The sequence below is a fragment of the Vidua chalybeata genome, chromosome 25 (assembly GCF_026979565.1).
Source record: "Vidua chalybeata isolate OUT-0048 chromosome 25, bVidCha1 merged haplotype, whole genome shotgun sequence".
Classification (NCBI taxonomy): Eukaryota; Metazoa; Chordata; class Aves; order Passeriformes; family Viduidae; genus Vidua; species Vidua chalybeata.
Window position 1 is genome coordinate 3,134,051 of NC_071554.1, and position 121,896 is coordinate 3,255,946.

General features: G+C 55.3%; 10 protein-coding genes across 21 annotated transcripts; 6 read left to right on the top strand and 4 right to left on the bottom strand.

The window, feature by feature from the left end:
• The first annotated feature begins 2,642 nt into the window (after nt 1-2,642).
• On the top strand, nt 2,643-56,168 carry ARID1A (AT-rich interaction domain 1A). 2 transcript variants are annotated; one of them, XM_053964568.1, is made up of 20 exons: nt 2,643-4,003; nt 24,069-24,281; nt 24,950-25,405; nt 26,056-26,169; nt 39,049-39,289; nt 39,608-39,697; nt 40,334-40,501; nt 41,213-41,528; nt 42,844-42,989; nt 43,070-43,179; nt 44,080-44,289; nt 44,750-44,957; nt 48,415-48,547; nt 48,854-49,026; nt 49,181-49,331; nt 49,459-49,590; nt 49,677-49,773; nt 51,502-52,366; nt 52,667-52,797; nt 53,215-56,168. In XM_053964568.1, the coding sequence occupies exons 1-20, from the start codon at nt 2,924-2,926 to the stop codon at nt 54,937-54,939; spliced, it is 6,759 nt and encodes a 2,252-aa protein (XP_053820543.1). In that variant the 5' UTR covers nt 2,643-2,923; the 3' UTR covers nt 54,940-56,168. The 2 variants fall into 2 exon arrangements, with proteins under 2 accessions (XP_053820543.1, XP_053820544.1); XM_053964569.1 differs by having other exon boundaries at nt 44,083-44,289.
• Nucleotides 56,169-57,196: 1,028 nt separating this feature from the next.
• On the top strand, nt 57,197-63,697 carry PIGV (phosphatidylinositol glycan anchor biosynthesis class V). Of its 3 annotated transcripts, none has more exons than XM_053964570.1 (5): nt 57,197-58,264; nt 59,300-59,477; nt 60,955-61,105; nt 61,704-62,843; nt 62,928-63,697. In XM_053964570.1, the coding sequence occupies exons 3-5, from the start codon at nt 61,019-61,021 to the stop codon at nt 63,222-63,224; spliced, it is 1,524 nt and encodes a 507-aa protein (XP_053820545.1). In that variant the 5' UTR covers nt 57,197-58,264; nt 59,300-59,477; nt 60,955-61,018; the 3' UTR covers nt 63,225-63,697. The 3 variants fall into 3 exon arrangements, with proteins under 3 accessions (XP_053820545.1, XP_053820546.1, XP_053820547.1); XM_053964571.1 differs by having other exon boundaries at nt 59,300-59,409; XM_053964572.1 differs by lacking the exon at nt 57,197-58,264 and adding an exon at nt 58,271-58,709.
• Nucleotides 63,698-63,977: 280 nt separating this feature from the next.
• Nucleotides 63,978-75,574, top strand: ZDHHC18 (zinc finger DHHC-type palmitoyltransferase 18). Of its 3 annotated transcripts, XM_053964573.1 has the most exons (10): nt 63,978-64,237; nt 66,161-66,321; nt 67,758-67,907; nt 68,608-68,745; nt 69,152-69,200; nt 69,527-69,629; nt 70,829-70,938; nt 72,097-72,196; nt 73,984-74,075; nt 74,852-75,574. In XM_053964573.1, exons 1-9 carry the CDS (start codon nt 63,978-63,980, stop codon nt 74,023-74,025), a joined length of 1,113 nt encoding a protein of 370 aa, XP_053820548.1. In that variant the 3' UTR covers nt 74,026-74,075; nt 74,852-75,574. The 3 variants fall into 3 exon arrangements, with proteins under 3 accessions (XP_053820548.1, XP_053820549.1, XP_053820551.1); XM_053964574.1 differs by lacking the exons at nt 73,984-74,075; nt 74,852-75,574 and having other exon boundaries at nt 72,097-73,641; XM_053964576.1 differs by lacking the exons at nt 69,527-69,629; nt 73,984-74,075; nt 74,852-75,574 and having other exon boundaries at nt 69,152-69,277; nt 72,097-72,183.
• A 2,514-nt stretch (nt 75,575-78,088) lies between these two features.
• SFN (stratifin) lies at nt 78,089-79,497 on the top strand. The gene has a single exon (XM_053964583.1). It carries the CDS (start codon nt 78,233-78,235, stop codon nt 78,971-78,973), a length of 741 nt encoding a protein of 246 aa, XP_053820558.1. The 5' UTR covers nt 78,089-78,232; the 3' UTR covers nt 78,974-79,497.
• A 3,953-nt stretch (nt 79,498-83,450) lies between these two features.
• On the bottom strand, nt 83,451-88,665 carry GPN2 (GPN-loop GTPase 2). 4 transcript variants are annotated; one of them, XM_053964556.1, is made up of 6 exons: nt 88,593-88,665; nt 87,536-87,979; nt 85,591-85,747; nt 85,143-85,303; nt 84,446-84,576; nt 83,451-84,016 (listed from the first exon to the last, which is right to left on the bottom strand). In XM_053964556.1, the coding sequence occupies exons 2-6, from the start codon at nt 87,950-87,952 to the stop codon at nt 83,944-83,946; spliced, it is 939 nt and encodes a 312-aa protein (XP_053820531.1). In that variant the 5' UTR covers nt 87,953-87,979; nt 88,593-88,665; the 3' UTR covers nt 83,451-83,943. The 4 variants fall into 4 exon arrangements, with proteins under 4 accessions (XP_053820531.1, XP_053820532.1, XP_053820533.1 ...); XM_053964557.1 differs by lacking the exon at nt 88,593-88,665 and having other exon boundaries at nt 85,149-85,303; nt 87,536-88,102; XM_053964558.1 differs by lacking the exon at nt 88,593-88,665 and having other exon boundaries at nt 85,191-85,303; nt 87,536-88,101.
• Nucleotides 88,666-89,283: 618 nt separating this feature from the next.
• On the bottom strand, nt 89,284-94,597 carry GPATCH3 (G-patch domain containing 3). 3 transcript variants are annotated; one of them, XM_053964553.1, is made up of 7 exons: nt 94,225-94,597; nt 93,311-93,726; nt 91,637-91,811; nt 90,857-90,916; nt 90,494-90,615; nt 90,231-90,358; nt 89,284-89,879 (listed from the first exon to the last, which is right to left on the bottom strand). In XM_053964553.1, the coding sequence occupies exons 1-7, from the start codon at nt 94,568-94,570 to the stop codon at nt 89,660-89,662; spliced, it is 1,467 nt and encodes a 488-aa protein (XP_053820528.1). In that variant the 5' UTR covers nt 94,571-94,597; the 3' UTR covers nt 89,284-89,659. The 3 variants fall into 3 exon arrangements, with proteins under 3 accessions (XP_053820528.1, XP_053820527.1, XP_053820526.1); XM_053964552.1 differs by having other exon boundaries at nt 93,311-93,756; XM_053964551.1 differs by having other exon boundaries at nt 93,311-93,786.
• A 1,122-nt stretch (nt 94,598-95,719) lies between these two features.
• Nucleotides 95,720-98,755, bottom strand: NR0B2 (nuclear receptor subfamily 0 group B member 2). Its single transcript, XM_053964567.1, has 2 exons — nt 97,236-98,755; nt 95,720-96,696 (listed from the first exon to the last, which is right to left on the bottom strand). Exons 1-2 carry the CDS (start codon nt 97,759-97,761, stop codon nt 96,425-96,427), a joined length of 798 nt encoding a protein of 265 aa, XP_053820542.1. The 5' UTR covers nt 97,762-98,755; the 3' UTR covers nt 95,720-96,424.
• A 91-nt stretch (nt 98,756-98,846) lies between these two features.
• On the top strand, nt 98,847-106,942 carry NUDC (nuclear distribution C, dynein complex regulator). The gene is made up of 9 exons (XM_053964565.1): nt 98,847-99,032; nt 100,013-100,090; nt 101,927-102,127; nt 102,396-102,485; nt 102,837-102,950; nt 103,351-103,545; nt 104,113-104,196; nt 104,287-104,405; nt 106,083-106,942. Exons 1-9 carry the CDS (start codon nt 98,937-98,939, stop codon nt 106,132-106,134), a joined length of 1,029 nt encoding a protein of 342 aa, XP_053820540.1. The 5' UTR covers nt 98,847-98,936; the 3' UTR covers nt 106,135-106,942.
• Nucleotides 106,943-110,006: 3,064 nt separating this feature from the next.
• KDF1 (keratinocyte differentiation factor 1) lies at nt 110,007-118,212 on the bottom strand. 2 transcript variants are annotated; one of them, XM_053964757.1, is made up of 5 exons: nt 118,149-118,212; nt 116,848-117,018; nt 113,789-114,899; nt 112,891-112,965; nt 110,007-112,290 (listed from the first exon to the last, which is right to left on the bottom strand). In XM_053964757.1, exons 3-5 carry the CDS (start codon nt 114,879-114,881, stop codon nt 112,208-112,210), a joined length of 1,251 nt encoding a protein of 416 aa, XP_053820732.1. In that variant the 5' UTR covers nt 114,882-114,899; nt 116,848-117,018; nt 118,149-118,212; the 3' UTR covers nt 110,007-112,207. The 2 variants fall into 2 exon arrangements, with proteins under 2 accessions (XP_053820732.1, XP_053820733.1); XM_053964758.1 differs by lacking the exons at nt 116,848-117,018; nt 118,149-118,212 and adding an exon at nt 116,336-116,429.
• Nucleotides 118,213-121,204: 2,992 nt separating this feature from the next.
• On the top strand, nt 121,205-121,693 carry TRNP1 (TMF1 regulated nuclear protein 1). The gene has a single exon (XM_053964270.1). The coding sequence runs from the start codon at nt 121,205-121,207 to the stop codon at nt 121,691-121,693; it is 489 nt and encodes a 162-aa protein (XP_053820245.1).
• The last annotated feature ends 203 nt before the right edge of the window (nt 121,694-121,896 follow it).

Below are 121,896 nucleotides of genomic sequence, written 5' to 3' on the forward strand. Positions count from 1 at the left end.
CTCATGGCTGGGAATTCACTGAGTGCCTCAGTATCGAGTAAAGTGCCAGGGCCTCATTGATGAGGCGTATTCCAAAATCTGCTGCAGCTTTCACAAACATTTGGTAAAGTGAGTGTCTCCTCATTGTGTGGGTGGCTGGGGAATCCAGGCTGCTTTTCACATTACTATCAACACCGGGTTTCATAGTCTGACATAGTGCTCTTTGGAATGGGTTCCAAAAGATGGACACAGGTAGAGAGGTGTGAGCTTGGAATCTTTGTCTGGATGCACCCGAGCTGCTTCCCAGGCTCCTGGAGTGAAGTGGTTAAACTTTTGGTGATGCTCAGTGAGATGGTAGGGCTTTGCTCCCTGAAGCAAACCTATCTTTGGGGCTGGGGAGGTGGGTGCTTGAGATGGTTCTATGATAAAATGGCAGAATTTTCTCCAGTTTGTGCTTTTTAAAGTTTAGTACCAATGGAACACCCAAGGAAGGGTGTTTTGGTGCTGTGGGGCACCATGGACATTAACAGAACACTGGGCTTCACTTCTGAGAGTCCAGCCTGATACTGGAGGAGTTTTCCTCCTCTTCTCCTTTGTCTTTCTAGAAACCAGGATTTCATCAAATAACTCCTCTGTTAAGAGGATGTATATAAATTTTTGTTCTAGTACATTCCACAGTTTCCAAACTTTTCTGAAGAAGAATATCTTGGTGTTTTTCCTTCTCTGTGGTCCACACACATCTCACTAAAGCCACAGGGCCTCCTGTGTAAGATTTCAGCATTGTACTGGGGCTCCAACCCTTGAGAAGGCCTTGAGTACTATCACAGTACCAGTATCATCACTTATTATCAATTTTTTCCTAATCATTTATTTACATCTGAGGAGAAAGGCTGACCAGCCAATTTGCTGGATGGAATCTGCTCCATGTTGCACAGTCAACTGTGCAGGCTGAGAAATGGCAAAGGAGAAATGGCTTGCTTTGGAGCCTGAGGGGCAGTTTGTTGCTCTAGAAAACACTTAGAATTTTGCTATTTATCACCATATCCCACCTCCCCTCCCTCACTTTCCATCTCTGGAACAACCCCTTTGTTCCGCCACCTGCACTCTAGATGATAAATATTTCATATTATAAGTTTTATAGTGGGTGTGAGGGCTGAGTTGCTGTCAGTAGACACTGACGCCTTCACCTGATCCCCAGCAGGCACACGGTGCTGGCAGGGACCCAGTCCTGCTGCCCAAGGCTTCTCCTCCTGCGCTGGACTCATGTTTGCTCACTCCCCATGGGATTCCTTGCAGTGTGTCCCGCTGGGTGCTGGGCTGGTGCCAAGCCCTGTTTGTTGTCACTGCACAGAGGTCACTTCTGCCACATTATCTGTTCTGTAGTGATGTTCCAAAATGGCAGCCTCAGATCTCAGAGTCTCTTTGGCTCCCCACCTACTGTTTTCTGATGTTTTCTCTCATCTAAAAGTTGTAGTTACTTCAACTTCACTTTTCTAAGTATTTCCATATTCCAGAGGAACACCAGTACATGGGACCCAGGCCTAACCCACACCGCGCCTGCCATTTTTACAAGACATCCATGTCCTGATTTCTAAGAACTTGGTGTTTATAACCCAAATAACTCATCTTTTTGTTCCTCCCGTGCCCTGCTGCAGCCCTGCACCATCTGAAGTTAAACAGACAGGTTCAGACCCCGCTGACACAGGCCAGGCTATGTCCAGGAGGGAGCTCCAGGTACATTGCTCTTCTCCCTCCTCCCGCTCCGCCAAGGCCTCGGGATGGAGGAGGAGGTGGGAATCTGGGTCTGAAAGGGTTGCAGAAGAGCATGGCCCAATTCCCGGTTCACCTCTTGACAGCCAGGGAGCTCCAGCACGGCGCTGGGCTCTGACTGCCAGCGCATCCTGTCCCGCTGCCCAGCATGTTGTGTCTAGATGCACTCAGGTGGTTTTGGATCTGGGAATTCCTGGTTTTGTGCCCACCGCCCTCGCCTTGGCAGGAGCAGGGAGCCGGACTTTCTTGGATTGTCCGCGCGTGCAGTCACAGCCCTGGCGTGCCGCCAACGCCTTTTCCAGGGGGACACGGCCAAGCGGAGAGGAAATGACAACCGCTAACAGTTCGCAGAGGGCTTAATTCTAAATGGAATTTCTAGGGACAAAGAGGCGCTTCGGTAACCCACGGGCAGAAACCCCGGGGCCGGCGGCCGCCGAGCGGCCAGCACGCCCCCGGAGGGCTCTGGCCGCGGGACATCGCCCGCTGCCCTCGGGGATCGCCCCGGGCGGCTCCGGCCGCGGCGGGGGAGCGCTGCCCCCCGGCCCCAGGCTCCGCCGATCCGCCGCGGGTTTTGCGGGCGGCAGCTCCGCGCCGGCGGCGGCCGGGGCCGGCCCGCTCCTCCTTTGTGACGGGGGGGAGGCTCCGCTCCGGGCCGGGCTGCGCTCCGCTCCGGGTTTGGCAGGCGGCCGCGGCGCTGGGTAAAATGGCAGCGCTGAGCCTCGTGTCGGACTGAGCCCGCTCGGCCGAGCAGAGTCGGAGCTCGCCCAGCCCGGCCCCGCCGCCGCTCGGCCCCGCTCCGGGGACGGCGCCCGCCCGCCCGCCGTGTCCCCCCTCCCTCCCTCCCGCCTCTCCCGCACCGGGAGCCCCGTCCCGGGTGCCCCCCCACCCCCCCTTTCCTCCTCCTTCCCCCCCACTCCCTCCTCCTCCCCTTTCTCCGCCGGCTGCAACCGAGGAGGTACAGCGGGGCCAGGCCCCGGGAAGCCCAGCCCAGCGGAGCCCTCCCCGCCTCGCCGAGCAGGCCGGGGGGGAATGAGCCCCCGCTGCCCTGAAGAGCCGCCCGCCGCCGCCTGAGCGGGGAGAGCAGAGCAGCGAGGCCTCACGCCGGCCGGCCAGGCAGGGAGCAGCTCGGGGGGACCGGTCCGGGGGGGGTGGCCGGGCGGGGAGGGGGGGGATCATGGCTGCTCAGGTCGCCCCCGCCGCCGCCAGCAGCCTGGGCGCCCCGGCTCCATCCGAGCTGAAGAAAGCGGAGGCGCAGCAGCGGGATTGTCCCCCGGAGGAGGCGGGGGGTGAGGCGGCGGCGGCGGAGCGCGGCGAGAAGCAGGCAGAGAGCGAAGGCCCGTCGGGGAAGGAGCTGCAGGACGGGGCCGAGAGCAACGGAGGGGGCGCAGGGGCCGAGTCCGACCTGAAGAGCTCGAACGGGAACTCGGGCCCCAGGCCCGCCGCCGCCGCCACCCTGAACAATAACCTCCCGGAGCCGCCCGGTGGCGGCGGCGGCGGCAGCGACGGGGTGGGGGCGCCGCAGCCGCCGCCGCAGCAGCAGCCGCCCCCTTCCCACCCGGCCGCCTTGCCCCCGCCAGCCTACGGCTTCGGGCAGCCCTACGGCCGGGGCGCCGCCGCTGCCTTCCACCAACATGGCGGACAACAAAGCCCTGGCATGGCAGCGCTGCAGAGCGGGGGCCTGGAGCAGAACTACCCGGGGCCGGCGGGAGCCCCCGCGGGGCCGCCCCCTCCGCAGAACTCGCACGGCGCCGGGGCCGAGCACGGCTTCCCCAACCACCAGTACAACTCCTACTACGCGGCCGGGCGCAGCGCCGGCTCCTACCCGCCTCCCCCACAGGCCTACGCCCTGGGCTCCCCCCGGGGCTCCGCGCCGCCGGCTGCCAAGTCCCCCGCGGCCGCCGCCGCCGCCTTCCAGCAGCAGCAGCGCTTCGGGGTCATGGGTCCCTCGGCCGCCGGCGGCGCGGGAGGAGGGGGCACCACCCCGCAGCCCACGGCCACCCCCACCCTCAACCAGCTCCTCACCTCCCCCAGCTCCGCCCGCGCCTACCAGGGGTACCCCGGGGGCGACTATAGCGCCGGGCCGCAGGACGGGGCGGCCGCCGCCAAGGGCGCCGCCGACATGGTCTCGCAGTACGGCGGGGGCAGCGGCCAGGGCTGGGCAGCGGCCGGCGGGGCCCCGCCAAGGAGCCACCACGCGCCCATGAGCCCCGGGAGCAGTGGCGGCGGGGGACAGAGCCTCGGCAGGAGCCAGCAGGTACCGGCCGGGCCGCGCGGGACGGGCCGGGGGGGGGTGGGGGGTGGCCGGGCACGGGGCCGGGCGGGGGGCGCGGGGCTCGGGGGCCTCGGGGTGGTGGCGGCGGCTCTCCCGCGGGTTTCCCCCCGCCGGGCCGGCGCTGCCGGGCGCTGCCATTGTCTGTGCTGCTCGCTCGCTCTAAAATGGCTGCCTCGCCGCCTTCCCTTCCTCCTCCTCTCCGGCCTTTGTGCGGGGCTCCCGAGCCGCCGCCGCCGGGCTCCCCGCCGCTTCGGGGGGCTCTGCCGGGGGTCCGCGGGTCGGGGCGGGCGGCGAGGGCCCGGCGGGGCCGGGCGCGGGGGCCCGGGGCGGCGAAGGGCGCGCCCGGGACAACGCGTGGCCCCGGCAGCGCCGCCGCCTTCCCGCGGCCCCGCGACCCCCGGCGCCGGCCCGTGGGGGGGTCCCGCGGCCCGCGGCGGGGTCCGGCGGGGCGGGCAGGGCCGCGAGGGGCCGGCGGGGCCGCGGGGCCCGCGGGGAGGGCGGAGGGGCCGCGGGCCGGGGCGGGAGCGCTGGCGGGGAGCTGGGCGATGGGAGCAGCGAGTGCGGATCGCTTGGGTTTGGGATTTGAATTATGGAGGTAAAATCCTTCTGTCAAAGCCAGGAGACAGTTGGTCTTAGGTTGACATCCCATCTGTGATCTGATTGGCTCCCCATCCCCTGCTCTTGGCCATTTATAATTGCCTCTGATGTAATGGTACAACCATCCTGATGAGCTCATAAACTTCCACACTCGCCTCCTCCGCCAGCCCCGGGACGGGGCAGCCCCGCGCCCCGCGCCCCTCTCCGCATGCGTGACCCTGAGCCCCGCATCCCTCTGCCCCGTGCCCCGGCCGGAACGGGAGGCGAGGGCACGTTGTTTGTACCTTGGGTTTATTTTCCTTGTGATGTTGGATTCAGCCTGGAATAGAGTCTGTGTTGTCGGAACGGTGGCAGGGCTGCTCTGCACAATGGGCTTGCTGTTTATTTTGGTTATGTGACTTTCCCCTTGGTATAAATGATTTCTTTGATGGATCTGAGGATGCGTTTGTTCCTGCCTGGTTTTGGCCCTTTTCAGAACTGGGGCTGTTTGGGTTCTTTATTAGATGGGAGCATGTGGGGGGTTCTGGGGTGTGGTACAGCCTAAAGAAGGAAAAAAAATCCCCAAACAACCAAACAATCAGAACCAAACTTGTGGCCAAAATGCTGAAATTGGTCGGTTATCAAGAATTATCAATTTACATTCAACAGAACTGAGATACAGGACAGGAGTCTCTAGCTCTGTGTCTTAGGGCACATTTTGACTTATTTTGAATGAGAACTGATATGTCTCCTTCCCCCCATAAATGTAGGCACTTCCTAGAGACTTCAGGTACTGGTTGTGGTCAGGCTCAGCAGTGTCACAACTCTTCTGAGGAGTGGAACTAGGAAAAGCAAGCCTGAGGATTATCTTTATTGTTGCATGTGTAGAATTCCCTCTTTGCTGGAATAGGAATGGCCAGGAAACGTGCAGAGAAGAAGGCAGTACAGCATCAGACATTTTAGATGCAGGGAAAAGAGGTGCTGGCATCTTTATCTGAAAGCCTCGATTAAAAGCAGGTTCCTTTCTGTGCTCAGACTCGCATCTCCAAGGCCTGTGGTAGCCTTGTGCAGGACCAAACTTCCCTTTTCATTCTGTGTGCTTTGCTCCGACTTCAGGCCGGGGTCGGAGACATTTGGTGCCACGTAGAGTGACCTGCAGCCTCCAGAGCTTCCCTTCTTGCTCAGGACTTCTCCTGCATTGATCTGAAAACCACTCAGCTGTTTGTCCCTTGATTACCAAAGGCACCCTCTGCTGCAGCACCTTGAATGGTTGGATTGGCTTTTCTTTCAGGTTGGAGTTCTGCTCTCCCAGAGAGATCTGCTCTGCTGGGGCTATCAAATGTCCAGTGGTGGCTAGCAGTGAGTGTTGGAGCATCCTCAGGGAAGGTTTCAGCTACTTGGGAATACAGTCATGTGTTCCATGGATGCAATTACAAAGTGCTTACTTTGTAAATCCTGAAAAATCTCAATTTAGATAAAATGTGTACTAAAATATGGAGCCAGGTTGAACTTCTCAGGTGTTTCCCTGCAGTTCGCTTCTGTCAGTGTTCTGGTATAAATTTGTAAAAGAAGCTTTTTTTTGTCTTGGCAAATGAATTTCACTTAATTCCACAAGCTGCTGATGCAGTGAATTAGGAATACCTGGATAAGTAGTCCCATAAACTGGAATTATTAATGGTTGTTCTGAGAATTAGTTGGGCTTGAGGAAGAACAAATAGTAGATATAGAAGGCAAACCAGCAACTCCCTCACCTCAAAAGCCAAATGATTTTTCCCCCAGCCAATCCTTTTTGTGCCCAGGATTGTTAAACTGACAATTCCTCTTTTTCTGCTGGAAAAAGAAAAGAGCAGAGGTATCTAAAGAAAAAAGCTTCCACGTGTCATCTGTGCTGCCCACAAAAGGTTGATTAATAATAGTAATACTCTAGCCCTGAATTACAGCCTCCTGTGCTGTGTACTCCTAAATTCCCTGGATTAGGAGAATTTAAAACTTTGTGTCTTTCTTTGTCTTACACAGCAATGAGCAGAGCAAGTACTTCCCACCCAACTTCTGAGAACCTCTGGGAGAGCAGAGCAGAGGGCAGCTCACCTGCTAGGAACCTCCCAGGGAACATCTCTGGGGCAGGCTGGGGAAGAGGATGTGGGAAGAGCACACTTGGGAATGCTGGGGGCACAGACCAGTTTGGGGTGAGAAGCAGGGTGGTGCCTTCAATCCCTCTTTAGGTACTCTTTAGGAATTCTAAATGATGACATCAGGAGGATTTTGTCACTTTGTTCATCAAGAGAGGCCCAGTAATTTCCTGTGAAAGTTGTTTGGGTGGAATGTTGCCTGCAGTGAGAGGAGTGTGTGGTCACACCAGGGTTACACAGGGGTGGCTCCTGTGTGTAACCTTGAGGGACACTTCAAGGTGTCAGAGCCAGGCAACACAAGGATGCTCCGTGTTTTTGGGGACTTGGTGTTTTTTCCAGATGATCTTTCTAGCTGGGGAGCACAGAGCAGGATCAGGAGATCAGGATGGCTGATCTGCGGTGTGTGGGATGAGAAATCCGTGGTTTGCTGTGGCAATGACTTGTAAGGAGCCAGGCTGGTTTTCAATTTTTCAGCTCTCCCATGGATTTTTTTCCACCTGCTTCTCCTCAGAGCATGTAGCAGCTCTTAGTAATACAGCAGTTTTCCCAGGGTCTTGGGATTTAAAGGAAACTGCTTGAGAAAAAGGACTTCCCTGCCTTTAATAGATTGGTATTTCTCAGGCTTTGGCTACAACGAAGTGTCTCCTGTAATGGGAGAACTCTTTGGATCACATTAAACATTGACATCTTGGATAACCTCCTCATAGGTGCCCCAGCATCTCAAGGCCTCTGCTCTAAGTTCAATGAAAGCAGTTTGAAAATCTTATGTTAATTAAAAAAAAAAGCTTTTGGGCCTGTTGCCATACAATAGCTATTTTTTGTTGACTTTGATTCCGACTTTAGTAGTGAGTGAGGCATGAAAAACGTTGTTGGAAATATGGTTTTTAAACTAAATTGGCACCAAAAGGCACTGTGCTGCCAGTGAGCTGCGATGTCTTGGAATGGGAAACTGGGACCTGGCTCCTCTTGGCTCGTGGTTTTTCCTTGCTTTGCATTATAATGTCAGGAGCCCTCAAGTTGTGTGTTGTGCACTGGAGCTTTCCAACAAAAAGCAGAGTGGTGCATCTCCTTTTCTCTGAATGAGTGATTTTAGGGCTTGGCTGTTTTAGAAAAAGCAGGAAAATTGTGCTGCTTTTTTTTTTTTTTTTTTTTTTTTTTTTTTTTTTTAATAAAATCTTGTTAATCCTGGTGTGGACACTGGAGGTTTTGCTGCTTTATCTTTTTTAAACAGCCTGAAGTCAACCAGGAGTTGTCTGATTTTCTTAAAAACTCTCATTTTCTCTGGTACCATCTCCCTGATGCCCAGCTTGGGGGTGTCCAGTGTTTCCAGGCAGGAAGTGTGTGGGATACAGGACAGTAAAGCTCAATCCTCACTCTCAGCTGGAGCTTTTCTTTTACCCCTGCCCTTATCATCACCAGTTTACTGGGAAACCCAGGACAAACCACTTGAGTGTTGTGGTGAAATGGAGTTAGCAAGGCTTGCCTACTGCTATTTATGAAGTTTAATTGACTTGCCCTGTGAATCCTTATTTATTATCTGGGCTCCCTATGGTGTCTCTCTTGTAGGGATGTTGTTGGTTGCAAGACAGAAATTTGGTTTCTGAAAGGTTTTATGTTTGACTTTCAAGCCTTTTTTGGGGGCTAGGATACTTAGTGGTTTCCTGGAACTCCCTGTTTTATTCCTTGTACCTGCTATAACTTCTGTTTCCTGTTTCTGGAATCAGGAAAACTTCCTGTTTTCCCTCAACAAGCAGGCAGAACGTCTTCCCTGGTCTTAAATAATATTAGAAACTGGGCTGGGGGGAGGCAGGACAGTCAAATGTTCTGTTACAAAGCTGTGCCTGACTGTTCTCATAAGCTTGGTGTATTCATAATGCTTTGGGTTTTTTCTGTTGTCTCATTTGAGGACTCTGGTCAGTGGTTCCTGTGTTACAGATGTATCACACGTTCCATGAGGGCTGTGCTAAAAATCCCAGCAGCTTTCCTTCAGAGAGAAAATAATGTCTAAAATTAGGCTTAATAGTGCAGCTGTTGGTTTTATCTGTTACCTCATACAGGACTTTTCCACCACTTTTCTCCCTTACTCTTTTCAAGGGAACGCCACCAATTGGAAATCCAGCTTTTACCCTCTGCATCTGTGCTCTGGGTAGTTAAAATATTAGAGGAGAAAATGCCCTTTCCAATTCTTACTCTGTGTATTTAAAATTCTCTGGCTAGTGAGTCTGATTTCTTCTTTGAATTGCAACTCCTGTGTGATGGATTGCTCTGGGGAGAAGCTCATCAGCAATGCCATTGCCCAGTTCCTGCTAGGAATGCTGGAAACTCTCAAGGAGCATCAGCAGCAAAACAGAAACTTGAAGGCAGCAAATGTGGTTGGGGGGATGGAAAAGATAAGCTTGTCAATATTTAGCCACTTGCTTTTTCCCTCTGGAATGGTCCTTAAACCATCAGCAAGGGTGAAAAACAACATTTCCCCTTTTGTTCTGGTGGGAGAAAAAGGAAGGATACCTTCCTGCTAGGAAAAAATGTTTTTAAGATGTCCTACAAAAGTTTTTTCTGTTGTGTGCTGACTGCAAAAAGTTCAGTCTTTAATTTATGCAAGGGCAATGGGAAAACTGGACTGGATGTCTTTTAGCCAGAGCCATAAATCTCCAGCTGGAAGTGAATGACAAGTGGGATGGGAAGAAAAAAGCTGGTTTTTGGCACATTGGAATGGAGCTGCTTGGGCTGCCTCCGGTCCCTCCTGCCTGCCAGCTCCCGGGTGGCACCGGAGGAGCTCTGCTGCCTTTTTGGCTTCCCTGAGAGAGCAGGGCAGTTCCTCACCTGGAGATAAACCTGTCCTTTTGGGGGGCTCAGGAGGACCACGCTGTGCCCATCAGTCGCATCCAGGAAAAATCCAATCCCAAATGTAACATCCTCTCTGCTGTCTGGAGATGCTGTTTTGGGTTCTTTAGTCCTGAAGTCCTGCAGGAGCTGCGTTTCTTTAGGGTTCTTTGGTTCTGAAGTCCTGCAGGAGCTGGGTTTCAGGCAGCCTTTTGTTTCTCCCTGTTAAGCAGGGCTGGAACGTGGGGTCTGAATTCCCTCAGTGACTGTTCCTCAGCAGCTGAGCTGCTGCTGTGGGAACTTCGGGAAGGGCTGAGGCTCCAGGGCTGGGAAGGGTGGGAGGGGAGTATGAATCCTCTGGCTCTCATCCTGTGCTGTGTGTGACCCCAGCCTCCCTCCCTGGCGTTAGCTGAACACATTGAGACCGTTCTGATGGAGCTCTGTGCTTACAGCAGCGCCCAGGGCTGCAGCAGGAGGAGCTGCTCCTGTACATATTTTACCATTTCATGTCCTAATCAGACATGGATTAATCATGTATTAGCACATGGGTGAGGGAGGGGTTCTCACTCCTGGCCCTTCCCTGCACCTGAACTCCCAGTATTGTAAGCCAGCAGTTCAGTCCTGCAGCTGGAGCATTTCTGAGGGTTCTTGCACCACATCAAGGAGAGCGTTTCCAGGTTTGCCACAGTGTCTTTCTGGAGTGTTTCTGAGTTTTAAGTGACAGCTCAGTGAGTATTTACACAACGTGGGCATGGGTTTTCTGTAGTGAAACATAAAGGATGCTGCATAATGACAGGTAAACTTAATAAAAGCTGCCTCAGAATTCCTCAGCAAATATTTCTTTTTGCTTTAGGTGTTAAGAGTAAAATGTAGCTGCAGTCTAATTTCTAATCATGTTCTTTTTATTTTTTTTCTTGGAGAAAAAAGGGACAAAAGTGTATAGGATCAAGTCAGGGTTATTGGTTAATTCTGTTAATAGGGTAAAGAAATATCTTTATGAGAGAGTGGAGATGGAGTGTTTATGTTTTAATTCCTATGAAATTCCTGTGAAAAATCAGTTTGTGTAAATAACTCCAAAAAAGCTGCTGCTCCATTACAGTTATTGGCATTTCATGTGATAACCAGCATGTCATTATTTCCTTAAGCCAGCTCTGGTAATTGAAACTCTTTCAAGGACAAATTCAATTGCTATTAGCTTTCTTTCTTTTTCTTTTCTTTTTTTTTTTTTTTTTTTAAACTTGAGTAACTTTCTCCCCTGGATAATTAACGTTAAGCTTAAATTGGTCCAAGAAGCTCTGGGTTAGACTAGGGCAGCGATTTTTGGGACCCCTGATGCAGCTGGTGGAGCAGAGCCTGCTCCTTGTCCTGGTTTTGTGGGTGCTTGGCCATGTGGGGAGCCAGAGGGGACCAGAGGTGACTTTGTTTTGGTGGGATGTGAGGGGACATCTTGGATGTGGCTGGGAGGAGGCTGAGGCCAAAGGTGGCCCTGACTTTCTGCCACTTACAACTTTCCACCCTTAGAGATTCTGTGACTCTTTTCTCAAAGAGAAATTCTTGAAGCTGGGAGGGCTCTGGAGTTTCCCACCCAGGGAGGATGAATGGGTTAAAGAAGTACTTTCCTCCCCTCCACTCACTTGTGAAATTTCATTCAGGTTTGACTAAGAGAAACCCTGAAAATTACCATTTCCCTTCTGATGTCAGCACATCCTGGCACCCTGCCTGTGAGCAGCCAGCAGGAGTGTTTGAAAACCTGGGCCCAGCCCCAGCTGCACCTCCAGGCTCTGGGAATGGCTCTGCTGGGGCAGGACCTCAGCTTGGCCAGGACAGGGGACAGCAGCATGGACACGAGGCACAGGGGAGGGAGGGAGCTGCTCTGGAAATGCCCATTCTGGTTTGGGCTGCATTGGATCATTTTGGTGAGGAGAAGAGCAGGACCAGCCACACCTGAGCACAGACAGTGAAGCTGCCCCCGTGTCTCAGTGCTTTGCTGCCCGTTGGACGTTAGGGAAAGTACTCCAGCTCAAATCACATTAATTGAGTGTCTCTTGTCCTGGTCTCTCCAGGTGTGGAGAGCAGAGGCAAAAGTGCACACACAGTAACCTGCTCTTAAACCTGTGGCTTTGTGCCTGTTCCCTGTTTCCTCGAGAAAAACTCTCCAGTTATGTTGCAGAATGTCTCCCTTTGCTTCCAGGTTATTGTGGGAATTCTCACGGAGGGGTTGGATTGTCCTTGTCCTGCTTTGCCACCTGAACTCTGCCAGGGTCCTGGGCTCACTCTGCTCTCTGTGGGATCCTTCCTGGAGGCTTGTTTGGAGTTTTGTACTTCATAACCGAGGGTGGATTTAAAGTCCAAATGACTGTAGGACTATGCACCCTGTGCGAGTTTAGGAGAGTCTGGTATTCATTAACTCTGTGTAAATAATTAAACCAGTGCCAGGCTAGAGGTGCTCTCCCCTCAGCCCTGCTCCTTGTGAGAAAGGCTTTCAACAAGAGATCTTACCTCTGTGCAGGAGGTCCAATGAAACGGTGAAAGTGCTGGAATTAGTTAAAACTTGATTTTCTTTTCTCTTTAAATTATCTTTGACTTTGGGGTTTGCATGGCTAATCAAGGAAAAGACTTCCCATTCAAAGCCAGTTTACTGAGTGTGATCACGTGTTCCAGAAACTGCCTTTATGTGCTGTGGCTGCAGGTGTTGTCTATGCTCTGAGGAGTCCTGCAGTCCTGCCCCTCGGACTGCATGGGTGTGGGGGGTATTTTTTTATTATAAGAAACCCCAAACTCATTTACTTACTGTTCTGTGGGGCACTTGTGGTGATCGCAGTGTTTTGGATCCCCTGGGAAGGTCCTGAGGCAGCTGCTGCATACAGCCAAGTTGAGCATTAATTTTTTTTTTAATTATATTTGGACAATTGGACAGTGTTTTGAGAGGAGACATTTAGGTATCAAAGTATCTCAGGGTCTCTCAGGTTATTGTAGCAGACCAGCGAGGCTTGAAGGAGGAGTTTTCCATGTTTTGGAAGCCTTTCCCTGGCTCTGCACCCTGCAGGTGGCAGAGAAGTGCTCTAAACCATAGCTCAGAATCCAGGCCACTCCAATTCTGGATCAGAATTTCTCTCTGGGCATGGAGTTACACCTAGAACAGTTTTCACAGGATCACAGCTTGGGAGGGACCTCTGGGGATGTCCCAGCCCAAGCCCTGCCCAGGCAGGGTCACCTGGAGCAGGTAGCACAGGGACATGTCCAGGTGGGTTTGGGATGTTCCCACAGAGGGACACTCCAGCCCTCCCTGCGTGGCTGTTCAGGGCTCTGCCACCCTCATGGAAAGAAGTTCTTCCTCAGATTGAGGTGGAACTTGTGTTGTATTTTCTGGCCACGGCTCTTTGTCCTGTTACTGTCACCACTGAACAGAGCCTGGCACCATCCTCTTGAGAATTTTCTCTGGTTTCAGGAAAAATCATCTTGATGGAAATGTGGTTTCCAGCAGCCTGTGGGGAGAATGTGGCTCCCCTGGAAGAGGGCACACTGGTGGGGAAGGGACTTTCAGGGGGGAGTGAGAGTGTTGGCATAAAACCAACCCTGACTCAGGTCATGCACTGGAGGAGAAGCAAAAGCCTGACTGGTGCAGGGGACACTGACAGACCAATCCTGCCCCAAATTATCCTGTCTGCCTCTACTTGAAAGATGTTTCTGAGCCCCTTCCCTGTCCTTCCTGCTCAGCTCATAGGCCATGGTGGCATTGCAAAAGCTGCTTTCCACGTTAATTGTGATTGATTACCTTGCAATCTGGGACAAGATTTCCTTTGAAAAGCTATATGCTGATTTGGTGTCAGGAATTAAAATCAGATGAAGTGATTAGTGTTGTATGAAACATCCCAGAGCAATCGAGTGCTCCTTGGTTTTCAGCTGTGTTCTGGCCCTTAACCCTTCCCTGCCCTCTCCTTGGAGTGAGGTGCTGAATCTGCTGCCCCTGCTTGGGTGAATAACTCAGCTGGAGTGTTGGGGAGCCAGCAGTAGTGTTGGGGAGCCTGCAGGGGCAGGTGCAGTGTGCTGCTGAGCCCCAGAGCAGGGATTACAGGCTGTAGTGAGGACTGTGAGCATGCTGGGGGTGCACTGTGCAGAGGCCACGGCGCTGCTCCCACGGAATGGGGGGGCAGGAATTGAGGAGAGCTTTGTGTCTGATCACTCTAAATGGCAATAAACTCTTCAGAGGTGTCACTGCTGTCAAGGTACAGTCATGGCTCGTCTTCCTTTCCTCATATGAGTTGCCCTACAGTTTCTTGTTATACCTGTTCCTGGAACCAGTGGAGACTGCAGCGTTGGCTGTTCCTCCTGCCCCCATGGCATTGGCACAGTTGGGAATTCTTGTATCCTTTCCCCAGCTGCCAGCACACGCTCCTCTTAACTCGCTAAGCAACTCCCCACATTGTTCATTCTGCCTGGAAAGAAACCTGGATTTTTCTGGATGGAGATGAAATAAAATCCCAAGGATAGAAGCGAGTGTGGGGCAACAGAACCAGGCTTCAAAAATTACTGTAAAGAAGGTCTGGTGGGCTTATTAAAAAAAAAAAAAAATTAGTAGTATTTTTAAGTAACAAGGACCTTGTGTCACTCAGGATGTCTGTAGTGAACCTGAATCACAGCAGCCTTGGCTTGATGAAGGCTCCAGGAGTGTCTTCCCTGCTGTCTGGAGCTGCCTTGGCTGCAGCTCCGAGTTTCTTGCTCACGTAGACTTTCCATCTCCCCCAGCCCCCTCTTCCCCAGCAGGCCTGCTTTGCTGGATGCAAATAGCTCGTTTGGGTGTAAATACTGGAGATTGGTTGTGGCTTTGCTGTAAAGTTACAGAGCCCATCCTCAGTAAATGCAGATGGTAACTTGTCATTGCTGCAATTTTAAATATTTTTGGTTCCGTGGAACTGAAGTGGAGGCTTGAAGGTTGAATTTTAAGGCTAAAATAAGAGGAGGCTCAATAAAATCCACAAAAATAGCACCCGAATTTGTCAGTTGCTGTAATGATAAGGGAAATAATGTAACTTTTCTGTTTCCTATTAGCAAAACAGAGCTTTGCTACCTTGTTTCGTGTTGGATACAAAACACAGCGGGGTCAGGAGTGATGGGAGGGGGTTTGGGATTTACTGAGTTGCTTCCTAATGAGGTGACAGCGGGGCTGGTGGCACAGTGTGTGGTGACAGCTCCTGTGCCCCAGGGGTGTTTGAGGGACTCTTGGGGTAATCAGGGATGCTTATCCCGACCTCCTGGCTGGGGTAGGGCTGTGAGAGCAGCCTGGCCCATGTTAGTCCATCCCAGGCCGGGGTGATGTCCACTGTGGAGCTGTGAGCATCCATCCAAGGTCTGGGAGGTGAGTGTGATGGAGCACAGGGGGTTGTGTTGGTCTAAACTGGGATTGCCTGTCTTCCCCAGCCTCAGACTTCTTGGATGATTTTGATCTTTCATAATGCACTTTTGAACGAGTTCAGCCATTCTGCAGGAGCAGGGGAGAGGCTGAGCCATGGCTTGGAGCAGCTGCAGGCCCCGACACGCAGCTCCTGTGGAAGCTGTGGATAAGATGGAGCTCTGGGATGAGGCACCTCCAAGAGCTGCAGCTCTCCAAGGATCAGGGTGGCTGTGTCCTCCTCCCCCAAGGTGCTGTGTGTGGTAGGAGAGGTGGGGCTGTGGGGATCTGGGGTTGTTCAGAGAGCCCTGAGCTGATCCCAGAGGCTCCCCGGGAATGCCCATCCTGGTGTGGGAAGGGGTCATGGGAGTCTGCCTGTCCAGTTCAGTCTGTTCAGCCACTGTTTATTCTGGTGTAAAATGAGATGAATTTGCAAAGTGATGAGATAGTCAAATACAGATGGAGCTTTCAGACACACAAGTGGGTAGAAACCTGTGCTGCTGCATTTTACAGATGAAGATTTATCAGGAAAATGTTCTTAGAAAAGGACCCAGGAGGCTGTGCTGGAGGGGTCTTATCAACTCCAGAGTGTGCACCAGCACCCTCAGATTTCTGTGCAGAAAAGCCTTTTAATGAATTGATAAAACGACCTTTATTCTAGGAAGTAAACCCCAGTGAGCCCTTACATGGGCTCTTTCTTCAGACCTCCAGTTTTGGAAAACATCCCTCGTGTTCAGTAGCAAAAGACGTCTGTCCATGAGATCAGCAGGGCTTGTTTTAAAGGAAGCAGGGGTTACAGGGAATTAGCTGGATGACTGAAGTCTGCCACAGGTTGCAGTGTCTGAATGTATTTATGGGGCATCTGGAGCCCTTTCAGGTTTTCAGCGCTGTTTGGAGCGAATATTTTGGGACTCCCTCGCTGGTGATGGGGAGCAGCTGCTCTCGTGCTCCTTGGAGCGAGATCACTTAAGCAGTGGTGACACTGAGTGTAATTCTGCTCTTCCACCCTAGCCCTTCCTCCTCCTGCTTTTTTTACGGCTTGCTCTTGGCCGGGTCCCATTGCTGTGGTACAACACGAGCTCCTTCCAGCCAGGCTGGAGCGGGAGCGCTGTAATGAGACATTCGAGCGACTTTTTGTTGACTTGCCTCCAGTTCATTAGAGCAGAAGTAGGAGGTTGGCTAAACTTAAAGCCTGATTTAATATTCAGGAAGGAAGTTTCTTTCCATCTTAAAAGGAACAGCACCTCATTACAAGGATCACATTTCCTTGGGATCATCTCCCATGGAGCTCGGGAGCAGTTTTCTTTGCATCTTGGTGTTGCTTGGATTTTTGGGTGGAGTCAGCAGTGGCACTTGGGGAATCCTGGGGTGAGTTGGTTGAATAATGTGCTTGTAAAGTGAATTGAAGCCTGACAGTGAGGGATAGATAGCTTGTTACTTAGTTCTTTGGATAGAAGGAAATTGTATTTTAAATGTAAGTTGAAATTATTGGAGAAATTATAAATTGTATGGGGATCACACAGTCTGAATAACAAACTGCATCATCTGACCCCAACTGCCTGGGAAATGCCTGAAATTTTCACTGATCATCAGCTATTGCTATTTTGATAATTTTAACTGCATTTAAGTCAGTAAATGGTGTTTGTCAGAATGATGTAAGTGTAAGCAGTTGAGGTGGAGGGACAGGGAATGAGTCCTCTGGCTGTTAATTTTCAGGTGATGAGGGATCCCTTGTGCTGTTCCCACAGGGATGTGCTCTGAGCCTGCAGACAGGAGAGGTGTCCATGAGGAACCATTGTGGTGCTTGTTGCAGACTTGGCACCTTCCGCCCTCCAGTTTTTAACAAAATAAAAAATAACACAACTCTGCTGGTACTTGGGCATGAACACTGTGCTGTTGTTGGGTTGTTTCCCATGAGGCTTTGAGGGGTGACTCTCATCTCACTTCCCCACCACATCACCTTCTGCTGATTGGCTTCTTTCAGGAATGAAATGTTCCATAATGATACATCCTGTAATCAAAACTCTGGTCAGTTTTAATCAATTAGAAGAATCTTAGTAAGAGTTGTGCTTTGGAAAGTCCTCTGAGATGTGTGGACTGGGCTCTTGCTGAGAAACGTTCATGGGTAATTACTGGATTGTGTTTAGCAGGGAGATACAGGTCACAGGATGGCTGCTGGGAGAAACTCTCTCATCTTCCTTCCACTGGTACAACTCAAGATCTGGATTTACAGCAGATCTCCCCAAAGAAAGTGGTGTAATAAATGATCAAGGAGGGGTTAAACATTGAGCAGAGCAGATTTTAGGTTTGCAGGAGCTCCAGATAGAAGCAGGTGGCTGAAGTAATGCAGCAAGAGTCCTGTTGTTCTGTGTTGGTGTCGTGAGTTTGTTCTGAGGTTGGGGTGTTAGCAGAGGTTTAGAGGAATAGAAAGTGTCTGGGGTCAAACTCTGACCTACTGGGAAAAGTCAGAAGGAAAAACAGGCTCTTTCTGGTTGCAGAACTGAAACTGTGGAGCAGAGGTCATTTGTTTTGACAGCCAAACTTTCATCTGCATTGGCCATTCATAATGAGATGATGATACATCATCTCCTGGTTGTGTGTCCAAATCCAAGTTAGATTCTGGGATTTGTGGGGGCAAGGGAGGAGTTTTATTTTTCTGTAGCTTATGTAAAAATGTGTTTGTCCTGCACGTTTCCAAGGGATGAGCATTTGTAACCCTGTACTGTATTCCAGAAGTCAGGTTTTGGCACTCTGGGCTTATGGGTGTGAGTCAGAGCATCCTGCCTACTTCCTGGAGTGAGGTTCCCAAAGGGATGGGGCTGCCCTGGGGGAAGGCAAGGAGAGTCCCTGATGGGAGCTGAGCAGGGCCAGCACAGGTTTGGTGTCTGCCCTGTGTGTGCTTGGGGACTGAAGGAAATTGGTGGATTTCTCAAGTTTAAAAAAGGAGGGGAAAAGCAAAAAAGGAACTGTGCATTTTTTGTGATGATATTCTCGGAGAAACAGGCTCATTGTTTAAACTGTCCCAGCGAGGTGGTGGGTACGCCTCATGGAGTGTTTATTACCATGGGTTTTCTAGCTGTTTTCTTTTGGGGACATCTTCACGTCCTGCTGGAGGATCTTTATTTTAACTTCAGCTTCCCCTGAGCCTCTTCTGTCCCCCTTTAAAAAGCAGACCTCCATGGGAAGAGAGGCATTGGAGCATGACCTGGGCTATAAAAGGCAGCAAGTTCAGGCCAGGGTGTTGACCTCAGCACAGCCAGTTGCACCTTAAATAGAGCAGATGAAAGAGTTCCCCACTGGAAGGTGAGCCGTGTTTGCTCCCAAATGAGGACGGTTGTTGGTTTGTGATCATTTCCTCTGGTTGTGGATGAGTTGGAGCCACCTTTGGGGGAGATTTTGGAAGGCACAGATGGGTGTGAGACTGATGTGCAAACACGAGTGACCAGCTCAAACTGGGGTTTGCTGGAGCCTCCTGTGTTGCCCCTTGGGTGCTGTTGTGTCCCTGTCCCCATTAGTTCTGTTCTGGTGCTGTTGTGGATTAGCCATGGTTGTGTTGTTGCAGGAGAGGAGCTGCTGCTCTCAGCTGTGGAATCACCACAGCCTGGCTGGTTTTGGTGGATGCCCAGGGCTTGGTGCCAGCTCTGGGCAATGCCTCCCTGTGTTTCTCGTTGTTCGTGAGCCCTGTGCTCTGTGAGCTCGTACCATCACACGGGAAATGGAGTTTGTCTTGCTCAGGCCTTGGTGCTGCAGCAGTGTAACTCTCACAGCGCCCTTGGAACGTGGAAAAGGGACAGGGCTTGGAGGGTTTAGGACAGGGGTTTAAAGATGGGAGGTCAAATCCCTCATCCCTTTTCTACAAGACCCACTTGCTTCACTCCAGTGAGATGTGCTGGGGAAGCAGGCTGGGGAGGTGAGCAGTTTGTCCCTGAGCCCGTGGGATGTGTTACCCGTCACTGCTGCTGCTCAGCATCGTCTCAGCCTGGCCACTTCCACCTGGCTCCAGTGGCCCCCGTTCTCCGGCCAAGCTGGGGTGGCCGGGGAGCAGCTGGCACCTCGCTCTGGATTCTGCAGGCTCCTCTTCGTAGCACTGCTCAGCAGCCAGACAATGGCTGGTGCTGCCGGGGTCCTTCCCATCTGTTCCCGGCCCTTTCTGGGATTCCCGGCGCAGGTCCAAGCCCTCGCAGGCAGCGCTCGGTGGCCGGGGATTCCGAGCACAACCTTCCTGGCAGGAGTGGCGTGGCTTTGCTTTTATGCAGATTAGCCATGTGCTTCTCACTTGAAGGCGTTCCACAGGAAAAGACGTTTCCTGTGTTTGGTTCTGGGTGGGCGGCTCCGGCTCGGGGCTGAGCTGGGCTTGGGAGAGGGATTACGGAGAGCGGCCCCCCCGTCCCCTTCCACCTCCAGCGCTACGTCACCACAACACAACCACACGCGCTCATACTGTTGGTGTCATTCATTCAGTGCCAAGATTGCTTTAAAAAATTCCCTTGGCCCCAGTTCAAACAGGAGTACAGCTGGGATGTGTTAGATTTTAGGCAGTCTGCCCTCAATTTGAGATGAGTTATAAATAGCAGTGCCGACTTCCTTAACTACCACTCTCCGAGGTAAAATGCAGGTTAATGACTGTGGGAATCAATTAGGGCTTCTCTCGGTTAAACAGCCAGGAATGCTTTTTATTATTTTTTTTATCGCAAATAACGGACAACAAAGCTGGTCAGGAAAAGATTTCAAAGCCAAGGTGGGAGCTGAGGGCTTTTTTCTTATTTGTTTCAGCCTTCTTATTTTTATGGGGGGGTCGGGGGGGGCAGCTGAAGAAACCAATTGTGGCCAACACCCATGATTGCCAATAACTGAATGACGCTGATTTGAAACTGGAGAGTTCAGTAAATGACTCTCCTTCTATTTCTTCCTCTGGCCCAATAAAATACAAATATGTAATAAGGTAATGGGGAAGGTCAGAATTCCATTTTTCTGTACAGCTGTGGAGAGCTTGGCTCTTGCATCCAAAGTGGGATTTGCCTCTTCCCTTTACTCATTTTCCTGACAGGACCAATAGCATGTCATCTCCATTTTAACCAAGCTATTCATTCAAGAGGCCAAATTTATCTTCCACCGGACAAAATCTGAAAAGAATTGTTCATGGAATCCTCTTATCTGCTTCAAGTTTTTTTTGTTTCTTACGGAAAACCCCAGTGTTGTTTGGAAGAAGAGCTGGTTTCACTGCAGTGCCTCATTACAGGGGCCTGACACCCTTCACATCACACAGAGTGATTTGAAGAGCTTTTGAACTCGGCAATTTTAAGCTCGCTCTGGGCTTGCTGTTACAAACTCTTAGTCTAGAAGTATCTTAAATTACCCCAAAAAAGCTCTGCAGTTTCTCTGGAGCACAGGCTTATGGTCACTCTCTCTACTCACCAAACCACACAGCTTTGTTTTTGGAAGTTTGACTGGTGGCAGGACAATGTTTTGTGGAGTTTTGGTACTCACTGGTGTTACACAACAGCAGAGATAGTGGGATTGAGGGAGAATAGAAGCAATTTCTATGAATGCAGGGAGGTGTAAGCAGGGGGTCTGGACTTCAGTGATCAAGGAGCAACACTTTCTCTCAATTATGTCTCTCTGTGGCAGGGCCTTTGCTTTTGAAGTGTAATCACAGTAATCTACTCCTGTGGTTTCCTATTGAAAGGATTTCCCATGTATCAGCCCAGAGAAGAATTTCCAGCCTTTTGCAGTCAGGGTTTGGTATTTCCCTATTTACCCTGACGTGTTCTCGCTTCCTCCCAGCGTGCCCATCTCTGTTGACACGGGTGTGCAGAGGGGCTGTGCAGCCTGTGCTCCTCCCAGCACCCCACACGAGCCCTTGGATCGATCCCTGCGTTTCGCCTTGGTTCTTCTATTGAGGCACATTGCATTAAACTCCCCAAAAGGGTTTTGGGGTAGCAGGTTCAATGAAGCTTCCTGATGGCTGACTCTTTGAGCCAGAGCAACAATACCAGGTCCAGAGTAGTTAAAGCCCCATCAGCGACTGAGATGTGTGGGATAGTCTGAATTAATGGGATATTTTGAAGGAAGAAGCAACACATGGCAGCATCTAAGATGTACAGGGCAACCCCGGGGAGCATGAATTAGCCTTGCTATGAGTCAGGAGTGTGTGTATGAAATAGTTCCTTCATTAGGGATTAATTGGCATTTACATTCCTCCTGGTGATAGAATTTTATCCATAAGGCTGCAATCTAGATGCTCTTCGTGTTTGTTTTTAGCACCCTCTCTGTGCTGGGGCCTGGTGGAAGGGTGGCCGCTTGAGGCACGTCGTGTCCTTCTACGCTGAGCAGTAAAGGTGACAACTTGGTCACATCCTGGAAAGATGTTTGGGGTTTGTGTTTTGGGTTTTTTCTTTTCCCTCTCTGTCTTTTTTTTTTTTTTTTAATGGCTGCATAAACAGTTGCAAATGTTTCTTGGAAGTTTTTTAGTACTTGTCATGCTTCCTGTAGGAGTCACGGAAAAGTGAATCTTCCCCTTGTTTTCTCCTCCCTGAAGAGATGGTTGGTCTTGTGGGTGACCACAGACAAGAAAATCAGTGCAGGGGTGGCAACATGTGGTGTGACTGTATTTAGAAAAAGAAAAAAAGTTAAAAAAAAAAAAAACCAAAAAAATAATGTATTTGAGAAGCTGCCCTTGGTAGAGGGTTGCAAAGGTGAGTTACAACCAGGAGGAAGCAAGTAGCAAATGGAAAAGATGTTGAAATACTTAGTCAGTAACCCCGAAGTTGCACTTTGTCAGGTGGAAGGAAGGATGTGAGTGCTTGGGGGTGGTGAGAGCAGGCTGAAATCAAAAGCCAGGGACTAGGAAAGCTCCTGGTGGCCTCATTTTTTACATACCAAAGGAGATAATGTGGGCAGGGAGAAGATGTCAGTAATGCAAGGGGATACCCACAAGGCAAGACTTGGGAAGCACCAGAGACAATTGCTGAGAAGATGTAAACACAATTTGCATCTTTTAAGGTGTATGGGAGCTCCACATGGGTCCTCCATTCAGGATTGAGGCCCTGCAGCTTTGAGGGTTCCACCAGAGCCTTCAAAGGTCTCTTTTTTTTCTGCCCCCATGAATGGAAGTTCTTTTCCCAGCTGGCACAGACCCCGTATGGGTGCCTGGTGTGGGCTCTGGGCACGGTGTTCCCAGGGCAGGGACCTGGGGCTGCCTCAGGGTCTGCAGCCTCTGCCTGTGTAACTCCCCAGTAGCAGCATCTGTGAGAGCTTGGACATAAAACACAGAATAAAACTTATTCAGGGTTGGTTTGGTGTCAGTATGGATGAGAATGGGAACATCCAGCACAGCTGAGCGTGGGAGGGCATCCAAAATCTGCCTCTGCAGGGAGAGCTGCTCTAGGGCTGTGCACTGGCTGGGGACAGCTTCCATAGGATGGCAAAGGTTGTGCTCACAGAGGGCTTGGCTTTCCCGAGCCTGCCAGAGCTCCAGGAGCAGCTGGGAAACGCTCTGAGGCACAGGATGTGACTCTGGGGGTGTCTTGTGTAGGGCTGAGTTGGATCCTGGTGGGTCCCTTCCAGCTTGGCAGAGTCCATGGGTGCCTGAGCTGGGGCAGAACAGAGCACCTGGACTTTGATCTCCATCCATTTGTGCCATATTGCCACAAAGAGCCCGGTTCCCAGTTCCCAGCTGAGCCAGCAGTCTTTCTCTTTCCCAGCAATGGGGCTTTTCTTGCCATCCCCACTCAGTGCCAGCCCCTGGTGCCCCAGCAGAGCCCCACGAGCTGCCCGTGGTGTCCCTGTGCTCGCTGCTGGCTCGGGGCTGAGCCTCCCTGGCAGCCACGCTGCACTGACAGCTGGGCACTCAAATGTGTGCTGGGGCTCCAAGCTGTGCTGGCTGCTGGGGAAGGCTTTTCTCCAGTGCAGCATACTGCAAGGACTCCTCTCCCCCTAAGAGGGTGGATTCTGCACACACCAGTGAAATCCTGCTCTGGTCTCCGGGATTCTGTGGGGTTTCCAGCCTGAGCTCTTGTGTGATGTTTGCTTGTGCAGACCTGCAGGGCCACTCCTCAAGCACCTGAGCTCAGCAAGAGAGGGTGGATCTGTACAAACAGCACCCCAGGGCTGGTGGCAGGAAGGGATGGTGTAACAGAGAGTCCATTGTCATGGTGATCTGTGGAAAACCTCTAATTGGGATTAGTTAGGTCACCAGGAGCTCAGGGAAGGATTCCCATTCAGTCCAAGGAATGGAGGTTAAGGACTGTGCTGGGATTCATTTAGAGGTCACCATACCAAAACAGTCCTTGCTTTAGTGGGGGAATAACTGCCAAGGTAGAAAAGCCTTATTTTGAGGTCTGTAGTGTTGAGGTTTATAGTATTTTCAGGAAATTCGATTGACTATTCCTAAATATTGGCTCCAGGCAGGGGTAGCACAGATGAAATCCAAGGAAAGTTGCATTTCTTCACTCTTTGTCTCTGCTCTAAAGCTCAGGGACCTGACTTTCGAGGCTGACAAAGTTTTTTAATGCATCTGTATAAATTTGATTTAGAAACTCTTTATTCTCCAAAAGTCAGCAGACACAAAGGACATGTAAAAAAAATACAAAAATGAAACTGCAGTCTTGAGGACTGTGGATGTCAGCTGCACTGCCCAGTGTTACTACATCAATGTGCATTAATTGAAATGCGTAAGTGTAAATTAACAGCCTGTAGTGTTTTGGGAGACCTTGTTATATGTGAAAGAAGCAGTGTTTCTTGTGAATATTTGAATTTTCAGCCTAAATTTAACTTGTTGTGGAATATCTGGACATTAAAGTACTACCTACAATGGGGAAAAGCCACTTACACTGCTAATTGACTTTTCTTGATGATCCCTCCCCCCTTCTTCCCTGTCTTGCCACGGGAGAGATGTCAGCATCAAATGACTTCTCACTGGGCTTGTTCTTGGTGGAGTGGTGGGTTTGGAAGGGCAGCAGGAATCCTGCTCTAATTCCAAATGTAACTTTGGGGTTTAGCACCTGGGAAGAGGCAGACGAGCTTCTCCTCAGCGCCAAATTTCCCCTGGGGTTTTTGGGAAGTCGTGATGTTTAAATGAACAGCTCCTGTGTGTCTGGACGTGCCTGACGTGTCCTGCGTTGCCTTGCAGCCGGCGAGCCCGATGGATCAGATGGGGAAGATGAGGCCTCAGCCCTACGGAGGGAACAACCCCTACACGCAGCAGCAGGGCCCACAGACGGGGCCGCAGCAGGGCCACGGCTACCCCGGGCAGCCCTACGGGCCACAGGGCCCCCAGAGATACCCCATGGGCATGCAGAGCAGGACACAGAGTACCATGGGCAGCATCTCGTACGCACAACAGGTACAGCTCCCAGAGCTTCCACAGCCTGTCACATGCAGCTGGGCAGGCGAAGAGACACAGCCAGGCTGGGTTCTTTAGGTAAAATGGCATTTCTCCAGGCTGTGTTTTCTGCCACACCTGCATCCAGGTGGGATCCATGGCCTGGGGAATCCTTGTCTCCAAGAGAGGTGGTGGCAGAGCAGTGAATCCAGCAAGGGAAAAATAAATAGCAGGGGAGGGAGATCCTCTTTCTGCTGTGCTGTGTTAGAGACACAGCTGTTCTTTGCAGAAGAAATTACTCCAGGTCAGTTTTGGCTCATTACATGATCCAAGTGGTGCATGCTGGACTGTTTGCAGGATTCAAAAGACATTCAAAAGACAATTTTTTTTTTTTTTTTTTTTTGTTTGGAGCAAGCAGCCTTTCCTTTCAATGTTACTTTTGTTGAAGAGTGGTAAGATAGGGATCCCTAAAAACTTAGTTGTGATGTCTGTTAGAACTTGGTTACTGCCAAGAATAATGTCACACACATGAGTGACTTCTGCTGTTTCCTAGGAAGTATCTAGGTAGTGGCAATTCCAGTGCATTTACTGCTCTGCACAGGTTTCTGAATTTCTGCTTCTCGAACAGAATCCGTGTGTGTGTGAGAAATACCTTTGTGACTGGTGCACCTCCATCTCTCCCTGTGCAGATGCCTCCGTATGGGCAGCAGGGCCCCAGCGCGTACGGGCAGCAGAGCCAGAGTCCCTACTACAACCAGCAGAGCCCTCACCCGCAGCAGCAGCAGCAGCCTCCCTACTCGCAGCAGCCTCCGTCACAGCCCGCTCACTCGCAGCCCTCGTACCAGCAGCAGCAGCAGCAGGCGCAGCCCGCGGCCCCAGCGCAGCCGGCGTACTCACAGCAGCCGGCGCAGCCGCCCCATCAGCAGCCCCCCAGCCCGTACCCGCAGCAGCCGCCGCCGGCCCCACAGCACCCCCAGGGCCAGCCCCCCTACTCCCAGCAGCAGTCCCAGTCGCCGTACCAGCAGCAGCAAGCGCAGCAGCCCGCGGCCCCCACGGGGCTGGCCCAGCCCTCCTCGTCGTACCCGCCGGCGCAGCCGCCGCAGCAGCCCTCGGCCTACTCCCAGCAACGCTTCCCCCCGCCTCAGGTAGGCTGTCCCCGGCTCTCCTTGCTGCCCCGGGTCACTCTATGACAGCATCGGGGCAAACCTCCTGTTCCGTGCCTTAAAATTGGTTGGACTACGCACAGCAAGCTGGGTGGCACAAAACAGTCAAAGCTGGTGGCTTCTCCCGTGGCTCGCAGAGGTCGTAACCAGCAAAAGCAAAACTTGGCTTTGGGGAGGAGAAACAAAGCTTGGGTCCTTTTAGCAAACACTGCAATGCATCCAGAGCAGCCTTTGAGAAGTGGAAGGGTTTAATTGACTTGCCTTGTTTGTGTAAAGAGGTACTTGGAGCGAGGGTGAGATGGTGAAGGTGAGGAAGCAGGGAGGGCAGATCCAGGACAGCCTGTGATAGTCTGTGATGAGGGGAAGCTGGAGAATGGCTGTGACAGAGTCTGTGATGCGGGGAAGCTGGAGAATGGCTGTTCTGTCATGGCCCTGGACCTGTGCTCCCAGCTCTGAGCAGTGCTTGTGTGCGCTGGCTTTCAGTCCTGGCTCTCACCTCCTCTTTTGGGCAAATGTCACTAAGGGGACATAAACCTGCCCCAATGTGAGAATATCCCAGAGTGATTCCAGCAGAGGCTTTATTGTATTCCCATTTGTGACTTTTTTTTGGTGTGTGTTGGTTGATGTTCCAGGAGTTATCTCAAGACTCGTTTGGGTCCCAGGCATCCTCTGCTCCCTCAATGGCTTCCAGTAAAGGGCAAGAAGACATGAACTTGAATCTTCAGTCCAGACCTTCCAGCTTGCCGGTGAGTGGGGCCTGGGCCGGGGGCAATCAGCAGCACAGCAGGAGAAATGAGCACTGGTCCTATTCCACGTGGAAATGGGAGCCATGGAGGCTGCCTGTGCTTTTTACTAAGTCATTAGCTTCTGGCTTCCCACTGGAGGTTGAATGTAATTTACAAAAGTAATGGATTTGAGAGGGAAGCTTAACCCTGAGTGCTCTGGTCTGCAGGCTCTGCCTAAAGCAGTTAATTCTGTGTGCAGTGTGTGAAGTACCTGACTGCTGTCAGAGTAGGCCCTCACCTCCAGGGAGAATCCTCATTTTTACTTTATTTTCCTGTTCCTTGGCCCACTGTGGCACTGGTGACTGGCACTGGAGCATCAGTGGACTTCTCTGGCCCAGTCTGACTGAACAGTTGGTGAAAAAGACAAATTCATTGGTATCTGGAGTGAGAAAGATCAGTCCCATGTAGCTCCTTCCTTGGCAGATGGAGAACTGTATTTTCTTTCACATCCTAAATCTGAATGTGCAGTGACCAGTTGGGGATGAGGTTAGTGCCCAGTGTTCCAGCAGGTTTTGGGCCAGAGTAGTTGAATTTTGTGTTTAAACATCAAGAAAACAGAGAAGGGTTGAAAGTTTAGGTTAGCTTGCCCAAGTTGGTCTGTGCCTCTGGCTTGGAAGAAAGGTTTGGAGCTGCTGAGTTCCAATTTTGCTGGTAACTTTTGTTCTAACCAGTAGGAAGTGAGTGAGGTTTTATTTTTTTCTTTAGCCACTGGCTAAGTCTGTGCTGGGAGCTGCAGCTGGATTGGCCAGAGGAATGGGCTGTGTGTAGAACTGAGTTATTTTTGCTCTGAGCAATGAGAACAGCTTTGTTACCAGCCCCTTGAAATAATGCCTTCAGATCGTGGGTACAAATTGTCACCCAAAATATAAAGTGATTCTACTTCTGACCACCTAATGGGAGTAGTTGTGGGTTGGTTTGTTTGGGGTTTTTTTTGTTTTGGGTTTTTTTTTTTTTTTTGGTGTTTTTTTTTTTTTTTTTTGTTTGTTTTTTTTTCTTTCTGTCTTTCTGTCTTTCTTTCTGTCTTTCTTTCCCTTTTGGACCCTGATTACAAAGATTTCATTTTTTCTGAGGCCTGGGGGGGAAAAAATCTTTTAAAATAGCATGTTTCTTTCCATTCTGCCTCTCCACAAGTTCTTCCATGTGACCCATCTTCTGGTGAGGAGTGCAGGAGAAGTGAAGCCACTGAAGTAATTGAAGAAATTGCTGTAGCTCAGCACGGTGGGAAGTCCTTTCAGAGGCACTGCTGATGGAGTCTTCCTGAATCCTACTAATCCCTCTGACTCGGCTTATAGGAATTAGGAACCAGGCTTTGCAGAAGTGGCTCCTTCTCAGCACCGAGTGGGAGTTTGTGTTATACCTTGTGGTTAAATATATTTGGCCCTTTTCAAGTTGTCCCTTCTCCTGAGTAGTCTAAGAAAAGAAATCCATCCCAGCTGCAAGACTGGAGGAACCTAGAAACAAGGGAATACCTGTTTTTCCTGGCTTTACCACCAAAGAATTTGCATTTAAGAAAACAAGCAGTCTTTAGCTTACTCAACCCTGGTGTATTTTTGGCCTTTCTCTTCCTTAGTAGACAAAAAATTAAACAAAGTAGACTCACTTGTACATCTTTCATAATTCCTTGTTGTCTCTTTGGAATCCTGTAGGACAAGAACAGCACCAGCTGAGAAGGGCTTCAGACAGGGATGCTGTGGGGTGTTGAAAGGCATCTCTGGGATGCTGGCAGCCAAATCCTTCTTTCAATTTGCAGTGATCAATCTCCTGCACAGAGTTTGGCCTGGGGATGCTCAGGAACACAAGATCTCTGTGGAAGGGCTCTATCAATTTCTTTTTATCTTCCTGATATTGCTCAGTCTGTCTAGTTGAGAAAGTTTTATCCTGCTCAGGAGGATTCCCAGATCCCTGTTTTGCCATTATGGATGACTTAGAAGAGCAGAGTTTGTTTGTGGGCTTTTAATTTTATTACGGAGTCCTGAGCCCTTTCCCAGGCCTGGTGGGTGCGGTGGAAAAGCTCACTGGGTATCCTGGAATTGGGGCAAATCCTGCCATGCATCATCTTTAATTAAACACAGATCAGCCCCAACAGGAAAAAGAGGTTCCTGCTTTTTAGGTTCTTGGGAAGTGTTGAATTTATGTGCCCAGTGCCTTTACAAGTCCTTGGCCTTTACACATAGATATTGTGCACCAATGTTCATGTTGGAATTCTAAGCAACAAAGGGGAATATTCCTTTGGCTGGTGCATCACTCTTTCAGGAGGTGCTGCTCTCCTGGCAGGGACATTGTCAGGTTGTTCAGCTCCTGTGGCTGTTTTGGGATCTGCCTGAGGAATGTCCTGTGGATCCTTCTGTGTGCCTTCCCAGTCATGATTGTTGTGTCATTAACTAAACTCTCTCCTGAGCTAATTGGGGCTCCCTGGTGCCTTTTAAAGAGCCCTGTGAGTGTCCTGGCTGCTCTCCCTTCCTGTAGCAGGCAAACTGAGGAATTTCTCTGTAAAATTCACTCCTTCCCTAGGGAGTCTCCATCAGGATTGCAGCCAAACTAAACTTAGATTGCAATTGCACAGGAGAAGTGAAGTATAGTCTTTTGTGTCTGGGTGTAACAGAGGAATAGTAATCCTTGGGTTAGATCTGTTTCTCCCAGGATATTCCCTAGTTTCTTCTCCTTAGCAAAAAAAAATCTTCCTGGAGAGTTGTATCCAGTTTATTCAGTGCTAACTTCAGCTTTTGAGTCTTGGATTCTGAGGCTGAAGGAGTCCCACACTTCCAGGTAAAAACTTCCTTATGTGTAGCCATGGAAGCTGCTGGTAGCAGCTCTGGGGGAAGCAGGTTGGGTGCTGGGACATCCCATTTGGGTTTGGATGGCAGATCAGCTCTGCTGCAGAGTTCTTTGGAGTTTTAGGTATGTTGGGAGGGATTTTCTGTTTCATTATGGAACATGGGACAGGTTTTACCTTGCCCCAGTCTCTGTCTCATGGGCTGCCTTGAAGGAGCTCCTGATGTCTTTGGGATGGATGAGGAGCGTGAGGCAGGGGTTCCCACCAGGCTGTTCATTCCTCCCCAGCCACAGAAGTTGGTATCTCTGGTGTTTGAGCTTCCAGGCTGGCCTCAAAAGCCATTAATAAACCAGGAGGACACATTCTGGCAGGGTTTTGGAGGTCCTGACACAGCAATGTTATGTTTGAGTTTTTGTGGCAGCAAACTGAGCAGTTGGGGCAAAAATTTTGGAATACCTACCCCAGAATGTCCTTAGTTTGGTCAGTGTAGTGGTGAGCCTGAGGGAGAAATCCCCTCCCTGTCCAGGACAGTTTATTTTCATCTTGTTGTAGAGTGGGAATAGTTTTAACCTCAGTATTTTGCTATTTTGCATTATTGGGAAACCATTTTGTTTATTTAATGATGTTTCACTCTGGTTTATCTATGAATTTTGATCTGAAAAGTGTCCTATCAATGGCAGAAAGGCTTTTAACCAACTGAAAATATTCCTGATCCATGGTTAATTTCTGGGTGTGGGTTCTGGCCTTGGGTCTTTGCAGCGTGGATTGAAGAAAATTAAGTTTTGTTGGGTGGGGAGAGGAATGTGGCTGCAGAGCTTTGGCAGAAAAATCTTGTCAGTGAATGTCCTCAGCAGTTGTGGGGTGGTTTTGGTTTGATTATCTCTCCCTCAGTTGAGCAGTTGCTGAGTTTGGGCACTGGAGGTTGTCAGGAAGCACCGCTTGGTTTCTCCATTCTTTCCAACTGGTCATTTCAGCTGCTCTGGGAGTGCTTGAAGTGGAATAAAGTTGAGCTCTGTCAGCTGCATCCCCTGACCTGGAAATAATCCATGCAACAGGCTGAAATGCAGCAAAAAAACTGTCAGAGCTGCCATGGAGGGAGGGAGGCAGCCTGCTTCCTTAAAAATTCAGTTTAAAATTAATAATTTGGACAACTTTTTTCAGGGGGCAGGGAGAAAGAACCTTTTATAGTTGAATCTGCTGGTCACTTCAAACCTTTTTTTTTTTTTTTCCCTCTCCTTTTTTCTCTTTCCATATGGGACTTCCTGCTTCTGTTTGGTTTGTGTTTGGCCTTTTGAGCTTGTCTTATTGCTTGCCTTAGGAGAGGGATTAGCAGTGTGTGCATTTCAAAGCAGGGCAGCACAGTGGATATGCAGATAAAGCCACCAGCACCCCAGGCTTCCCCCAGGAGCACCTGAAGCTCTGGCAGTGCAGATCCCTGCCTTCCAGTTTGTGCCATCTGAAGGGTTTTATCCCAGGCTGTGGTGATAGCGAAAGGTAAAAATGTATTTTTCCTTGATCAGTGCTCCTCTGCCCAAGGTTCTCACGTTGTGTGAATGTGCCTACCATTTCTGCATGGTTCCTTGAGAAGGCTGGGCCTTTTTTCCCAAGTTTTTATATTTTGTTAACTGTGGGGAGCATCTCCAGAGCCACCCCGACCTTGAGCCGCTCCAGTGACACCTTTCACACTCGTCCCTGCCCCAGAGCAGCTTTGCTGTGTGTCCGTGGGGCAGTTCCCTCTCCTGCCAGCCCTTGCTCAGGGTTTGAGGGGAGTTAATCCCACCTTGTGCCTACCCCGGCGCTCGTCCTGCTCTGCACAGAGCATCCCTGGGGAGTGCTTCAGAAGCTGTGCTGTGCTCTGTGCTCGCTGCCGGGCTCGTTTCCTGTTTCTATTCTGGTCGAGAGCAGCTCAGCTCAGCTTCCTGCCTGCGCCTCGCTCACATTCCCTAAAGCCCAGCCCTTCCCTTGGCTCGCCATGCTCCGGCCGGACCGCGGGGAGCAGAGCCAGGACCCACCTGGGACTGGAGCCCCCCGCGCCAGGACGGGCCCAGCCACGGGGACCAGGAGGTCACTGCTGGAGCAGGAGGGTGCTGCAGAGTGGGCAGCTCTGGTCGGGGGTCCCGGATGTGCTCTGTGCTCTGCTGCTCACATCCCTGTGCTGCCATGGTCCCCCATGGAGCCCTGGCAGGGTGATCCAGCCCAGCAGGGTGAGCCCCCACAGGGTGGGTGAGCCCTGCTCTCCGAGCAGCTTGGGCTGCAGGCCAGGGAAGTCAGGCTTTCACTTCCTTTCTGCTGCTGCCTCGGCGTCACTGGACACTCTTTAAAAGGTGCGGAAGGCTCTTGTGAGTCTGGCGTTGGACTTTGATCCTCACCCTCTTCCCTTTCCATGCAGATGAGCCCTGCCAGAGGGGGAGCCCACCATGCTGGGAGGGAGGGGCTGTGCTGGTGAAACACCACCACACCTGAGCTCTCGCTCCACAGGAATAATTTCCCTCTTACTGTGCTTCTGGCATGCTGGATTGACTTGTCTTGGAGACACGTGGGATCATAAATACCGTGGGGAAAACTCTTTCCACATGGTGCCCATGTGTTGGGCCTGGCAGGGGCCCAAGGCTTGGGATGCTCCCATGGGCTGGGGTGGGTCACACCGGGATCCCAAATCAGTCCTGGTAATTGGAGGAGTTGTATGATTGGTTTTTATTACAGTTTTGAATCTGGAAAGAAGAAGCTTCTGTTAAGGGAAAGGAAGAAAAAAAGGTTTAATTTCCTGAAACGACAAGAAGTGACATCTCCAGGCATGGACTGTTCTGACGCCCTGACCCCAAGGCAGCACCAGGCCCACGTCAGCCTGGCCTGGGCCAGGTTTCCATGGATATGGTGCCTCTTCCTGTGCCTGCTCACTGCTCGGAGCCAGGAGACAGGAGCAGTTCCCTGATTGTTCCCCAAACGTGTCTCCAGTCTCCCCATCCCACCCAGAGCAGCACCCCTGGGCCTGGGGTGACACTGCAGACAGCTCTGGATGGAAATGGTTGCTCTGGAGATGCCCCAGTGCCAAGGGGCCATCCCTGCCTTCCCACACATACCGGGGAGTTTGGGCAGGAGCTGCCAGCTTCCAGCTGTCCCTTAGAACCAGTCCAGGATCACAGACTGGGTGGGGTTGGAAAGAACCCTAAAGATCATCCAGTTCCAACCCCCCTGACACGGGCAGGGACAACTTCCAGGGGAAGAACCACTGGATTCACCACACTTGCAAATGCCTGAGACCTTAGAAATCTTGTTCTGTCCTAAAATCTTCCTCCTGCTTTTTTAGAAATTGATCCTGTCACTGTTAATTGTTTCAGAGGCTGATCAGAATGCTAAAAGCTGATTTATCTTAAAATCCAAAGTATTGCCTGAACAGGGGCCATGTAAATTTTGTAATAATTTCAGCCTCTTGCCTTTGCTGCTTCCCTTTGGCCACCCTGGCTGGGGAGGTTGGCGTGGTGGCACAGTCACATGCTGGGATGACTAAATGCTTTGGAGTCTCAGCGTGTGGAACATGAGCCTGGAAAGCGCCTTCCAGAGAAGCTGGGGACTAGGAATATCCTCGTGTCTGGCAGTCCAAGGGGAGCTTCCTGCCTCCTCCATGGTCCTGTGTTTTGTGTGAGCTGAGGCTCGTCTTCAGGCTTGGATGAGGAGACGTAAATCCCGTGGAAGGAAGACAAAAGCTCTGTGAATAAGCTGGTCTGTCAGCTAAGGCCTGCACTCGTTTCCCTCCTGCAGCTGCCTTCCCAAGGCCAGCCTTTCCCGTTGATGGCTTGGAGATCCCTGCATCCCTGCACCTTCCAGAAATCAGTGAGAGCATCCCCTGGTGCTGATGCCATGTTGCTGCTTCCTGTGCCTAGGATCCTCCTGCCTCTTTCCCACAGCTTGTTTTGGGGTCAGTGTTGCTGTAGGAGCTGGAGGTGTCACCCTTTTGTGCTGGATGGATGGGACAGCTTCTGGGCCAGCTGAAGTGATGCCACCCTGGCTGGAAAAATTTGGCATTTTCATGCTGCCATGGATGTTTGATGTTGTACTAACCTTTGTGTAAAGCTGGGAGTACTCTTTATCAGATGAGCAGCCTCCAAAGGGTTAAGTGGGAACTCCTGTGTGGGGTTTGCTGTTGCATCTCCTGGGGTCCTGTGGAAGAGCCCAGCACTTTCTGGGTGGGAATGCTGCCCTTCCACATGGCGGGTTCTCCCTCCAGCGACATCTTGTTCTGTGGATGAACCACGTTACTCCTTCTCTACTTTGTGCTGCAACTACAGCTCTGAATCTCTGCTCTCCAAAGACAGAGAAGATGAGATTTGCTCGTCTGCTCCATGCTCAGAGGGGGAGGAAGCCCCCTTGCCCTCCCTTTTTTTTTTTAATATATTTTATTTTATTTTATTTGGAGGGGGGAGAGGAGGAGGGGTGGCACAGGGTAGGAGCAGGAGATGTGATTAAAGCTCCTGCCGAGGAGATCTGTGGGAGTGGAGTATCGACCTCTGAAAAATCAATGGCTGCTGCGGTAGCAGTGCCAGCTGTTCCGCAAGGCTCCGGCGCAGGAATGTGGCACAGCCAGCAGCACTTCCCTCTGTCTTCCTCCCTGCTCCATCCTGAGCCTGCTCTCTGCCAGCCCACCACACTCACCTAGATTCACTGAGCTGGATTAGAGCAGCAGCTTACTTTTGCAATCAGAGTAAAATTTCTCGTGTGGCACCGAGCCCCTCCTCCTGCCAGCCTCCTCTCCGAAGGCTCCCTTCCCTGCAGTGCAGCTCGAGCCAGCAGCTTCTCCCAGTTTGTTTGGAGCCAGCCTGGAAGAATGAGCTTTTCAGCTTCTTCTTTGAGCAAGAAAACTGCACAAATCTCTCCGGCATGTTCCAGTCCCCATCTTAGGTTTGTAATTGCCAGCGCTGCTGCCTGAGAGGAGCTGAAACTCCTTAGAAGGGAAGGGAATATGGACTCTGCAGCAGAGGCTGAAGCCTTGCTGGTGTTTGTTTTAGTGGGCAGGTGTTTTCTCCTTTAAGTCTAGCACTTCCTTCCTCTCTGTAAGGATTGCAGGGATAAGTGAGTGGCAGTGAGGACTCCCAGGTCCTTGTGGCACACTCAGTTTGGTACCAGGATGTTTTTCCTCTTGCTGAACTCGATTCTAGTTGCTCTTATGTCATCCCTGCTCAGATCAGAGGTTGAGCTTCCAGGGACATATCCAAGGGGCCAATCCCAGTGAATTCATTGCAAATAAATCCCTTTGTTCCTTCTGACTGATGGTCTTGTCCCATTTTGAAGGAGGACATCCCCTTTGTGTCTTGTCCAGTTCAAACCCACACCAGGAACTATCCTGAAGGTGCTTTTGGTGCTGGAAAGATGGGCTCGAGTTCCTCTCCACAGTGACTGGTGGTAGAGGAGCAGAGTAAGGGGAATGATGGTCATCCCTGGCACAAGCTGTATGTTTTTGGGATAGGACAGGACTTGGAAAATCTCTGTTCTAACTCTTGATTTGTCAGCTTTGGAGACAGTGGATGAAAAACATCTAGCTGGGTTTCCACTGGAGCTGAACTTGTTCCTAAGCTCCAGCTTCTGGTTTCTGCTGGGGGACCAATCTGGAAAAGGCATAGCAGGAAGGCACTGGGGCTGCAGGGCCTCTCCAGACCCTTCTGTCACATCTGTGAAAAACTCAGGTTCCTTTGTGGGGGTGCTGTGAGTGGAGCACAGGGAAGTCTCCAGGAGAGAGTGTTCTGTGGAGCATGAGAGGCAGGATTTGTATGTGCTGCCAAAGGAGGAACAAGTCTATCCATGTCCCCAAAATAGCAGGGAGATCCTGCCAGTCAGCTGTGTGATTGTTGTGATAGAGAGGATTGAGGTATTTTGGGTGTGGAAATAAAGGGGAAGGAAAGGACAAGCTTGTGATTTTTAAATGTTGGTAGTTCTTGAGTAAGTGGAAAAGCAACTGCACAGAAAAAGAGCTTGTAATAGAAAGTGAGTATTTCAATGAGAAGGAAGGAAGAGGCTTTTTCCCTTTCAGAAAGAACTGGGGAATAAATTTAGCCATTGTTCTCTGGTCTTGCTTGTGAGCATCCTATGGAAACAACTGGCCTTACAGAATTTATAAACTCCAGCACATGCTCGTCTCAGACCATCATTTCCTTGAGCGCTGTCTGGTGATCTGATCGTGCTGAGATCATTCCCTATTCCCCCACACTTCCCACGTGGAAGGGCCGAGGCTGGGGATGGGCAGGGGAGGCTGCAGTCCCTGCTTAGGAATTTCATTTGCTTTCTGGTCAGTCTTCCTGCTCTGCCAGATCAGTGGGATGGGCCAGAGCAGAGCCTCGAGTCTCTCTGCTCCTCTGGGAATTTGCTACCTCGATCTTAGGCATTTCTTGCCATTTCATCTCTCTGTTTGTTTAACAAATGAGCTGTATCAGATAGAGGGGTGGTGGTTCCTGCTGCCAGATAAAAGAATCCCGGCTGTTTCCAGCACAAACCATCGGCTCCTTGTGCTGGTCGTGCCAGGACTTGCAACCCTTTCTGTGCAGGGATGACCTCCCCTGCCCCCTCCTGCGGGTAGCAGGCAGTGTGATTGCAGGCAGGGTTTTGTTGTGGCGTGAGGAGGAGGTGTTGTGCCGAGTCCTGTTTGTCAGCAGCACTGACAGCCCTGCGCTGGCACCGACCCGGCTCGGGCATCCTCTCGCAGCTGGAAGCGCTCCCTTCCAGGGTCCCCGTGGGCTTACGCTATCGGGTCACGTCCCAAAATAACACTGGGCAGTATTTCAAGTGAAGAAACTCAGGCTTTGGGGCTGCAGCCAGCCTGGAGTGTGAGATTCTGTGTGAAATAGTTGGAATCCCTCCAGCGTTTTTGATCTGCATGGCAGATGAGCAATAAAATGCATAAAAAACACATTGGAAACACGTGAGGAAATTCTCCAGACCCTGACGTTTCCTTGAGTTGGCAGAGCTGCTGCTGCCGAGCCTCACCTCCTGTCTCGGCTCCCTGGCTGTGCTGGCGGGAGAGGGAAGGGGAGAGCCCTTCTGCTGCTGCTGCCGTGCCTTTGCAGCTCTCCTCCTGGTGCTCTGTGGGAGGGAAACAAAACCTCCCAGGCCCTCTGCTCTTGGGCTTCGTCCAGAACCCCCTGACGGCAGCAGGTCTCCATTATTTCCACCAGGTTTTATTGTTTTTAAAGGCTTCTCTGCTACGGCTGCCCTGAAAACAGGCTCTAGGGAGATGCAGGGATTTCCTTTTCCCCTGCTTTGGGGGTGGCAGAGCTGGAGGTGTCTTTTAGCTTTAATTAACCCATGGTGCCCTGGTGCTTGACATCCTGAGGGAGAATTTGATGGGAGGAAACCAGCTCCCCACTGATGAGCTGCTGGGGCTCAGACATTCCAGTCCACGTTTTCTCCTTCCCCTTGCAGGAGTTTCCCTTCTGAGCAGCTCAGTCCTGCTGAATAACACACTCAGAAAATGCTGCTGTGCTGGCAGAACCCTTCTTTGCTGGGAAATGACTTTATTGTTGGAATTCATAAAACTTACGTATCTTTGAAGGTGAAAGTCACTTCAGGAGTTACTTGATTTTCACTGTCCTGTTTCAACTCATGTCCCAACAGCTGGGAAAGGGGGATGTGTAAGTCACTTCAAACTCATTTAAACTGATAATCTGTGCACAGCTAAAGCTCTGCTGTTCCTCTGGGAGTCCCTCCTGGTGTGTCAGCAATGTAGAAGGGCCCTGCTCACAGGGGCACAGCCAGCCAGGATCCACCTGCTTCATTAAAATGGGATGTTTTTAAATGGCTTGAGTACTAAAGCATTGATGCACGGGCAAGGTTGAAGACATGAGCTCTGGAGATTGTTATCTACTGCTTAGGAGTTAATTTTCAAACCGTTTTTAACGTTCTTTCATTTTATGTCTTGCAGATATTTGGTGCTTCAAACTAAAACTACCTTCATGTATTGAGGGGATATGCCAGTATTTCCATCCAGTTGTAGGCTGGACTGAACTGGTTTCTGGACATTCTGATCCCTTCATGGGCTCTGGGGGGAATCTCTTTGTGTGTCTTGTATCAGTGGCTGCAGTTGGGTGCAGTAAATCTCAGCGAGAAGAGTGTTTTGCTCTTGATTGTGTTGGTTGATGCTTTTTAATGCAAAATGTTGGAAATAATGTCTTTTTACTCCCACTTCGGATGGTTTCTGCAGTAGGAATGTGGGATTTGTCAAAGTTGTCCAGGGAAAAACACCCAAATAGCTGCATAAAGGAGCAATGCTTTTGATGTTACAATAGGAAAGTAGTGAAAATTGCAAGAGATCTCAGACACTATTTTTAGGCTTTTTCTGCAGTTTTTTTAGCTTTCATTGAAATAAAGCGCTTTTTTTTTTCCCCTCAGGAAGATAATACTTGAGCAGTAAGCAAATACACCTCAGAGACTGTGGTGCAGGAAATGAGCTCTCCAACAGGAGCAGTAATGGAAGGGGAGGGAGGACACGCTCTGCACTAAATCATCCCACCAAGTGTCTGGCCTCTGCAGCTCCAAAGTAACACTTGCCAGCATTTGTTAGAGGCATTTTGTTCAAATTCCATTAAAACAGAGGAAATTGCTGTGCTGGAGCAGCTGAACATGGTGCTGGAGCCCAGCTCTGCCCTCTGAATGTCCCCGTCCCACAGGGGTGATGAGCTGCTTGAGTGTCTCTGTGTTGGCTTTTATTCCTCCATAATTCCTCTTCTCCCTGACTCCCATGTCCTGGATGTGCTGTCAGAGCCTTTCCACATCCCCTGGCAGGCAGGGGTTGGGTGTGGGGGCTCCTGCTCCCCAAGGCTGATGAGTTGTAGTGTCTGATGCTCCAGGTCCATGTGCACTGCCAGGGCTGGGAAAACATTCCCTGCACTGCTGCTGAACCAGGAGTTGTGCTGTCAGTGTAAATGAAACCAGCGTGTCCAGGTGATTTATCAGCTGGCTTGGCCTTTCTCTGTGGGGTTTAAATGAAGTTGGCTCTGCTTGTGCTGTTCAGTTGAATTCTGTGCAGGGAAAATGACCTGGGATTCCCTCAGGACTCACCCAGAACCCTTCTGATCCAGAGCTGATTGCTCTGGAAGACTTAAGAAGGGTAAGTGAAGTCCTGGTAAGCTTTGGCCTCCACTTCTTCACCTGCCCTGATCCTTTGAACCTCTGGCAGAGATTTTATCTAATCCCTGGAATAGTTACAACTTCCCAGCTTTCTGTTCAAATACGCTGCCACTTCCTCTGGCTGGGGCTGCTCCTGACTCATTCACTGCAGGCCAAGCCTGAGCAGCTGATGCACCTTGTTACTAACCAGCCAGCACAACTGGGCATGTTGGATCTGCACATCATCAGCTCCTTGGAATTAGCCCCATTTTCACACTTGCCAGCTGGTTTTTGATGCTGTCGCTTTGCTGCTGTGGCAATTGGAGGTTTCAGATCTCTTAGGCTTTTTGTGCTTTTCTTCTCCAAGGTGAATGCATGCAGGAGGAAGGGTGTTTTCTGGCCTTGCCTTCGAGAAAAGCTAAACGTTATAGGTTGATACAGTAACTGCTAATTTTTGCTGTCTTTGAAGAAAGGGAAGTGGGAACCCTGAAGAGTATTTTACGGTTTTCTTTTAAATCTCTGTTTAGTTTGTTTTTATCCATCTCAAGTGAGTAGTTTCCTAGCTCATAGGAGGTTTATGAATTAATTATGGTGAGGCAGGAGTTTTCTGTCTTCCAGAGGCTGAGCCACGTTTCCCTTCCAAGCCATGATCACATGGACTGTCTCCTGTGTTTGCAGTTTTACATGTGCTGTTGATGCATTCTTTAACTTCCCACCTCTAAACTGAATTAAAAGGAGAATTAGCCAGTTGTTTGGGCCAGCAGCAAACCAACTCAGGAGCTCCTGGGTTCAGACTGGCAGCAGGATAAGACACGTCTGGCAGCTGCCTCGGTCTGCAGCAGCCTTTGGTACCAACAGCAAACAGGGTTCACTGGCTCCTGTGTGCAGCATGCCCAGGGACAGTGCTCCTGCTGAGCGGTGTGTGAGAGAGCAGCCCCGTGGCTCTGTGGTTTCTGATGTGTTTCTGTGCCCTGCAGGACCTGTCTGGTTCCATAGATGACCTGCCCATGGGGACCGAAGGAGCCCTGAGCCCTGGAGTAAGCACATCAGGGATTTCCAGCAGCCAAGGAGAGCAGAGTAACCCAGCTCAGTCTCCTTTCTCGCCACATACCTCTCCTCACCTGCCAGGCATCAGAGGACCCTCCCCCTCCCCAGTTGGATCTCCAGCCAGCGTTGCTCAGTCCCGCTCCGGTCCCCTGTCCCCCGCTGCAGTCCCAGGTAAGCTCTCACCTCCGGGCTCTGCTGGGGCTGAGCTGTGCTGCCCAGTGGGGACAAGCTGCCCAGAGCCAGCACTGTGTGGTCACTGAGGTGCTCTGAGCTCGTCCATGTGTGTGAGAGGTGTGGGGCTGGGTGGGGTGCCGGTGAGCCAGCAGTGCCATTGCACTGGCCTGATGTGACCACTTGCTGCTGTTCTTCCTCACCATGGCCAACATCCCCTTGTCCTGGGCTTGTCTGGGCTTCTGGGATGTGACTCTGCTGCCTGCTGTGTCTGTGGAGAGCAGCTGCTGATGGTTGTGTGTCCTTTTTGTGGCCCAGGCAATCAGATGCCTCCCCGCCCGCCCAGTGGCCAGTCGGACACAATCCTGCACCCCTCCATGAACCAGTCCAGCATCGCGCAGGACCGAGGTGGGTCATGCCAGCTGCACGTGTTTTTTCAATTACCTGGCCTGGGGACATGGGTTCTGTGGGACAGAGCACTGAAAAGCTGCCCCAAGATTACAGGCTGAAGTGTTTGAGGCACCTTGCAGTAAATTCAGCTGTTGGTGGCTGTTTGGCCTCTAAATGTTCCATCCAAGCTGGTGCTTTGGCTTCTAAGATGTTTTCTCTGGCTTCTTAACATGCTTTAAGCTTCAAAACAAGGGGTGCTCGCAGCAATATTGTGTGCCTTTCCCCTTTGAGAGAGTATGATTTTGGGGGGAAAAATGCATGTAAAATTTCAGCTCTCCAGGCTGAAGGTATAGACCTGTCACCCTGAGAAAACAAACAAGTGAACAAAAACCAAGAACAAGAAGCCCAAAGGATCTGCAGAGCTGTACTGGCTTCTGCTGTGACACTAAGGGTTTTTTTTCCTTCTGACTAAACCAGGAAATTGGATCTGTTATCTGCTCAGATAACACTGGCTCCTTAATGCAACCACTAAAATGTGTCCAGGCTGCTGCTGGAAGGATTTTGTCGGCACTAGGGGCTGTTGCCTGGAACAAGTGTGTGCAGTGGCAGCTCGGGATGCTTTGCACTAACTATTTGCTCCCTCCTGATGTGCAGGGTACATGCAGAGGAACCCCCAGATGCCCCAGTACAGCTCCCCCCAGCCCGGCTCAGCCTTATCCCCCCGGCAGTCCTCGGGAGCACAGATGCACGCCGGCATGGGGCCCTACCAGCAGAACTCCATGGGGAGCTACGGACCCCAGGGCGGGCAGTACGGACCTCAAGGTGGGAACTGAGCCAGTAAAGGCCTCTCTCTGTCCTCATGTCTTCTTGGGGCCCCGGGTTCCCAGAGCAGCTGTGGCTGCCCCATCCCTGGAAGTGTTCAAGGCCAGGTTGGAGCTAGCTGGGATGGTGGAGGGTGCTCCTGCCCATGGGATGATCTTCAAGGTCCCTTCCAAATCACTCCGTGATTCCATGATAAATGTTTTGATTTGTCCCCTCTTAATCTGTGGGTGATACCAACCAGAGCTTTGCTCCTATTGAGAGTGATGGCATATGTTGCTTTCAGGGATAGCTGTACTTCTAAAAGTGGGATTGTTCCTCCTTATTTAGGAATAAACAGGTTGTAACTGCTTATTCCCATGTAACTGTGACAAAGGGATGGCTCTCTTTGGAGAGGAAGATGATGAAGTGGTGCCTGTTTTGGGAAGGGTTAATGTGGGATTTTCCATCCTGTCCTGGACCATGTAGTTCTCTGTGCTGGGTTGAGGTTTGGGAGAGTTTCAAGCAGCTTCTGAATCAATGTTGTTACTTGGCTGTGTCAAAACACATTTTACGTGGCATATATCCAAGTACTTTGACTTTGTGTTGAGGTGTGAACACTCCCCCTCATCTCTGTTAGTGATCTTTAAATATTTGCCGATAGAAGATTTTTATGGTGATTCATAAACCGAACGGGTTGAATGATGCTGTGTTCCCCTGTGTTCCTCTCCCCAGGAGGTTACCCCAGGCAGCCAAACTACAACGCCATGTCCAATGCCAACTACCCCAGCCCGGGCATGGCGGGCAGCATGAACCCCATGGGGGCGGGCAGCCAGATGCACGGGCAGAGCGGGGTGCCCCCGTACAGTGGGCTGCCCCCGGGCAGGATGGGCCACGCAGCCATGGGCAGCCGGCCCTACGGCCCCAACATGGCCAACATGCCCCCCCAGGTGGGCAGCGGCATGTGCCCCCCGCCCGCCGGCATGAACCGCAAGGCGCAGGAGGCCGCGGCCGCCGCCATGCACGCCGCTGCCAACTCCATCCAGAACAGGTAGGGAGGCGCTGGGCTGGCAGAGAGCCTGGCACGCCTTGCTGCAGAGGGCTGGGGGTAACCCACTCTGGGGGAGCACTCAGAGGGGCTTCTGGGGAGGTCTGTCCTTGGTGGAGGTCTGTCCGTCATGGAGCTTTGGTTCTCAACTAAACTGTTGAAGAGAGTAAAGCCTGGAGGAGTTGATGTGGTTCCCCCATCCCTGGCAGTGCTCAAGGCCAGGTTGGACCCGGCTTGGAGCAGCCTGGGACAGTGGAAGGTGTCCCTGCCCATGGCAGGGGTTAGACAGGGGATGATCTTTAGGGTCTGTCCAACCCAAAGCATTGCAGCACTCTCTACATCATTTATGACATACTTAGGGAATTGTTATGTTCACAGGTGAACTTATTTAACTCTGAGATGCCTTCAGTTGTTCTTGGGTTTTGCTTTCTGGTCTTCTCTGTTCCCTGGATGACTTGGAGTTGCTGCCCCTATGCTGCAGCCCCTAAATCCTGCAGCCACCCAGCTGTGTGTGTGATCCAAGGCATTGCTTGTCCAGTCTGAGGAACTTCTTCCTTTTAGGGCCTTGATGAGCAGCTGTGGGAAAGGAGCTGGAATTCAACTCTGAACTTTGTGCTGTTTTCTGTGGTTTTTTCCTCCTTTATTGCCCATTTCAGAGTAGGTGTGTGTGGCCTTCCAGAATGCCATGGGAGCCACGAACATGCTCTTAAATGGGTTCCTCCAAAACTGGTGGATGTATTTGTTGTCTGAGTGGACACTGCTCTTTATCCTCACCTGGGGGCTGCTCCTGCAACCTCCTGCTTTTACCTGTGGCTGCCAAGGCTCAAGTTCCCAATCTCCAGTAAAGGCACCCAAGCCTGTCCCTTTGAGGAAGAAGTTCGAGCCACAGTTGCGTGGGAGGTTTGTGATACATGGAAAACAACGCTTCCAGCCCAGGACATTCCACGATTCTAAGTCCTGTATTCTCACTTCACTGCCCAGGGCTGCAGAGTCTGCAGGTTAAAGGCAGTTTAATGACTGAAATGAGGCTCAGTTTGTGGATGTAGGAGAACAAGATGAAGGGTGAAAATGTTCAGAGCTCAGGTCCCACTTTCCAAAGGGTTTGCCTCCCCTTTTCTCTTGAGAATGTAACTTGGGCTCTGGGTACTGAGCTTTATAAGAGCACCTGATCTTTGCTCTTCTCTTGGAAAAATGGTTTGGGGCAAGTCACTTCTCCATGTCCTTTTCAGGTTTCTTTTAGCAAAGCTGCTTCCTCAGAAGGCAGTATCCTAGTGCCTAATATGTGGAGTAATTGTGTGCTTCCTCCTTCCTCCTCTAGGCCTCCTGGTTATCCCAACATGAATCAGGGGGGAATGATGGGCACTGGGCCTCCTTATGGGCAGGGAATTAACAGCATGGCTGGCATGATAAACCCCCAGGGCCCACCCTACCCCATGGCGGGGAACTTGGCCAACAACTCTGCAGGTAAGCCAGAGCTTTAGGATTTCACTGATTTCGTTGCACTGGAAGGAAAATCGGTGTTAAAGATCCCTTTAACTTCCCAGGGATGGCAGCAAGCCCTGAAATGATGGGACTCGGGGATGTCAAATTAACACCTGCAACTAAAATGAACAACAAGGCAGATGGGACGCCCAAAGCAGAATCCAAGTCAAAGGTAAAATGTTCTGGGTTTTGTTTTTATTGGCTCCCATCCTCTTCAGCATCCAGGGAAATAAAGCCATGTGTTGTATGTTCGCTTGGATTGAACTGTGTGAGAAATGGAGGGGAGTGTTTCCCAGTCCTATGGGAGACATGGATTGCACCTGGAAAACAAATTCAGTATTAGGAATTATTACCTGCCACAGTGAAACTGCCAAAAGCAGCGTAAACAAACCTGAGTTTGTTGGTGGAGTGGGCCTGGAGCGAGTCAGCTCTCAGCTGGGACTTGGTAACTAAAGTGTTGCAGTTGTTTCACAAACAGACCTCTCACTAATCCTGTATCAAAGCCAGAAGAGGGAGGCAAACAAGTTCTTCAGGGAGTGTTTTTCTTTGCATTGCTGCTACCAGTTTCAAAAGAACCACCAAAAAAGCAGTTTCTGAGCCCCTGCTCTCCTCCTTTGCTACCTGAAGGAAAACAAATGCTCAGCAGGTTTGGTCCCTGTGCCAGCAGCAAGAATATCCAAGAGATCTCTCACTCCTGCTCCTGTGTTCTGGCATCTGCCTCTCTTATTTATGGCAAAAGAAGATTTGAATGCTCTTGGCCACAAATCAGGGCTGCTCTGTCCTGGTCTGTGCTGTGGAAGGAATCTCATGTGCCATGAACATGCTCAGTTTTGGGTCTAGGGTTCACCTAGAACATCATCAGGTTTGAGGAACACCTCTGGTTCGGGAGCTCATTTTTAAGGAATGATTTGGAATGCCAAAGCCATCTCTGCTTCTGCTCCAGGTTGTAAAAGACACAGGAGACAGGGACAGCACGAGGAGACTGGGGGGGGAACAGGGCCAGGGTGCCACCTGGGACATGGAGGAGCTGCTGTTGTGCTGCTCAGTCCTGATCTCTCTTTCCTTCTCCTAGAAGTCCAGTTCCTCTACTACAACCAACGAGAAGATCACCAAGCTGTACGAGCTGGGTGGGGAGCCTGAGAGGAAGCTGTGGGTGGATCGTTACCTGGCCTTCACTGAGGAGAAGGCCATGGGCATGACCAACCTGCCAGCCGTGGGCAGGAAGCCCCTGGACCTGTACAGGCTCTACATCTCCGTCAAGGAGATCGGGGGATTGACTCAGGTCAGTGACCCCAACCAGGGGACAGAGCTGCCCACAGCACAAAGATCAGCTCTGTGGCCAGATGTGAGCCATGGCTTCCCATTTAGCCACATTTTATCTCTGTTTTATTTCTGTAAATAAAACCCAGCACCCTTTAAGTGAGCCAGATGTCTGCTCTCCCTTTGTCTGGGTGAGAACAGTCTGTGGCCAGATCCAATCCAAGCCCTTTTTCCCTGCTTTGCCCAGTGCAAAGATTGGTGACACTGCCTTTGTCTTTGCATCTGGCTGTCAGCTGACCTTGTGACTAATTTGATTTGCAATCTGTCCCTGTAAATCTGAAAAGTTTTCTGTAGGTGAAGAAGAGAGTTCAGTAGTTTTGGGGTTGCTCTGCTTAGCTCTCATTGCATCCTTTGTGTGAGCTGGGAAGGGTTGATTTCTCCTCTTGGATTTGGAGTTTAGAGCCTCCTGTTTGGTTGTGCAGGTCAACAAAAACAAGAAGTGGCGTGAGCTGGCCACCAACCTGAACGTGGGCACGTCGAGCAGCGCAGCCAGCTCTCTGAAGAAGCAGTACATCCAGTGTCTGTACGCCTTCGAGTGCAAGATCGAGAGGGGCGAGGACCCTCCTCCAGACATCTTTGCAGCTGCTGACTCAAAGAAGTCCCAGACCAAGATCCAGCCTCCATCTCCAGGTGAGGCCAGGCCCTGGTTTGAGGTGTGCAGCGGCTGTGTGAGCAGGAGGGTCTCTGGCACTGTGCTGTGGGTTAGGCTGGTCCAAACTGCCAAAGAGCCCCCCCTGTTCTCTGGCTGTGCAGGATAAAAATGCTTTGGTAATGTGGGAGTGGATGAGACTGGGAGGGAGTTGAGCCTCTTGGGATAGTTCAGTTTTGTGTGTCCAAGCTCTGGACTGAGCTTGAGAAAAAGGAAAACCTAAAAATGCACACACACACACCTCTGCTTGCTGCTGCATCTCTGCCTGGTGAGAATCTGGTGGAGAGCAAGCTCTGGAGTTTCCCTGCAAGGTGATTCCAACAGCAGCCCTTGTTACTGCTCGAGTTTGGGAACCCACTGCAAAAGCTGAGCTGGTTTGGACTGTGCCAGTGATACCTTCTGGGAGGAAAGGCTGCATGTGGGTGTGCACTCATCCTCCTCAGGAATTCCTGCTCTCAGCCCTCAGCAGGAGCCAGGGAGGACATTCTGAGGCTCTGTGCTCAGATCACTGGAGGCCTATGACAAGCTGGGTGCTTTAGGAATCTTTAAAATGAACCTTTGCTGTTGTTTCAGATTTGATGGGGTACTCCTGTTTCTGAATATTTAAGCATAATGCTCAATTCAGATTTGTTAAACAAAAAAAGAAAAGACATGCAGGCCAGCCATGCACATTGTACTCTTTAGTCTTTGGAAAGTCTGATCCTTTCTGTCTCATTTGCACTGAGTTCATTGCTTGAATTGCTGCTGAATTTGCCAACTCTTCTTTAAGCTTGAGTTTTCCAGTTTGTCTTATAACTAAAAAACTTTAAATGCTTTTTCTGGTCAGGAGCCTGCTCATGTAGGTGAAATAAAAACTTGGTCTGCTTTGAAGTTCCTATAATGTTTGCAAAAAAATGCTTTTTTGGTCCTGAAACCTGGCACCATCTCTGTCTGGCTCCCGAGGAGCAGAATAATGAACCTCTTTTGACTGGAGTGCAGTTGTGCCCCAGCCCTGCTGAACCCTCCAGGGACAGTGGGCTTGTCCCAGTGCTCTGCTGAGCACCACATTTCTCCTTTCAGCTACGGGGGGGGTTTGTTAAGAACTAAATCATGTCTTGTCACTGGTCAGGAAACCTGCCCTAGTGGAGCTTCAGCCTTGGTGTGTTCTGCAAGATAAAGTAACTTCTATGCCATTAGACTAAACCTGTCCAGAGTGGGTCTGAGTTCTGCTTGAACTAGTCCACAAATCCAATACTACTTTATTTCCAAAACCTCTTTCTTGCCCCCAGAGGCAGTGGAACAATGTTGAGAGCATTTGGAGTTTGTTTGGAGAGAGCTGAGACTTTTAGGAAGCCACTTTAGATTTGTAGCTCTAGGTGTGTGTCAGAGTGGATTAGGTGCTGCATCAGATTTAGTTTCAGCTCACGTGGTGTTTGTGAAGGGCCTGGCTCTTCTGGGCTGAGCTCCTTCTTCAGCACATCAGCAGAAGAAATTCGCAGGGCTCTTACCCCAAACTCTGCACGTTTGGGTCCTGCTCTGAGAGGACTCTGCTGCATTGCCAATTCAAACCCTTCTCTCAAGTCACTTTGCTCCAGACTCCCACAGCTGGGAACGTTCAGAGGCAGCACTGAAGCCTGGCTGGTGGCTCTGATCCTTTATGCTGAATCACTCAGTGTCCCTGCTCCTCTTTCACTTTCCTTTTCTTCCTTTCAGGGCCTGGGGGTGTAGGGCAGGACAGAAATTGCTCTGTCAGCCCAGCTCCAGGCTGAAGAGCCCTAGGAGAGTGTGGAGTCCTGGTGGATGCTGCTCTTCCAGGGTCCCACACAGTCCTGTCCCCCAGGGAATCACCTGGATGAGAATAAATTCCCTGTTTGGGAACCTGTGGACAACAGGGGGATGTTTTGGAGCCATTTCATCATTTGGCTGAAGGGCTCTGCTATCCCACACATGTGGTTTGCTCTCCTTGCAGACCTCACAACCTGCTGGCATTGGCTTGCTCTTCATTTCAGCCTGTTCTGCCAAATTAACTCCTGCAGAACTTTGGGAATGGTGAGGATTGCACGGTGCTGTTCTCCATTAACCACTTCCTGAGGCTGCAGAGATGGAACTCCTGGTGCCAGAGCTCCTCCATGCAGTGTCCATCACACCCTCAGCACCCAGAAGTGTTCCCAGAGATGGTGCCCGGAGGGGACTGGGAATCCCTCATGGGCACTGGGAGTTTCCTGGAAGCCCCGAAGGTTCCCTCTAGTAGAGTCCCTGGGGAGGCACCTTGGGTTGGAATTCCCAGAGCGTGGAGCTGGCCCCGCTCCAGCTCCATGTGAGTTTGTGAGTGGGAGGGACAGCAGGAGCTGGGGACAAACACCAAATGGCAGCGAGGCAGGGAATGTCTCGGGGAATGTCTTGGGGCCTCTTCCAGAGCCAATTCCTGGGGGAAACAGCAGGGCTGGGCTGCCAGGGAGGGGGCTGTGAATGAAACTCCCCAGGAGCTCCCGCTGCCCTTCCTCCTCCAGCTCTCCCTGGGCCGGAGGGAGTCGCAGAGCAGAGGACAGGGTGCCAGGAAGGTGGGGTGTAAACAAACATGGCCTGGACGTGACCTCGGAGGATTTTAATGAATAGCTGAAATGACTCATCAGCCAGCAGGGCTGAAGCTGAGGGATATCAGGTGCTGGGGACCAAACTAATGGAAACATTAATTAAGAGTTCAGCTCTTGCCAGCTGCGAGGAGCGGCTGAACCTGAGCTGATGCTGTCACAGCAATCCTGGGCCAGGGGAGAGCTGCTGGAGCTCCAGCACAGCTGGATTACTGGGTTACACACGGGGGGTTTGGTCAAGGCTCAGTGGAGCAGAAAGCTGGGACTTGCAGGGAACCTGCTGGATGGGTTTTGTCCTCCAGTGAGAGATCCAGCACTCCGGCATTCCCTTTTCCAGGAATCCTTGGGAGTGGTGCTTCACTGCTGAATTCACTGCTCTGGAAGGGCAGAGCAGACAGAGGAGCCTCAATCAAAGATACTTGGTGGCTTTGGCTGAGGTTTCCATCACTGGGGAGATCCTGAGACTCCCAGGACAGGGTTCCAGCTCCCACCCTCCTGGCTGGGGGCATATGAAGGTGACAGGCCACATCAGTGCTTGTCAGTTGGAAGGAAGCCCCACATTCCTGCCACGTGGTGCCCTCCAGAGCATCAGCTCTGGTAGGATAGCTTGGGAAACACCACACAGGGCCATGGTGTGGAAAAGGGAGCGGGGTTAAGATGAGCAGAGACACAACCTCTCAGCTTTAGGCTCTTCTGGGGAGCCTGGCCCAGCCTGTCATTGAACTGTTGAGCTTCTCGTGTTTTCTTGGCTATATTTCATCTGTTTCTTCCTCAAAGGACTCTCTGTTTTTGAGGTTGATGTTCTGGGAGGTTCAGGGTTGCATCCATAGGGTGCAAAGCTGCTCACCCCAGGTTCCTCCTCTTGCAGCGGGTTCAGGCTCCATGCAGGGCCCTCAGACACCTCAGTCCACCAGCAGCTCCATGGCAGAAGGAGGAGACTTGAAGCCACCAACTCCAGCGTCGACGCCTCACAGTCAGATGCCCCCTTTGCCAGGCATCAGGTATGGCACCACTGCTGGGGGTGGGGTCACCCCTGGGTCATTGCTGCAGATGCTGGGGCCTTGGGTACCTGTTTTGGTGGGACTCCACGGCTTGGCTCCTTCCTTCATGGCTGACAGCAACATCATGTGTGAATATTCTTCAGTATTGGGTCTGGGTCTGATGACAGCGTTGTGGAGGGCAGTTCCTCTTGATTCTGTGGCCCTTGGAGGGGATGGCAACACCTGAGAGGGAGCATGTGAGAAGAGCATCCTGAGGACCACGGTGGACCTCTGTAATGTGGTCTTTGTGGGGCTTTTTTGGAACAGGAGTAACTCCGTGGGCCTTCAGGATGCCTTTGCAGATGGCAGTGATCCTACGTTCCAGAAACGGAACTCCATGACTCCAAATCCAGGGTACCAGCCCAGCATGAATACCTCTGACATGATGGGTCGCATGTCTTACGAGCCAAATAAAGATCCCTACAGCAGTATGAGGAAAGGTGAGGGATCATCTTCTCCTGGAGCCCTCATCCCTGTCTGGCTGTGTGCTGGAAGTGCTGCAGGACACCCCTGCTCGCCCTTCCTGCCCAGATCCTCAGGTGTCTGTTCCTGAGGCAGAGGCAGGTGTGTTCAGTGGTTCTTTTTCTCTTCCAGCTGCAGGAAGCGACCCCTTCATGTCCTCAGGGCAGGGCCCCAACAGTGGCATGGGTGACCCTTACAACCGCGCCGCCGGCCCTGGCATGGGCAACATGGCCATGGGCCAGCGGCAGCACTACTCCTACGGAGCCCCCTACGACAGAGTCAGGTGGGTGCTGCCCTGCCCTGCCCCGGGGCACCCTCACGCAGCTCTGCCCGCTGCTGTGGCTCTGCTGAGCCCCCTGTGCCACGCAGGGGTGCTGAGCGCCTGCGGGGTTTTCTCTCTCTGTGTGCAGGACGGAGCCCGGGCTGGGAGCCGAGGGCGGCCTGGGGAGCGGCACCCCGCAGCCCAGCATCCTGCCCACTGCGCCCGACACGGGCATGTACTCGCCCAGCCGCTACCCCCAGCAGCAGCAGCAGCAGCAAAGGTCTGTGCCAGGGGCTGCTGTGCCCAGCCAGTGCCCAGGACACTGTGCTGTCCCGAGCGACACTGACACATCTCTCTCTTCTCCAGACACGATTCCTATGGCAATCAATTCTCCACTCAAGGCACATCCTCGGGCAGCCCCTTCCCCAACCAGCAAACCACCATGTATCAGCAGCAGCAGCAGGTGGGTGATCCCAGAGATCCTGATTGGCTCCACTGAGTGTTTTGCCTGTGCTCTTTGTGAAGAGGGGGGAAGATGAAAACTCTCTGGGCTGTGCATTTGCTTTATGAATGTGAAGAATTAAGTACCTCATCACAGAATCACACAGTGGCTTGGGTGAAGGGACCTTAAAGCCCATCCAGTGCCAGCCCCTGCCATGGGCAGGGACGACTTCCCAGCGTGCTCCAAGCCCTGTCCAACCTGATTTTATACAGAGACTTTTTTCTCATTTGAAAACAATTCTAAAAAGTTTTAATTGGCATTCCCAGTGCTGTGTTAACAAAACAGAGTTCTGAGAATGAAGGTTGTGTGGTTTGCATGCTGTCGTCAGGTAGCAGAAGATCAGGGAGCTTTATTGGGCTTCTGTCCCTGTGGAACTTTGTGAATCCCATCCTGTTTCTGTAACACTTTTGGTCCAAGTGATGACTTTCTTTGGAATAAGTCCTGGATCATTCAGGAGAGCTGTTTCAGGTGGATTGTTCTGCACAAACCAGGAGATCTTTTTGGTCTTTCCCTTTCCCATCCTGCAGCCAGAGGCTTCAGACTCCATGGCCCTACTGCCTCCTCCTCCTTGCTGTTCCCAAAACCATCAGGTTTGTTTCAGGACAGTTTGAATGAACATGTATCCCTTTCCATAATCCTCACATACGACTTGCCCTTTGTATCCATGCCAGGACCCATAATGTTTTCCTGATAATTTTAAGTCCTATGGTTTAGGAGAGTATAGAGAGGGCACTCACTGAGCTGTGCTAAGAATAATTCCAACTGCTCTGCAGTTTGGCTCTGCAACCAGAGCCACGGGGCTTGGAGCCAAGAGTTCGAGTTACTCTGGAACTTGTCATCTTTGAAGCCCTAGAGCTCCATCTGAAGCCAGTTATGACCATGGAGTGTCTGAATAGCCTCCACAGCAGCTACAGATCAGACCTTGGAGGCAAGAGAGATCCTGGATTTTAATTTGGGCAGCAGTTGGCTGTTTTCTCCCTTTGCACTTAAAAGAATTAGGGGTGAGAAGCCTTCTTGCTCCTTTCAGTTTTGAAATCCACAGGAAAGGAAGAAGCAGGAAGTACAACAGTTTTTAATGCATTTTGTCTGATATTTGAGCAGAAACCTGGGAAATGAGAGAAATAGGGTCTGATAAAATTCCTGGATGTGGAAGGAAGCAAGCGCTAGTGTCTGGTCTGGTTTGTGGTGAATGCAGAGTAGAGTTGAGCCTTTTCTGCAGGAAAAGTCCTTTCTGTGGGCAGACTCCTGCCCCCAAGGCATCCTTGTGGAATCCACAGGGAACCTCCCCAGGCAGCCACAAGGAATTGGCCATGGCTTGTGAAATGGAACAACCGATCCAACTTTCACATCAGATACGGCCAACAAGGAGACAGGGCCTCTCCCAGGCCATGCTGTGGGGCAGATCCTCTGGCTGTGGGGACTCTGCCCAGAGGTTTGGCTTTTTGTTTCATGGAGTCAGTGAGGTTGGAAAAGACCTCTGGGCTCAATGAGTCCAGTGTGTGACCGATCACCACCTCGTCACCCAGGACAGAGCACTGAGAGCCATGTTCAGGCGTTTCTTGGAGAACTCCAGGGGTGGTGATTCCACCACCTCCCTGTGCAGCCCCTTCCAATGTTTAAAACCCTTCCAGAGAAACAATCCCCAATTCCCACTCACCCGGCCTCGTCTGTGCCTTTCTCTTCCCACAGAACTACAAGCGGCCGATGGACGGCAGCTATGGCCTCCCCGCCAAGCGGCACGAGGGCGAGCTCTACAATGTTCCCTACAGCTCGGGGCAGGGCCAGCCCCAGCAGCAGCTGCCCCCGGCGCAGCCGCAGCAGCCCAGCCAGCAGCCGCCGGCGCAGCCCTCGCCGCAGCAGGACCTGTACAACCAGTACGGCAGCACCTACCCGGCCGAGCGCCGCGCCGGCCAGAGCCAGTTCCCCTTCCAGTTCGGCAGGGACAGGGTCTCGGCCGCCCCCGGCTCCGGCGCCCAGCAGAACATCCCCCCGCAGATGATGGGGGGCCCCATCCAGCCGGCCCCGGAGGGTCCCCAGCAAGGGGCCCTGTGGCAGGGCAGGAACGAGCTGGGCTACGGCAGTTACCCCAACAGGCAGAGCTCGGGCGCGGCGCCCCAGGGCCCCACCTACCACGGGGTCACTCGAACAGATGAAATCCTGCATTCAGACCAGAGGGTCAACCATGAGGGACCATGGCCTTCCCATGGGAACCGGCAACCTCCCTACGGCCCCTCCACCCCCGTACCCCCCATGACCAGACCCCCCCAGTCCAACTACCAGACCCCCCCTAGCATGCAGAATCACATTCCTCAGGTATCCAGCCCAGCACCTCTGCCCAGACCTCTGGAGAACCGCACTTCTCCCAGTAAATCCCCGTTCCTGCACTCGGGGATGAAGATGCAGAAGGCAGGGCCCCCCGTGCCTGCCTCGCACATCACACCAGCAGCTGTCCAGCCTCCCATGATCCGACGGGACATCACCTTCCCGCCGGGCTCCGTGGAGGCCACGCAACCTGTGCTGAAGCAGAGGAGGCGGCTGACAGCAAAAGATATCGGTAAGAGGAAGCTCCTGCCTTTCTGCTGGAGCCTTCTGAGGGATTGGTGCTGCCTTGGCCTTTCAGTACGGTCCTGCCAAGCACAGGGGCTCTGCTGGGTTTGAAGAAAAAAAGTATTGCGGAAGGTTAATTGTGTTCTGAGCCCTTATTCTGGCATTGCCTGTGGGCAGGTTGGTGGTAGACACAGCCTGTACATCATCTTAACCAGACTCCGCTCTTCACAGGTCCAAATCAGTATCAAGTGTATCCTTTTTGTTTTGAAACTCCAGGAGCTGGAAGCATCATGTGTTTATATTACAGGAACTCCTGAAGCCTGGAGAGTGATGATGTCTCTGAAGTCGGGGCTGCTGGCTGAAAGTACGTGGGCCTTAGATACCATAAACATCCTGCTCTATGATGACAACAGCATAATGACCTTCAACCTCAGCCAGGTGGGTGCAGATGCTCTCTGGGGCAGGTCTTTGAAGTGCTGATGCTGCAGGGGTTTCTGTCAGCCAGGTGGCAATGAGCAGCTCCTGCAGCCTCTGTACCTGGAGCGTGGGGTGTGGGCAGCTGTGAGTGGTCACTCCCTGGCCTGAGTGATCTGTGTGTGTGCAAAGGCCTTCCCTGGGAGTTAACCGAGAGCACAGGGGGTGTGCAGGGGGGTCCAGTTTGAATACTGGCAGCCAGTGCCTGCTTTTGTCCCTTTTCTCAGAGGACAAAAACCTCTCTTCTGCACCATTTATTGCCAGAACGAGAAGCACCATTAACTGCTAGCACTGCTTAAACTCTCTGCCCTATGTGCATTGACCTGAGTTGTTTTCTGATCGCTGTTCCTTCCTCCCCTCCTTTTTCTCCCCCCCCTGTAGCTGCCAGGCTTGCTGGAACTCTTGGTGGAATATTTTCGGCGCTGCCTGATCGAGATCTTTGGAATCCTGAAGGAATACGAGGTAGGAGACCCAGGGCAAAGAACACTATTAGATCCCGAAAGGTTCTGCAAATCTTCAGCCTCCTCCCCTGAAGAAGGGGAGGAGGACAATGAGCCACGGAGCCTGAACTGTGAGGAGGAAGAGGAGGATGAGGAAGAGGAGGAGGCTGCATTTTCGAGCAAGGACAAAGTACCTCTAGAGAGCAGCGAGGAGAAGCTAGTGAGTAAATTCGACAAGCTTCCAGTGAAGGTGGTGCAGAAGAATGACCCCTTCGTGGTGGATTACTCGGACAAGCTGGGCCGGGTGCAGGAGTTCCACAGCGGGCTCCTGCACTGGCGCATCGGTGGCGGGGACACCACCGAGCACATCCAGACACACTTTGAGAGCAAGACTGAGCTGCCCTTGCCTCACAAACGAGCTTCCTGCTCCTCTGCCTCAAGGAAACGTTCAGCAGCCGAGAGCAACCCAAGCCCCAGGGATGGGGAGGCTCCTGCGCCCGACGGCTCCTCGGAGAAGAGGATAACTGCCACCATGGACGACATGCTCTCAGCACGCCCGGGCTCCCTGGCAGGGGAGGAGGAAGAGGTCAAAGCTTCAGAAACGGTGAAGGAGAGCAGCAAGTTTCCCTTTGTCATCAGTCCAGCTCAGAGCCACAGAAATATAAAAATCCTGGAGGATGAACCCCACAGTAAGGATGAGACACCGCTCTGCACCCTCCTGGACTGGCAGGACTCTCTGGCCAAGCGCTGCATCTGCGTCTCCAACATCATCAGGAGTTTATCATTTGTGCCAGGCAATGACTTTGAAATGTCCAAACACCCTGGGCTGCTGCTGATTCTAGGGAAACTGATCCTCTTACACCACAAGCATCCAGAACGCAAACAGGCCCCCCTGACTTACGAGAAAGAGGAGGAGCAGGACCAAGGGGTGAGCTGCAACAAGGTGGAGTGGTGGTGGGACTGTTTGGAGATGCTGCGTGAAAACACACTGGTCACGTTGGCCAACATTTCTGGGCAGCTGGACCTCTCCCCTTACCCGGAAAGCATCTGTTTGCCTATCCTGGATGGACTCCTCCACTGGGCAGTGTGTCCCTCAGCAGAGGCCCAGGATCCCTTTCCGACACTGGGACCCAGTGCTGTCCTCTCCCCTCAGAGACTGGTTTTGGAAACACTCAGCAAACTCAGCATCCAGGACAACAATGTGGATTTGATCCTCGCCACGCCACCGTTCAGCCGCTTGGAGAAGCTGTACAGCACCATGGTGCGGTTCCTCAGTGACAGAAAGAACCCGGTGTGCCGGGAGATGGCCGTGGTGCTGCTGGCCAACCTGGCCCAGGGGGACAGCCTGGCCGCCAGAGCCATTGCTGTGCAGAAGGGCAGCATTGGCAACCTGCTGGGCTTTCTGGAGGACAGCCTGGCCGCCACGCAGTTCCAGCAGAGCCAGGCGGGGCTGATGCACATGCAGAGCCCGCCCTTCGAGGCCACCAGCGTGGACATGATGCGCCGCGCTGCCCGCGCGCTGCTGGCCCTGGCCAAGGTGGACGAGAACCACTCGGAGTTCACCTTGTACGAGTCGCGGCTCTTGGACATCTCCGTGTCACCTTTGATGAACTCTTTGGTTTCACAAGTTATTTGTGATGTACTGTTTTTAATTGGCCAGTCATGACAGCTGTGGGATCCAAGCCCCCGTGTGCGTGTGCGTGAGTGGAGAACTTAGAAACTGACTGTTGCCCTTTATTTATGCAAAACCACCTCAGAATCCACTGTCTGCCCTGCGCTGTCCTGCTTCTCCCTTGGGGAAAGATCTCCCCGGCCCCTCTCCCCCTTCCCTGCCCCTCAGATTTGTCCCAAATCCCTTATTAAAGGAGACAAAGTTCTGTCTACATAGAAGACTTTTTTTATTTTAACCAAAGTTACTGTCGTTTACAGTGAGTTTGGGGAAAGACGACTTGCCGTGTTATCCCATTGACAGGCACCACTTTCATAACTGTTTTTAATGGTAAACTCTGAAGGACAAAAAGTGACTGCTGAACTCTGTGTGGTTTATCGTTGTACATTCACAATCTTGCAGGAACCAAGAAGTTACCAGTTGTGAACAGACCTTGTCCAAGGGAGGCCTGTGCAGTAGCGTGTAGAACTCCATGTACTGTACACCTTAAACTGTAAACATACTGTAATAATGTCTCACATGGATAAAAAAAAAAAAGAAAAAAACGCTGGATCAGCAGCAAGCTGTAGTTTTTAAAAATGTTTTTAGTTAATGTTGAGGAGAAAAAAAGGCTTTTCCCCCAAAGTATAATGTGTGAACCTACAACACCCTGACCTCTTTCTCTCTTCCTCCTTGATTGTATGAATAACCCTGAGATCACCTCTTAGAACTGGTTTTAACCTTTAGCTGCAGCCCAGCGCTGCCACGTGTGTATATATATATGACGTTGTACATTGCACATACCCTGAGACTCCTGCAGTTTTGTCCCCTCCCACCCCTTTATAGTATGACGAGTTAACGAGTTGATGACCTGCTAAAGCGAGACACAATTATTTAATCTCTTGCCAGACATCCCTCCCTGGAGGATGCTGTACAGGTCTCTGTGTATAAAGTCATTGCTGTCTCTGCAGCCAATCAACTTATAGTTTATTTTTTTTCCTGTTTTTGTTTTCTTTCTAATCGAGGTGTGAAAAAGTTCTAGGTTCAGTTGAAGTTCCTGATGAAGAAACACAATTGAGATTTTTCAGTGATGAATTCTGCATATTTGTATTTCAGACGATGTAGCTAAAAACTTGATGTAAATTCCTCCCTTTTTTCCTTTTTTGGCTTAATGAATATCATTTATTCAGTATGAAATCTTTATACTATATGTTCCACGTGTTAAGAATAAATGTACATTAAATCTTGGTAAGATGTTTGTAAGGGTTTTTTTTATTGGCAGGACAGGGAGGGCAGTTTGGCACTGCCCAAGGCCCGCCCTGCTCAGGAGCTCTGATGCTGCTTGCTCTGACTTTACTTTCCCTGCTGGAATTTTTCCTGAGGAGCTGCCCAGGCTCGGGATTTGCAGCGTGAGGTGAAGTTGTGGCTGCCAGGGAGGGAAGGGCCTTGCTGGGAAGGGAGGCAGTTCCCTCCCAGCTCTGTAAAATGGAAAATTTTCCTTCCCCTCACATTTTTCGCATTTTCTTGGGAGCGTGGCATGGACTTTTGACTTCCTCCCGAGCTGGGGCTTTCCAGCAGACAGAGCTCCCAGGCCCTGCAGCAAACAGGCCAAGCTCAGGCTCTCTGGATGAGGATCTGCACGTTCCAGGGCTTTGGAAGCAGGTATTTCGTTTAGCCCGAGGCTTTATCCTCAGTGCATACTGCAAGTAGGGTAGCTAGAACTGCTCTGAGCTCCTAAAGAAAAAACAGCTTTTTTTAAAGGCAAATGTCATTTTTGTTCAAAAATTCCCCTTGTTTTATCTTCCCAGTCCTGTCCTCGGGAGCTCTAAGTTCCCAGAGCCTTCATTCCTCCAACTTCAGAGTCCTGGGAGTGATTGTGCCAAAATCAGAGTCTTTTTCCTGGAAAGTCTTGTCTGCCAGCAGGAACTGTGGGAGCCCTTCCTGGCAGGAGAGTCCTTCAGACAGATTGCTCAAAAGGCAGGAATGGTGCTGGGCTTCCTTGGCTTTAGGATTCTGCTGGACTCTGCTGTTCTCCACAGTGCCAGTGCACACCCAGCTTCCCTGAAAGCTCAGTTCTGTCCTCCAGGAGTTGTGTTTGACCCGATGGAATGCACCTGGAAGTTCTGCTGCTTTTCCTGGGCAGAAAGGAGCCATCATGGAAGCAGGTAACGGCAGCATTGTGTGCGTGGGTTTAATCTGGGGTGAATGCCACGGCTGGGAGGGAGGAGAAGCAGCAGTGCTCCTGGAGACCCATTTAACCAGAATTACACACCCAGCTGATCTGAATTCTGCTCCCCCATCACTTGTGTGTGCACAGACACAGCCCCGTGCACTTCTCAAACAGTGAAAACGAAGGGCAGAGGTGAGAAATGAGTAAAACAACAACAGTGTTCCCAGCGTGGCACTGGGGGAGCCACACCTGACCCGACCGTGGCTGCCTGCAGCTCAAATCCTCGATGCTTTGGGCCGGGTCTGTACCCAAATCCTTCCATTCCAGGAACTCCTTCTAATGCCTTTTGGACCCCAGTCACTCTGCTGTTCCCCTTTTTTTTTTTTTTTTTTTTTTTTTTTTTTTGCCAGCAAAGAAAACGTGAGTTCTTCCAAGGCTGATGCCCGATGAGAGCGCTCAGGGAGTCTCCTTAAGGGCTGAACGATGGTTTCTGCTTCATCCCAGGAGCTTTCCTGAGGGCTCGGGCCTGGGGAGAACTCGAGTTTTTCCTTTGCTGGCAGAAACGGCAGAGAGGTCCGGTCAGAGAGAGGCGTTTAAGGAACCTCTCCAGAAATGGGAGGATTGAGTGCAAGGCGTGAGGGATCGGCATTTCGGCCGCCCGCCCGCCGTCGGCTGGGCACGAGGGATGTCCGAGGGCGTGCGGGCTGGGGACACCCCCCTGTGTCCTCCCCAGACCCCCGCAGGGCGCAGCTCACGCGGGCCCGCCCTGCCGCCTCAGGCCCTTGTGCTGCTGCTGCTGGCGGGGCACATCCCTGGGCCTGTCCCGGGTCCCGGTCCCGGTCCCGGTCCCGGCCCGGCTCCCCCGCCCGCCCTCAACAAAGATGGCGCCGCCTGCCCCTTCCCGACACGCGCGCGCCGCCGCCGCGCGCCGCCGGAAGAGGCGCGGCCGGAAGCTGCGCGCGCGAGGGCAGTGGGCGGTGCCGGGGAGCCGCGCGGGAGGGGTCGGGGCGGGCACGCCTTCCCTCCGTCCCTCCGTAAGAGGGCGCTGCGGCACCGGGACCGGGATCTGAGCTGGGATCGGCACCCGGACGGGAACCGGGATCTGAGCCGGGACCGGAGCCGGGGTGTCCTCGCCGCCCTCGGCCCGGCCCCGGGACCGGCAGGAGCCGCACGGTGAGGCCTGGAGGGGCCCAGCCGGAGGGGCCCGGGTCAGGCGCGGGGTCGGGCGCCGTTCGCGTCCCCAGACAGCGCCGTGCGGCCTCGCTGGCGGCAGGAGCGGTACCGGAGCGGCTGCTGGGACAGCCCCGTGTGCCCAGGGCCGGTCGGTCCGCGCTCCCTCCCGTGTCCGGCCGCTCCCGGCTCCCGGAGCAGCCCGGCTCCCCACCGGCAGGTCCTGCCTGCGAGCGGGGAGCGGAGCTCTGCGGCCCTTCCTACCCGTGTGTAGCCGGTCTGGCTAGCGGAGAACAGCCGCGGAACCGGCCCCGGGCAGTGCCGGGGCGGCAGGACGGGCTCCCGGGACGGGTTGGACGCAGCAGGAGTTGTCCCGTCCCCGTGCCGTGCTGGAGCCGCAGCCGATCCCCAGGCGGGTCGGGCATAGCTGGGTTCTGATCCAGAGCAGGTTTGGTTCACCCCGTGCGCTGTTGCCAGAGACAAAACCACTCCCGATGGCATCCGGAGCCAAGGGAAGCGCTGCTGGAACCTCTGGAGCAGCAGCTGGCCCGGGCAGCAGGGGTGGCCGAGAGCTCCCAGGCCCGCAGAAACAGCACCAGGCAAACAGGATTCCCCAAATCCTGCTGCGTTCCTTTGGCGTGCTGGTTAGGAGGGGGTTTAAAACGTGTCTGTTGAGTCTCACAGCGGGCTGGAGAGGGGCCGGGTGCCCGGACCGGGATGGGATGCGGGCTGGAGCAGCACGCCGTACCCGCCCGGAGCCGGCTGCGGCCGTGGCGGGGAGCTGCCGTTGTGGCGAGCGGCTGCTGCCACCGGCTGGCCCCCGCCCTCCACTGCGGCTGCACGGACCCGCCGCTCCCGTCCCGTCCTCGTTCACCTCCATCCCCGTCCGCATCCCTCTCTCAGCGCCGCTTCCAAACTGTGATTCACAGCTGAGAGCGCAGAACCCAGAGAGAAAAACATCTTTAATTCAGACTTTGCATCTTTTTCTGCTGGGATAATTTTAACGCCCTTCTGCCTCTCCTTTTTGTGTTTGTGCAGGTGCCCTTTCCCACAGGATTTTTGGGGCAGAGCCATTCCCGACACTGCGTTCTGGATCCAAACGGGGCTCGTGGGCTGCAGCTCTTCTGAAGGCTTTGTTCTGTCACAAGGTGTGCTGCGTCATGACAAGAACAGGCTTTTTAAAGCTGTTTGCTTTGAGCTCTCTTGGCACATTCAGGCGAGGCTTTTTCTCTGCTTTTCGAAAAAAACTATATTTAAAGTGCCGGGACAATTTTTGCCGCTGTGCTTTAATAGGATTTGCAGCTGTGAATGTGCTTTAAAAGAGTTTACAGCTGGGTCGAAGTGTCCCCTCGCTTAAAATAATGTCACAGCTTCGTGGTAGAGGAGAATGTGCCTCCCACCAGTGGCTTTGTGAGTGCTGGAGCACAGGGGGAATAGGAGCAACCCCAAAACTTTTATTTGTGGTTAAATAGGAATCATAATAACTCTGTGGTTGGGGATTGGAGCTATCAATGACCCAGTCTGGATCTTGGTTTTTGCCTTGCTGGTGATTTCTCTGTGCCCTCTCGTGTGGTTTCAGCCTGGCAGGGTTGTTTCTCCACAATGGCACTAGGGAAATGTCAGTGATTTTAGGTTGTGGAGCAATCGATTTGGGGATCTCTGTGTGTTACAGAGTGCTGGAGCAGACAGGAGGGCAGGATGTGGTGTCATTGGGACCCAGTGAGAGCTGCGGGCTGTGTGTTTCTCAAACTGAAAAGCAGTTGGTGGCCGGGGAACCAACGGAAGAAATGTTTTATCTTAAAGAGCTGCACAGCAGATCCTGCCCGCCTCCCGTGGCTCGAGGCCAGGGGATCAGAGCTGGGCCACCATGGCACCCAGGACATGTAGACACTGAACTGGGGAGGCTCCACAAAGAAGCTGAAATCCCTCAGGCGAGGTTTGCAGGGAGAAAGTGGACGGGTGGATTCAGGACGGGTGGATTCAGAACGTGCAGTGTGCCCGGCAGGCAGGTGCCAGGAGCTTTGCCAAAACACTGGAAAATTGCAGGTGGTGAGGGTGGAGTGGCACAGAGTTTGTGTCCTGCTCGTGCTGCCTGTGCTGGGGGAAGCTGTGTGCCTGAGTTCCACCCTGCTCTGGCAGAACTGGTGCTGTGGAGCCAGCTGAGTAAATCCATTCCTGGCTTCCCAGGGGCAAACACGGAGCAGGAGAGAGGAGGGAACTCCTGGCAGCCCCACTCGGCAACTGCTTACACGGGGGTTACGCTCAGAGTCCACAGGAATTCTCTCTCCATTCCAAGAAAAAGAGGCTTAAATCCCATTCACAGCATTGGCACTGGCTGTGTGTGAGGATGCTTGGCTCCAGCTGCTGGAGTTCCTGCTGAGGCAGCTGAGCAGTCTGTCTGCTCCAGGGATCCACTCCGGCCTGGGGAGGAGTGGGCTCAGAGAACACACCGTAGCCTCTCTCCCTCAGTGTCTTGGCCAAGGTTAACAAGTCAGGGATTTTTTTTTTAGTAGGAACAATATCACAGAGGTCTCTGTGTCATCTCCCAGATCCGTGATCTCTTCCATAAGCGACTTTCTTGTTCACAGAGACTTGCACCTTTCAAGTGCCTGACAGTAAATAAAGGTGCAAAATTCACAAATGAGGCTGAAGCCAGAAATCCCTTTCTTTGTCCTCTGTGTTTACCAACCCAGGTTTCCCAAACTGGAAGGAGAAGCCTGGCACTGGTGACCTCCTGAGGCAATTCCTGGGTGTGGGATGGAGCGGTGGAGCAGGGCAGACCCCCAGCTCCGAGAGGTCGTGTGGTTCTCCCTGCGCTGCCGGGCCCTGGCGCTGCTGCTGCAGGCAAGTCTGTCCTCTAGCCAGGGAGGCTCTGCTGGGGTTTGCTGCTCCCAGGCTCCTCCCTTCAGTACCCCTGAGATCCACGAGCTAGTTCTGCACAATGGGGAAATCAACCTCTCTGGAGAGCCAACAGACCGTCTGCAGCCAGGGGTTTTACTTACAGGTTGCTGTTAAGTAAAATCACATTAATTTCCTTGTGACTTGCTGTGTTTTCATGCTGCTGCTGCAAGAGGCTGGTTTGGCTCAAAGTGTGTTTATTCACAGAAAAGGAACAATAATCTCCTCCTGTACCTTCCTCCCAAGTCTTGTTTCCAGAGACATCCTGCTCTGAGCATGGGAGAGCTTGGCTGTGACAGCCAGCACAGAGCCCAGTCATAGCCATGAACGGCTTGCCCTGGCTTCTGCAGGGATTCATGCTGAATCCCAGAGCATTATTCTGTTCAGATGTAAATACCCCCAAAGGGTTGCATCTGCACCTTTTCACAACCTCATGGGCATCTTGGGGTCCGGCCTCGGTGCCACCCTCACACCTCATTTGAGCCCCAGGAGCTCTCGGAACCGGAGCATCTCTGCCAGCCTGCAGCCCTCTCTTGTTTTGCAGGCCGTGTTTAACCTGCTGATCCCGGACCACGCTGCTGATGCCTTCTCTCCGCCGCGGCTGGGCCCGCGGGGCCCATGGGACACACTGGTGGAGCGGCTGCTGGGCGGGCTGGGCCGCTGGGACGCCGAGCATTTCCTGTTCATCGCCGAGCATGGCTACCTGCTGGAGCACAACTGCGCCTTCCTGCCGCTCTTCCCGCTGGGGCTGCGGCTCCTGGCCGGCCTGCTGCCATGGCCGGTGCAGCTGCAGCCCCGCAGCCGGCTGCTGCTGGCGGCCACGCTGCTGAACGCGCTGCTGTCGACACTGGCGGCCGCGGCCCTGCTGGCGCTAGGCCGGGCCGTGCTGCGGCGGCCGCGCCTGGCCTTCGTGGCCGCGCTGCTCTTCTCTGTCAGCCCGGCCGGCGTGTTCCTGGCCGCTGCCTACTCAGAGAGTGCCTTCGCCTTGCTGGCCTTCGGCGCCATGTGGCAGCTGGAGAAGGGGCACAGCTGGCTCAGCGGGCTGCTCTTCGCCCTGGCTTCTGCGGCCCGGGCCAACGGGCTGATTAATGCTGGCTTCGTGCTCTACTCGCACGGCAAGCGCTTTGCGCTGCAGCTGCAGGGGGAATTGGCATTCCCCGTGTTGTGGAAGCGGGCCCTTAGCCTGGCGTCTTCAGCAGCCCTGCTGTGTGCCGCAATTTTCCTGCCTTTTGCGGTGTTTCAGTACTATGCCTACATGAGGTTCTGCGAGCCTGGCACGGGGCTGGGCCAGACCATTCCCAAGCCGCTGCTGCAGCTGGCACGGGACAAGGGCTATCGTGTGGCAGGCGTGGCTGGGGCTAAACCCCCTTGGTGCTCCCAGCGCTTCCCTCTGGTTTATTCCTATATCCAAGACACTTACTGGAACGTGGGCTTTCTAAGGTACTTTGAGCTCAGACAGATCCCAAATTTCTTGCTTGCTCTGCCTGTCACCCTTCTGGGCTCATGGGCTGCCTGGACCTACGTCAGCACAAACCCCCGGCACTGCCTGACTCTTGGCCTAGAGAGGAGTAAGAGTGAAGAGAGGGGGAAGGCAAGAGATGGATTCTGTGGCCCTGCTGTCTTCGTGTACGTGGTCCACAGCACGGCCCTGCTGGCTTTCGGGTTCTGCTGCATGCACGTGCAGGTAGGACAGGGGGGATTCCTTGTGGGGCTCGGGTGGTGACAGCACAGCAGCTTGGGTGATTTCTCCTCTGCCTCTTGTCTCCAGGTGCTGACCCGCTTCCTTGGCTCCTCCTCTCCCATCCTGTACTGGTTCCCAGCTCACCTGCTTCAGGAACACGAACCTTTACTCTGGAGCACAGGAACTGATAAGCCAGCCTCTGGGAAGTCTCTTCTGGGTAAATCTCCCAGTTCCTGTGGGAAAGGGACCTCGGACAACCCTGTTGTGAGGCTGCTGCTGAACTGGCAATCAATTACCCCCCTCAGCAAGAGCATCCTGGGGTTCTTCCTGGGCTACTGGCTGCTGGGGCTGATCCTGCACTGCAACTTCCTCCCGTGGACGTAGCGGGCTGTGCTGGCGGGACAGGAGCTCTGCTCAGAACTGAAACTCACCTGCTCTGAAAGCCTGAGGTGGCTGTGGTGACGCTGTTGTTGCAGTTACAAAGGCGTTACTCCTCCGTTACCATGTCCCAGGTGGGATGTTCTCTGTGGCATGGTGCTGCAGCATCCTGCCCCACTCAACCGGCATTGCTGACAGGCAAAGTTTCCATCCCCTGCCTGGGATGGGGAATGCACCTCGGTTCCTGCCTCTCCTGGGGGAGTTTACGGCAGGCACGGATTTGTGGCAGGATCGATTTGGGGATTCCCTGGGATGTGTTGTGGGCACGGCAGGAGGGCAGGGAGGGTCCAGCTGCTCTGTGCTGCTCAGACTGTTCCGCTTCTTTTTCCATGGAGCCAGGCTGGGCAGGGACACGGCGGGGGTGGCGGGCGCTGCGTGGGCACATGCACGACCCCAATAAACACGTGAAAGTTACCGGAGAGGAGGCTCAGCCCGCTCCGCCGGGCCGGGCTCGGGGCAGGGGTCGGGATCACGGGTGGGGTGGGGATCGGGGCCGAGGCGGGAGTGGGGGTCACGGGATCGGGGGTCGGGATGGGGGCCGGGCTCGGTCCCGGGACGGGCCCGCTCCGCTCCCGGTGTGGCGGCGGGGCCGGCAGGGGGCGCTGTGCGGCGGGGCGGGGCCGGGGCCAGGCCGGGGCTCGGAGTGAGGCCGGGATCGGGGCGGGGCCGGGCCGGGGCTCCGGGCGCCGCGGCGGGGCCATGAAGGACTGCGAGTACCGGCAGATCCCGCCTGGGGCGGCGGCGCCGCCGGGCCCGGGCGCGGGTGGGTCGGCGGCCCCGGCGGGCGCCGCGGCCCCGCGGGCCGGAGCGGCGCGGCGGCCCCGCAGGAAGTGGGAGGTGTTCCCGGGCCGCAACCGCTTCTACTGCGGCGGCCGCCTCATGCTGGCGCGGCACAGCGGCGTCTTCGCCCTCACGCTCGGCCTCATCCTGGCCACCAGCGGCCTCTTCTTCGCCTTCGAGTGAGTCTGGGCCCGGCGGGCTCGGGGCCCCTCCGCCGCGGCACCGGGATCCCGGAGCCGTGCGGTCTCCGTGCCTTGGGGCTGCTTGTCCCCCCCTTAAGGCCTGCCTTTGAGGCAGCCAGGGTTAGCTGGCATCCCACGCTGGCCCGTGCTGGGAGGGAGGTGGGCTGGGGGTCACCTTCCCCGTGGCATCCCCGCTGTCCCTCCTCCCCGCTGCCCGCCGAGCCCTTCCCCGCGGTGCGGCCCCAGACCCCCTTTGCAGGTAGTCACTGCCCCACCACCTGTGCCCCGGTGTTTATGCGGAACAGGGGTCGTTCTGCGCCTTGTTTGCTCAGTCTGGCCCCAGGAAGGGGTTTAATGTCCCTCTAGGATGCCCCTCTAGCCTGTAAATACAGCCCCCAAGTCTCCCCTTTTGCTCCCAAGAAGAGAATTGGTCCGAAATTGCACCCGGGAAACCCCCAAGGCTCGTGGGCTTTGTCCACCGCTGGGATCTAGGCATAGTGTTTCTTCTAAATGTTGAAATCATTCGGGGTCCCCCCTCGAGGGTCTGCACTGGAGCTCGGCCCCCCTTGTGCAGCAGAGTCTGGGGAAGAGGAAGCTGCATCTCCCCAGTCCCCTTTCCTTGGAAAGCTGGTCCAGGGAAGCTCCCTGCTCCTGCAGCCTGAGGGAGGGGAGAGCCAGGAGCATCATGGTGTGTCCTGTGCTGCCATGGGGAGCTGGGGAAGGAGCACCCTGCGTTCCTGACACCTTGGAGGGTTCTGGTGTACTGCCTCCGTATCTGTCCCGGGAGGGATGGGAGCCGCTTTTCCCTGGAGCGGGGGGCCACGCCTGCCTTTGGATCATGGCGTTATCCTTGCAAGTCTCGGAGTAAAGCTGCCCAAGCCTGCTGGTGGGGAGATGAAAGTACTTGATCGGATTAGAGGTTCTGAGAAGTCAGATGAGCTGAAAGGGACAGGCAGCTGCAGGAAGCAGGCACAGCATCCCGTTGGAAAACCCCTTTCTCAGCATCATCCGTGCCCTGACTGCTCTCTGCCAGGTCGGGGACTGACGGGCAGCTCAGCACAGTAAGGGCTTTGTGTGGCCAGGCAGAGCACACAGGACATCTGCTCTGCCTCCCTTCTTGTCGAGTCACTCTCTCGTGCTTGAAGATGCCCTGGGGCTCTCCCAAGTTGTTATTTTAGCAGGATGCTTCTGTTGCACGGGCTCCAGTTTGCTGGGTGTACAGCAAATACATCTTGTCTGTGTCTGTATTTCATGGTTTCTGTTGGAAAACCTGACAGAGGGTGTCCAGAGCAGCTGGGTCTGCCCCATCCCTGGAAATGCCCAAGGCCAGGCTGGACACTGGGGCTTGGAGCAGCTGGGACAGTGGAAGGTGTCCCTGCCCATTTGGGGATTCTATGATTTCTGTGATTTCTTGTTTCCTAGTGGGGCAGAGTGGGCTCTGGAGGTTCTCTCAGGAAAGGGCTGACAACAAGCTCACATCTCTCACTTCACAGACCTTTCTGTCGCTGACTGAGGGGCTCAGGCTTGGACTGAAGGGGTCTTGTTGCTTGGTGGGTGCTTTGTTCTGGACAGCTGAGCTGGGGGATGAAACAAAAGTTCCCAGCTCACCTGCTGCCTGCAGCCCTCTGGACTGGGGCAGCCCATCCTGTGCTGGTTCTGGGTGCTGATCAGTCCTCTGCAGGAGGGGACAGTGGCTTTGTGTGTGCAGGGCTGTGTCCTCTGCTGTCCTCAGCTGCTGCCTGCAGGTAACAGACCTGCCCTGGTGTGGGGTGTGATCACACCAGTCCCCATTTCTGCAAAAACAGCCCCAGGTCGGCTGCTGAGCCCTCTACCCTGTGATAGGTCGTGGTGTGATGTCCCAGCTGACAGCGGGCCTGTGCAAAGATTGATAACAATTCCATTTTATTTATCTTTTCACAGCTGCCCCTTCCTTGCCAGTCACCTGACCCTGGCCATCCCCATCATCGCCGCCATCCTCTTCTTCTTTGTCATCAGCTGCCTGCTCCAGACAAGTTTCAGAGACCCAGGAATCCTGCCCAGAGCTACCCCCAGTGAGGCTGCAGACCTGGAGAAGCAAATTGGTGAGAGCTCCGATCCCTCTCCTGTGTTTGACTCTGTGTGTGTCCATGCACCTTCCAGGCTCAATGAGGCCCCTTTTTTGGCTCTTGGCTCCTTAAGGTTTGTCCAGGGGGGAGAAAAATCAAGAGTATCAGATTGTGAGGCTTGACAGTGCTTACCAGTCGTGATGAGAGGTGCAACAAGCTCACAGCAGGTAGTGCCTCAGAGAGGAATCTGCAGAGCAACTCAGGTGCTTTTTGCTGCTGTTCAGTCCCAGCACTTTCCCAGGCAGCAGAGTTGAAGGATAATTAATGCTTTTTGATATTGCCATTGAGCCTGCTGTGCTGGAAGGTGTTCTTTAGAGTAGGCTGATGTTTGTCCTCTTCTAAAAACTGCTCTGTCATGCTGGTTTGGGGACAGCTAAGGAGGTGTTTGCATCTAGGAGCCGAGGACCTCGCTGATGTGACAGGTTGGAGCAAATGCTTTAGCAAAGCTGATGTGAGACAGCTTGAATCTGTCCCACTGAAGACAGATGCAAGGCAGTAATTCTACATCTGACTTTAAAAATGGTTTTTAAATATCCCCAGAGTGGTGATCCATGTTTCTATTTATAAGGGCCTAAAGCAGTAGTCTGGCTGCAGATGCTGCCTGATGTGCCAGCTGTTACTGTTAATATAATCCACTTACCATCCTCTTAACATGCTCACTGTTGCATCAGTATTTTCAAAGAATTCCTCACCGTTGGAAAAGTACTTTTTTAGGAGTGACTAAAAGGAATAACCCCCAAAACTGCAAACATGATACCAGGGGGGTTTCCAGCTATTGCTGTGTACAGGAACAGTCTCCAGCCCCCAGGGAATAAAGGAGTGCCAGCACACAGAGATGTAACTTACAGTGCCCCTAAAAATCCTCAGTTCAAACCTGGAGGAGGAGGAGGAATCCTCTTGTGCTACGAACACAAACATGTCAAATTCCAGGGAATCTACTGGAGCACTTGAGGCCTGCTGCTGTCCTTCCCCACAGTGATGGAGGCGACTCCCTGCAGGCTGGGAGTGCTGCAGCTGTGGGGTGACAGGCTGTGTGCTGGCAGTGGCAGGGATGCTCCTGTGGCAGAGCCACACATGCCTTCACAGCCAGGCTGCCTGTTGTGACCTGCTGGACACACAGAGACCAGCTGGTGTTTCTGGGCTGCTGCTTTACTCTCACTATTTGTAAATTCCTTGACATTCCACAGCACTGGGCACTTACTGCTTCCTCTTGGCATCCCAGCAGCATCGCCACTGAACAAAGACAGGCCATAAATAATGCTGGAGCTGACTGGAGCTCTTGGCGGCCCACCCTGCAACAAATCCTGTCTTGTGTTCTGTTAAAGCCAGGAGAGCGTGTGCCAACCCCTGCCCCAGCTGGGGGTGACACAGGGGTGGCACAGGGGTGTGAGTGTCCCTCCTTGTCCCTGCAGAAAGTATGGGCAGCTCCACGTACCGTCCCCCGGCCCGCACCATGGAGGTGGTGATCAACAAGTACGTGGTGAAGCTCAAGTACTGCTACACCTGCAAGATGTTCCGGCCACCGCGCACCTCCCACTGCAGCGTCTGCGACAACTGCGTGGGTGAGCGGGGCTGGGGGAAGCTGGGCAGTAAACAGGATATCCTAAGCTGGAAGAGACCTACAGGCATCCCTGATCCAGCTCCTGGCCCTGCCCAGACATCCCAACAATCCCACCCTGGGCATCCCTGGCAGCTCTGGCAGCCTCAGGGCTGTGCCCATTCCCTGGGGAGCCTGGGCAGTGCCAGCACCCTCTGGGGGGAGAACCTTGTCTCAGTATCCAGCCTAACCCTCCCCTGACACAGCTCCAGCCATTCCCTCTGGTCCTGTCACTTGTGTTCCTGGACAGATTGCTTTTTGCTTCTCCTGAAGGATTATAAAACAAGATACTGCATGGTCTGTCTCCTTTGTATTTAAATTGAAAGCAGCACTAGTGCAGTGGCTCAGGGCAAGGGGCAGCACAGCCAAGACTCCATGGCTCTGTTTTCCCTGGATTTGGGAGGAGGGTTCTGTAAAATGCAGTGCAGGCCTCCACAAAGACAAGGTTTGCTGCAGGCTCCTCATTGTGTGTGGCCAGGCTGTCCCCAGGCTGGTACAGACACCATGGAAACTTCGTGCCTCTGCACTGCTGCAGAGAGGTTCTACCCTCGGGGTGCAGGGGGAAGATGGGTTTGTAGCTCCTCATTTTGGGGGGCTGAGCATGGTCTGCTCCATGCTGGGTGTGAGGTGGCAGGAGCCCTCCTCACCTCGAGCCTTTGTTCCAGAGAGATTCGATCACCACTGCCCCTGGGTGGGCAACTGCGTGGGCAAGCGCAACTACCGCTACTTCTATGCCTTCATCCTGTCCCTGTCCTTCCTCACCGCCTTCATCTTCGCCTGCGTCGTCACCCACCTCACCCTGCGTAAGTCCCAGCCGGGAGGGGCTGTGCTTCCAGCACGGCTCTGGGTCCCTGCTCCCGTGGGACACAGCATGGGAAGGGTCTGCAGGGGTTACACCAGGTGAGGGGTTAAAGGGTCCCATGAGGCCTTCACCTCGCTGCAGAGTGGCTTTGGGAGCTGGGGATGGGATTTGCTTCCCCAGAGCAGATGAGCTGCTGATGCATCCCCCTTACCCTGGCAGGGAAGGTGACTTTCCCATCAGCTCCAAATCTCCTGGAGCCATGTCCATGCACTGACATTCCTGCAGCGTTCCAGACTGCGGATGTTCCTCAAGCATACAGATCCACACGGCCCACGGGGATGGAGTTCTGGCTGAAGGGGCAGGGCTGCCTGCTGGGATGCCATTCCTTGTTCTGTCTTGCTTTACAGGTGCTCAGAGGGATGGGTTCCTGGCCACTCTGAAGACAACCCCTGCGAGATATCCTTCTGCTGGCAGCAGCTGCTTGGGGTGCCCAGCACCGCTAATCACTGACAGAGAGGGGCCAGCAGCTCTTTGTAGGTCACCCTGGTGTTCTTTCCCCAAATTAATTTAGTCCCCTGGCTACCTGGGACTAAGGGTGGGTTGTTTCCCAGTTTGTTTGCAGGTTTAGGTGGAAAGGGAAGAGCTGGAGCAGGCTGTGCCTTGGAGGATCCCTGCAAACCAGCTCGGGGAATGGGAAGCTTGCCCAAACCTCCCCAGACAATCCTCTGCCTCTCCTTGCGGGATGATTTTGTTCCTTGAGACTTCCTTGACTTCTGTTTCACTGTGCTGGAGCTGGTGATTTGTTTTTTCTCTGTCTGGTCCATTTTGGGCCTCTCAGGTTTTCACACTTACTTAGTCGCCTCCAACCTGACGACGAATGAAGATGTAAGTACCTGGATGCCTGTCCTGCTGCCAGGCTGCCCATGACCCATCCTGAGCAGTTTTCAGGGCATTCTTGGCTGCCTCAGTGCAGTTTCACTGCCTGTGACAACCCAGTGCAGAGCACACAGCCTGTGCCCACGGCTGCACTTTCAGGTGGCTGAGTTAGAACCATCACACGTTTGTTTTTTCCAGTCTGTTTGTGGCTTCTCTTAAAATTAGAAGTTGTGAGATTAAAAAAGGAAGGCTGGCCCAGGGGAGTATTTGGGTGTGAGCTTGGTCATCTGAATTCAGTATCCCATGTAACCACGGGTTTCCTCTGAGACCCTGGGCCAGTCCCTTTGTGTCTGGCAGTTCCTCATCTCTAATTAGCAAACAATGTGCAGACATCTGATGAGATTTACCTTCAAATCTGGGGTGTGCACAGGCTTCAAGGACCAAATGAGTGCACTGAGTGGGGCAGATTGTATGGAAAAGCAGGATCTGTCTGATCCTCAGAATCAAAATTTGCCCTTCTGGCCAGAAGTACCTGTAATCCTCGCTGGGAGCTTCCAGCACTGAAAGAGGTGTGTTTGCATCCCTTTTGGTTTTGCTTTTTCCCTTTTCCCCTCCACCTTACATTGAGAGGCTTGGCAGAACTGCTCAGGGCTGTGTGAGTAAAGCTTACAGTTTGTACCCCAGCACTGGGAGCACCAGTGGCCCGTGGCTCCAGCCTTGTGCTGCAGCTGGGGAGAGGAAGTTAAAGAGCAGGAAATGTGCTGGTGAAGGTGCTGGTGCTGGTTGAATGCAGCCTGAGGCAGCTGTGGCATCTGCCCACCCCCTGTGCCACAGCCGGTTTCGCAGCAGAGCTGGGGCAGCTGCTGGGCTGGGGACAGAGGAGCCTCTGGGCTGGGAATCCCCTCGCTGTTTGTGCAGCCTGAGGGACCAGGAGCCCTGCTCTGATGGGTGCCAGCCTTGGAGACCACGAGGGGAGCAGGGGGACGGGGTGGCATGGCAGATGGTGACAGTGCAGCACGGGGAGGGCACGGCTTGGGAGCTCTGCAGCTGCAGGACTGCACTTCAGCAGAGGCAGCACGTGGCTGCTTGTGCCTGTAGGTGTTCTCCCTCTGCTCTGGGGCAAACCTTCCAGCCCTGCAAGGATCCACTGTCATGTCACTGTCTGCTCTCCCATCCTTCCCCTCCTAATCTCTGTCCATCCCTTTCAGATCAAAGGGTCCTGGTCAAACAAGAGAGGCTCAGAGTTTGCCAATCCCTACAGCCATAAAAGCATCCTCACAAACTGCTGTGCAGTGCTGTGTGGACCATTCCATCCCAGGTAAGAGCCCGTGGCCTCCAAGCACTGGGAGTTGCATCCTGCTGTGGGAGAGGAACCTTGGGAAGGACAGGTCTGTCATGGGCCACGGCGGCACGAACACGTATGCTCTGATGGGGAGAGGAAAGCTTCCCACTCTGCAGAGAAAGGCTGGAGGTGGATGAGTAGGACATGAACTGTGTTGGAACTGGGTAAATTTGGGTCAGTTGTAGTTGTTTTGTGGAACTTGAAGATAAGACAAATCCTGCAGTTGGGTAAAGGGAAGAACAGCACCCAGGACTTGGCAGCAGATGGTCGGTCCAGTACAGACACTTCTTGTCCCCATGGCAAGGGTTGCAATGAGGTGATCTTTAAGGTCCCTTTGCCCCAAACCATTCCATGATTCTGTGATTCTTGGCACATTTTTGCTCCTGTTCTCTGAGGCTTGAGCCTCTGGCAAACAGCCAAGGGAGGTCCCTACCAGTGCAGAGACCCTGGGCTTCAGCAGCACTGAGCTCACCAGGGGTGCTCAGTGTCCCCCAGCAAAGTCTCCTCCCTGGCTGGGGGTGTCCCTGAGCACAGGACAGTTGCAGCTTCCTCACAAGATGGGGCAGTTGGGCAGAGTCAGGTCCTGCTCTGCTCCTCACAAGATGGGGCAGTTGGGCACATCCCCAGCCTGTCCTGGGGATGTGGGATCCCTGGAGGATCCAGGCTGGAGTCCTGAAGCAGCTCGGTGGTGCTAGCTCCTGTAACAGCAGCAGAGTAAAGTGTGGTTTATATTTTGTATCAGGCCTTGCTCTCTCAAGTGTCCCCAGGCTTTGTGGTGGCTTCAGAGGTGCCAAAATGCAATGGTGCTATTCAGAGCTGGTCAATCTGTGCATTCAGGGAGCCAGGCTGGGAGGCTGTGGGGAGGAGAACAGCATTCTACTCCAGTTTGTTCCTTTTCATGGTGGTTTCATGTTGTGAAGTCCTTTAGCCAGTTCCCCTTTTGGTTTGTGGTGGCCCAGAGCTCCCTGTGGCTCGGGGTGGCCTGTGGCTCATGTGCTGGGCAGGAACCCTGTGCTCCAGCTTCCTGCCTGTGCTGTGCTCAGCAGCTCCTGGGAGAGGAGCCTTCCCTGTGGCCTCTGAGCTCCCAGCGTCAGTCTTTGTTCCCTGAACTGCTCTTCCCTTCCTGTTTTCCAGTTTGATAGACAGAAGAGGATTTATCCAGCCAGATATCGCGACCCCATCCAGTCCCAAGAGTGAAATCCCTTCCCTCGGAGCCAAAACTGACACCAGCATGGTAGGAGGCATTCCCTAGCAGTGCTGTGATGTTCCCAGTGCCTGCTGTGCCTGCACCTTGCTCCAGCCAGAACCTTCCCCTGTCACATCCCTGGCCTCAGGAGGGACAGCCCTGGGACCCAGAGCTGTCAAAGACTCGAGCCATGTGTTGCCTTATTTTTTTTTTTACGTTTATTTATTACTTTTTTGTACATTTGTTTCACTGTGATGTGGCCTGTCAGGGGTTTGGCCTGACAGAGCCCAACAGCTTGTGGGACCCTTGGACTCGTGCTGGGAACAGGGGGTCCCCAGGAGTGCCCACACCCCTGAGCTCCAGGACATTGCTGATTCCTGCTGGGAATGAGATGGGCCAAGGCTGAGAGGTGGGCACTCACAGATGATTCCCACTCGGGGCTGGGCTGGAGGTGTCACCTCCCTGGTGTCCCTGTTAGCTCCATCAACACACCCTGCTCTCCTGGGCTCACCTGGAAGGGCTGTTCTGGCTCTCAGGCTGGAGCAGCTTCCCCTTTCCAGGAGCAGCCGTGCCTTGCTAAGTTGGGCTGTTCAGCTGGGAGGACTCTGGCTCCCAGCCAGAGGCAATGAGGATGTCCTGGGTGATCCCTGCTGATCTGTTTTCTGGCTGGGGCTGTGTTTTGGCCCTGCCAGTTGGTCAGACACATTTTGCAGCAAGGACACGAATCAGGGGACCCTCCTCTAATGGGGAGGAAGAACCACCCTGTGCTCTGTGACTCTCAGGAGATGCAGGTCACGAGGCTGCAGGGGTCAGGTTTGGGAGCTGGAGCTTCCCAGGATTGTGTCCTGTCTGTGGGAGACCAAAAGGCAGCAGAAAAGTGTGAATTCCTGAGGGTCACACACTTCCCAGGTGGGGTTTCACAAGGAAGCAGTGCTGGTCTCTGATAAGCTCGTGGTATGCTCTTGGTTTGGGTTTCTGAACAGCAGTGTCCCCAGGGCTGTCTCCAGTGCCCTGGGAGCCCTTCCAACTGCTCATCCTTGAGCAGTACACTGCACCCAGGCAGCCAGCTCTGTGTCCCTGGGGCGAAGGCAGAGTCACAAACCTTGTAGCAATACTTGAATCGTGTTACTAAAAGCTGCTGGATTTTTTTGCACAATTGGTAGGACTGTTTTCTACGCAGAACGTTTTCTGTCCTGTGCAGGGAGCACTGTGCACGTTGGCACCAGGGCAGAGGCTCACAGTGCCGAGCTGCCTGTCAGGTTTCCTTGGATCAGACAAACCAGTTTCAACCTCGGGCAGGGGCAGCACATTTTGGGGGGCAGCCCAGCCCCCCTGAGTTCACCAGCATCCTGCTTTGTACTCTGCAAGTGCCTGTGCCAGGGGGATGGCAGAGGAGCAGTGAGGAGGGAGTTAGCAGGGGCCAGACTCCTTCCTGTTTTTATTTAAACCAGTTTCCTTTGTTACTCAATAAAATTCTATTTTGAAAGAGTTAACTGCTTGGATGATTATTTTCCTCCTTGGAGACAGAAGAGGGCAGGTGTGTCCCGGTGTTTGGCATCCCTCAGGTGCCAGCTGGACTCTCTTAGGCTCAGGCCTCACCTGGAAACTCCTGGAAGCTCCTGCTGGGAAGGATGAGCAGCAGCTGACGCTGCTGAGACTTGCTGGAGTGAAGGGAATTTGCTGTGCCACATTTCCAGGCTGGGCAGGGGCTCATCCCCTCCCCGCTGTTGTCACCTCAGTGTCCTGGCCCCAGCTGGGCTCTGTGCTCCCAGCTGTGCCAGCCCCTCTGGCCCCGTGGCAGGTGTGAGGTTCATAACCTCTGGTGTCTTCCCCAGGAGGATGCCTGCCAGGACTTTGCCATTTCCTGCACAGCCTGATGGGATTTGCCCCTCCTCGGATGTTTGCCCTGATTTCTGAGGGCTGGCTGGTAAGAAAGTGCTTCCTTCTCCCTCTCACCCACTCCAGCCACCCATCTCTCTCCACTGCATTACAGCTCTGGCCTCAGAGCCCATCAACCCCAGCTCTGCTGGCACCCACGTGCTCCATCCATCCCACCAAATCCCACCGGCACGGGGGCATGGGGCCAGGGCTGTGGGGGTGAGGGGGCACCTGAAGGCTTGCCAGAAGAGGAGGGCTTTGGTTTCCCTGGCTTTGTTCTGGGCTGGAGCCACCTGGCCTGCATGGGAACGTGGTGGGACATGTGTGGCCGGGGGTGGCAGAGGGCTCTGCAGCCTGGGGCTGGCTGGAGCCCAGCCTGCCGTGCCTGTGCGAGGAAACCCCAGCCAAGGAGCAGTTCGGTGTTTGGAGGGAGCTGTGGCCCCTGGGGCAGGTCTGGACCCCCATCCCTGACCCGTTCTGTGGCTTAGGTGATCCCTCTGGCCCCTCTGCCCGTTTTCCTCTCTGCAACACACAGTTCCTCCTCCTGTTACCAGGGTAAGTTCCTTCAGGGCACGTTGGGATGGGATGTGTCACCTGTGGGCCGTGAGCCGCCCCTCTGCCCCCTTCCTGCAGCCCCCCATGAGCTCCTGAGCCTCGGGGCAGGGATGGAGCCCCCTCCTCCCTCCGGCCCAGCCTGGTCCCACTCTACCGGCGAGCCTGGATGCTCGCCCTGCTCCCGCTGCTCCCCAGCTCCTCTGTTTCTGCCACTAATGCTCTCCTTTTATCTTCCTCCCCTCTCCTCTCCCTCGCTCCGGGCGGATCCAGCGCCACGAGCCGCAGCAGCCTGAGCCTCTCGTGGGGCATCCACGGGAGCCGAGCCCACAGCCATGACCACCTCGAGTGCCTCTGCTCGCCAGGGCTGTGCCACCCTCCCTCCCCCGGAGCTTGGGCAGCGGCCGCAGCTCGGAAAAGCTTTTCCAGCCCTGCTCCGGGGGCCGGGCCGGGCCGGGCCCCCGGCTCGGAGCTCAAAGCCATACAGCCACCGCGACAACCAGAGTAATTCCCGTAGTCCTGCTGTGCCCTGTCCACACGGACCCCGGGGCCACTGAGGGTTCCCCGTGGCCACCGGCTGGATGCTTGGTGACGGTGTCTCCCCACCGTCGGTGCTGGAATGTTGTGGTTGGCGACCCAACGGGATTTTGGAAAGAGCAGGATCTCTCCAGAGCATTTACAGCCAAGCCCGGGGCACCAGCGCCAAACCCTCCCAGCCCCTCCAAGCCGTGTCTGTGTGCGAGAGGACTTTCCTGATGGGAATTCGTACCTGGTCAGTTCATCCCTGCAACCCCCGGGCCAGCTCCCCCTGCCAGCCTCATCCCAGCACGGCTCTGGTTTTAGGGGAAGGGGCTCCAGCCCCGCAGCACCTTGAGCAGCCTCCCCTGGACTGAGAGCTGAGAGGAGCAGCCAGGCCTGCCCCAGCCCTGTAGGATTCACCGTCTGTTTATGTCTTTTACTTTTGTAACAAAATGAAAGTTTCTCCTATTTACTGTACTCTGGTGTCTGCCTCTGCTCCGCGGGTGGAGGGGAACGGCTCCTGCCTGGGCAGGCCCGAGCAGAGCCAGGGGAAGCCACCAAGGGCTGGCACCGCTGTGCCATCAGCCGTGGGGATGGGAGCCAGGAGCTTCCCAAACAGTGGCACACTTTGGGGCTGGTCTCAGCCATCCGCGGTTCTGCACCCTCCTGTGCAGCGGGAAGGACCAAGCCAGGCTGGGAAGGAGCAGTGGGCAGTGCCCGCAGGACCCGGGGCACCGTGAGCACCCTTCGAAAAATGCGTTGTCCACTGATGTTTTGGGAGCTGGCGGCGTCCCCACAGCCAGGGGGAGCAGCAGGGCTGGGCAGGGTGGCTAGACGGGCTCTGAGCATCGTTCCAGTGCCGCTGGGAATAGCCACGAGCATCCTCTGCCTGCTGCTAGCGCCCAGCCCACGCCTGCCCTCGGCTTGCGGGGCTGGAGACGTGCCCCGGTCAGGGCAGCGTCCCCGCGGCTGGGGTGGACTGGGTGCCCCTCTCGCCGGGATGACCACAGAACCACAGAATGGTTTGGGACGCCCCTCCTGGCGCTGTCCTCTGGCCTTTGGGGCACCCACGGGTGCTCTCTGCGGTGATGGTGCAGCCGAGCTCCTTCACACCCCTGCCCTGGGATCTGGGCTCTACCCTTCACCCACCGCTGCTGGCCACGGGACCGGCGGAGCAGAGCGTCCCTGAGCCTCCTCTCTGCCAAAATTTGGCAGCAGCTCAGCCCCTTTGGCAGAGGCTGCCTCAGATGCCATCCCCACCCCGCTCATGTCCTTGCTGGGCAAGGGGGATCCCACCGGGGCCTCCCCACAATTAGAGAGTCCAAATGCAGGGTGGGGCAGGATCGTCCTGGGCAGGCTGGGAGTCCTTCACCAGGGCTGGGGACTGCAGACCCCAAACCCAAATTATGGTTTTGCTGCCCGAAGGAATGTGAGCTCAGACTAACCCACCCAGGGATTCCTGCCTGAGGTTTTCCCCTGGGGGGGTGGTGGGTTTTGTGCCCGATGGAAGTTCTTGGAGGGTCTCTATGGGTCTGGTTTGTGTGCTGGGCAGAGGGTGGAAGACAGGCCGTGGTCTCCTGCTCACCATTCCTTTGGGAAGCGCCTTTTCCCGACCCCGGGGGCACAATCTGCTCCCTCAGGATCAGCTCACCTGGGGAAGGAGCTACAATTGCTGCATGTGGCCCTCGGGGTGCCGTGGAGGGGCTGTGGGGACCTTGGTGGGGCTGGACACCCTCACGCTGCTGCCACAAGAGCCTCTTGATGGCACCCCGGGCACCCTAAAACCCAGCGCGTGTCAGGGGCTCGGCCGGGAAGGGGTGAACGGCCCTGAATCCCTTTTTCCTGAATTCCAGTGTGCAGAGGGGGTGATGTGAAGGCTGGAGGTGTTTTCCTGGGCTTGAAGCGGTTGGGAAAAGCATCCTTACGGCTTTCCTGCGTCCTCCATCCCAGCAGGGTCCGCCGGGGCGGTGCGGGAGCTGAGCGAGGCGCGGGGATCCCGGGGCGCTCCCGGCCGGGTGTTGGCAGGCAGGAACAAAGCAGCGAGTCAGGCTCACGGAAAGAATCACAACGCCCCTTTTCGCCTTGGCCCGGAGCCGCCCGCCCCACCCTGCCCTTCCCGCACGCTCCCGCACGGAGATAAGGCCGGGAGCGGGGCCGGGGCTGCGCCAGCGCCCGGCGTGTGGCAACAAGCTCCGAGTGAAACTCAGCGCAAGGCGCAGCTCAGATCCCTATCGGGCACTGCGCTGCCGCCGCGGCCCACGGCCAGCCCGGAACAACCGAAAACCGACAAAAAGCGAACGCTAAAACACCTCTTTTACAGCTTGAGAGATGCGAAACGCGCCCGGTGGGACGGGGGAAGGCAGCCCCGGGACGCGGCTGGTGGGGATGGGGTTTCCCCTCGCTCCTCCCACCACGGGGACTTTGGGGGGGTCCCACCGTGCGGCGGCTCAAAAGCGAGGGCTAACTGTGCCCCGCTTTTTGGGACGGCCCCTCCCGCGGCGCCGGGGAGAGGTGTGGAGCCTCTGCCTCGGTTTCCACACCTGTGGGAATAAATACCCGCCCGTCAAGCCCTCGCAATTACTGCCGAGGCAATCACCATATTAAAAACGACATTGATACGACTTTTTCTGGGGGGAGGAACCCATTTTTACGAGCGGCCACACCCCGTGGCCCATTTCTCCAGGGGGGGAAGAGCCGAGCGCTGCCGTGTGTCCCCCCCAAAGGACAGCGCAGCGCCTGTCGCCCTCCCCAGCGCTCTCAGCAGCGCAATGGGCGTTTCCCGGGTGCCGGGGCGGGCGTCGGCTCTGGGGAGAGCCCCGAGGCATCTACGGGTGCCGCACCCACGGGGAGGGCAGGGCGTTGGCCGCCCCCCTCGCCCCCTCCCCAGCGCCCGCCGCCCGCGGGCGATGATTCACCGCGATTTTCCTTTTAAGGCCGCGCTCGGCGGGGAGGAAGCAGAGGAGGAGGAGGAGGAGGAGGAGGACACTCCTTGGACCTGGCTGGCTCCTCCTGCTCTCGCTCGAGGCTCCGACGCGCAGCCAAAAGCGAATCCCGGCGGCAGCGCTCGGCAGAGGCTCCGACGGCTCCCGGCCCCGCTGCTCGCCCAAGCGTCCACCCCGCGCCCGCGTCCCAGCCATGGCAAGAAACCACCAAGTGCAGAAGGCCAAGCTGGCCGAGCAGGCTGAGCGCTACGAGGACATGGCAGACTTCATGAAGGCTGTGGTGGAGCACGGGGACGAGCTGTCCAACGAGGAGCGCAACCTCCTCTCAGTCGCCTACAAGAACGTGGTGGGCTGCCAGCGCTCGGCCTGGAGGGTCATCTCCAGCATCGAGCACAAAACCGAGGAGGGTGACGACAAAGCACAGGTGGTGAACGAGTACCGGGAGAAGGTGGAGCAGGAGCTGAACGCCGTCTGCAACAACGTGCTGGGCTTGCTGGACAAGTATCTCATCAAGAAGGACAGCGATACCGAGAGCAAGGTCTTCTACCTGAAGATGAAGGGTGACTACTTCCGATACCTGGCTGAGGTGGCCAGCGGGGACGACCGCCTGTCGACGATAGAGAAGGCCCAGGAGGCCTACCAAGAGGCCATGGACATCAGCAAAAAGGAGATGCAGCCCACGAACCCCATCCGCCTGGGGCTGGCCCTCAACTTCTCCGTGTTCCACTACGAGATCGCCAACGCCCCTGAGCAGGCCATCTCCCTGGCCAAGACCACCTTCGATGAGGCCATGGGTGACCTGCACACGCTCAGCGAAGACTCCTACAAGGACAGCACCCTCATCATGCAGCTGCTCAGGGACAACCTCACGCTATGGACAGCCGAGTGCGCCGGCGAAGACGGCGGCGAGGCTGGCGAAGAGCCCAAGAACTGAGCGTCCCCTGCCGAGCCGGGGACCGGCCCCACCTGCCCCGCTCCAGACCCTTCGGCATCTCTTCGTGGTTTTTTTTTTTTTTTTGGTGTTTTTTTTTTTTTGTTTGTTTTTTTTTTTTTTTTTTTGGTTGTCGTTTTTTTTGTGGTGTTTTTTTGTTTTTTTGGTTGGTTTTGGTGGGGAGGAGTCTCAGCTCCCCCCAGCCTGGATACCGGGAGTGGGGGTGGTTTTGGCAGGGCCCCTCGCTCCCTCTCCCCCATCCTCTGCTCTGGGGAGGGGGAAAAGAGGGAGAGGGGGTGCCTCTGTCCCGGAGAGCTGCCAGCCCCCAACTATTTAACATTTTTTTGTGGGGGGCGTCCAGTCTGGCTTGTGCCAGCTCCAAACCCCCTGTCCCAGAGGGCTGGAGCAGTGACAGGAGGAGGTGAGGGGCTGGGACGGGGCGAGGGGGGGGTCCAGGCAGCCCCCCCATTCCGGGAGGGGGTCGTGTGTTGCCAAAGCCTCTGTGCTCCAATAAACCTTCTCCTGCACCTCTGCTCTCGTCTGCCTCGTCTCTCCCTGCGCACAGGTCCGGGCAGCTCCGGGCGCCCGCCTCGCCTCCCTCTCATCCCAGGGGTGGGAGCAGCCAGGCCCCCAGCACTGGCTGCTCTCGGTGCCCCCAGCCCCACAGCAGGGTCTTGGGGTGAGATGCGGCACATGGAAGGGCTCAGGGGTCTGTGCATCCATGGGATGGGAGTTTTGGCAGCCCCAAGCAGGGCTGGCTGCTCCACAAGGTGCTCAAGGGTCCCCAAGTGTCTGACCCAGCCCTGTTAATACAAACCCAGAGTTCCCCAAAACCTGCCACTGACACCCCTGTGTGGGTCCCCAGGTCCTCCCCCATGGTGTCTCTAATTCCAAGGAGGAAAATCCACAAAAGCTGCATCAGCAGCGACACAGGGGCAGCCCTGGGCTGTCAGCGGGGTGGGGACATCCCTCTCAAGGTGCCGACGCGCTGGGACAGGTGAAAGCTCAGCATTTCTGGCCCTGGCATGGGGCCACGGGAAGGGCGCAGCTCCCTCCCCCTTCCCCCCACCAGCGCGTTTCAACATGAAAAATAATTACAATAAAATACAGTCACGGCACCCTGGGCTATGAGCTCAGCAGAGCCAGCAGGGCCGGGCAGGAGCCCTTTGATGGGAAGCACTGGGATGCCAGCAGGAAACGCGCTGTGACTCAGGACGTGCTGCCCTGCTGCATGGGGACGGGGGGACACACCAGTCCTGAGCCCTGGTGTGGCCAGATCCCAGCCCATGGAGTGCCGGGAAATTGGGGGAATAAGGCACAAGCAGGGATGTGACCCCCTTGGTGCATGCAGGAATTGTGGGGTGGAATCGCTGGGGAGCGAGGGGCTGGCCTGGGATGTAACGAGGGCTCTGCTGCGGGAGGCTGGGCTGCACAAAGCAGCACCTGCTCCCCCTGGATGGGACACCTGGAGCAGATCCCAGCAAAGGGGATGAACCTCCGTGAGTCCCCTGGCCCTCCCCAGCCCCATCACGACACTCCTGGTGCTGCCCTGTCCCCCCAGCAGCTCCAAGGGGTCCCCAGAGGTGTCAGGGCTGGTCCTAGGGAGAGCCCACTGAGGGACCCCAAAGCTTGGCCTCCACCTGGCCTCAAGCACTCCCAGCCTGGGAACAGCCCCAGACCTGTAATTACCCAGAGCGGGGCGGCCAACGGGAAAAACGAGCTGAGGGCTTGCGCTGGCCCCGACCCCACGGCCTGGGGACACCCGGACTGGTTAAACTGGAGAGTGGCAGGCTGGAGCTGACAGTGCTGGTGCCCAGGAAGGGATAACTGGGGGTATCTGTCCATCCCTGGGGCTGTGGGTTCCCCCTGGCTTCCCAGGAGTTAACTGATTTCAACAGCTCCCGAAATTGCAGCGTGGCTGGGCCATGTGGGAGGATGGTGCTCCCCGCTCCCAGCCGGTCCAGCAGCTTTTCCAGGCTGGGAAGGAGGAGGCCCTGGATCCCCAGGACACTCCTGTGAGAGGGTTGTGCTGCTGGGGAGTTCTCTGGGGTCCTTCTGTCCCCCTGCTTCACATAGGATGGTGGGACCCAGGTAAAGACCAGGGAGGCATCGGGACCTCGATCCCCATCCTGGTCCTTGTCCGGTGGTTGTGGAATGCTCGCAGCATCCCAGAAGGGGCATCCAGAAAAGCTCTCAAATAAATCAGTTTAAGTGACTTAAATACCCTTAGAGCAGAGGGACTGCGTGCCCAGGGCCAAGGAGTGTCCCCCACTCCCCCAGCAGGGCCCTGGCACAGCCCCTACACAGGGGCTGGTAGCCATGGGGAAAACTGGTCTGTGAGGGCGAACAGGGATGTTCTGCTGCCTGCAAAAGGCTCTGCCATCCTGAGTGGGAGCTGCAGGACCCACAGCCCTGCCTGTCCTTGTCACCAGCTCTCCCAGCCTCCCCCCAGGGCTTTGTGCCCAGGGCTGGGGCTGGCCGGCTCCTGGCTGAGGCACCACTGGTCTGGGCACCCAGACATGGGGTGTCCATCGCCCCGGCCTCGGGCAGCCTCCTGCCAGGCTGGCACCAGTGCCTGCTCTGTTTTTGGAGAGGTTTTTTTATCCCCATTAGAAAGCACCACTTGATGGGGAAACTCAGCTTTTGAGCAGGAGCTCCGTGAGGGAGCTGGAAATGAGGGCTGGAACCTGGGAGGGGGCCCAGGAAAGCTCAGTCCCGTGGCTGTGATTGGTGCTCAAATCCCTCCATCCCCAAAACGCCACCCTCGGGTTCAGTCCCACGGTCGGGGTGGGCTCAGCAGGTAGGACCAGCTCGGCAGAAAGCCGGGCCCCCTCCCAGGGATGTGCCTCGGTTGGGGTGACTCATCCTGGCCCTTGGCCTTGCCGATTGCTCAAGGCAGCGACAGCAGCCAAAGTGTCACCTCCCCAGGCCCGGGAGGCTTGCCGTGTCCCCTCCCAGCCGGGGGGTGTGGGGTGCAGGGGCTGCCTTTCATCCTGCATTTCACACCAGGGGCTCCAGCCTTCCCTGCCCTTTCCCAGGTCACCCTGGGCAGGAGCAGAATTGTCCCCTCCGGGCTGTGGGTCCCAGTTCAGCCCCAGACTCATCTGTGAGAAGCTCCTTGGTGCAAAACCACTGCAGTTTTGTGGCTGAAGCTCTCTGAGACCTGAGCGTTTCCTGGCTGGAACACAGCAGAGGATCCATGGCCTGAGCTGAGCGGTTTCCATCCCAAGGCTGAGGCTGCAGATATCCAGGGCAAATAAAAAAGCCAAAAAGCCACAAAAGCTTTGATGGCTCTTGCATAACTCAGCCTGACCTGACCATACCTTTTAAGCCACCAAATCTCTCAAAGCCATGAAAAAGCCACTAGAAAATTAATATTTTTATGATCCCAGCTCCCACCCCTTCACAGCAACTACAGAGCTCCAAAACAACCAGGACAAGGCCACGAGCCACGGGCGAGGATGGGATTTCAGCTCAGTTATGGTTAGATTGGCTTCCAGAGCTTCAGCACTGAAATCCAGCCAGGAATACCCAGGGAAATTCCTGGGCTCCAGGAAGAGCTGAGGCACTGGCAGCACACTGGGATTTGACTTTGATATCTGAAATCTCAGTTTCATTGGGAAGGGGTCTGGGTGAAGCACAAGCATTGTGTGTCTGCATCCTCCTCTCCCTGAGCTCCTCCTTGTCTCCAAATCCTGGCCACAGATTTGGGAGGTGTGGGAAAAATTCATTTTAATTCTGTGCCCAGCTGCCCAAGACCCCATTCGCATTCAGATCCATCAAGGATCCAGTCTCCAATCCCTCTGCCAAGGGCCAAACTGTCCTGTGAGAAAATCCTGTTGTATTTTATGCAAGATCTTGGGCAAGAGGCGATGCTGAGTCTGCAGAGATCTGGGATCGGGAGTCGCGCCCGCTCCCATCCCGTGTAGAGCTGCCGGGAGGCACCGGAGGCTCCCTGATGTGGACACCCCACTTGTCACCCCCAGCTCTCCCGATGCATGCCCCGGCTGCTGCCTGGAGCAGGGATCAGAGCAGGGATCAGAGCAGGGAGCTCACGAGGCTCAGAGCACCGGCAGCTGCAGCAGCACAGCCAGCGGGAATGACAGGGACAGGAGGGGAAGCCCCAGGATCTGAGACATGGAGAAAGCCAGGCCAGAAGAAGGAAGGTGGATGAGGACACCCAAGGCTGCTCCTGGGAAAGGCCCAAGATGCAAACCACGAGCTGAGTCACACAGGGGCTTTCTTAACCCAGCGCCTCCAAAAGCTGAGCTGGCATTGTGCGCGCTGTGCTGCTCCAGCCCCCGATCCCTGCAGGAGCAGCAGCAGGGCCCTGCCTGCTGTCCCTGGCCCTCCAGGCAGAGCACAGAGGGACAGTGACAGGTCCCGGACAGCGCCACTCCCAGCGCTGGCGCCTTGGCCCCGGGCTCCGGAGCCCTCCTGGGTTTATTTGTTCAGGTTCAGCAAACTCCGAAGATGAAAGTGAGACCAAGGAGTGTTTTATTAAGAAAGACTCCATCATTATTTCTAAGAAAAAGAAAAACAAACATCCTTCTGTCCTTGAGACGGTGTGGAGGCGCCCTGCCCTGGATTCTGCTTGGAGCACGGGGCCCCGTGCACGCTCCTCCTGCAGCACTCCCAGGACTGGTGCCTCGACTCTCACTGCACCTGAGGCAGCTCCAGCTGATTTTTCTTTCTCTGGATCTGTCTTGCTCATGATGGAGACCTTATCTCTCTTTTCCTCACTCTCCCTGCCTTCTCTGGTTCAATCTCTCTGTTCCTAGGGGAAGATCCTCAGCCACCTCCCTTCTGCCAAAGCCCTGCTCTGGGCAGCAGGCCTGAAGCTCGGGAGGTCAAACCCACCCAGAGAGGGTCCAGACTCTGCCTGGAAAGGCTTTCAGTTGCTCTGAGTCACAGCTGAAGCTCCGGGTAGGAAAAGGAGAGGTGTCAAAACAGAGGAGCCAGGGAAGGGCGTGTCACAGATCCATCACCTCCTCTTCCACAGCTTTCTCCTGAGATTGCACATACTTCTCCTGCACTGCCAGGGTGCTGATAACGCAGTAATTAAGGAAAACGAGGGGCTGGGCTCAAACACTCCCTTCTGCAGTAGCTCTGAAGTTCCCATCAAGGAACCAGCCCAGCCTCACATTAGCCCGAAGGCCATCGGGAAGAGGCAGCATCACCTGAGTTCTGGCTCTGCCTGATCCCAGGCCTGACAAGTCCAGGAGAATCAATTGTATGGTTTAAAGGATAGAACCCACCCAAGGGAGGGTGAGAGAGGGGAAAGTTGTCAAAAGGTTCCTGACACGTTCACGGTATCAATTCCCAACCTTTGGTGAGGATAAGCGTCTGCCCCGGGCTGGGCTGAGCACACCCCACTCCCCATGTGTGTCACCCACCAGATGATGAAACTGGGCCTGCAAATTCCAGCCTTTGTCCCCCAGGGAGAGAAATTAAACTCAGCACCAGAGAGGATACGAAGAGAAGTGGAAGTCAGCCCCCACAGCTGCCGACATCAGCGCCTCCAGGCTCCGGTGCTCCTGGTCCCCGAAGGAATATCCATTGGCTTTGTCCACGGCCTGCATCACCTGCCTCATGCTCTCCTTGTCCTGGGAGGAAGGAGCTCACTGGCACCTGCTCCTTCCCCACAGGCAGGAGCTCACACTGGCCTGTGCCTGTGCTGTGTCTCCAGGGCTCAGGGCCACCCTGACAGCGCCCGTGGCCCCAGGGACACCAACAGGGACAAACAGGGACTTGCCCTCCACCCTCTCATTCCCTTTCATCACTTTCTCCCAGCCCATTTGCCTGTGACACTTCTGCCAGCTGCCTGATTAAGGACATTTCTGGCCCTCCCTCCCCCTTCTCATTATTTGCTGCTCCCTAATTTAACAAAGTTTTAGGTGATCCTCAGCCCAGATTTGAAATGCAGGCCAGAAGAGCTGAAGGAAGGGGGCGCCTGGATTCCCCACCCCAGGACACAAGGCCGAGGTAGCCCCAAGCTCATCAGCCTTTTTCTTTCCTTTGGCTGCCACAGATAATTTACAAGTCTGGGTGTGCTTCCCTGTTTCGCAGCCCCGAGTCTCCTCACAGCTGAGGTTTCCAGCCCTGTGGCTCTGAGCAGACAAAAAGCAGCTGCTGCACATGCAGGGCTCCCTGTTCCCTCCTGCTGGGTCACCTGGACCTTGAGTGGCACGAAGGACACCAGGCTGTAGTCCTCGATCACCTCCACTAGCTTCTCGTTGAGGCGGCGGAAATTCCTGAAGAAGGGATCGGAGGCCAAATGGTCCACGAGGTAAGAGAGGTCCATGACCTCGGTGTAATAATCCAGGTTGAAAGCTGCAGGGCGACAGGGAGCTCTGAAGGCAAGCTGGAAGCTGAAGAGCACAGTGGGATCTGCAGCAGCTCCCCACCCAGCCCCATTCTCACACGGCTGATCTGCACCTGGCACGGCTCAATTCCGCAGCCCTCCCCCTCAAATTCCTCCCAGTGTCCGAGGCCAGAATGGAGCTCCGAGCCACCCTGGCTAGTGGAAGGTGTCCCTGCCCACAGCAGGGAGGCAGAAGAGCTGAGGTTCAAGGTGCCTCCCCCCCCAGAGCACGCTGTGGCTCCTGGAGTTCCCTTACCTAGCTTCCCATACTGCTCGATCAGGTCCATCTTGGACAGCACGTTGACGTGGGGCAGCTCCACGTGCAGCATGGTAGACAGCGAGGTGCAGAGCACGGAGATGAACTTCCCAGGATCTGTGCAGTAGTGGGAATCCACCAGGTGCACGGCAGCCAGCTGGGCAGCGAAGGCACAAAGGGACACACGAGGTCAGAGCTGTGACAAGCCCACGCCCTGCTCAAGGGACAGTGTGGAAGTGGCCCCAGGAGAATCTGTTCAGGCCTGACTGACCACGTGGGGAAATGACCTCCCACCTCCTACCTCCTGCACACAAAACACAGCAGCAGAGAATCTTGGACTGCTTTGGGTCAGAGGGGACCTTAAAGCTCACCTGGCCCCAGCCCTGCCATGGCAGGGACACCTCCCACTGTCCCACATTGCTCCAAGCCCTGCCCAGCCTGGCCTTGGGCACTGTCAGGGATCCAGGGGCAGCCACAGCTGCTCTGGGCACACTGTGCCAGGGCCTGCCCACCCTGCCAGGGAATAATTCCTGCCCAATATCCCATCCAGCCCTGCCCTCTGGCAGTGAAAGCCATTCCCTGTGTCCTGTCCCTCCATCCCTTGTCCCCATTCCCTCTCCAGCTCTCCTGAGCCCCTTTAGGCCCTGTCAGGCTCTCCCTGGAGCCTTCTCTGCTCCATGCTGAACACATATCCAGGTATATAAAGTGTCAATTTCACATTCCCAGCCATGGACCAGCATGGATTCAGACCCAGGAATGGGCTCTGGGAGCTCCACCAACAGCACCACAAGAAGCTTCAACCTGCAGCCGCTCCCCCTTTTCTCAGGGTTTCTCTCTCTGCAGCTAAAGTTTCCACACTTGTCTGAGCTCTGCAGGGATTCTGGGGTGGGAGCTGGGGCAGTTCCCCTCCTGAGCAGCACAGCTGTCTCTGGATGCCCAGCTCCTCACAGGAATGCCCAGGGCCCCTCGGGAGCAGCGCCTGCAGCACAGCACCTTCTGCTGGGAGAGTCCCAGTGGTTCGCACTAATAATTAATAATTACACTGACGAGCGCTGTGATTCCCTGGGTTTTGTGTGGCTGTAACAATGTGGTCCCAGACCTGGGGAAGTCACTCCAAGTCAGGACTCTGAGGCTGAGTAACAGCAGCAAAACCCAGCCAGTCTGGGGCTCCCAGGCAGAGACGGAGAGCAGGACCAGCCCTGTGAATGTCTTATTTTAGCAGCTCCAATCCCATGTCCATTTACTCCAATGAAAATAAGCTCTAATGTGCAGATTCCCAGTGACATTCCCAAGCAAATGAAGCTGCCCTTCTTGCTCAGAGCACCCAGGGTTTGCACATTCATGGTGTGGTCCCGCCGCAGAGCAAGTGCAGCGTCAGCAGCTCCGGGGCTGCTCTCACCTGCAGCTCCCGTTGTGCAAGAGCCCAGAGCACGTCCCCACGGGCTGCAGAAGGGGCTGGCATGGCCCCTGCATTCCTCAGGGCAGTGCCAAGGCTGCCAGCACACACAGAACCCCACTGTGGATGAAACACAGCTGGGCTGCGGGGAGGATCCTGCAGCACAGCAGGATGGATGCACTCCTGCCCCATCCCTGGAAGCGTTCAGGGACAGGCTGGAGTTCCCTGCTCTCGTGGAAGGTGTTCTTGCCCATGGAATGGAATGAGACAGGCTTTGAGGTCCCCTCCAACCCAAACCATTTTGGGATTTTGTGTGAAGTGTGAAGAAGGAATCTGTGTTCCTGCTCCCAGTCCCACTAAAAGCCCTGACAGGCCATTCTTTTGCCAACCTCTCCCAGCATAAAATAGGGAAAAAAATTCCCCTCTTTCCCGGATAAAGCCACTTCACATGAAAGGCCAAAAACGTCCTGAAGACAGCAGCCATGAGAACCCCCAACCCCACTCTGCCCACGGGGTGCAGAGCTCATGGGGTGCCCAGCCCATCCCTACCCTGAAATTCCACTTGGCCAGCTGGGCAAAGACGTTCTTCAGGGCCTCGTGGTGGGTGTAGAGCTCCACCTGCCCGGGGCAGTCAAAGAGCACATAGTGTCCCCGCAGGGCCTGCAGCCGGTCCCGCAGCCAGTCAGCGTTGGCCTGCAGGTACTCCATGCAGTAGAGGAGGCCCCCGTTGGGGCCCAGCCCCAGGCTGGCCATCACGTCGGGCAGGGTGACGAGCTCGCCGATGTCCAGGGCGCAGGGGCAGGGCGGCGCCTCGTTGGCAGGGTCCAGGTTCACCACGGCCACGCTGCGGCCCAGCCGCGCCAGGAACTCCTGCATGGCCTGGCAGTAGGTCGTCTTCCCGGAGCCCGGTGGCCCGATGACCACCTGGCCAAAGGCCAGCGGGCTGGCCCTGCTGCCCTCAGCCATGCTGGCTCATGGTCCTCCTGCCAGGGGCTGAGGGGGGACAGCACCTGCCGAGGGCTGATCTGCACCTGCAGGGCCCATGCACCCCCACGTACACGTACCCCTAACCCTAACCCTTCTCCCCACTTGGCCTCGAGTTTCCCTCGCGTCCCCTCTTCTTCCAGACGGCTTCATCCCCTGTTAACACCCCCTGTCCCGGTTATCCCTCCCGGTTCCCGTTTTCCCCCCCGGTTCCGGTTATCCCCCCGGTCCCGGTTATCCCTCCCCCCGTCCCGGTTATCCCTCCCCGGTTCCCGTTATCCCCCCTGGTCCCGGTTATTCCCCCGGTCCCCGTTATCCGTCCCCTGTTTCGGTTATCTCCCCCGGTCCCCGTTATCCCTCCCGGTTCCCGTTATCCCCCCCTGACCCGATTATCTCCACGGTCCCCGTTTCCCCCCGGTCCCGGTTATCTCCCCGGTCCCGGTTATCCCTTCCCGGTCCCCATTATCCCTCCCCTGTCTCGGTTATCTCCCCGGTCCCCGTTATTCCCCCGGTCCCCGTTATTTCCCCAGTCCCGGTATCCCTCCCCGGTCCCCATTATCCCTTCCCTGTCTCAGTTATCTCCCCGGTCCCCGTTATCCCCCCGGCCCCGCACGCCGCTCACCGCCGCCGGTGCCCCCGCTGTGGGTCCGGGTGGCCGCGGGCTCCGAGTGTCGCGTTCCGGGCGCGGAGCGGCCGCCGCTCCCACAGCGCCCCCTGGCGGCCAGGAGGACGCGCAGTCGGGTCAAAGGTCGCGGATTCGAGTCCTGGCGCCGGCTTTGTCCCTCCAGCACAACCCCAGCCCCGCTCTTTTCCAAATCACAGAATCAGTTGAGTTGGAAAAGGCCTCTGAGACCATCGAGCCCTAGCTCTGACCAAACACCACCGTGGCACTGAGTGCCGCGCCCAGTTCCTCCTTAAACAGATCCGGGGACAGTGACTCCACCACCTACCTGGGCAGTCCGTTCCCAAACCTAATCCCCCTTTCTGAAATTCTTCCTAATGTCCACCCTCAACCTTCCTGGCGCAGTTTAAGACAATGTCTTGCCACTCATTGACGAGAAGAGCCTGACTCCCACCTGGCTACACCCTCCCGGCAGGTAGAAGGAGGAATTCCTCCCTTCCCCCCTTAAGGCAGTCACACAGGGCATGGCCTGTCAGCACTGGGTCAGTGGGACAGAGCTGTCCCCTCTGCCGGTGCCCGGGCCAGGAGAACGGGGCAGAGCACCTTGGGAAGTGCCCACTCCCCACAGCCACAGGGAACGCTGGGGAATTCCTCCAAAGGTTGCCAGGACAAGCCTTTCATCCCGAGCAGCCTCTCCCAGCGCTGTGGGACGGCCACGCCCGAGGAACGCTCGGCAGCAGCAGGACAGTGACTGTGCCCTGTCTGTACTTGTCCTTCCCTGCCTCCCAGGCCGCCCTCAGCTGCAAGTTCTGCTTCTTCAAACGCACATTTGGTTGATCCCAGCATGAATATAAGTGTTAGCCCTCCTAAACCCTTCCCCATTCACACACAACACCATTTCCTTTCATTTGAAGGGTTCAATTAGTGGGGAAAAATCCCTCACCGCATCGCTTTTTATTACAAATCTGTATTTTTACTAAAAATAAATATAAAAACACCCTGCTCCACACTCAGACCAGGAGCCAGCCTGGACTGGGGAGCAGGACAAAGGCTGTGACAGTCCCTGCTCAGCGTGGCTGGGCCCTGAGGCTGCCCAGGGTGGGCTGGGACGCTCGGACAAAGGCCATGTCCTGCCTGTACTTCATGGCCGTGGGGGGCTGGCGCCTGAGCAGCTGGTCACCCATGTCCTGGGGCTCAGGGTCATCGTAGATGGTGGAGATGACAACAGAAGTATCACCCCGAGGCTTCTTCCTCCTGATAAAAGTTGGCAGCTTCTCCCCGTGGTACCTGGAGGGAAGCAGGAAAGGTTTAGATGGAGGTTGCAGAGGCCCATCAGGCATCCCTGTGCTTCCCAGCTCCTTTCCTGGAATGGTTTAGGTCGGTAGGGACCTTAAACCCACCCAGTTCCACCCCCTGCCATGGGCACGGACACCTCCCACAGAGCTGCACATGGCCCCAGCCCTGCTCCACCCTGGCTGTTGGGAGCAGCAGCCTGTTTGGCTGTGGAACTCCCCAGCTGTGCAGGGAAAGGCAGATCCTGGGACAGCCTTGTCCCCACAGCTCCCTTTGCAGCCTCTCAGCTGCTGTGAGGCTGGGCACAGGTGGGAACAGGGGCTGGGAGGGCACGTGGGAACTCACCCCAGCCCCCTCTTGCACCGGGGGTTCTGACCCTCGTTGTCCAGAGCTTCGGCCATGCCAGAGTTGCTGCTCCCCAGGCCCAGCCCCTCTGTCCAGCCCTGCTGCTCCAGGACCTTCCTGCCAAAGCCCTGGGAGAGGGGAAAATCCATCACAGACTTGCTGGACACATCCCACCCTCATCCTCCCAGAGCCTTCTGCTCTCTTCCCATGGCCAAGACCTGACCCACATCCTGTGGGCACCACCCTGGGCAGGCAGAGCTCACCTTGGTGTACCTCTCGAAGGTACCAATGTGCTGCCCTGCCACAGAGCCGTCCTCCAGCCCGTCCCGGAGCCGCTGCTCCAGCCACATCTGCACCGAGTCCCGGGCATCCTTATCCCCTCCATCTGGGGACAAAGCACAGTCAGCACAGCTCAGGGAGGCTGGGCACCACCATTGTGTTGCCCAGAGCACCAGCAGAGGAGGCAGAACCTGTTCTTTTTGGCAAGCTGTGCCGCCAGACCAGAAAAACACTGTTTCATGTTTACTGACAGCCTGGATGCTTTCAAAGAATGACAAAGAGCTCCCAAATTCTGCATGGTCAGAATTTCCCTGGTTTCCCTGGGGTGAGTGGCTCAGCTCTGATACCTTTGTCATAGTAGATGCTCATGTCCACGTCCCAGTCGTCGGCTGTCTGCTCATCAAAGTCTGCCAAGAGAAGGGAAGCAGCACTTTAGGTGAGCTCTGGCACGGGAGCTCTTTGCCGGTGGCCCAGCTCCCTGTTTTCTCCAACAAAATGGGAAGGAATCACAGAATCATTGAAGTTGGAGATCTCCAAGAGCATTCAATCCAGCTGTGCCCAGCTCCCACCTTGTCACCAGCCCATACCACCGAGTGCCATCTACAGTCCTTCCCTGGACACCTCCAGGGATGGGGACTCTACCACCTCCCTGTGCCTGACCCCCCTTTCCATGGGGAAATTCCTGCTGGTGCCCACCCTGAGCCTGCCCTGGCCCAGCCTGAGGTCGTTCCCTCTCCTCCTGTCCCTGTTCCATGGAGCAGAGCCCAACCCCTCCTGTCAGGGGTTGTGCAGAGCCAGAAGGGTCCCCCTGAACCCCCTTTTCTCCAGGCTTTCCAGCTCCAGCCCCTGCCCTGGGCACTCCCCAGCCCCTCCATGTCTCTGCTGCAGAACTGAACACAGCTCTGCAGCTGGGGTGGTGTCTCAGCAGTGCCAACACACAGGAAATGGCATTAGAGACCCCCCCAAAGCCCACTGCCCACCCAAGAGGCTGCCAGCAGCACCACAGGGGTCTCTGGTGACCAGCTCTGTGCCCAAGGGTGGCCAGTATGGCAAGGTGCTGGTGGCTCCAGCTGGCCCGGACAGTTTGTTTAAACCCGTGGGCTCAGTGACACAAACAGCAAGGTTACCTCCATCCTGCTCCTGCCAGAATTGGGCATCTGTGTAGAACACGAGGCCAGAGCCGCCCTTCTCCCACTTGAGCTCGATCTCCTCTTCGAAGAGCCGCTCCCGCACCCGCTCCTGCTGCGTCACGTCCTCGTGCAGCGCTGCATGCCGCTGCCACTCCTCACATGTGTCATCGTCCTGCAGGGGACACAGCAGGGCTGGCACGGAGCTGGGGACAGCACAGCTGGCATGGACACAGCACAGCTGGCATGGACACAGCTCAGCCCAGGATGGAGCTGGGACAGCAGCTCAGCCCAGGATGGAGCTGGGGACAGCAGCTCAGCCCAGGATGGAGCTGGGGACAGCAGCTCAGCCCAGGATGGAGCTGGGGACAGCAGCTCAGCCCAGGATGGAGCTGGGGACAGCAGCTCAGCCCAGGATGGAGCTGGGGACAGCAGCTCAGCCCAGGATGGAGCTGGGGACAGCAGCTCAGCCCAGGATGGAGCTGGGGACAGCAGCTCAGCCCAGGATGGAGCTGGGGACAGCAGCTCAGCCCAGGATGGAGCTGGGGACAGCAGCTCAGCCCCCTGCTGCTCCCTGACCCTTCCCAACGCCCTGCCCCGGAGCAGCTCTGCTGGCAGAGCCGGGCTCGCGGGCTCAGGCCCCAACACGAGGGATGAGCTCATCCCTGACTAACACCAGTGCCAGAGTCAGCAGGAGAAATCCCACAGCTCCCCCATCCCAGAGGCCCCGCCTGCCCCCGCTGATGCCCATTTAAGGAGCAGGTGTGTTGGACCTGGAGTCAGCACTGGCAAGGAATTAATTCCAATGCAGCTGATCCCCCAGGAGATTGCGTGGGCTCCCAGGACGCAGCTCCCTGGCACAGACACAGAGCTGCCTGCCCAGTCCTGGGCACAGCCATCAGCCAGCCAAGGAACAGCCCAAAGAATGGCTGCAGAGACAGGAAACAGCCTGGGAGAAACAGCTGGAGGAGCCTGTTTAGTCTGGAGAAGGAAAGACTGAATAAAAAGCTGGAAAAAGGAGGGAACAAAGCGCTCTCTGTGCCCCACGTTGCCAGGAGAAATGAATGGGGTGCAGCTGCAGCAGAGATTTGGCACCCGAGTTAACTCTGGTGGAGCAGAGAACGGGAATGGCTTGCCTGGGGATCTGTAATGACAGAGGTTTGGGAGAACAGGCCAGACAGGTGTCTGCCAGGGACAGGGGAGGGATGGCTCCTGCCCTGCCCAGCTCTCCAGGAGCCTTTGTCACTAAAGCCATTTTCCTCAGTGACTAAGCTCCCAGCGCAGGAGTATCCAAGGTCAGCCCTTTGTGCAGCTCTGCACGTCACTGCCAGCACACAAACGTGGTCCCCAACCTCTGACACCTCATCTCCCAGCAGAGCAGAGCTGGGCCATGTGCCAGGCAGCAGGGCAGGATCTGCTTGGCAGCACCAGCCTCCCCTCTGCTCCGACCCTTTGGGATCAACCTCTACCACCACCCTGAGCACTTCTGGGGGGCTCAGGCCCCCCTGTCCCTGCCCCGAGGGGCTCAGTGCACCAAGGGGTGAACAGCCCTATTTTAAAACTGGTTTTAACAAGCCACGTGTCCAAGTAAGAGATGAAAAACGAGCTCTGAGAGTGGGATCTGCCCTCGCAGCTAAGACAGCCGTCCAGATGGTGCTGGAATGTTCCACTTACATCATCTGAGTTCGACTCCTCTTCCTCCTGCTCCTGCCCCTCCTCATCCTCCTGGGGCTGGGCCGGCTGAGTCACCCCCACGGGCTCCTCTCCCTCGGTGATCTCATCCCCTGCAGCCGTGTAAACTCTTTCCTCCTCAACAACCGTCTCAGTGTCCTGGTATTGGAAGGGCACATTCCCGTACCTGCGGCATGAGCCAGTCCTGGGAAAATCCAGCTGCAGCTTGGTGATGAGGCGGGGGGGCAGCCTGCAGGCCCGGATCAGCTCCAGGAACACGCGCAGGGGGGTGCCCACGTTCCCAAAGGGCATGAAGGAGGGGGGGTTGAACTCGGGCAGCCGCTTCAACTCCGCCTCGGTGACCGGCGCGCCGGCAGCCGCCCCGACCTGCTCCTGCCTGCCCGGAGGAGCCCTGGGGCCTGCAGGGGAGCAGGGAGGATCTGGGGGGCCTGCAGGGCAGAAGGGATGGTTTTGGGGTCCTGCAGGGCAGAAGGGATGGTTTTGGGGTCCCACAGGATGGAAGAGACAGTTTTGGGGGCCCACATGAGAGCAGGAATGGTTTTGGGGCCCCACAGGATGGAAGGGATGGTTTTGGGGGCCTGCAGGGGAGCAGGGGTGGTTTGGGGTCCCGCAGAAGAGCAGGGATGGTTTTGGGGGCCTGCAGCAGAGCAGGGATGTTTGAGGGGCTTATGGGACACAAGGGATGGTTTTGGGGGCCCGCAGAAGAGCAGGGGTGGTTTTGAGGGGCGGGTCCCACACCCCACCGGGAGCGGGTAAACCCAGGCGCCCACGAGTAGGAGGGGGATAAGCAGAGCCCACACGGGCTCTTCCTGCCTCGGAGCAGATTTAAAGGGCTAAGGAAGCTCTAGGAGGAGTTTTAACCGACCGGTGCCGTTCCGGGACCCGCCCGCCCGTACCTGTCCCGGGGTTCAGGCGGACCCTGCGGATGAGGCAGCGGCCGGGCAGCGTGGCGCCGCCGGGCCCGACCCAGCGCTTGCCCGAGTACATGCGGACGAAGCGGCGGGCACGGCCGGGCCGCACGGACACCAGGCAGGAGCAAGTGCGCGGCGCCGAGGCCCCGCCGCCGCCGCCCGCTGGCGGGCGCTCGGGGCGGTGCCGGTAGTGGAAGCAGAGGAAGCCGCCGGTCTCCAGGAACTGGCTGAAGTAGGCGCGGAGGTGCGCGGAGCGCAGCGCGGCCGGGATGCCACTCACCAGGCAGTACCGGGCCGCGCCGCCATCACCGGTACCGCTGGGCGCCGCCATCTTGGCCCGCCGGTGCTGGCGCGTGGTGATGACGTTACGCGCAGTGATGACATTGCGCACGGTGATGACGTTGTGCGCGGCGGGTGGAGGGCGCCGCCTCGTGGCGGAGGAGGGCGCGGCAGACGGGGCGTCCTGGGGGTCCCCGGGCCTGGGGGGGACATAGGGGACAGAGAGACCTGTGGGGGTGACAGGGACTGGGGACAGGGACCTGGGGGGGACACAGGGGTTGGAGCCAGGGAGACCTGGGGGGTCACAAGGGCTGGGGACAGAGAGACCCGGGGGGGTGACAGGGATTGGGTACAGAGACCCGGGGGAGTGACAGGGACTAGGGACAGGGGGAGCCTGGGGGCGTAACAGGGGCTGGGGACAGAGGGACCCTGGGGGGTGACAGGGGCTGGGGACAGGGACCCTGGCAGGTCATAGGGGTTGGGGAACAAGATCCCCCATTGTGGGGGGCTTTAACAGGCCCTGGGGCAGCAGGGCTCAGCCATATCCCCGGAGGTCACAGACCGAGGGTCCCAAGCCCCGGGCTCCCAGGGCTCTGGGGTGTCGGGGCTGCCGTGCTCGCCCCACGCCAGGGCTCTGGCTCTGTCCCGGTTCAGTGCCCCCAGCTCTGCTGCCACCCCCTTCGCGGGCGGGTCCCACGGCTGTCCCCTGTCCCCGGGATCCCCGTGGGCTGGCACCGGCCCTGAGTCAGGGCTCCCTCGGTGGGAAAGGGCCGTCAGGGGCTGGGGCCAGCTGGAGGGCAGGCCCAGGCTGACACAGCAGCTCTGCCGGCCAAGATTCCGGGCGTTTCCGTGGGCACGGGCAGGCCTGGTGTGGCTTTAGCCGGCACCTCGGCTGTGCCAGCCACGGACATGGGGTTTGTGCCTGCTGGCTGAGCCACAGCAGCCGCCTCTGACAGCACCCACGGGAGAGGCTCGGCACCGGGAGAAAGGTGCACGTGGGGATTTGCCCCTGGAATTTCTCTGTGCCAGAAGCACGCAGGGGCTGCTCGTCCAGCATTCCCACTGACAGCAACCAACCTGTGTACATTGCCAGATGGATCTTTATGGAAAATCCCTTTTTATTCTATTGTGTCTTTTCCATGCCTGCAGTTTTTTCTGCCCACCCCAAATTCAACACCGTCGCTAAAAAGGCACCACTGTGTTCCAAAACACTAAACATTTTATTAAAAAAATAATTTATTGCATCTTATATACAAACCACGTGAATGTACACTTATAAAATACTGACACCTCACGTGTTGGAGGCAGGAGGAGCGAGTTTTCCAGGTGTGCACCTGGCTCCAACTCCAGGGAGGGAGGTTTGGATCTCCCACTAAACCCGCTCTGCTTGGGTTTAACTTTTCACACAGACAGGAAAACCCAGAGCCCCAAATGAGGTGCAGTAGGTTTAGGTGCTGCTAAGTGCTCTTAATCCTGTTGTAGTTCATGGAATTATGGAGGAAAGAGAGAATCTAAGGAAAAGAGGGGTGAGTCTGTACACCCTGTAGTATTTAACACTCTGGCTTTTTCCCTGAAGAAATGTCCTGAGTGTTTCTAAGATTCCAAGCATGGAAGCCAGACCCAGAGCTAATTCCATTGGTCAGTGATCCCACTGAGGCTGTCAGACACCACGGGATCAAGCTGAGGACAGCCCTCACTGCTTGGAGCTCACAGCAGAACCAGTAAAAACTGGGACCAGGGCAGGAAAACCCTTTGCCCACTCACACTCCCTGGGCCAGAGAGCGGCCCAGGCGAAGAAGGAGCCGCTGTGAACCTGCTGAGCCACAGCTGCTTCCCCAAGGCTCCTCCAGCCAGCGGCACGCGGAGATCCCGCAGGGTCCGGAGCGCTCCTCTCCCGCGCCCGGGCTCAGCAGGGCAGCGGCAGCCACGGCGCCTGCGGCCAGCCCGGCGCCTCGAACAGCATCTCGGCCAACAGCTCCCCCATGGCCGCGCCCCCGATGACCGGCCGGAAGAACAGAGCCGTGACCAGGGCGGCAGGGATGGACCTCAGCGAGGAGGTGACCCGCAGGATGTGGGAGAAGCGGGCCTGGTCCTCGGGGTGCAGCAGCTCCCGGAGTGCCCGCTGCGCCTCCGACTGCAGGCTCTCGATGTAGAGGGCAGCCCTCAGCCCAGGGATGTCTGCGAGGGACAGCAGAGGGAGAGGAAGGATGGGAAACAGCTCCAGGATTCTCCCATTGCCACCCTTCCCCGTTTCTCAGAAGGGATCTCTAGGGCCACACTAAGGAGATGCACACAGCACTGCTGAGGAGCAGCTGTTCCAGGAGGGAAAGCACATAACTGGTAAAGTCAGGCTTTAAAAGTAAAGGAATCCAGGATTTATTGTCTGCAGGGAGGGCAAAGGTTTTGACATCCTTCCTTCCCAGTACATTTGGGAATGACCAGAGTTAGGGAAAAGGTGACCAGCCCTCTCTGCTCTCACACCTGCCCATCTCTGAGCCTCTCCAAGCCACGAGGTCTGCCTTCACCTGGGAAGGTGGTGGGACCCCCATCCCTGGGCGTGGCGCTCAGTGCTCTGGGCTGGTGACAAGGTGGGGAGTGGCACAGGGTGGACTCCAAGGTCTTGGGGATCTTTCCCAACCTCAGTGGCTCTGGGACGCCGTGATTCTGTGTCCTGCTGCCAGCGCTGGCCAGCACAGCCACGAGGGCCTGGCACTCACCTGGATTGAAGAGAATGGCTCCCCTCAGGTAGGTGAATTCGCTGGGGCTCAGGTCCAGCCTCCAGAAGCTGTTGAGGCACCACTGCAGCCGCTGCACGGCCGCCAGCGTGGGCTGTGTCCCCTCGGGCTCCTGCCCTTTGCTCTGGCCGCTGAGGAGGATCTTCTTGAGCATGCTGGGGGCCGGGGCCTCCATCACCTCGAAGGTCACCATCTCCTGCACCAGCCCCAGCAGGAACAGGGGCACCCAGCAGCTGTCCAGCAGCAGCAGCTGATCCTCCCGCGGCAGCAGGTGGAAGGCAGCGACGTTTTTCATGAAGTTGATGGTTTTGACCAGCACGTGGGAGGCGGCCCGGCAGGTGAGGTGCGGCGTGCGCAGGCACACGGTGCGGCGCTGGGGGCACAGGCAGTGCTGCCGGGCCCCGCCGGGCTGCAGGTTCTGGCTCAGGAGGGTGTACAGGATGGGGGGGTGTCTGTCCTTGCCGTGGCACCGGCACCTCTCGCAGCCCAGATCCACGTTGGTGCTCATGGCTAAGCCAGGTCCTTGTGGAAACTCAGCCGGTGGGAGAGAGAGAGACACAAAATCCCTTCCAAAATATGCCACTGGCCGGATTGTCCCCGTCCTGCCACCTCTGGCAGCCCGTGGCTGCTCCAGCCAGCTCTTATAAGGCTGGGTCACAGTGAACACCCCTCCGCAGCCTTGACCGCCCTGATTAAGCAGCCCTCATTAAAACCACCCGACCAACCCCGTGGCTGCCGGGCTGATTGGCCAGGCTAGGCGAGTTCCCGGCGCGGTCAACGGCCGTTTTTCTCAATGAATCGGCGGGGAGGGGTTGTGTGGCCTTATCAGGATTACCCAAACAGGATAAACAGAGTCATTACCCCAGGCTGTACCATGGCACCAAGGCCCCATCGAGCAGGTGTCGCTGCCAGGGTTCACAGACAAACACGGGGCGCTCGTCTGGGCCCAGCGTTCAACGGCCCCGGCGCCCGGCCTTGGGAAGAGCAACCTGGAAGTTGTGTTATCAGTAGCTGTTTGCTTGGCCTTGCTCGGGAGCCTCTTGTTGTGGTGGAGGAAGAGGAACCCGGTGAACCGGCAGGCTGTGATGGGCCCAGGGGTCGTGTCTCGCAGAGGAAACACAGGGCTGGGAAAGGGAAAGTGCTCCCATTTGCAGAATGAGAGAAAAGTACAGAAAAAAAAGCCAAGATTGTCCTATTTTCCCAGTGGAAAGGGACCAGAGGTGGTGGTCAGCAGCATGAACATGAGCCAAGGTGGGCAGTGACAGTTCAGGTGGCACCGCACTCAAGCCCTGGGCCCAGTTTTGGGCCCCTCACTGCAAGACAGATATTGAGCTGTCCAGGGAAGGGCTGGAGCCCCAGGAGCGGCTGAGGGAGCGGGGTGGGGGCTCAGCCTGGAGACAAGGAGGCCCAGGGGCCCTTCTCGCGCTCGGATCCCTGGCAGGAAGGGCCAGGCCAGGCCAGGCCCGGGCCCTCTCCGCGCTCCGCGGCCCGCCCGGCCCGTCGCCATAACAACTGTGCCGCGCCTCGCGCCCCGCCCTTTCCTGGAAGATTGACAGCCTCGCGACCAATCAGCGGAGAGGGCGGTGCAGGGGCGCGCTGGGATTGGCGGGCGGGGACGGTCTCGCGCTTCCGCGGCCACCGGTTCCGGTTCCGGTGGCGGCCCGGTGCGGGAGCGGCGGCGCGATGGGGCTGAGCGCGGAGGAGGCGGCGGAGCAGGAGGACCGCTTCGACGGGATGCTGCTCGCCATGGCCCAGCAGCACCAGGGCGGCGTGCGCGAGGTAGCGCCGCCGGCATCGGGAGCGGGGAGGGCGGGGCAGGACGGAGGAGCGAGCGGGGAGCGGCCCGGCCTCCTCGGGCCCCGCCCCGGCACGTGGAGCGGGGGACGCACGTGCGCCGCTCCCGGAGCGGCGATAACGCCCCCCGGCAGCGCCAGCCCCGCTCGTTAATTAGCGCGGTGCTAACGAGGCGCCGCGGCGCCCTCACCGAGGCCTCGCAGCCCGGCCCCGGTAGTGCCCGTGATGGGTCATAGCGGGGCAAAGCAGCACAGGGAAGGATCGAGCTCCCCCGTTCACCCTCCCAGCACAACCCCGTGAGGCCTGGCCGTGATCGTGGGATCCCCTCGTGCTCGGGATCTGCTCACCCAGCCCGGTCCCTCGGGCTGGGGGCTCCGGGATCCAGGGCATGACCAGCAGCAGGGCTGGAGGCTGTGGGAACATCCCACTCAGAAATAATTTTCAATAAAAAATGGTCCTGTAACAGCCCCTCGTGTTGTGGCAGAACCTCAGAGTGGAACCCCCACGGGACAGGAATCCTGGGAAATAAAGATCAGCCAAGGGAACATGGGTTTCCAGAGGGGGTTTGGAGGTGCTGGTTCATGCATCGGTAGTCCCTGGCAGCTGTAAAAATAAGGAGTTTGCACGCCTTTAGGTGTGCAAAGAAGCAAAACATGCTATGTGTACATATATTTAAAAAAAAATGTATATGTGGGATGTAGGTGTGTATGCATGCATAAATCCATTCCTGCCTGAGCTGGGAATGAACTGCTGCCTTTCTTCAGGCAAACCATACAAACCCCTCTGTGCAGGTTGGATCTGCACAGCTGAGGCTGTTCTTTAGGCAGTGCTCACGGGGCTGATGCCAGGGCAGTGCTGGCACAGCCACAGATAGGGAGGACAAAGGATAAAGGCTGCTCCAGGGACACGAGGTGGCTTTCAGTGACCTGGGCTCACTACTCCTTTTCTCTCTCCCTGTTGCCCAGCTCGTGAACACCTTCTTCAGCTTCCTGAGGAGGAAGACGGATTTCTTCACCGGGGGAGAGGACGGAGTAGCAGAGAAGGTAAAAAGTAGCCTCCAGGCATTTAACTCTTCTCCCTTCCATCCCACCCATGTCTGTGCCATGCCAGGGGTCCCCTGCTTGAGCAGCTCCCAGCCTGTGGGCGCACGTGGGCACCAGCAGCTCCCGAGGGAAGGAAAAACCCAGAGCTGCCCCTGGCAGAGGTGAGGAGCACACAGTTCCCTGCTGGGATGGTACCTCAGTGCAGGTCTCCTGCCAGGCTCTGACCAAAGGCTAGTTTGGAAAGCAAACCTGCCAGACACACTGACTTAACGGTGACACAGCAGGTGATGACCCCAGCAGGTGATGGTTACCTTGTTTGTTCAGGCCAGGAAAAACACAAAGTTCACGGCTCTGCACATGCAGCTGCCCCTTGGCTGGAGCCTGGAGGGAGCATCCCCTCTCCTGCAGGGAGCCCTTGCTGGAACTGGAGAGGTTTGAGGTCCTTTCAACCCAAAACATCCTGTGATTCTCTGAAAGAAAGAAAGGTGAACCCTGCTGTCGTTTTTCTTGGAATGGAGAGCAGATCTCCCCCGTTCTTGGGGGCTGTGTGATCCCACCTGAGTGGCAACTCAGAGGTGCCTGGCTACTGTCCTTGGCAAGTGAAAGAAAAGCCTTTGTGCCCTGGGGGGTGGCACCTGTCAGAATGCTTCATGGCCTCCTGGAAAAGTGCTATGACACCACGGGAACCACAACAAATGGGGAAGAAGCTGCTTCCCCAGTCCTGCTGAGCCCTTGGCATGAAAGAGAAAGGAGAGGGTGGGAAAGTCACTGCATGTTTTGGGGGTCATTTCAGCAGGCTCGTGGTGTGGGCAGTGACACGGACAAGGTCAGGCACTGAAGGTGGTTTCCTCACCCTGGATCATGGGGTTGGAAACAGGCTGGGACATCCTGGGGGATGCACATCTTGCGTTCTGTACTCCAGGAGACGCTGGAGCCGAGCTGTGTAAACAATCCTTGCTTGTAAAGCAAAGCAGAAATACCCAGTGCTTGCTTACAAACTACAGTTTGCTTGGAAAAGGTTCTGGATTCCCCTCCCACCCCAAAGCTTCTGAGATATATATAAGTAAATGTTCCCCCTCTGATTCCTGTCTGAGGATCTGTGTTATTTTCTGGGGCAGACCTCAGCTCACTTACGTGCTGCTGTGCACAGCACCCCTGGCTTTATCGACCCTGGGGCAATTCTCTGGCTCCCTGCCTGTGTATTCAGCTTTCCCGCTGAGCACGTGGCCCTTGGCATCAGAGACCTTGGGATTTTGCCTCCCAGAGTCACAACAACCTTCAGAGAACTGGGAGTGAGGCTGAAATGAAAGATTTACGGAGGAGCTCACCCCTCAGTGTAAAAACAAGTGTTTCAAGCATTTCTCCTCTAAATCGTGGCACCGAGGCTCCATCTGAAGAAAAGGCCAGGCATGGGAAAGGTCAGAAGTAGGTAAAAAAGTTGGATCTGGTGTGTCCAGCTGTCCTGGAGGTATGGAGTAGCTTCAGGTGGCTGGGTTGGCCATCAGCTCATCCTGCTGGAATTACACGAAGGACAAAATAACTGGAGGGTTTTATTTCACTGCAATCTCCTGGAAACATACTCCCTGTAACTAGGAAGGACCACATTTAAATATTTAGAATTTTGTCTTTTTTCCTCCCTTTTCACTTCCTCCTCTGTTTTTTGAATTGCAAAATCTCTAGATTTCCAGTCAAAAAAAAATTGGGCAAAGATGAAGGGAAGGTTCCCGACCTCTGTGTGACTCCGCAGATGTTCTTGTGCTCCTCAGGAGAGCGAGCTGGCTGGGTGTAGGTGTGCAGTGGGTGGTGCTGTTTAACCCCGTGTGCCCTGTCCCTCAGCTGATCACAGAGGCCTTCAGCCACCACAACAAGCTGGCACAGAAGGAGCGCAGGGAGAAGAAGGCGCGGCAGGAGGCCGAGCGGCGCGAGAAGGCCGAGCGCGCCGCGCGCCTGGCCAGCCAGCACCAGCCGAACAGTGAGCCGCGCATCAAGGAGCTCACAGACGAGGAGGCAGAGAGGCTGCAGCTCGAAATCAAACAGGTGAGAGCCTGTCAGCTACCTGCAGGTGCAGCTTTGTCCTCCCCGTGGCTCTGAGGGGTGAGAGCGGCTCAGGCTTGCTCTTTGTCCAAGATGTTCCCCTGGGCTGTACCTCTTTCCTGTGACTTTTCTGAGGCCTGAGAATAGGATGCAGTGAGTGGTGCTCTTCAGCTGGAGCTGAAAGGCTGAGGCCATCTAGTGCCAACTCAGGAGGTGACACAAAGTGCCAGGTCTTGGCTGAGCCTGTTCGTGCTTTTCTCTTTCCAAACAGAAGAAAGAGGCACAAGGGCAGGGTAACAGTGTCCCAGTGAAACCCTCGGAGGAGGAGGAGGAAGGTGAATCTTCAGATTCCAACAAACAGGTAAAACTTGCCTGGAAATACTTTAGAATCATAAAATGGTTTGGGTTGGAAGGGACCTTAAAGCTCATCCTGTTCCACCCTCTGCCATGACACCTTCCACTGCACCAGCTTACTCCAAGTCCTGTCCAAAATACACACTTTGAAAATACAAATTAGAAACTTTGGTCTTAAAAATACATACTTAATTCCTAAATGTGTCAGTACAGAGGGCTTATGGGTTTTTTTTCTTGTAGTCATGTTTTACCAGAAGCAGCTATTAATTATGGAGCTAAATTTAAGTGGATGTAAAGTGCAAACAACTTGTTACAAGGGAAACTGGAAAAGCTTTTTTCCTTACCTTGGATTGCTTAGGGATCAGATGATGAAGAGGAAGATGAGAAGGATAAAGGAAAACTTAAGCCCAACTCTGGCAATGGAGCTGACCTTCCAAATTATAGATGGACACAGACTCTTTCAGAACTGGATGTAAGTAGTGCTTTATGACCAGGATCTGAGGAATCTGAGACAGGGAATAAGAGCAGGTGCTGGTAAGAGGTGAAGCCAATTCCCTGTGTCTCAGTTGCCTCTGGAAGTTTGTTGGAAACAGCACTGTTTCAATAGCTGACAGAGAGCTTGGTAACTCAGTAAAATTCCCAGGAGCTGTACTTTGCCAAGTTTTGGTCTTGTTTTAACTGGGCATTAAAATCTGATTCCCTTTTTATGGTCCCTTCCTTTCACCTCCTGCTCGCTCAGGACCTCAAGGAAAAGAGTCTCTGCTCTGTCTGGCTCTGGTGAAACCAAGGCAGAAAGGCTTGGAACAGCAGCATGGGAGGGTAAGGAGGAATTTCCCTGCCCAGCTGCTCAGATCTGCTCCTTTTTGCTGCAGCTGGCTGTCCCCTTCAAGGTGAGCTTCAGGCTGAAGGGCAAGGACGTGGTGGTCGATATCCAGAGACGCCGCCTCAAGGTCGGCCTCAAGGGCCACCCTCCTGTCATTGATGGGGAGCTCTTCAATGAGGTCAAGGTGGAGGAGAGCTCCTGGCTCATTGAGGATGGCAAAACAGTCACCGTGCACCTGGAGAAGGTAAAGCAGGATGGGCTGGGCAGGAGTCAGGCTTGGCTGCCTCTTCTGGGCTCTCAGCTGAAACAGGGACACCATGGGCACAGTGTCAATGGTGCCACTGGTAGTGGGGTATTTAAGTTCCCCCATCTTCAGCCTAATTTTATGCTATTCCAGGATACCCAGTGTATTTCTCAGCAGTTCAGGAAAAGCTGGAAGGAAAACAGTCATTTTAATGTTGTCCTTTAATGTGTTTTGACATCTGTTAGTGACATGAAAATCCAGGGACAGACCTCCTTGTGTCCCTTCTTGTGTCCCCTTTGGGCCTCTCCAGGTGGTTTGTCGTAATCCCATTTATGTCATGCTAAATGGGACATCTGACATTCTCTCAGATCTCCCAGCTGCGAAAAATTTAGGCTGTCTAAAGTAATTTGAAACAAAAATACCCTTTATCTATGTTCAGATTTTACTGATATTTAGAAAACTGTCAAATAAAGTTTGATTCCATAATTTTTTTCCCTGTGACTGAGACTTAAAAACCCTAGAACAAGTCCAAGAACAATAAACTGGTTTTGCTTCTTCGTCCTCTAGATCAACAAAATGGAATGGTGGAACAAACTGGTCTCCACAGACCCAGAAATCAACACCAAGAAAATTAATCCAGAGAATTCAAAGGTAAGAATTCTTCTGTTTTATGGGACAGAGCCTGCTCAGGAATTACCTCAGCTGAGCCTGGAGTTGTTCCAATTTGCTTCTTGCTTTCAGTTGTCAGACCTGGACAGCGAAACTCGCAGCATGGTGGAGAAGATGATGTATGACCAACGACAGAAGTCCATGGGCCTGCCCACCTCTGATGAGCAGAAGAAGCAGGATATTTTGAAAAAGTGGGTGCAGCTCGTGCCGTTGCGTGGTTTTGCTTTCCTCTCTGGCACAAATAAGGGAACGGCAGCTTGGACCACAGTCCTAGCCATGCTCACGTCTGCACATCACTGTGTTGTTGGCCAACCACCAGCGTCTGTAAAAGCCTGTGGGGGTAGAAAGCCTAGTGGGAAAATTCAGGAATAGTGTAGCTCTGGAATTGTCTTAATCTGCTCATTTCAAGTCCAGAAGGCACGTTTAGAACTGGAGGTGCCATCTCTGCTGAACTTTAACATGGTGTTGATTGGTGTCTAATCTCCCTCGGTAGCCGGCTAATCACCCCTCCCTCCCTCCCTGCACTTGCCTCCAGACAGGTGTCCCCAAGCCACTTTTATGGCTTTATTGCCCTGTTTGGCACAAATGCACTGTGGCAGAGAAATTATTCCTGGAGCTCCCAAGGCCATTTGGGAAGGTGTGGAGGCAATTCTGGGTCACACAGCTGCTTCAGCAAATGCAGCCCCACACTTTTATCTCTGGGTGAAGGATTGCTGTGGCTGACCTGACTCCTTGCTTCCCTTGGCTTTATCTGTATTGCCAGAAGCTTCTCTGTGAAGCTGAGTGGGGTTTGACCAGAGCAGAGCCCAGGCAGGTGGTCAGTGGGATGGGAAGCACCCTCTGCTCCCGGGAAGGCACATGCAGGACACCTCGCTGGCAGGGCCACTTGTTTGGTGCTCTGGAAGTTTGGCTGGCAAAGGATGGAGAGGAAGTTTAGACTTTGTCCAGGGCAAAGGCAACTCAGTGACACCCATGTGGGTGCTGATGTCTGCCAGTGGAGCTGTCCTGGCTGCCAAACAAGGACATGATCCTCACAGCACAGATGGCCCTGGAAGTGGAAACGCTGTGGGGGCGTTCCAGGGGAAACCCTGAGATGGGAACACAAAGGAGACCAAGCTGCCCTTACTTGCATGCTGTGTGTGTGTCCTCCACAGGGCTGTGATGTGTTGTGTCCCTTGGGGAGCAGACCAGAGCAGCCTCTGTGTGCACTGGGCACTCCTGGGCACAAAGCACTGCCCTCAGAACTTCCTGATGTGGCAACCTGAGTCCAAATAGTCCCTGGAAGGTGTCCCTGTCCATGGCAGGGGGTTGGAACAAGATGATATTTAAAGTCTCTTCCAACCCACACTATTCTGTGATTCCCTCTGCTGGGACTGCAGGACATTTGAAATCAGGTTGCATCTGGTGTGAAACCAGATACTTCTGGTCATGTCCTCCCTGACTTTTTACTGTCAGAGCACTGGGGATATTCCCCATATTCCCAGTAAAGCCGTCAGGCTGGAGCTTCAGCCCTAATCTGCTTTCACCATCTCCCCTCTGCCCCACAGTCAGTGTGGTGGCTGCTACGTGTCCAGCCCAGAGGTAGCAGTGAAGGGTGTGTGTTTGAGAATTAACAACTCCCGTGTGTCTGGGCTTGCTGACTTGCTAGGCTGGCAGGAATGCTGCTCCCACTGACCCGAGGAAAAGGTGTCTGTAGGGAAAGTCCAGGGAATGTGTCCCAAGGAGCTCAGCAGAGCCCTCCCTGCTGTGGAGGGCATGGAGTTACAGCAAAACTCCAAAGTGCAGGAAGCAGAAACCCTTCCCTCCCCAAACAGAGCTGTTTGGCTCCTGCTGACTCACCCTAACTCTTGCCTTTGTTTTCCTTGCAGATTCATGGAACAGCATCCAGAAATGGACTTTTCAAAGGCTAAATTCAACTGAGCTCTTTCCCTACCCCCCCTCTTTCAGTCAGCCCATTGAATGGGGCAGGATATGTTTGGTTGGATATTCCTCACCTTGGGCAAGTAAAACTTCAGCATCCCCCACCCGAGCTTGCTGTGGAGGCACCTGCTCAGTCACCCTCAGTGTCCTGGGAGCAGCAGGCAGGGCCCCAGAGCAGCTCCAGACAGAGCCATCTGCCACAATTCCCAAAGGGCAGTGAGGAGAGAAGGAGGGGTTAGAGCCGGAAAGCTGAGAGAGCCAGACCTGAGAGGTTTTGGGATAAATCCTAAAGGTATTGCTTCACTTCCCTGGGCTGCTCTGAGCTGCTCATCTGCTCTTTGCCACCGGCACAGGTACTCCTGAGTTCTACTCCCTCCTGCTCTCCTGTGAAAACAAGGGTCAGTTTATTTTGTAAAATAAATCTTTTCCTGCCTTCTTGGGAAGTGAAAACAGCAGTTGAAAAGCACAGCTATTGCAGTGGAGACAGACCCTGCTTCTCCTTGCTGCTGCTCCTGTTTGTGCCAGAAGTGGGACAGCTGGAGCACTCTGGGGCTCCCAGCAGGGATGGAGAGATCAGCCTGCTGTCCTGGAGCAAGGAGAGGCTGGAGAGTCTGTGGCTGTGGGTGGGAGAGGATGTGGGGGGCTTTGGGGATGCTGTTGTTGCTGGGAGTGTCTCCTGCCTCTTTCCCAAGAGCCTCTCTCCCCGCTGCGCTCTGTGCAAGCTCCTGCTGACGAGTGGCATCACTCTGCATGTTCCTGTCTGTTAAAACTGCAGTGCAACATAAAGGAAAACAAGTGGAATATCTCAGGCAGAGTGTGTGGTTTCTGTGGCAGAAGGGATCTGGGATCCAGGCTGGGAGGGAGAAGGAAGGGATGGCGGGGGTGCTGTGCCTGTGCTCTCTGCAGCTGCCTGTGAATACCTCATGCTCCCAGCTCTGGACTGATGGTCTCTCCCTCCCTCAGGAAGTGGCAGTGGGAGCTGTGTCTTGCTCAGGAGTGCTGCTGAGCCCCATTCCCAGCTCAAACCCCAAGGTGGCTGCTCCAGGCTCTGCTCTCCACAGAGCAGCACGTGACCACACCAGGAAGCCACCCTTGCCCCAGGTCTCCATTATGCCAAGCTAACAAGGAGAGTGTCAGGAAATCCTGGGCTCTATCCAAGATCCCTGCTGCTGTGGCTCTTCCCTCTGCCTCCCCCAAACATTTCCACCTCCTCCTCAAGGGATGGGCACAAATGGCTGAAAATCCTGTTTGGGCAAAGTCCAGCCTGGCGCAGCACCTGGAGTGGTGGGGTTGTGTTTGAGCAGCAGAGCACTGTTCGCGTGAAGTCTCTCAGTTTTACAGACTCTTGGGGTTAAAAAGCAGCCCCCACCCAGCAGAGCAGTGACCTTGAGGGTGAGCAAGGACCCAGATCAGGGCAGCTGCCTCTGGACTGCTCTGGGATGGATCTTCCTGCCTGTTTGTCTTACAGATCCCCTTCACCCACCTGCCTTCCCCCTACGCCCACCTGCCTGCCTCTGCTTTGGCCCGGATAATAGAGCAGCATCTGTTTTCGTAAAAAACCTTGAACTATGCTGGATTTGAAGGTTTTAGCCCCAGAATGAGCTACCTGCCTGTCTGCACTGAGCCCTGGTTTGTGGGACAGGTGAGCTGGGAGGGCTGGGCTGCTCTGGGGTGTGACGAGCCTCAACCTGTTCTCAGCTCTGTCAGGGAACCGCAGGGAAGCCAGGGGAGAGGTTTTGGGAGGAAGGAGAGTCAGTGGGAGAACGGGGTCATGCCTGGTGCCCTGACCCGCGCAGGAGGTGAACGCCCGGACCGTGTTTGTGAACGTGGCTGATCCCAGAGCTGCCCCTGGACTTCGCCCCCTCGGCCAGCGGAACAGAAGGTGTTTCACTGCCGGCCTTGTCCTCTGCAAACACCCCCGGCCACTGCTGTCCCCAGGCCAAAGTGAGTTGGGAGCACCCTTTTGCTTCCTGAGGCAGCTTCCCCTGGGATAAACCCTGCTGGGTCAGAGCAGCTGCTCAGGGCTTAAGGAATGCAAAGCCTCAGTCTGAGTCCCTGGAGACCACTGAGTGTGGCCTTGTCCCTGTGCCCACGGCAGGGAAGTGCTGGGCAGCACCAGGATCCAAACCGTGCACACATCCCCTTGTGTGGTGCCAAGCCCCAGCAGAGCTGGAAGGGCGGTGCTGGACAGGGACAGGTCACTGAGGTCCCCCTGGCGCTCCATACCTGTGCCGGGTCACCTGGAGGTGCCCGGTCATCTGGAGAAGCCGTTTCGGTGCTGCCACCAGCTGGAGGGCAGAGCCCAGAGCTCCTCACCTGCCCAGGGCCCCTCCCCACCTCCTGTAAAAGCAAGGCCTTTGCAGGCACAACAGGCTCTGCAGAGAGCTTTCTACAGGGTAGTTTTCCCCAGTCATTTGGGTTTTTCCTTTAACAGCAACTCCTTAGCTTTTATTAATGAATATTGCAGCTCAGAGCATTTGGGAACTATCCCAGTCTCCAGGACTGCTTTGGGAAGAGCAATGAAACAGCAAAACCCCAAGGAAGGGAACAGGAACAGCAAGTATTGGATGTTACTGTGTCGTTTCAGGAGCCTCAGCTGATCAGTTACTGCAAGGGCCAGGCTGTGAGGAATTAGGGTCCATCCATCTGCTTCCTAATGTTTAAGCCATACTGAAATAAATAATTCAGCAGCTCAGGGTGTGGATATGGAGAGGTATTTCTTTAACACTCCTGCAGCCATTCCCTGCAGAGCTCCTGAGCTGCCCTCACTCGATCCCTGGGCAGGGGAAGAGCTCGGGCTGGGCAGGACAGGGATCCCTCCAAGGGCACAGCACAACAAAGACCCAAAAAGTGGGAGTGTCTGGAGACTCTCCTGGCAAAACCAAGCTCAATAAAACCAAACAACGTCTTCAGGAAAAGCCAGGTGCTGAGTCAGGCTCCTAGAAGGAAGTACCTGTGTGAGAGAACACCTCCACAGGTGTGTGGCCAGGTAAAGACTCTTGTGTTTGTGAGGTCTCCACTTGGGCAACCCAGTCAGCTCACTCAGCAGAACACTCAACACTAATGCCCAGAGCAAAAACCACTCCAGCAAGAGCCAAGATAGCTCCATTCACAGCAAACAACTTCCTGCAGACAAAAACCCCATGGACTCATCCCATGTGTGGATGTGAGCAAGGAATCCCAGGCCTATGCAGCAAACTGGGAAACTGCTGAACACAACTGGGCTGACAGGCCCCACCCAGCTGGTCTGAGGGCTCCAGACACAAAAACATCCCCAGAGACCCTTCTCAGCCGAGAGAAGGCAGCCTTTACCTGTTCATGGCTCTGAAATCCTCCCAGGAAACACATCCTGGTCCTGTGCATCGGCGGGAAACCCCCAGGGCACCTGCCCACCCCCTGCCCCAGGAGGGTGAGGGAAGATCGGTGGCCAGGAATGGAGCCCTGCAGGTTATCCTGGGGTTTGTACTGAAATTGGGAAGTGTAGAACTGGTCCTTCAAGTCACAGGGTCAGAGGCTGGGCCACCCTCCATCCCTGAGCTGATCCTGCAGAGCAAACCCCACATTTGCTGCCACGAGCCGGTGACGTCACAGGGACAACCTGGGAATTCTCTCCCCAGGCTCAGCTTTTCCAGAGCTCAGTTCCAGCATCACTGCCCAGGGAAGGTCCAAGTTTCCCTGCATGACAACAAACACTTCCCCAGAGGCTCCTTCATTTGCATCCAGACACCAACCTGGCATTCAGGATCCCCCTGGAGCTACCAAAGGGATGAAAATGTCTTTGTCCATCTGGGACTGCAGGAATCAGCCACCCTCTGTGCAACCCCCACCCCAGGATCCCCAGGCTGATGAAAACAGGAATGTAAAAGTCACAGCACAGTAAAGAGCACAACTTTTACTTTATAAAAAAGACGAAACCAGAACATTTAAGGCCAATGAGTGCAAAAGAATCCCAAAAGACACCACAGGTGAACCAGCTTCAGGGACCATCGAGTTGACAGTCTGCCTCTTAGTGAGTTTCTGGGGGGCTTGGGGTTTTCTTGGCTAGTTTAATCCCCACACGCTCACTCTTCATACCCAGACTAACCACTAAAAATGTGTATTTGCTCTGTACCAGTGACTGCAGCTCGTTGCAAGCCCAGCTCACCCCTCATCTCCAGAGCACAGCCCATGGAGCTGTGTCAGTGTGACCCATGTGACACCTCAGAGAACAGCTTTGAGGAAACCTGTCCAAATAACGACGTACAAACCCATGAGAAGCAGAAGCCAAGCAGGTCCCTCAGGATGGGCAGCATTCGGAAGGAGGTGACCTCACACAGCTCCCCTGGGAGTCCCAGCCTGGCCTTGCTTCTTGTCTTTTCCTTGTATAAGCTCAATTTCTCATAAACCAACAGCTTTAAACACAAAGCAGGGAGAGGAAGCCAAATCCAAGGCTCAGTCTCTTCCCTTTATCTTTGAAATATCTCTGTCAGTCTCTCCAGATGTGGTCTCAGTAATGCCCCTGATTTCTGGAAGCACACTCTGAAAACAGCCAGTGGTTTACAGAAACAGGCTCTAACAGGGACTGGAACTGTCCATTTCAAAGGGTTTTGGCCTTTTAAAGAAGCCTGAGAACTCGTGAGAGGAATTAAATCCTTCCTCCTTGCCCAAACCTCTGAAGAGCAATCACAAGCTATAAAATAAAGGCACATTTCAGTTCAATTAAGGCACATTTCAGTCCAACTGAGGCATATTCCAGTGCATCTAAGGCACAAAACCATGGTCCACACCAAAGCCTGGGGCCTATTTGGGCTTCCCTCTCCCCAAAATCCAGTGGGTGTGTTTATCTTACGGCTGGTAAATTCAATGAAGCATTTTCTGTTTGTGTCCAAGGGCACCCAAAGCTCCAAACAAGTCCCATGGCTTGATGTGTTTACTTTGTGATAAACAACCAAGTGACAACACCACAGATGCAGCTTCCTCCTGCTGCAGCCCTCCAGGTCAGCTGGCACTGAGCCCTCGGGATAGCAGTGCCCATCTCCTGGCTCCCACTGCCTTCCAGAGAGCAGCAAAGGGAAAGACAAGGTGCTGAGTGCCCACAGGGAAAGGCAGGGACTAGCAGTGTCTCACAAACCCTCTGCTGACACTCTCAGGATCCTTTCCTTTTGAAGCAAACCAAAGGATTGGAAGGGATTTTTCAGCAGAACAGTCAAACAGCCCAGTTCTGAAGCACAGAAAGTTAGGAGTGAATCAAGTGTTCCCCTCACCTGCTCCAGGCTCTCCCAGGGGAAACAAGGAGGGCTGGGCAGAGGGGTGAGGAGAGCTGCTGGCAGGTCAGTGTGTGCTCCCAGGTGCCACCAGGCTGGCAGAGCTCAGAGCTGATCCCCAGAGTCTGCTCATGCAGGGGCAGCCCAGCAGACACCCCAGCCCCCAGCACTGGCCCCCTCTCAGGACACAAGCCAAGAGGCCACAAATTAAATGAACCCCATAAACCTGAACCTTCTCCTCACGAGGCAGTAGGAGGTGACACCAAGGCTCAGCAGGGAAAGGCAGATCTGCCTACTGAAAACACCATGAGTAGAAGACTTTGGGTTTGTGGGACCAAGACAGGCACTTTAAATAGAGATTTGGGTCCCTAGAGAGCAGGATCTCAGCCCGCACCTCAACATCAGCACCAGCACAGAGACACCACACAGTTATTCCCCATCCAAGTTCACTCAGGCAACGACAGGAAGCAGAACTGTACAACAGGTCCTCAAAGCAGGGAAAGGGCTGAGCCACTGAGGCTGCTGGAGCTAAATGTGATTTACAGAAATCACAGAGGCACAAGTTCTCTGCTACTTCCTTGTCCATCTTCTCCTCCCTGGGCACACATTCCACCTCCCAAGTTCATTAGCTCTGCAGTTTGCTTCCTTGATTGTCCAAAAAACCCAAAAATATCCAGTGAAATTCAGACAGCAGGACGAATCTGGCTTCAATAAGGATCAGGGTAGACTGAGAAAAAAAAAATCAAACATGGCACAGCACACTCCACATGGAAGGAGGAGGATTGTGGCTGCAGCAAAGGCCTGGAATGCCTCCTTGCTGCTTGGGTCCTTTAACAGTACACCTGGAGGAGAGGTGCCCCGGACGAGTCAGTCTCTGTGTCCTGGAAAGAGGAATCTCTGCTGGCTGGAGAGCCTTGGGGAGGAAAGAGAAGAGATGGTGCCATTAGCCCAGGGGAAGCACAGCAGCCTGGCAGTGGGGAAGCAGCTGCCACAAAAGGCTTTGTGTACCATGAGGGAGGAGAAAGCCACACAAAGCCATGGCAGGGAACAGCCCTGCCTGCATTGCAGCCATCTCCCAGGACAGAGCTGCTGTGCAAGAGGAAACTTGTCTTGTAGCCCTGGGCTGCTCTTTGGGAGGACAGAGCTTGGGGCAGCCCATCACTCTTGCCTGCTTCCCTTTTGCACAGTTCCTTTTGTTCCCAGTCTCACCCAGCTATGACCTCTGGCAGTCACACCCCAAATTCAGCCCCAAACTTTGTCAAGGTACAGAGAGACTGAAAGCTCTCAGGTCGGGTCCTGTGCAAGGACAGGGAACATGCCACTCTTGGATTTCACCCCTTTTCAGAAAGATCCACCAACCCAGCGAGTGTCCGAGCTCCATCACTCCAAAAGCCCAGGAGGACTGGGGGGAACCTGAGGAGCAGGGTCAGCTCAGCCTTTGTGGACAGTGAGGACATGAAAGAGGGGAGGTTCAGGGCTCTCCTCTGCAGCCACACCCAGGCAGGTGCGTTACCTGCGCTGCTGTGCTGCCTCATGTTCCTGGCCATCACATCCGCCGGGGTCTCCTCCGATATCTGCACGGCCAGCTCTGCAATGGAAGCCAGGAGTCAGCAGAGGATGAGGTACAGGATGACTCAGCACTAAGGATCCCTGTCAGGGAACACCCTCAGGGAACAGGACAGGCAGAATCTCATTCTTCCCACTGCTTCTGCCATTGTCCGGATAGTCTGAGCCACGTGTCCTTAAATCCCAGGAGCAGCCTCCCTGCTAATCTGGGAAGCACAACACCCACACCGTTTCCTCTGCTACTTCTGGATATCTCCTTGCTCCCACACTCAGCTTTTCAAGGTTTTTCTACAACAAACTCATTATAACCTGCTCTGGAGCTCAGACACTTGAGGCTGCTCCCACAAGGAGGAAGAAGCAGCAGCACTGGTGCTGTGGAACAGCCCTTCCCTCCTCTTTGCAGGGATGTTCACTGTGTGGAGGAGGTCTGGGCTCTGAGGACACACTGTCACTGGAGTCTAAGGGTGGCATTAGCCAGGCAGCACATGGGAGAGAGCCAGCTGACTAACTGGACATCCTCGGGCACAAGCAGCTTGTCTGGTCCTACCAGTTCAGTTTGACTCACCGTTTTTCTGCCTCCCTTAGATGAGCACAGGCAGAAGCAGCAGCAGCAGCACAATCCCATCTATTGCTCAGCACAAACCTCATGGGCAAGGAAAGACAGGTTCAAGAAAGCCACAGCACAGGTAGGAGGGTGAGACGCAGAGCTCTCCACTCACACACCCCAGCAGAACAAGCCCACTGGGGACAGACCAGCTTCCAGCCCCGCTGCAGTGCCACATCTCTGTGGCTTTGATGAGACAACCCTCCTGCAGCACCCAGGGACCCCCAGGGACCCCCCGTACCGTCCTGGCTGATGACCATGGACTCCAGCATCGTCTCGTTCCCGCTGTCCGGCGCGTTGCCCCGGCCGGACTTCTCCTCATGGTTCTGGCTGGCCGGGATGGAGATGTGGGGCCGGACCCGGCTTTTGCGGGTGCTGATGCGGATGATGCCTCGGACCAGCCGGCACTCGGCATCCTGCTCGTCCAGGTTGTAGTCCTGAGTTATGCTGTTGATGAGGTCCGAGATCTTGTTGGTCTTCTCCAGGAAGACGGTGTCCGAGGTGCACTTGGCCAGCTCGTCGATCTGGTGGACGCTGAACAGCTCCGTGAGCTTCTTGAAGATCAGGATGTCGATCTGCCTGCTGGACATGGAGCCGTTCAGCTCACTGATGTCCACGTCGGACTCGTGGAAGGAATAGTACTCCTCCGAGCTCCGGTGGCTGCTGGGCAGCGGCGGCTTTTCTATGCTGTTCCTGAAGGGCTTCTCCAGCAGCTCCTTGCAGCAGGAATCAGATTCCAGGTGGTGGTTAGTGTTCCTGTTTGGATAGACAGGGATGCCCTTCAGCTTCACGTCTGGGTAACTGAAACTGCTGCCCATGCTGGACTTTTTGATCTGGTTCCCGTTCTTCTCAGCAGGAGAGGTGTTGGTGGGGCTGTTTGGCAGCCGCCCATTGTAGTCTCCGTTCTTCCCATCATCTGTGGAGGTCTCAGCAGGCCCCGGATAGGGAATGCAGACACTGCAGTCCTGGAAGCAGCCCCCACACGTCACTATGCAACAGAAAACTGCCTTGTATGTGTTCCAGGCCTGAGACAGGGAGGAGCAGCAGAAGCTCTGGTTTGGGGGAGCCTCTGCTGTCCCAGAGATGAAGGTGATGGTCTCTGCCTCCCGGCCGTTGGGGTCTTTGAGCTCGGCCTTGCGCCCTTTCCTGTCCCGCATCTGCTGGGCTCGGCTGCAGCTGGCTTTGATCTCGGGCGTGGAGCCACTGAACACCTCCAGGCTGACATCTGTGTCCCTGGCTGCCCGTGCCCGCAGGGGCACGGCCTCCTGGCAGGGCTGCTCCTGCTGCCGAGCGCCGCTCAGCTCGGGGGGCAGGCGGCTCCTCCGGCCCAGCATGGCTCGACACTCGGGCACCTGCAGAACACAGGGGGTCAAACCAGAGCAATCCAGCCACCACTAGTCCCACCTCAGCGAGCTGTCCATCAGCACAGAGGGATCTGACAGCCAGAGATTCCCAAAGCCAACACTGCAATGGTTTTCAGGAATATTTCGCGTCAGGACTCGTGCTGCTCTCACTCAGGGCCCGCGTTCCGGGGCTCTCCCACCACCCAAGCCTTGCTGCTTCCTTTGGGTAGATGCTCTCATCAGAAGAGAGATGCTTTAAAAGGGTTATTTCCAGACATCAAAATCCCTGTAACCTTCAGAAGAGTTTCCTCCACGCAGCTGGAAGAGGAGTCAGCTCCAGAGCAATGAAGGAGCAGCACAGCTGGAGGTGGAGCCACTGACGGGCTCCAAAGGGAAAGTATCTTTTTTTAAACAACTTCCCTTTGTCTTGCATTCCTCAGGATTAGGCTGGGCCCTGACAGCACTTATCCATTTCAAAACACATCGTGCCCAGGAGGAGATGACAAGCAATCCATCATTATGCAAGGTGCCAATTCCAACTCCACGTTATTTGCTGCTATTTCAATTTAGAGGATTTAGCAATGACAGCATTACCAACACTAATGATTTCTGCCAGTCATGCTAAGGTCGGGTGATGTCAAAGACTTCCCTATGAAAACCTGATGTCTTCATCTGGATTAAGGACAAGACCTTGTCAACAAGTTGGTCTCAAATCACCCCTCACGGGAACAAAACCTTTACAAACCCTACAGAAGCAGAAATCCCACAGCAGACCGTGCCAGCACAGCCCCTCCAGGTCTGCAGGCAGGAGGGAACTGTTTTACAGTGAGCACTGTCACGTTCTCTCTGCACAGAGCCAACCTTCACACTTTGGCACGTTCATTTTCCCTGGTTTTAATCTTTTTGTTATTAAAGCTCAGCGCGGGGTGATGTGAGGAAAGTCAGGTCAGGGCTGTCACTCTCCACTTCTACTGCTCTGCCTTTATCCCAGGCTGTGGTGGGTCCCAGAATTCTCCATGGTTTCCAGGCTTCTTGGCTAACACTGCTTGCACCTCCAAGAGATCCTTTTAAATACTAATTAGGGTAATTAATAAGCAGTGAGAGCCCAGCCATAGTGTAACTGTTGTAGGGCTGCTCTTGTTGTTTTACTACAGGCTTTCTATAGGGCACTTCAAGCATGAATAAATAAATCTGTCAGACCTTGTTAGAGCATTGCCTCTTTTTCCCTGGTTTTTAAACCAATAGTCACATTTTCCCCACAAAGAAACAGGCCCAGGCTGAAAGCCAGGCAGTTAGAGCACACCGCTGCTTTCCAGGAATATTTTGGCTCTGTTACCTTATGAAAATTCATCCCGGGAGCTCCCTTTGCACATTCCTGGGCAATATGCAAAATAAAAAGCCCCAGATGCTCCAATTTCAGTGCAGAGCAGGCAGAGCTCCCTCACCTCAGCATCACTGCAGAGTTTTGATTGCTTTCACTTCAGAACAAGTCAGGGTTTTTTTCCCTCATCTTCCTCATTTTTGCAATGCAGTTCAAATTTTAAAAACAGACTGAAAAACACCATGAAATGAAAACATTTGAGCTGAACTGGGAACTGCTTACTGGGATGTTTCTTTTCTTTCCAAGGCCTCACTGGGAGACCCAACATCTGCATTGCACAGCTTTACATAACAACAGACAACATTCTGATATTTCAGAGCACCTGGGACAGAGAGAGGAGCACTATCTCAGCTCTAAGGAAAAGACCTGCAGGCACAGGTGCCAGAGACACCTCTGGGCTGGCCCATTCCCATCACAGCTCTGGGACCTCTGGACCACATGGAAAAGTTCCTCAGGAGCACAGACAGGACACAGCTCCTTGATCCAGCAACTTCCCCAGCACAGGAACGGGCTGGACTAAAACCCCCAGCCATAAATAAATGCTCAGACCAAAATCCACATGCAAGTGTTACTCACACGATGGCTGGGAGCTTCCTCTGCTCTCACACAGGCACTGTGAGTGACTGCAGATCCCTCTAGAGAGCCTCAGCATCTGCTCCAGAGGAGCCAGGAATGATCCACAAAGGGTTTGCAGGACTCAGAGTTAGCCAGGGTCCAAGATCTTCATTGTTCAGAGGGCGGGATTTCCTTGGAAAGTTTTAAAGAAGCTCAGTTAAGTTGTGAATCTCCTGAACAACATCACATCCATCTGACAATAACCATGCTGCCGGTGTTGCTGGCAGCTAGGGAAAGTCTCCTAAATCCAGCAGACAGGATTTACACACTGCTGCAGCTTCTCTGAACTCTGTGGAAGCATCCACAGCTGGGAAGTGTCCTAATTGCCTTGCCAAGAGGTGGAAGTCACCTGCTAGGCTCCTGCTCCCCAATGCTCTGCTGGCAGCAGGAGGGAGGGAGATCCCGGCCCAGGGTAAATGTGGATCCAGCATTGTCCCTGTGCATCCCTGGGGACCCAGCATCCCTCTCCCAGCTCTCTGGGACAGGAACAACCTGCCCAAGGAACTGCCTCTCACCAAACCCTCCCCTGTGCCCCTGGCCCAAAACACCCACCTTGCTCCAGCTGATAACCAGGGCTCCTCCACGGGGCAGGCAAACAAAGTTTGACCCTTTTCCCTCCCAAACGAAAGGCAAGGAAAAGGGGAGACCCACCGGAGCACCAAAGGGAGCTCCCTCTGCCTACCTTGGGCCCCCACCATTCCCCAGGCAGGGGATTTTTGGGGGGAGGAGAAGCTGGCAGCAGGAGCAGCAGGAACATACCCATACCCGCCTGTCCTGCTCTGCACAGCTCCCACCGCGCCCCCCGGGAATCAGAGCCGACACCAGCAGGGACCAGGGAGACCCAAAACCCCCGGAAGAGCTCCGACCGCCACCAGCCTTGCTCAGGGCCAGGGCGGGGAGGGTCCCGGAGCAGCGGGAAGGGACAGCGCGGGGACAGGGGGGACAGCCGGGGGCGGCGGGGGCTGTCCCCACACGGGGGTCCCTGTGCCGGGGGGCCCGGGGCGCACGGGAAGGGCGAGGGCGCCTGGCGGGGGCAGGCCGGGGGGATCCCGGTGCGGGGGTGACGGACGTGCCCTGCCTCCCTCTCTCCCTCCCTCCCTGCCGGTCGCGGCCTGCGGCTGCCCCCGGGCTGGGCCGGGCCGGGCCGGACCGCGAAGCGCCGGGCGGCGGTGGCGGGGTCGGACCGGGCCCGGGGCTGATGCCGGGGCCGGGGTTGGGGGCCGGGGCCGGGGTCGCGTCGGGCCGGGCCGGGCTCTCGTTACCTGCGAGTCGGGAGCGCGTCCGGCCCCGCCTCACCTGGGCCAGGTGCGCCACGTGACCCGGACGGGCCGCGCCGAGGGACAGCAGAGCGCGGCGGGCGAAGCTGCTCCGTGCGCAGGGCCGGGCGCAAACCCGGCACAAACCCGGGTACGAACTGGGCACAAACCTGGGTACAAACCGGGTACAAACCCCGCACAAACACTGGGCACAAACCCCGGGCACAGACCCTGCCACAAACCCAGGTACAAACTCCGAGTACAAAGCCGGGTACAAATCCCGGGTACAAACATGAGTACAAACCCTGCACAAACCCGGTACAAATCCCGGGTACGAACCCCGGGCCCCCCGAGCGTTCGCCCCGCGGGTGTGTGCCCCAAAGCAGCCCCCGTTCCCAGGTCCGGGTCCCAGGGACCCCTGCCGGGGCCGATCGCCGCCCCGAGGATCCCTGGGCCAACCCCGAGTGTCCCCATCCCGAGGGTCTCGCTCCCCGAGGATCCCTGTCCCGAGGTGTCCCTATCCCAAAGAGCCGGTGATTCACTCCTGGGGGGTCGGATCCTGCCCCGAAGGTTCGGAGGAAAGGAAAAAATCCCACTGGGAAGGCGGCAGCAGGGAGGGAGCCTGGTGGAACGGCAGCGGTGCACTGAATCTGCTGCCAGTTTCCAAGAGTGTGGTGGGACAGGGAGCTGGGTCAGCCCTGGGGCTTAACCCTGAAATCCTGATGCACGATTCCTTGCCTAAAACTACCAGAATGAAAGAGCAGCGCCTGAGTCCCTCCTGCCCTGGTAACTGCAACACCCGGGAGAAAACCTGGGGAGAGTCTGGGAGGGAGGGCACCGACATTAATTATTGCTGCCTGTGACAAGGCTTCGCTTTTCTGGAGCACATCCCAGCGCAGAGGCTGGAGATGAGGCCACTGCACGTCCCTGGGCTCTGCCCTCCTGCATCCCTAATCCTCGTGTCCCGGGGGAATGCCGGGGACTGCGCTGGCCGCAGGACGCAGGGCGGGGTCGCGTCCCGGTGTCCAGTCCCGGTGTCCCGTCCTAGTGCCTGGTGGCTCGGCAGAGGGGCACTTCCAGGGCAGGGAGAACAAAGGGAGAACAAAGCTCTCACCGGGCTTGTGTATCACCGAGGTTTATTCTGAGCGCTGCTAATTGCAGCCTCCTCTGCTAAATCATTAATAGCTCGACAGCCCGAGCAGAAATCCTGCAGTGCCGGAGGGTTTTGGGGACGCAGGCTGTGCCTGACCTCAGGGCAGGGGTATTTCTTGTCTTTTTCTACAATTTGCATTTACCAGCCGCTGTCTGCTCGCTACTGGGATGTGCTGGGACTGCCTGGAGGCACGGCTGCTCCGGGGGGCTCGCCCTCAGCCTCACTGCCCAGTGTCCCCAGCCCACCTTCTTATTTCTTATACTCATGCCCAGGCACAGCTGCTTCCCCTGTCCATGTCCTTTTCTCACTCTGGAGCAGGGACTGGAGCAGGGAAGGCAGGGCAGACACGGGGGGTGACCCAAAAAAGCGATTATTTTCTGAGCAGGCAATGACGGAGCAGGGGCCTCCTGAGCTCCCTCTAAGCTCTGCGATTCCGGGGTTTCATTTTGGGGGAACGGGGGAAGCTCAGGGCAGGTCACACCCCGGCCCTTCTCCCTTTTGGGGGTACCCTTGAGAGTCCGGGTTCCACCAGATCAGAGCAAAAAAATGAGAGAGGAGGAAGCTCTGTTTAATTCCCTCCTGTCCCCACAGTTTTTTTGGTCTGGGGGCAGAGGAAGCACGAAAAGAGCTTTAACTTCACGGTGGAGCAGCACGCCTCAACTTCCACACCCCATTTCGAGCAGCATTTGTGTCAGATAGACGAAGACCGCTCAGCCCGGCCTCCAGCTTCCCCAGGGCCTGGAGAGCAGCCTGGGGAGCTCCGGGGAAGGTCGGAGCCGCGTTCCGACCCCGGGCGGGGGGCGGCGCTGGCAGCCGGGGGATGGTTCGAGCCGGCAGCGGGGGCCGGAGGAGTGACGCAGCGGCCGCTGACGCTGCTCCGGTGCCTGGAAGACGTGTGGCAGCCTGGCAGGAGCAGGAATGTGATGCAAAGCACAAGAGATGGGGTATTTTTTCCTCCTAAGGTAAGGAAAGCAAAAATGTCACCAGCCCCGTGGGCGACATCCACTGAAGGCCTGGATGTGGCTCCGCCTGAAACAGATTTAGGCTGGGTTTTGTTTTTGGCTTAGGCTTTTATTCCAGTCTGGGGGTGGGATGAAAACTTGACACCTGGTTTCTGTCATCTCCACTGCTCCGATGTGAGACCCACGCAGCTACACGAAGATGCAGCCGATGAGGATGACATTCCAACAGGAGGAACCCCAAAAAACAGGCTCTGGGGGGAGCAAGGTGGCAGTGGCACCTCCCACCTGCAGCCCCCTGCCCCGCCAGCCTGCTCCCAACTGTATCAATACCGTGTAAAGGACAATGACAATGACGTTGGCAGCGACGCTGCTGTGACAGCCGCACAAGCAGGGACACCCCTGTGCCCGGGACGCCCCGGCCGCAGCCCCTCCCAGTCCAGCCTTCCCCTCCTCACCGTTTCCCAGTGATCCCAGCCGTCCCCAGCTCCGCATTTCCCACCGACCCCTCCAAGGAGGGCAGTTTTCCAGCACCACTAACGCCACCGGGCCGGTGCCGTACCGAGCTGTACCGAGCTCGGTGCCCGGGACTGATACCGAGCCCAGGCCCCTGACGGTGCCATACCGAGCCAGGGCTGTACCGTACCGAGCCCGGGGTCCCATCAATGCCGGCACCCGTGCCCGGTGTAGGATCGAGCCCATAGCGGTCCGATACCGGGCCGTGCCCCGCCCCGCTGCCGCGCCGAGCCCGGGGCCGGTGCAGTGCCGATGCAGTATCGAGCCCCGGGCTGTGCCGTCCCGGTCCGGGCTCGCGTGTCCCCCACCCCCTTCCCCCGTGCCGGTGCGGAGCCCGTGCCGGAGCCGCCCCCGTCGGGGCCGAGCCGCCGCCGCCAGCACCGCCCCCGGGCTATATATCCCCGCCGCATCCCTCTGCCGCCGCTCCCGCTCCCATGGCTGCAGCAGCGGCGGCACCGGCACCTCCGAGCCCCACCGGCGGCGACGCGCAGCGCCCGTCCCGCGGTGGCCCCGGCGGCAGCGCCGGCGACAGCAAGAGAGGCGGCCCGGGCGCGGTGGAGCTGGCGGCGGCGCGGCGGAGGCTGGTGGCGGCGGAGGGGCGGCGGCGGGCGGCGGCCGAGCTGGAGGGGCGGGTGCGGCAGGTGCACTGCGCGCTGCTGCACGCCGAGCTGCGCCTGGCCGCCCGCGCCGAGACCCTGGGCCGCCTCGGGGCCGGCGTGGCCCAGGCGCAGCTCGCCCTGGCGGCCCAGAGCCAGCGGCTGCAGAAGGGGCTGCGCCGCCGCCCGCGGCCCCGGCCCGGCGCGCTCCTCGCGGCCGCCCGCGCCCTCCGCAGCTGCGTGCCCTGGGCTCCCGCACGGAGCCGCGGGGCCGCCGCGGGCACCCCCGTGCGCCGCCTGCCCGCCGCCACCCGTGGCTCCGCCTAGGGTCGGCGGCGGGGCTGCGGGGCTGCCGGGGGGCTGCAAGGGTCTGGGGTACCCGAGGGGGATTGATGGGTGGGGACCCAGGGGGTTCTGAAAGTGGGGGACACCTTGGTGGGTCTGGGGGACCCTGCAGGATCTGGGGGACCCCATGGTGGGGGGGATCCGGTCCTTCAGAGGGTTTTGGGAAGTGTAAATGGTGAGGACAC

Excerpts from the sequence above, each read along its gene's own strand:
- PIGV (XM_053964570.1), top strand. The coding sequence starts at position 61,019 with ATGGAGCGGTGGAGCAGGGCAGACCCCCAGCTCCGAGAGGTCGTGTGG. Across the intron at positions 61,106-61,703 it reads CCCTGGCGCTGCTGCTGCAG|GCCGTGTTTAACCTGCTGAT; the intron begins GCAAGTCTGTCC and ends CTTGTTTTGCAG. Across the intron at positions 62,844-62,927 it reads TCTGCTGCATGCACGTGCAG|GTGCTGACCCGCTTCCTTGG; the intron begins GTAGGACAGGGG and ends TCTTGTCTCCAG.
- SFN (XM_053964583.1), top strand. The coding sequence starts at position 78,233 with ATGGCAAGAAACCACCAAGTGCAGAAGGCCAAGCTGGCCGAGCAGGCT.
- KDF1 (XM_053964757.1), bottom strand. The coding sequence starts at position 114,881 with ATGCTGGGCCGGAGGAGCCGCCTGCCCCCCGAGCTGAGCGGCGCTCGG. Across the intron at positions 112,966-113,788 it reads CATGGTCATCAGCCAGGACG|AGCTGGCCGTGCAGATATCG; the intron begins GTACGGGGGGTC and ends CTTCCATTGCAG. Across the intron at positions 112,291-112,890 it reads GAGGCAGCACAGCAGCGCAG|GCTCTCCAGCCAGCAGAGAT; the intron begins GTAACGCACCTG and ends TTCCTCCCCAAG.
- GPATCH3 (XM_053964551.1), bottom strand. The coding sequence starts at position 94,570 with ATGGCGGCGCCCAGCGGTACCGGTGATGGCGGCGCGGCCCGGTACTGC. Across the intron at positions 91,812-93,310 it reads AGGAGTCGAACTCAGATGAT|GACGATGACACATGTGAGGA; the intron begins GTAAGTGGAACA and ends TGTCCCCTGCAG. Across the intron at positions 90,359-90,493 it reads CCTTCGAGAGGTACACCAAG|GGCTTTGGCAGGAAGGTCCT; the intron begins GTGAGCTCTGCC and ends CCCCTCTCCCAG.
- NR0B2 (XM_053964567.1), bottom strand. The coding sequence starts at position 97,761 with ATGAGCACCAACGTGGATCTGGGCTGCGAGAGGTGCCGGTGCCACGGC. Across the intron at positions 96,697-97,235 it reads AGCCATTCTCTTCAATCCAG|ACATCCCTGGGCTGAGGGCT; the intron begins GTGAGTGCCAGG and ends TGTCCCTCGCAG.
- GPN2 (XM_053964556.1), bottom strand. The coding sequence starts at position 87,952 with ATGGCTGAGGGCAGCAGGGCCAGCCCGCTGGCCTTTGGCCAGGTGGTC. Across the intron at positions 85,304-85,590 it reads CGAGCAGTATGGGAAGCTAG|CTTTCAACCTGGATTATTAC; the intron begins GTAAGGGAACTC and ends GTCGCCCTGCAG. Across the intron at positions 84,577-85,142 it reads TCGTGCCACTCAAGGTCCAG|GACAAGGAGAGCATGAGGCA; the intron begins GTGACCCAGCAG and ends CCTTCCTCCCAG.
- ZDHHC18 (XM_053964573.1), top strand. The coding sequence starts at position 63,978 with ATGAAGGACTGCGAGTACCGGCAGATCCCGCCTGGGGCGGCGGCGCCG. Across the intron at positions 67,908-68,607 it reads CGTCTGCGACAACTGCGTGG|AGAGATTCGATCACCACTGC; the intron begins GTGAGCGGGGCT and ends CCTTTGTTCCAG. Across the intron at positions 68,746-69,151 it reads CGTCACCCACCTCACCCTGC|GTGCTCAGAGGGATGGGTTC; the intron begins GTAAGTCCCAGC and ends CTTGCTTTACAG.
- NUDC (XM_053964565.1), top strand. The coding sequence starts at position 98,937 with ATGGGGCTGAGCGCGGAGGAGGCGGCGGAGCAGGAGGACCGCTTCGAC. Across the intron at positions 102,128-102,395 it reads TGCAGCTCGAAATCAAACAG|AAGAAAGAGGCACAAGGGCA; the intron begins GTGAGAGCCTGT and ends CTTTCCAAACAG. Across the intron at positions 103,546-104,112 it reads TCACCGTGCACCTGGAGAAG|ATCAACAAAATGGAATGGTG; the intron begins GTAAAGCAGGAT and ends TTCGTCCTCTAG.
- TRNP1 (XM_053964270.1), top strand. The coding sequence starts at position 121,205 with ATGGCTGCAGCAGCGGCGGCACCGGCACCTCCGAGCCCCACCGGCGGC.
- ARID1A (XM_053964568.1), top strand. The coding sequence starts at position 2,924 with ATGGCTGCTCAGGTCGCCCCCGCCGCCGCCAGCAGCCTGGGCGCCCCG. Across the intron at positions 43,180-44,079 it reads AAGCAGAATCCAAGTCAAAG|AAGTCCAGTTCCTCTACTAC; the intron begins GTAAAATGTTCT and ends TCCTTCTCCTAG. Across the intron at positions 49,332-49,458 it reads GCCCCCTACGACAGAGTCAG|GACGGAGCCCGGGCTGGGAG; the intron begins GTGGGTGCTGCC and ends CTCTGTGTGCAG.